Source organism: Eumetopias jubatus, unplaced genomic scaffold (assembly GCF_037043125.1).
Source record: "Eumetopias jubatus isolate StellerSeaLion01/CBP00866 unplaced genomic scaffold, mEumJub1_p1.0 scaffold_17, whole genome shotgun sequence".
NCBI lineage: Eukaryota > Metazoa > Chordata > Mammalia > Carnivora > Otariidae > Eumetopias > Eumetopias jubatus.
Genome location: NW_028274823.1, coordinates 33,686,698 through 33,816,765, shown reverse-complemented (window position 1 = coordinate 33,816,765; position 130,068 = coordinate 33,686,698). Strand labels below are relative to the sequence as shown.

Below are 130,068 nucleotides of genomic sequence, written 5' to 3'. Positions count from 1 at the left end.
GCCAGGTAATAGAATTTCAGCATTGGGGGGAAGGAATAATCCATGTTAGAATTCATTTCTCTGCTTTGGTGTCACTTTGAACACCAAAGATTTGACATGTTGGTATGAGTTTGTTTCAAACTCAGAGTCAGGGATTAACGTATGCTTTCATATTGCTAATCAAATCTTCTAAGTGTCATTCTTTGCTCTCTGACCTAGAACAAAATCCCTGGGGGCCATCACTAGATAGTCTTTTTTCTACTTTCCAGCACATTGTTTTATACCTAACACAAGTGTGATGGCTGTGTGATGCTATGATCCTAAAGTCTTTATCTAAAATGTAGACAACTAGACATCTTATACCAGTCAAATAATTTCCATCATTTTTTTTCTTACGTGTTTAAGTGTATAAAATGAGCATCACTTACTAACCTCTGCCAGCTCATCTCCTAGAGAAAACTTTTTATACTTTGGCAGGCATTTTTTTTAAAGATTTATTTATTCATTTTGAGAGAGTGAGAATGAGAGAGAGAGAGAGCACATGAGAGGGGAGAGGGTCAGAGGGAGAAGCAGGCTCCCCACTGAGCAGGGAGCCCAATGCGGGACTCGATCCCGGGACTCCAGGATCATGACCTGAGCCGAAGGCAGTCGCTTAACCAACTGAGCCACCCAGGCGCCTTTGGCATGCATTTTTAAGATAACATATGAGGATAGATGTACATAAACATAATATATGTCCAAAGTATATATTCACACATAATATATATTATATATACACATATACACATGAGATTAAAAATGATTCTTTACCATTGGCCTCATATTACACATAATATTCTACAACTTGCTGTTTTTCTACTATACAATATGTCATGGAAAATTCTAAATAATAAAAACATGGGCAAATGAATGGACAGATTACAGAAAAGGAAATGGTTCCTAAACACATGAAAAGATCTTAGAAAAAGAAGGTACAAATTAGAACTGTATTATATTCCTTTAAAACTTGATTGGTAAATGAAAAGATTTTAACAGAAGTATTAGCAAATGTGTGTGCCACACATTTGTGTGTGTGTTCTAAAGTTACCTTCTCCGTGAAGCCTACCCTGAGATTCTTTTTTTAAAATTAATTTATTTATTTGGGGGGGGCAGGGAGGGGCAGAGGGAGAGAGAAACTTTAGCAAACTCTGAACTGAGCAAGAGCCTGGCGCAGGGCTCGATCCCATGACCCTGAGATCACCACCCAAGCCAAGAACCACAAGTTTTGCAACTGCACCACCCAGGCGCCCCTACCCTGAGATTCTTATTGAAACTTGTAAACTCTTCTCCATCATCACTTTCCCCATCCTTCAGCTTCTGAACCTCCTTACAATGTGTTTGCCACTTTGCATGTTTCGTGTTAATTAACCTTGCTCATAAACCTAGGGGGTAGAGAGCATTTGTATGAGTTTCCTAATGCTGCTGTAACAAATGACCACCAAGTCAGGGGCTCAAAACAACACAGATTTACTTCTTACTTATAATTCCGGAGTTCAAAAAGTCCAATATCTGTGTTTGTGGGCTAAAATCAAGGTGCTGGCAAGGCTGCTTTCTTCTGAGGCTCTAGGAAAGGATCCATTTCCCTGCCTTTACAGCTTTGAGATGCTGCCAGCCTTCCTTGGCTCATGACTCTTTCCTCCCAACAGTCCCATCCTCTTGCTTATCTTCTACTTACTCTAATCTTCCTGCCTCCCTCTCCTAAGGACTGTGTGATCACATTTCGTCTACCTGGCTAATTTAGGATAACCTCCTCATTTTAAAATCCCGAAGAGGGGCGCCTAGGTAGCTCAGTCAGTTAAGCATCTGACTTCAACTCAGGCCATGATCCAGGGGTCCTGGGATGGAGCCCCGCATTGGACTCCCTGCTCAGTGGAGAGTCTGCTTCTTCCTCTCCCTCTACCCCTCCATCCACTCTCCCACCCCGGCTCATGCTCTCTCTCTCTCTCTCTCTGGCACGTGCTCTCTCTTTCAAATAAATAAATAAAATCCTGAACTTAATCATATTTGCACAACTCCTCTGACCCTTTAAGGTATATAATCGGTTAAGTGTCTGCCTTTGGCTCAGGTCATGATCCCAGAGTCCTGGGATCGAGCCCTGCATCGGGCTCCTTGCTCAGCAGAGAGCCTGCTTCCCTCTCTCCCTCTGCCTGCCACTCCCCCTGCTTGTGCTCTCTCTCTGTGTGTGTGTGTCAAATAAATAAATAAAATCTTTAAAAAAAATCATTTTCTTTTGCTATTAACTCTCTTCCCCTACCCTCCTTCTAAAAAAAACTTCCATTTTGTCTATCTCCGTAGAGAGTCATCTATTTGCTAGATGGGATGCTGCCTGATTCATAAATCATTTAATAAAGCTAATTAGATCTTCAAATTTATTCAGTTGAATTTTGTTTTTTAACAAGGCTTATTAAACTAATCTTTTTTGAAACGTTTCTTTAAAAAGAAACAGAAGCAAATCACACCCAGACTTCCCAGTAATTATTTTCCCTAAGATTATTAGATGTAGAATACCCACATCCTATTTTTCAGCCCTATGAATATAGTCGCATTTGATGGTTAAGTTATGAGACTAATCTCATAGTAACTAGGTAGACTTCCAAAACTAGAAGTCTTTCTTCAATCGTTTATATAATTTTATTGGCTTAGTCGGTTAAGCGTCTGCCTTCGGCTCAGGTCATGATCCTGAAGTCCTGGGATCGAGCCCATCGGGCTCCCTGCTCTGTGGGAAGCCTGCTTCTCCCTCTCCCACTCCCCCTGCCTGTGTTCCCTCTCTCGCTGTGTCTCTCTCTGTCAAATAAATTAAAAAATTAAATTAAAAAAAAAACCTCTCATACAGTGTTTGCAAAGAGCCAATTTCATCATTCAAGAATGTCTACTTCTATGATGTTCAAAATGAGGTAAAACTAATTTAATGGTGCTAGAAACCAGAACAGTGGGGTGTCTGGGTGGCTCAGTCGTTAAGCGTCTGCCTTCGGCTCAGGTCATGGTCCCAGGGTCCTGGGATCGAGCCCCGCATTGGGCTCCCTGCTCGGCGGGAAGCCTTCTTCTCCCTCTCCCACTCTCCCTGCTTGTGTTCCCTCTCTTGCTGTATCTATCTCTGTCAAATGAATAAATAAAATCTTTATTTTTTTATTTTATTTAAAATCGTTAAAAGAAAAAAATAGAAACCAGAGAAGTGGTTGCTTCTGAGGAGCAGGGATTGCTATGAAGAGATGTGAAGGAATTTTCCAGGGGGATGAGATTGTTCTATACCTTGATAGGATGTGGTTACTCAGGTGTTGGTGTTTGTCAAAACTGACTAAGCTGTAAACTCAGCTCTTACTGGAAGGCCCCAATGCCCCCAGATGAGCAAGATGTTTAAGGCCATTTCAAAAAGGGAAGGTGTTTCAAGTCCCGGAAAGTAAGCCTTTTCTTATATCTGTTCTGATCTAGTCTGACCCTATGCTTATAGTTGTCCTTTTAAGACAGGGAAACTGAAGGGACCTCATGAAAAAGAGCCATTTTTCCCCCTTTGCAGCTTTTCCTGCTCTTATTCTTGCTAGGACCTGCACCCCCACCTTACACATATGCCTATGTATGTCCTACTTGTAAAGATCAAGGAGTTAGTGATTTCTTTGGAGTTGTCCAGCACAATGGGTAACATCTAAGGAGTGATGAGTTGGGGTTGTTCTCTAAAACCACTGACTCCACAAACACCATGACGCCAAGACCCCTGGCTTCAGGGACTGAGTGACTTATGAAGGACACCTGGACCCTGTCCTTGTTCTGGCCAGTTCCTGGGTGCCTGAGAGGACACGTGCACCACACCACAATCACCAATAAGAACCCCAGACCCCCAACGAGGATGAGACTCCTTCCTTTCCTTCCTGAGTCTCCCGGACACTCAGTGTGTCCATATCTGCTCTCTCTATATCTTCAGTAAACCCCCAATGGGCAATTCTTTTTTTTTTAAGATTTATTTATTTGACAGAGAGCTAGTGAGTGAGCACAAGCAGGGGGAGTGGCAGGCAGAGGAAGAAGCAGGCTCCCTGCAGAACAGAGAGCTTGTTGTTTTTTAACAGCTATTGTGGGCTATCCTACTTAAAACTTTGTTCAAGGCCAGCTTGCAGACAACAAATGAAATTCGAAAATGATAGTAGAATGATAAATAATTGTATAGTGCTACTATGTGCCAGGCACTGTTCCAAGCACTTTGCCCATAGTAATCTTTCAATATAAATTATTACAAGGCCATCTGTGAAGGATAACTCCATGTCAATTCTAGTTACCAATCCAATATGGTTTTTTTCCCTTTAAAAATCAGAGCATATCAAATAACAGCATAATGATTCTCTAATAGCTTCTTTTACTTTTATGTATTTTAGGTATAATATAGATTCATGCTGTCTTTTGCCACATTTCTACAGTTATCAGTTACTTCCTGATTTTTTCACTTTGTCTTCTGTGAATCTGTCCTTAGCTCTTATTTCTTTTAAAGAAATTGCCTTGGGGGCGCCTGGGTGGCTCAGTCTGTTAAGCATCTGCCTTTGGCTCAGGTCATGATCCAGGGGTCCTGGCATGGAGCCCTGCATCAGGCTCCCTGCTCAACAGGGAGCCTGCTTCTCCCTCTCCTGTTCCCCCTACCCCCTGCTCATGCTCAATTTCTCTGGTGCTCTCTCTCTCTCTCTCTCTCTCTCAAATAAATAAATAAATAAAATCTTTAAAAAAAAGAAAGAAAGAAATTGCCTGGGAGCTGTATAACTGGTAAACCTCTCTGTTTAGGCCTCCAGCTAAGTTGGTTTCTGCACCCACTGTCCCCTCCCATGACCTGTACCTGTGTGATTACTGTGCCATCTCAGTGGCCTGGGCTGAGTTTGGACCAGAGCCACTGAGTGGCTCCAATGGTCAGCTTGGCTTCTGAAGTGTCTCTCAGACCTTTCATTTTTCACTTGACAACAAAGGGAAACAATTTCTTGTGACTTCAGTCTTTCTCTCCAAAGAATATAAAAATTCTGCTGCAAACTTAAGATTTATAATATTTCACTTGAGAAGGAACTTTATTTAGGAGTTAGCTGACTCAAAAGAGTTCCTATTATTGATAGTAGTAGTTCAGTAAGTACAGTTTATTGATGAGTTTTAACCATCTCATTTCATAGACTTTGCCTCAAGTAAGTGACAGGAAATCAGTGGGAGCCCTCTCAACCTGCAAGCTGGAGGATAATCTCAAAAGGCAGTATTGAAATTTATACTGAAAACAATTATATATGTCAATCTACTAAAAGACCGCAAAAGGTGGCATGATTTCTCCATTAAAACTGATCTTTGGGGGACACCGGGCTGGCTCAGTCAGTAGGGCATGTGACTCTTGATATCAGGGTTGTGAGTTCAAGCCCCACACCGGGCGTACCTAAAAAAAAATTTTTAGGGGCGCCTGGGTGGCTTAGTCGTTAAGCATCTGCCTTCGGCTCAGTTCGTGATCCTGGGGTCCTGGGATCGAGTCCCGCATTGGGCTCCCTGCTCTGTGGAGAACCTGCTTCTCCCATCCCTCTGCCACTCACCCTCCTCGTGCTCTCTCTCTTTCTGACAAATAAATAAACAAAATTTTTAAAAACAAAACAAACATTGGGGTTCTAAATATGATTTCCAGGAGTCCTTAAACTTTACAGGGCAAAATTTCAATTTATTTTGCCTGTTGATTATTGAAATTATGTTGATATAACTCAATAATTTATCTTTGCAATGTCTTACAGTTTCCTGTATAAATGGCTTTCACATCATTTCTTAAACTATTTCTAAATCTTTTATTATTTTTGATGCTATTAGTGGATGGAATTTTTTTTGAACTTTCATTTTCTAATAGTTTGTTACTAGTATATAGAATATTTTATTTTGTTCTTGAGTTTTATACATTGGCCTTACATCTTGCTAAATTTATTAGTTCTAGGAGCTTTTTTGTGGATTCCTTGGTGTTTTCTGCCTACAAGAACATTTCATCTGTGAATAATGACAATTGTACCTCTTTCCCCCAACTGAAATGCTTTCTATTTTTCCCTTGTCTTAATAAACTGATTAGGATCTCCAGTACAATGTTAAATAAAAATGGTAAGACTGGTTATCTTTCCTCTATTCCTGATCTTTGGCAGAAAACTTGAGGCTTTCCTCATTTTATATGTTATTAGCTGTAGGTTTTACATGGGTGCCCTTTACCAGGTTGAGAAAGTTTCCTTCCGAAGGAGAGGAAGGTAAAGTCTTAGCTAAGACTTTTTAATTATGTGTTAACAAGAATTCAACTGACTAATTTAAAATTCAAATTGGCTTTATCGAATCATTCATGATCAGGCAGCATCCCATCTAGCAAATAGAAAGGAGCTCTGTGGAGCAGAAGAAAAGGAAAGGTTTTGTTTTTGTGGTTTTTTTTTATTATTATTATGTTATATTAGTCACCGTACAATACCTCATTAGTTTTTGATGTGGTGATCCACGATCCATTGTTTTCGTATACCACCCAGTGCTCCATGCAGTACGTGCCCTCCTTAATACCCATCACTGGGCTAGCCAATCCTCCCTCCCCCCTCCCCTCTAAAACCTTGTTTGTTGCTCAGAGTCCATAGTCTCTCATGGTTCATTTCTCCCTCCGATTCCCCCCCCCTCCATTTTTCCCTTCCTTCTCCTAATGTCCTCCATGCTGTTCCCTATGTTCCACAAATAAGTGAAACCATGTGATAATTGACTTTCTCTGCGTGACTTATTTCACTTAGCATAATCTCCTCCAGTCCCATCCATATTGTTGTAAAAGTTGGGTATTCATCCTTTCTGATGGCTGAGTAATATTCCATTGTACATATGGACCACATCTTTATCCATTCATCTGTTGAAGGGTATCTCGGCTCTTTCCACAGTTTGGCTATTGTGGACATTGCTGCTATGAACATTGGGGTGCATATGGCCCTTCTTTTCACTGCATCTCTGTTTTTGGGGTAAATACCCAAGAGTGCAATTGCTGGGTCATAGGGTAGCTCTATTTTTAATTTTTTGAGGAACCTCCACACTGTTTTCCAAAGTGGCTATACCAGACTTGCATTCCCACCAACAGTGTGAGAGGGTTCCCCTTTCTCCACAACCTTTCCAACATTTGTTGTTTCTTTCCCTGTCCATTTTTGCCATTCTAACTGGTGTAAGGTGGTATCTCAATGTGGTTTTGATTTGAATTTCCCTGATGGCTAATGATGATGAACATTTTTTCATGTGTCTGTTAGCCATTTGTATGTCTTCTTCAGAGAAGTGTCTTTTCATGTCTTCTGCCCATTTTTTGACTTGATTATTTGTTTTTTGGGTGTTGAGTTTGAGAAGTTCTTTATAGATCTTGGATACCAGCCCTTTATCTGTAGTGTCATTTGCAAATATCTTCTCCCATTCTGTGGGTTGCCTCTTTGTTTTGTTGATTGTTTCCTTTGCTGTACAGAAACTTTTTATCTTGATGAAGTCCCAAAAGTTCATTTTTACTTTTGTTTCACTAGCTTTTGGAGATGTATCTTGAAAGAAGTTACTGTGGCCGATGTCAAAGAGGTTACTGCCTATTTTCTGTTCTAGGATTTAGATGGATTCCTGTCTCACATTGAGGTCTTTCATCCATTTTGAGTTTATCTTTGTGAATGGTGTTAGAGAATGGTCGAGTTTCATTCTTCTGCATGTGGCTGTCCAATTTTCCCAACACCATTTGTTGAAGAGACTGTCTTTTTTCCGTTGCATATTTTTTCCTGCTTTGTCTAAGATTATTTGACTATAGAGTTGAGGGTCCATATCTGGGTTCTCTATTCTGTTCCATTGGTCTATATGTCTGTTTTTGTGCCAGTACCATGCTGTCTTGGTGATCACAGCTTTGTTATATAGCTTGAAATTGGGCAACGTGATGCCCCCAACTTTGTTTTTCTTTTTCAACATTTCCTTGGCGATTCAGGGTCTTTTCTGATTCCATACAAATTTTAGGATTGTTTGTTCCAGCACTTTGAAAAATGTCATTGGAATTTTGATCGGGATGGCATTGAAGGTATAGATTGCCCTGGGTAGCATAGACATTTTAACAATGTTTATTCTTCCGATCCATGAGCATGGAATATTTTTCTATCTTTTTGTGTCTTCTTCAATTTCTTTCATGAGTGTTCTGTAGTTCCTAGAGTATAGATCCTTTACCTGTTTGGTTAGGTTTATTCTGAGGTATCTTATGGGTTTTGGTGCTATTGTAAATGGAATCATTTCTCTAATTTCTCTTTCTACAGTTGCATTGTTAGTGTATAAGAAAGCAACTGATTTCTGTGCATTGATTTTGTATCCTGCCACATTACTGAATTGCTGTATGAGTTCTAGTAATTTGGGGGTGGAGTTTTTGGGTTTTCCACATAAAGTATCATGTCATCTGCGAAAAGAGAGAGTTTGACTTCTTTGCCAATTTGAATACCTTTTATTTCTTTTTGTTGTCTGATTGCTGTTGCTAGGACTTCTAGTACTATGTTGAACAATAGTGGCGGGAGTGGGCATCCTTGATGTGTTCCTAATCTTAAGGGAAAGGCTCTTAGCTTTTCCCCATTGAGGATGATATTCGCTGTGGGTTTTTCATAGATGGATTTTATGAACTTGAGGAATGTTCCCTCTATCCCTATACCCTGAAGAGTTTTAATCAGGAAAGGATGCTGTATTTTGTCAAATGCTTTTTCTGCATCAATTGAGAGGACCATATGGTTTTTCTCTCTCCTCTTACTAATGTGTTCTATCACATTGATTGATTTGCAAATGTTGAACCACCTTTGCATCCCAGGGATAAATCCCACTTGATCATGGTGGATGATCCTTTTAATGTATTGTTGGATCCTGTTAGCTAGGATTTTGTTATCCATATTCATCAGGGATATCAGTCTGAAATTCTCCTTTTTGATGGGGTTTTTGCCTGGCTTGGGAATTAAGGTAATGCTGGCCTCACAGAATGAGTTTGGAAGTTTTCCTTCGGTTTCTATTTTTTGAAACAGCTTCAGTAGAATAGGTATTATTTCTTCTTTGAATGTTTGGTAGAATTCCCCAGGGAATCCATCAGGCCCTGGACTCTTGGTTTTTTTGGGAGGTTTTTGATCACTGCTTCAGTCTCGTTACTGGTTATTGGCCTATTCAGGTTGTCAATTTCTTCCTGTTTCAGTCTTGGCAGCTTATAGATTTCCAGGAAGGCTGTCATTTAGAATGGATGGAGAGATGCAGAGCTTCCAAGACTGGCAGAAACTGAAAGAATATGTGACCACTAAGCCGGCCCTGCAAGAAATATTAAGGGGGGTTCTATAAAAGGACAAAGACCCCAAGAGTGATGTACAACAGAAATTTACGGGGACAGTCTATAAAAACAACGTCTTCAGAGGCAACATGATGACAATTAATCCATATCTTTCAATAATCACTCTCAATGTGAACGGCCTAAATGCTCCCATAAAACGGCACAGGGTTGCAGATTGGGTAAAAAGACAGGACCCATCCAAGGGCAGCTGGGTGCCTGCCTTCGGCTCAGGTCATGATCCCAGGGTCCTAGGATCGAACCTCGCATCGGGCTCCCTGCTTGGCGGGAAGCCTGCTTGTCCCTCTCCCACTCCCCCTGCTTGTGTTTGCTCTCTCACTGTGTCTCTCCCTGTCAAATAAATAAATAAAATCTTAAAAAAGAAAAAAAAAGTACCCATCCATATGCTGTCTACAAGAGACTCATTTTGAACCTAAAGATACATCCAGACTGAAAGTGAAGGGCTGGAGATCCATCTTCTATGCCAGCAGGCCTCAAAAGAAAGCTGGGGTAGCAATTCTTATATCAAACAAATTAGAGTTTAAAGTTTGTAGTTAGAGACACAGAAGGACACTATATCATTCTTTTTTTTTTTTTAAGATTTTATTTATTTATTTGAGACAGAGAGAATGAGAGAGAGAGAGAGAGAGAGAGAGAGAGCACATGAGAGGGGGGAGGGTCAGAGGGAGAAGCAGACTCCCTGCTGAGCAGGAAGCCCGATGCAGGACTCGATCCTGGGACTCCAGGATCATGACCTGAGCCGAAGGCAGTCACTTAACCAACTGAGCCACCCAGGCGCCCGACACTATATCATTCTTAAAGGGTCTATCCAACAAGAAGATCTAACAATTGTAAAATTGTTAGATGCTCCCCAACATGGGAGCAGCCATCTACATAAGCCAACTGTTAACCAAAATAAAGAGTCATATTGATAACAATACGTTAATTGTAGGAGATACTCCTACAATACTCCACTCTCAGCAATGGACGGATCATCTAAGCAGAAAATCAACAAAGAAACAAGAGCTTTGAATGACACACTGGACCAGATGGACCTCATAGATATACACAGAACATTCCACTCTTTTTTTTTTTTTAAAGATTTTATTTATTTATTTGACAGAGAGAGACACAGCGAGAGAGGGAACACAAGCAGGGGGAGCAGCAGACAGAGGGAGAAGCAGGCTTCCCCGCAGAGCAGGGAGCCCGATGTGGGGCTCAATCCCAGGACCCTGGGATCACGACCCAAGCCGAAGGCAGACGCTTAATGACTAAGCCACCCAGGCGCCCCCCAGAACATTCCACTCTGAAACAACAGAATACTCATTCTTCTCGAGTGCACATGGAACATTCTCCAGACTAGACCACATACTGGATCACAAATCAGGTCTCAACCAATATCAAAAGATTTAGATTATTCCCTGCATATTCTCAGACCACAATGCTTTAAAATTGGAACTCAATCACAAGAAAAAATTTGGCAGAAATTCAAACACTTGGAAGCTAAAGACCCCTCTGCTCAAGAATGTTTGGGTCAACCAAGAAATCAAAGAAGAACTTAAACAATTCATGGAAACCAGTGAGAATGAAAACACATTGGTCCAAAACCTATGGGATACTGCAAAGTCAGTCCTAAGGGGGAAATACATAGCCATCCAAGCCTCACTCAAAAAAATAGAAAAATCGGGGCGCCTGGGTGGCTCAGTTGGTTAAGTGACTGCCTTCGGCTCAGGTCATGATCCTGGAGTCCCGGGATCAAGTCCCGCATCGGGCTCCCCGCTCGACGGGGAGTCTGCTTCTCCCTCTGACCCTTTTCCCTCTCGTGCTCTCTATCTCTCATTCTCTCTCTCTCACATAAATAAATAAAATCTTTAAAAAAAAAAAGAAAAATTCCTAATTCACCAACTAACTTTACACCTTAAAGAACTAGAGAAAAAGCAACAAATGATGCCTAAGCCACGCATTAGAAGAGAAATAAGATTAGAGCAGAGATCAATGAATTAGAAACCAGAAATACAGTAGGTCAGTTCAACAAAACTAGAAGCTGGTTCTTTGAAAGAATTAATAAGATCGATAAACCACTGGTCAGACTTATCCAAAAGAAAAGAGAAAGGACAAATTATGAATGAAAGGGGAGAGATCACGACTAACACAAAGAAATAGAAACAATTATTAGAAATTATTATCAACAACTATATGCCAATAAACTGAGCAGTCTGGAAAAGGAAAGGTTTTTAAAGGCAGAGAGGGAGAGCTGGAAAAAATACATTGTTTCAGGCAAGGTAGCCCTCCTAAGGGGAACAGAAACTGTCTATCGGTAAATTTCCTAGTCCTGACCATGAATTCTATGTTGACTGGTTAAAGGTTACGTTCTTGAGTGGGATGAAACTGTAGTTAGGCTAGGCATTAAGTCTTTTTTTTTTTTTAAAGATTTTATTTATTTATTTGAGAGAGAGAATGAGAGACAGAGAGCACGAGAGGGAAGAGGGTCAGAGGGAGAAGCAGACTTCCTGCTGAGCAGGGAGCCCGATGTGGGACTCGATCCTGGGACTCCAGGATCATGACCTGAGCCGAAGGCAGTCGCTTAACCAACTGAGCCACCCAGGCACCCTAGGCATTAAGTCGTGAGTGGGACCTTAACATAAGTGACTCCTTTTGGAGCCTCTGGTTTTCATTTTAAGTCAGGAAAGGGTACTGAGCTTTGTTAAATGCTTTTTTTTCTGTATCCTCTGCATCCACTGGAAAAAAATCACATACTTTTCTCCTCTACTGATATTTTGAATTATGTTGATTGATTTTCAGATGTTAAATTAACCATGCACACTGAAGATAAACTCCACTTTGTCATATCTATGATCCCTTTAACATTGAATTCCATTTGATGATGCTTTGTTAAGGGTTTTTGCATCTTTATTCATGAAAGTTACTGGTCTGTAGTTCTTTTGCCTTGTGATGTCTTTAGTTCTGGCATCAGGGTATTTCCTGGCCTCAAAAAATGAGTTCAGAAGTTGTGTCTTCACTTCTTTTCTGAATGATTTTATGTAGTATTGATATGTTCTTTTCTCTTTTTCTTTAATTGTTGGTAGAGTTAACCAATGAAGCCATATGAGCCTGGAGTTTCCTTTGTTGGAAAATTTTTATTTACTAATACAACCTTTAAAATTTATATAGGGCTGCTCAGGCTTTCAATTTTTTGTTGAGTGAGATATGGGATTTTGTCTTTTAAAGAACTTGCCTATCTCACCTGGGTTGTCAAAAGTGTTGTTTGGGGGCGGAGCAAGATGGCAGAGGAGTAGGAGACCTGGATTTCATCTGGCCTCAGGAATTCAGCTGAATAGGGATCAAACCATTCTGAACACCTACAAACTCAACAAGAGATCAAAGAAAAGAATAGCAACAACTCTCTGAACAGAAAAGCGACCACTTTCCGGAAGGTAGGACGTGTGGAGAAGTGAATCCGAGGCGATATTCGGGAGGATAGACGGTGGGGGAGGGGGCCTCCGTCGGCCGCTTCTGGCAAGTGATAAGAGCCTCGGAGCACAAAATCGGAACTTTTAGAAGTCGGCTGCGCTAAGGGACAGCGCTCCACTGGCTAAGCGGGGGGTGGAACACTCGCAGGACACTGTGGTCTCAGGACCCTCGGGGTCACAGAAAGACCAGGGGTGCCTGAGTGCGGCAGAGCTCCCAGGTATCGGAGTGGGGAAGCCGGCTGCAGAGATGGAGCCGAGGTACAGGCTCTCAGCTCGGGGTTGCCATAAACCGTGATCGGTGACAGTTGGGCCACCTCTCCTCCAGCAGGGACCCAACAAGCGGCAGAGCCGGGGAGACTCCCCTTCCTCCCCCCAGGAGGAGCGGCGCAGGAGCACACCGCAGGGATCTGCTGGGTTTGGAGACTCCACACGGGGTCGGGAGCCAGAGATAGAAACGCTTGGTCACAGGCGGGATGAGCACGGAGTGCGGCCGGAGACCGGGGAGAGGGGAGCAACTGCTTTTCTCTGTGGGAGCATTGAGGAGCGGGGCCCCGAGTTCTCGGCTCCTCACGGGCGGAGATTGGGAGGCCGACATTTTCACTCTCATCCTCCAAAGCTGTACCGAGAGCTTGCAGGGAACAAAAGCTCCTGAGAGCAAACCCGAGCAGATTACTTAGCCCGGACCGGCAAGGACGGGGCAATTTCGCCTCCAGCAAAGACATTTGGGAACCACGGCAACAGGCCCCTCCCCCAGAAGATCAGCATGAACAGCCAGCCAAGACCAAGTTTACCAATCAATGAGAACGGGAGAACTCTAGCGCTAGGGGAATACTGCACATAGAATTCATGGCTTTATTTTACCATGATTCATTAGTCTTTCAAAGTTAATTTTTTTAACTATTTTTTAATTTTTCTTTTTCCCTTTTTCAACCAACATCTTATCAATCCCTTTTTTAAAAAAAAATTTATTTTTCATTTTTAGAGTCATATTCTATCCCTTCATAGTAGTTACCCTTATTTTTGGCATATATGTATAAGTTGTTCTCTCTTTAAAATTTTGAGATACAGATTCTTCTAACATATCAAAATATACCCTAAATCTCTAGTGTATGGCTTTGTTCTAGTCTCCTGCCTGATCACATTCTCTCTCCTTTTTTTTTTCTTTCTTTCTTTCTTTCTTTTTACAAGCAGCTTATCAATTCCTTTTTTAAAATTTTTTATAATTTTCATCTTTACAGTCATATTCCATCCCTTCATTGTATCAACCTTTACTTTGTACGTATATGTCTTTCTTTTTTTCAAATTTTAGGAGGCACTTTCTTCTAACAGACCAAAATACACCCAAAATCTAGTGTGTGGCACTGATCTATGCACTACCCCATCATATTTGATCATATTCTATTTTTTTTGTTTTGTTCTGTTTTTGTTTGTTTTTATCTTTTTCTTTTTCTCTCTCTCTCTTTTTTCTTTCTTTCCCTTTCTTGTCCCCTGGTTTCAGGTCTTTTCTGATTTGTTTAGAGTATATTTTCTGGGGACGTGGTTAACCTGTTAGCATTTTGTTCTCTCATTCATCTATTCTCCTCTGGACAAAATGACAAGATGGAAAAAATCACCTCAACAAAAAGAACAAGAGGTAGTGCTGTCTGCCAGGGACCTACTCAATACGGACATTAGTACGATGTCGGACCTAGAGTCCAGAATCATGATTTTAAAGATAGTAGCTGGGCTTGAAAAAAGCATGGAAGTTATTAGGGAAATGCTTCCTGGAGAAATAAAAGAACTAAAATCTAACCAAGTCGAAATCAAAAAGGCTATTAGTGAGGTGCAATAAAAAATGGGGGCACTAACTGCTAGGATAAGTGAGGCAGAAGAGAGAATCAGCGATATAGAAGTTCAAATGATGGAAAATAAAGGTGAGAAAAAGAGAGATAAACAACTACAGGATCACCAGGGCAGAATTCGAGAGATAAGCGATACCATAAGATGAAACAACATTAGAATAATTGGGATCCCAGAAGAAGAAGAAAGAGAGAGAGGGGCAGAAGGTATATTGGAGCAAATTATAGCAGAGAACTTCCCTAATGTGGGGAAGAAAACAGGCATCAAAATCCAGGAGGCACAGAGAACCCCTCTCAAAATCAATAAAAATAGGTCAACACCCGACATCTAATAGTAAAACTTACGAGTCTCAGAGACAAAGAGAAAATCCTGAAAGCAGCTTGGGAGAAGAGACATGTAACCTATAATGCTAGAAACATTAGATTGACAACAGGCCTATCCACAGAGACCTGGCAGGCCAGAAAGGACTGGCATGATATTTTCAGAGCACTCAATGAGAAAATATGCAGCCAAGAATACTATATCCAGCTAGGCTGTCATTGAAAATAGAAGGAGAGATAAAAAGCTTCCAGGACAAACAAAAACTAAAGGAATTTGCAAACACAAAACCAGCCCTACAAGAAATATTGAAAGGGGTCCTCTAAGCAAAGAGATAGCCTAAAAGCAGCATAGACCAGAAAGGAACACAGGCAATATACAGTAACAGTCACCTTACAGGCAATACAATGGCACTAAATTCATATCTTTCAATAGTCACCCTGAATGTAAATGGGCTAAATGCCCCAATCAAAAGACACAGGCTATCAGATTGGATTAAAAAACAAGACCCATTGATATGCTGTCTGCAAGAGACTCATTTTAGACCCAAAGACACCCCCACATTGAAAGTGAGGGGGTGGAAAACCATTTACTATGCTAATGGACACCAAAAGAAAGCTGGAGTGGCAATCCTTATATCAGACAAATTAGATTTTAAACCAAAGATTGTAATAAGAGATGAAGAAGGACACTATATCCTACTTAAAGGGTCTATCCAACAGGAAGATCTAACAATTGTAAATATCTGTACCCCTAACATGGGAGCAGCCAATTATATAAGGCAATTAATAACAAAAGCAAAGAAACACATTGACAACAATACAATAATAGTGGGGGACTTTAACACCCCCCTGACTGAAATGGACAGATCATCTAAGCAAAAGATCAACAAGGAAATAAAGACTTTAAATGACACACTGGACTAAATGGACTTCACAGACATATTCAGAACATTCCATACTAAAGCAACAGAATACACGTTCTTCTCTAGTGCCCATGGAACATTCTCCAGAATAGATCACATCCTAGGTCACAAATCAGGTCTCAACCGGTACCAAAAGATTGGGATCATTCCCTGCATATTTTCAGACCACAACGCTTTGAAACGAACTCAATCACAAGAGGAAAGTCGGAAAGAACTCAAATACATGGAGGCTAAAGAGCATCCTACTAAAGAATGACCGGGTCAACCAGGAAATTAAAGAAGAATTTAAAAAATTCATGGAAACCAATGAAAATGAAAACACAACTGTTCAAAATCTTTGGGATGCAGCAAAGGCAGTCCTAAGAGGAAAGTATATAGCAATACAAGCCTTTCTCAAGAAACAAGAAAGGTCTCAAATACACAACCTTCCCTACACCTAAAGGAGCTAGAGAAAAAACAGCAAATAAAACCTAAACCCAGCAGGAGAAGAGAAATAATAAAGATCAGAGCAGAAAATCAATGAAATAGAAACCAAAAGAATAGTGGAACAGATCAACAAAACTAGGAGCTGGTTCTTTGAAAGAATTAACAAGATTGATAAACCCCTGGCCAGACTTATCAAAAAGAAAAGAGAAATGACCCAAATCAACAAAATCATGAATGAAAGAGGAGAGATCACAACCAACACCAAAAACATACAAACAATTATAAGAACACATTATGAGCAACTGTATGCCAGCAAATTAGATAACCTGGAAGAAATGGATGCATTTCTAGAGATGTATCAACTACCAAAATTGAACCAGGAAGAAATACAAAACCTGAACGACATATAACCACTAAGGAAATTGAAGCAGTCATCAAAAACCTCCCAAGAAACAAAAGCCCAGGCAGATGGCTTCCAGGGGAATTCTACCAAACATTTAAAGAAGAATTAATACCTATTCTCCTGAAACTGTTCCAAAAAATAGAAATGGAAGGAAAACTTCCAAACTCATTTTATGAGGCCACCATTACCTTGATCCCAAAACCAAAGACCCCATCAAAAAGGAGAATTACAGACCAATATCCTTGATGAACATGGATGCAAAATTCTCACCAAAATACTAGCCAATAGGATCCAACAGTACAGTAAAAGAATTATTCACCATGACCAAGTGGGATTTATCCCTGGGCTGCAAGGTTGGTTCAACATCCACAAATCAATCAATGTGATACAATATATTAACAAAAGAAAGAACAAGAATCATAAGATCCTCTCAATAGATGCAGAAAAAGCATTTGACAAAGTACAGCATCCTTTCTTGATCAAAACTCTTCAGAGTATAGGGATAGAGGGTACATACCTCAATATCCTAAAAGCCATCTATGAAAAACCTACAGCAAATATCATTCTCAATGGGGGAAAGCTGAGAGCTTTCCCCCTAAGGTCAGGAACGCGGCAGGAATGTCCACTATCACCACTGCTATTCAACATAGTATTAGAAGTCCTAGCCACAGCAATCAGACAACAAAAAGAAATCAAAGGCATCCAAATCGGCAAGGAGGAAGTCAAACTCTCACTGTTTGCAGATGATATGATACTTTATGTGGAAAACCCAAAAGACTCCACCCCAAAACTGCTAGAACTCATACAGGAATTCAGTAAAGTGGCAGGATATAAAATCAATGCACAGAAATCACTGGCATTCCTCTACACCAACAACAAGACAGAAGAGAGACAAATTAAGGAGTCGATCCCATTTACAATTGCACCCCAAACCATAAGATACCTAGGAATAAATCTAACCAAAGAGGCAAAGGATCTGTACTCAGAAAACTATAAAATACTCATGGAAGAAACTGAAGAAGACACAAAGAAATGGAAAAACGTTCCATGCTCATGGATTGGAAGAACAAACATTGTGAAGATGTCAATGCTACCTAGAGCAATCTACACATTCAATGCAATCACCATCAAAATACCATCCACTTTTTTCAAAGAAATGGAACAAATAATCCTAAAATTTGTATGGAACCAGAAGAGACCCCGAATAGACAGAGGAATGTTGAAAAAGAAAAGCAAAGCTGGCGGCATCACAATTCCAGACTTCCAGCTCTATTACAAAGCTGTCATCATCAAGACAGTATGGTACTGGCACAAAAACAGACACATAGATCAATGGAACAGAATAGAGAGCCCAGAAATGGACCCTCAACTCTATGGTCAACTAATCTTTGACAAAGCAGGAAAGAATGTCCAATGGAAAAAAGTCTCTTCAACAAATGGTGTTGGGAAAATTGGACAGCCACATGCAGAAGAATGAAACTGGACCATTTCCTTACACCACACACAAAAATAGACTCCAAATGGTTGAAAGACCTAAACATGAGACAGGAGTCCATCAACGTCCTAAAGGAGCACACAGGCAGCAACCTCTTTGACCTCAGCCACAGCAACTTCTTCCTAGAAACATCGCCAAAGGCAAGGGAAGCAAGGGCAAAAATGAACTATTGGGATTTCATGAAGATAAAAAGCTTCTGCACAGCAAAAGAAACAGTCCACAACACCAAAAGACAACCGACAGAATGGGAGAAGATATTTGCAAATGACATATCAGATAAAGGGCTAGTATCCGAAATCTATAAAGAACTTATCAAACTCAACACCCAAAGAACAAATAATTCAATCAAGAAATGGGCAGAAGACACGAACAGACATTTTTTCCAAAGAAGACATCCAAATGGCCAACAGACACATGAAAAAGTGCTCAACATCTCTTGGCATCAGGGAAATCCAAATCAAAACCTCAATGAGATACCACCTCACACCCGTCAGAATGGCTAAAATTAACAAGTCAGGAAACGACAGATGTTGGCGGGGATGCGGAGAAAGGGGAACCCTCCTGCAATGTTGGTGAGAATGCAAGCTGGTGCAGCCACTCTGGAAAACAGTATGGAGGTTCCTCAAAAAGTTGAAAATAGAGCTACCATACGATCCAGCAATTGCACTACTGGGTATTTACCACAAAGATACAAATGTAGGGATCCGAAGGGCTACGTGCACCCCAATGTTTATAGCAGCAATGTCCACAATAGCCAAACTGTGGAAAGAGCCTAGATGTCCATCGACAGATGAATGGGTAAAGAAGATATGGTATACATACACAATGGAATATTATGCAGCCATCAAAAGGAATGAGATCTTGCCATTTGCAATGGTGTGGATGGAACTGGAGAGTATTATGCTGAGTGAGATAAGTCAATCAGAGAAAGACACGTATTATATGACTTCACTGATATGAGGAATTCTTAATCTCAGGAAACAAACTGAGGGTTGCTGGAATGGTGGGGGGGTGGGAGGGATGAGGTGACTGGGTGATAGACATTGGGGAGGGTATGTGCTATGGTGAGCACTGTGAATTGTGCAAGAATGTTGAATCACAGATCTGTACCTCTGAAACAAATAATGCAATATATGTTAAGAAAAAAAAAGAAGATAGGAGGGGAAGAATGAAGGGGAGTAAATGGGAGGGGGAGACGAACCATGAGAGACGATGGACTCTGAAAAACAAACTGAGGGTTCTAGAGGGGAGGGGGTGGGGGGATGGGTTAGCCTGGTGATGGGTATTAAAGAGGGCATGTTCTGCGTGGAGCACTGGGTGTTATGCACAAACAATGCATCATGGAACACTACATCAAAAACTAATGATGTAATGTATGGTGATTAACATAACAACAAAAAATTTAAAGAAAAAGAATCTCTTATTCTTTTTTTTTAAAGATTTTTATTTATTTATTTGAGAGAGAGAGAGAGAGAGCGAGCCCAAGAGGGGGTAGGGTCAGAGGGAGAAACAGACTTCCTGCTGAGCAGGGAGCCCGATGCGGGACTCGATCCCAGGACTCCGGGATCATGACCTGAGCCGAAAGCAGTCGCTCAACCAACTGAGCCACCCAGGCACCCAATAATCTCTTATTCTTTAATGTTCTGAAGCCATTGTAGTGATTCCCCTTCTTTTATTCCTGATATTGGTTATGTTTTCCTTTTTTTATTTCTAGCTAGAGGTTTATAAATTTATTAATCTTTAAAAAAACAATCAGCTTCTGTTTTCGTTAGTTTTTATCTTTTGCTTTTCTCTTTTTTCTTTCATTCATTTCTGCTTTTATATTTTATTTCCACCTTCCTGATGGCTTTGAATTTAATGTTCTCTTTTATATTAAGGTGGAAGATGATATCATTGGATTTGAGATTTTTCTTCTTCTTCTATTTTAGGGATTCTAAGGCTTTAAGTGTCCTGTGTTAGCTGCATCCCCATAAATTCTGGTAGGATGTATTTTCATCATTATTCAATTAAAAATATTTTTCTTGTGATTTATTCTTTTGCCTAATTATGCCTTAGATGTGTGTGGTTTAATTTTCATGTATTTGGGGTTTTTTTGTTATATTTTAAAAATGACTAAAGTTTACTTAGTATGGTTTTCTTTCAACTTGGATTCATTGGCTTATTTTTTTTTAATATTTTATTTATTAGACAGAGAGAGATAGTGAGAGCAGGAACACAAGCAGGGGGAGTGGGAGAGGGAGAAGAAGGCTTCCCACAGAGCAGGGAGCCCGATGTGGGACTCGATCCCAGGACCCTGGGATCATGACCTGAGCCGAAGGCAGATGCTTAACGACTGAGCCACCCGGGTGCGCTCATTGGCTTATTTTTTAAACTAGTAATTTAGGCCATTTAATTTGAAGCACAATTTTTTTTTGCTCTGAGTTACAGACTGAAAAAAAGCTGCCATTTAAAGTGTTGAAAGTTCAATTGTTGAATAACCTAAGAAAAACTTTCTGAAAGGTCCTTTATCTTTGCTCTAAAGCCATATAAAATCAGTACAAAGGTTTTTTTTTTTTAATTTATTTTGAGAGAGCACGCACATGCAGAGGGGAGGAGCAAAGGGGGAAGGAAAGGATGGGGGAAAGAATCCCCAGCAGACTCTACACTGAGCAGGGAGCCCAACATGGGGCTTGATCTCACAACCCCGAGATCACGACTTGAGCCGAAACCAAGACTCGATGCTCAACCAAGCTACCCAGGTGCCCCAATTTAAAAAAATTTTTATATAAGGAATTTTTTTTAGCTTTATTAAGATGTAACTGACATAGAACATTGTATAAATATAAGGTATACGACATAATGATTTATGTATATATAACAAATAGATTACCACAATAAGGTTATTTAACACAAGTATCACCTCCATAGTTGTAATTTTTTTGTGTATGGTGAGAACTTTTAAAATCTATTCTCTTAGCAACTTTGAAATATATGATAGTTTTGTCACCATGCTGTACATTATATCCCCAGAACTTATTCATCTTATAATTGGAAGTTTGTACCCTCTGACCATATTAACCTCATTCACCCCACCACCCATCCCTGACAACCACCAATTTGTTCTCTGTTATCAATTAGGTCGTTTTTTTAGATTCCATATATAAATGAGATCATACAGTATTTGTCTTTCTCTGACATTTTATTTAGCATAGTGTGTTGAAGTTTCAGCCATGTTGTTGCAAATGGCAGGATTTTCTTTTTTATGGCTGAATAATATTCCATTATATACAGTTGACCCTTGACCAAGATAGGTTTGAAATGTGCAGGTCCACTTTTATGCAGATTTTTTTGGATAAATACAGTATGTTAAATGTATTCTCTTCCTTATGATTTTCTTAATATTTTCTTTTCTCTAGATTATTGTAAGAATACAGTACCTAATATATATAACATACAAAATATGTGCTAATAAACTATGTTACCAGAAGACTTCTTGTAAACAGTAGGTTTTAGTAGTTAGGTTTTGGGGGGAGTCAAAAGTTACAGATGAGGCTTTGGTGTTTTCTATGTATAATATCATGTCATCTGCAAATAGTGACAGTTTTACTTTTCCCTTACCAATTTGGATGCCTTTTCCCCCTCCTTTTTCTTATCTGATTGCTGTGGCTAGGACTTCCAGTACTATGTTGAATAAAAGTGGTGAGAGTGGGCATGCTTGTCTCTTTTCTGATCTTCGAAGAAAAGCTCTAAATTTTTCACCATTGAGGATGATGTTAGCTGTGGGTTTGCCATATATGGCTTTTGTTATGTTGAGGTATGTCCCCTCTAAGCCCACTTTGTTGAGAGCTTTTATCATGAATAGATGTTGAATTTGTCAAATGCTTCTTCTGAATTTGAGATGATCATGTAATTTTTTTTAGGATTTTATTTGTCAGAGAGAGAGCACAAGAAGGGGGAGCTGCAGGCAGAGAAAGAAGCAGGTTCCCCACTAAGGAGCCCGATGTAGGACTCAATCCAAGGACACCAGGATCATGACCTGAGCTGACGTCAGACGCTTAACCGACTGAGCCACCCAGGCGCCCTGATCATGTAATTTTTTTATCCTTCATTTTGTTAATGTGGTTTACCACACTGATTGATTTCCAGATACTGAACCGTCCTTGCCTCCCTGGAATAAATCCCACTTGAATGTGGTGATGATCTTTTTAAGGTGTTGTTGAATGTAGTTTGCTGGTATTTTGTTGAGGATTCTTACATCTACGTTCATCAGGGGTATTGGCCTGTAGTTCTTGTGTTTTTTTGTAGTGTCTTTGGGTTTGCAAACAGGGTAATGTTGGCCTCATAGACTGAATCTGGAATTTTGGAATTTGGAATTTTTTGGAAGTTTTTTTTTTTAAGATTTTGTGTGTTTTTTTTAAAGTAAACTTTACACCCAATGTGGGGCTTAAACTTATAACCCCAAGATCAAGAGTTGCATGTTTTATTGACTGAGCCAGCCAGGCAGCCCTATTTTTTGAAATAGTTTGAGCCTAGGTATTAACTCTTCTTAAATGTTTGGTAGAATTCACCCAGTGAAGCCATTTGGTCCTGGACTTTTTACTGGGTTTTTTGATTACTGATTCAATTTCCTACAAGTCAGCATGTTCAGCTTCAGGGTTAGTCTTGATCCTTGGGTGATCTTCATCAAGACCTTCAGACTTCAAGTCAAGTTGAGGTGTTTACTTGGTCCTTTCTACTTGGCCAGCTCTGAACTCACTTTTCTTCTTCTAGCCCAGAGAATTTGTAAAAATTCTTTTCAGATTCTAAGGCTCCTAATTGATATTTTATAGTTAGCCTTTCAGCCTCTCAGCACCTGATTTCAAATCAGCAATCACCTCAAGGGTAAAATCACACAAATATCAGGCTTCCCAATATGGATTTCCCAAGACCTCTGTTACTTGTCCCAACAAATCCTTGCAGCTTTCATCGCCTTCCACGGTGACAAATATATATATACGTGTGTGTACATGTGTGTGTTTGTGTGCGTGATAAATCAGAGACAGACATAGGTATAGATGTTATTTCTGGAAAGTTCTGGTCATTGCAATGAAATGTTTACAGATGACATGATTTCTTACTTGAAAATCTATGAATTTTTAGCTAGAAATTACTAAATCTATCAAAGAATTCAATCCTCAGTATACACAAGTGTTTGGTCAAATAGCCTTTTTTTTACACTCATGATAGAAAAGTAAACAGATACATAATTTTTGTGTGTGTTATGCTTCAGTATCTATGAAAAATAAAAGTGCACATATATGTGCAGCCACTTCACATCTATTCCTAAGAATAATGAAAGATATATGCATATAGTAGGATTTTTATATTAACAAAAGTTCAAAAATAATCTAGATATCCTTGAATAAGGAGACATGTGACAGGATATTATATTTATACTTGTAAAAATATCTATAATGTTATTATATAAATGTCACTACCTGAGATGGCATACGCTTGCAGGCCCCTTGCGAGCCAGAGTCATTCAAGGACTGCAGTGAGAGTTAGGAAAGCCAGGCAAACCTGAGCAAGGAGGAGAAAATGTTCTCTTCCCCTTATCTCATGTTGCAAGTTCTGAATGCCTGGATCTGCAAGAAGTGGCTCTTGCCTAGATTAGAGGCGTCCCTCCTTAGGACAAAAACATGCTGTCTCCAGAGGAAGGGTGGCTGAGAGAATTCTTTAATGTATCTTTCTTCAAGGATGTTAGTTTAATCCCATTATGTGTGAAAGTACATAGTGTTATGCTTACCTGATTGCTGCAAGTATATAGCTGTGTGGAAAATAAACAGCAGCATGCAGTTGCAAGTGCTGCCTTTGGTCTGCATCCCCTGTGTCCCGGTGATTTCGCGACCCTTACCCAGGGACCCCAACGCACTAGACGTTGACAATTGGCGCCCGAACAGGGACCCTGAAGGACGTACAGGAAGGGTGAGTAACTTAAAATAACAGGGTTATGGGACAAGAAACTTCTACTCCTTATGTTCGAATGCTGAAGCATTCACTTGCTGTCTATGGCATTACTGTTGCTTCTACTGATATTGAGATGTGCTTAAAGGCGGTAATAAGAGATACTTTTGAGCTTGCACCGTCTCAGGAACCGAGTGAGTGTGGCCACATTGAAACAAAACCAAAAGTAAAACCGGATTCCGGGACGGAGCACTTACAAAAGATTCTCCAGCGGGTTCTAGCTATAGCAGAGGGATCTAAGAAGCCCCCTAAAAAACCCTCCGCTCCACCTCTGCCACCCGCACCAGGTCTTTCTCTTAAGAATCCTTTCCTTTCTGCTGCCTTGGCTGAGCTTGATGCGCTAGAAGATAGCGATGATGAGAGCAAGGCTGATAATTCTGTCTTTGCTTTTCCTGTTATCAGGCCTCCCCCGGTCCAGGGGGTAGCACAAGCACCATATTATGAAGGTATCGGAATAGAGGATATCGGTCGCTTGAAAAAGGCAGTATCTCTATATGGACCACAGTCACATTATGTGAAGGAGCTACTTAATGGATTAGCTCGACATTATAATAATTTCTCTCCTGAAGATTGGAGGGTCCTTTGTAGAGCCCTTCTGAAGGAGCCTGAGTATCTGCAATGGCAGATGTGGTTTTCTGAACTATGTATGGATCGGGCTCGCCAGAATGCATTAAGTCCTAACCCTCGTGTACAGGTTATAGATTATCAAATGTTGGCAGGGATAGGCCAATATTCTGATATTGCTGCTCAGGTTAATACCCCTGAAGAAATTCATGAGCAATTGCGGGAGATAGGTTTAGAGGCTTGGGAACGTATTCAGCCAACAGGGGAGCACTATGGATCATGGACTAAAGTTATTCAAAAGACTAATGAGTCTTATGTTGAATTCTTATCACGATTAAAATTAACTTTAGAAAGAACTGTTATTGGAGAAGAAGCTAGACAACAGTTGTTAAGACTGCTAGCATATGAGAATGCTAATGAGGATTGTAAGAGAGTTATATTACCTATTAAGGATACTGGAGATATTAACACTTTTATGAAGGCCTGTAAGGATGTAACATCAGAAAGTCGAAAGATGCAGCTATTTGCTGAAACTATGGCCACTACTTGGCATTCCTTGCAGTCCAAACAACTAGATAAGATGAAATGTTTTGGCTGCGGGCAACCAGGACATTTGAGAAAGAATTGTAAAGGGAAGAAACTTGATAAAGGGCGTGGGCCTGGAATTTGTCCACGATGTAAAAAGGGAAAGCATTGGGCTCGAGAATGTCATGCTAAACTAAATACCAGTTTTGCAGAGAAGCACCAGGGAAACTCCATTTCGGGCCCTACCCCGGGCCCAGGACAAACGAACAGGGGAAACCAACTATATTCTCCCTTAGCCCAGCCACCCAACACAGCGCCGCAGTGGATATACCAGCCATAAAATCATTTACTTTAAAAGGAGGGGACAAACCGCAGAGAGTGCCCACTGGCATTTATGGACCTTTGCCAACTGGCACCTTTGCTTTATTAACTGGACACTCAAGCCTGACATCAAAGGGAGTAACAGTTCATTTAGGCATAATTGATGCTGATTATATGGGAGAAATCCAAATTCTTATGTCTTCCCTAGTTGATACATCTTTTGAAGCAGGAGAACGCATTGCCCAATTATTGTTATTACCTTACCTTTCTGTCGGTCAGTCTACTGTTATTAGACATGGGGGATTCGGTAGTACAGACACAAAAAATGTTTTTTGGACTACACAGATAACTCATATGCAGCCCTTGATGAAAGTTAAATTGAATACTAAAGATATTACTGTTTTACTAGATACTGGATCAGACATCACTATTATTAAGACTGCTGATTGGCCTGAGAAGCTCCCCTATACTATCGTGCCTTGTCACATAAAAGGAGTTGGCAATACTCCCGTTCACAGTATCGGCCTAGCTACTCAGTTCATGACATTTACTTCCCAGGATGGTCAGATGGCTGTCCTAAAACCATATATTTTAGATGTTCCTTTAAATATTTTGGGCCGCGATGTCCTAGAGCAGTGGGGAGCTCATCTCGAATTCTAATTGTAGATGGAACCCATCAAAATTTTATGGAAATCTGAAAATCCTTTGTGGATTGAACAATGGCCTTTAACTAAGGAAAAACTTACTGCTGCCCATCAATTGGTTCAAGAACAATTGCAAAAGCAACATATTGAACATTCCACTTCCCCGTGGAATTCTCCAATTTTTGTTATAAAGAAGACCTCAGGTAAATGGTGTCTACTTACTGATCTACGTGGGGTTAACAACTCCATGTTCCCTATGGGGGCCCTTCAGCCTGGTATACCTTCGCCAGCTGTCTTACCAAAAGGTTGGCATACTGTAGTTATTGATCTACAAGACTGTTTCTTCACTATCCCTGTGCATAAAGATGATAGAAAACGCTTTGCCTTTTCCCTTCCCCCTATAAATAGACAGGGACCTCATCAAAGGTTCCAATGGAAAGTTTTACCTCAAGGCATGATGAACTCTCCTACTATGTGCCAGCTTTATGTTGATGCTTTTTTGCGCCCTGTACGGCAAAGGTGGTCCCATGTATACATATCTCATTATATGGATGACATCCTGTTCGCTAGCCCTCATCAAAATGAATTGGATGAAATTTTAAAATTATTACCTGAGTACTTTGCTCCTTTTGGCTTAATAATTGCCCCAGAGAAAATTCAAAAAGGAGATGTCATCCATTATCTGGGATATGTGATAGAAAGAAATGCAATTAGGCCACAGAAGATGGCTATTCGTAGGGATAACTTGAGAACTTTAAATGATTTCCAAAACTAAAAGTGCTTACTGGACCCCTACTAAATATTGGGTTCAATATACAGACTTTAATTCAGTCCAGCAAAATGAATTGTTTGCCATTGCTCAGGTGTTAAAGGATTTTCCCTCCGCTGTAAATATTATCGCTGATTCTGCTTACGCTGTAGGAGTCCTTAAAAACATATACACTGCTGTTGTACATTCACATAAGTCCAATTTACTTAACCTATTTTTACTTTTGCAAACTTTGCTTAGAAGCCGGAATGCTCGTATTTATGTGACTCATATTCGTTCCCATACTAATCTTCCTGGTTCATTGACACATGGTAATGCTCAAGTGGACGCTTTGGTGTCTTTTGTATCTGCGGAGGAAGAACATAATTTATTGCATACCAATGCCGGAAGGTTACATGTTCAATATAAAATTCCATACCGTCAAGCAAAATCTATCGTGAAGCAATGTCCAATCTGTAGACCTTTACATCTGCGCACTATAAAAGCTGGGGTAAACCCCCGAGGCACATATGCCAATGAACTTTGGCAAATGGATGTTACTCATGTGGCGCAGTTTGGCCGATTCTCTTATGTGCACGTAGTAATAGATACTTATTCTCATTTCATGTGGGCTACGGCACAAGTTGGTGAAACTGCACAACATGTCATCACCCATCTATTAGAAACTTTCGCTGTGATGGGCCTACCATCTATCATTAAGACAGACAATGGCCCTGCATATAGCAGCAAAAAATTTCAAGCCTTTTGTAAACAATATAGTATAATGCATAAAACAGGCATTGAGTACAACCCCCAAGGACAGGCTATTGTGGAACGTGTGCATAGTACTTTAAAGTTGCAAATTAAAAAATTAAAAAGGAGGAAAAAGGATCATATATTATCATTTACTCAATCTAATGCGCGTTCTATTTTGATACAGGCACTATTTACACTCAATTTCTTGAATCTTCCGCAAGGAGATATTCTTTCCCGAGCAGAAAAGCATTTCATAGAGGGAGAGGCTGCTCCTCCTCCGTTAAATGAAAAAATATGGTTTAAACCGGCTGCAGATGCAGAATGGCAACCAGGGCTATTACTTTTTAGAGGGAAGGGTTATGCTTATGTCTCCACAGAGGATGGACGGACCTGTTCCTGGCTCCCCGCGAGGTGGATCCAGCCAAGGACCAATTCGAACGGCACCGTATCCTGTCAGGCGACGAACAAGGAATCCAGACCACGATGAACTTCCAATACAGGCCATGGCACACCTAAATTTGGGGGGACGACGTCGCCGTCGGCAAACATTTGCTACTGTTTTGCCTACCTGGGGACAAATTAAAAGGCTTGGTGGGGAAGGGCAAAAAATCTTGCAGCGGACAGGGAAAGCTTGCACACCCGAAAATTTGTTTTTGGCCATGTGCGCTTTACTTACTGTATCATCCTCCGCTGAAGCGACAGATGTAAGCTATTGGGCCTATATACCCAACCCACCTAGGATGGAACCTGCACCCTGGGGAAGTGCGGATATTCCTATTTATACTTCCCCAGTGATACTTTCACCCCCTTGGAAAAATCTTACTTACCTTAATCAAGATGATGGCTCCCTATTTGATTTTCTACATAAAGGGGATGGTCCTTACATTTGTCTTGGCCCCTCTCCCTGTGCCGAAATGAACTGGCAAAACTGGATCCTACCTGGCGATATGTCTAATGGATCCCGAACTCATTTACAAAGATTTGAGGCATGGTCTCTTAACATGACATGGGGAAATGTTACATTTGATAAGTTCCCCTCATTTCCTGTCTGTCCTGACTTCACATACATAAGACTGGCCTATAAGCCATTTGTATGGCAGGAATGTGTTGGAAAGTTTGCAAAATTTTACAAGAATTTGCTTATGTGGGGGCCATATGGTCAATTTCTTCGGAATTGCTCAGAATGGAATAAAACACATTGTGATTTATCTTTAACTTATAGGATACCACCGCAGAACAACTGGAGTGAGCCAATGGTAAATCATCAATTGATGGCCTGGGGAGATGGTGGCATTGCAGATCCTCGTGTAGCACATCAGAAATTTCCTGATCATATTCAAACACACTTATGGAAAATTGCAGCCGCGCTTAAGACTGTTAGAATTTACAATGGAACTTTTTCTGGCACAGTAAACTCTGCGTCAACTTATAACTTCACCATGTTTAAAGAAATGAATGTAACTGCTTGTGTACCTCTGCCATATCTATTTCTGGTTGGGAACTTTAGTTTCTATAATAGAATTAACTGTGCTAAATGTCGACTGTACTCTTGTATTAATAGTTCTATAGAATTTGAACCGGGATATTCTCTTATGATTTTGCAACAACGTTCTCACATTTGGCTTCCGGTAAATTTAGAACGGCCATGGGCTCAAAATCCCGTGAACGCCTTAGTTTTGGAGTTTTTCAAAAAGATGCTGAAACGTACAAAACGCTTTGTCGGCATTATTGTGGCAGTTATTTTAAGCTTAATCACAGTTACCACGCTGGCCGCAGTATCAGGTATAGCATTACATACCTCTCTGCAAACCAAACATTTTGTGGAAAATTGGCACCGTGATTCTCGGGATCTTTGGCTTTCACAAACTATGATTGATACTCGCTTGCAAACACAAATAGATGTCCTTAGGCAGACAGTGGGCTGGTTAGGGAAGAAGGTATTGACACTAGAGAGGCAAATTTGGCTGCGTTGCGATTGGAATTCCACAACCTTTTGTGTTACCAATTTAAAATATAATAAGTCACAACATGATTGGAGCGTTATCCAAAGATACTTAGAAGGTAATTCATCGGCGGTTGACATGATCAATAATCTGCACACAAATATTCAGGAGATCTTTGGTAGACCATTTGAGACCGAAGATGCTGCCACTTTGGCAGACTTGTTCCTTAAACAACTTGAGGGATTAGACCCAAAAGGTATCATTCAGAGTTTAGGGCATACTGCTGGAGGAATGGGCATTGTGTTGCTAGTTGTTATCTTATGCTTTACGCTGCTACATTTCTGCTATTTAAAACCATCACAGAATTCTATGGCCACCCTCTGGAAGGCAATTTTATTAAAACAAAAGAAAAAAGGGGGAAATGAGATGGCATAGGCTTGCAGGCCCCTTGCGAGCCAGAGTCATTCAAGGACTGCAGTGAGAGTTAGGAAAGCCAGGCAAACCTGAGCAAGGAGGAGAAAATGTTCTCTTCCCCTTATCTCATGTTGCAAGTTCTGAATGCCTGGATCTGCAAGAAGTGGCTCTTGCCTAGATTAGAGGCGTCCCTCCTTAGGACAAAAACATGCTGTCTCCAGAGGAAGGGTGGCTGAGAGAATTCTTTAATGTATCTTTCTTCAAGGATGTTTAATCCCATTATGTGTGAAAGTACATAGTGTTATGCTTACCTGATTGCTGCAAGTATATAGCTGTGTGGAAAATAAACAGCAGCATGCAGTTGCAAGTGCTGCCTTTGGTCTGCATCCCCTGTGTCCCGGTGATTTCGCGACCCTTACCCAGGGACCCCAACGCACTAGACGTTGACAACTACCAAATCATAGGTATATTATACAGAAATATGTATGTATATATACATACCTAAAACATTTCTGTACATGTATATTCGAATATAACCATATATACATATTATCTTTCCCTCGTCTTTGCCTTCTTTGTGTATGTGTGTGTCTCCAATTGTGTGTTTAACCAGCAGGGGAAAACAGGAAGAGCATCCTTGGAGAGACCAACAAATTCGTATTTTATCTGTTATTGCTTCTCACTGAAATGACCAACCCGTTTTCTCCCTGCATGTACATATTTGTACATACATACCTACACAAACATGTACCCCACCCATTTATTTTTTAATAATCACAGGGAAAAAAACAAAAATACACATGCCAAACTGTCAGGAGATAGGGGTAATAAATGAGTGAATATCATATATTTAAAAAAATTTTTTTAACTCATGGGATAATTTTTTTTTTAAAGATTTTATTTATTTGAGAGAATGAGATAGAGCACAAGGGGGGTAGGGTCAGAGGGAGAAGCAGACTCCCCACTGAGCAGGGAGCCTGATGCGGAACTCGATCCTGGGACTCCAGGATCATGACCTGAGCCAAAGGCAGTCGCTTAACCAACTGAGCCACCCAGGCGCCCCGATAATTTGTAATTTTTAATAGAAGAAAATATATTAATAAGGTGCCTTGCATTGGTACACACTGCAGATGAGCTATAGCACCATCTCACAATTGGACTCCATAAAGAATTGGAAAGTAACAGTGAGTTTTGTTTCATATGGGTAAATCTGAACTGAATCTTAAAAGATGAGGACAATGAGAAGAGACAGGGTCAGGAATGTCCTCCCTGACGTGAAAGGAGAGGTGGACAGTGGCTAACACAGGCCAGAAAGCATCTGGCATGTTCAGCTGAGGCCAGAGTATGGCTCTGCAACCTGGCAGCCTGGCCTTTCTTCAGACTGGAACGAAACAGAGCATGAAGAAGGGTGGTACAGTGCCCAACCCACTGACCACTGGGGTGGTGTCAATGTCCTTTGGATCAACCAGAGGCTTCAAGGTGAAATGCTGTAAAATGTTGGTCAGTAGTAAAAAGAGTTCCATGCGGGCCAGGCCTTCTCCAACACAAGCTCTCTTTCCTAAAAACGACACATAAATTCAATATTCATTTAATTCTGTTTCTGAGCTGGCACACAGGGAGGCTTCAATAAATATGGATTGAGAAAATATATTAATAAACTAACCCACAGCTTCTTTTATCTACACTGAAATGTGGTTTCCTTCATTTCCTCAGCACGTATTTTTGTGTGCATGAGTAGGGGCAAGGGCACCTTGCCCCAGGATGGGCCACTTTGGCATAAAGATTATTTTGAATTAAAAGCAACCAAAACCCAGCAGATTCAAGGAAACCTCCCTACCTCTCCTTCAACTGCCGGCCTGTACCAGGAAAAGAGCAATTAACAAGATTCTTCCTTATCTATGAAACTTCTCGTCACAACAGGGCAACCTGTGTTTTTGAAACATCTCCTCTCACCTTCCTGCTAATGGTCTACCTCCCCTTTGAATCCCCAGGCCCCTCCCCTTCTCCTTAGCTCAGGATGTGGTAGAAGTCTATGTTGCCTGGCTTTGTAATTTCATATGTCTGTGGATTCCCCATACCTGTGAAACTAAATTTGATTTTCTCCTCTTAATCTGTCCCATGTCAATTTGATTTTTAGTCCAGCTGAGAAGGACCCTGAAAGGCAGAGAAAAATTCCTCTTCCTGGACAGCTGGCCTAATTGCCAGTATGCTTTAACACACTGGATACTGCTTGCCCCACACAAGGCTACAGCTAGAGAGCCTTGGGACATCTGACAGATAGCTGGCAGCAGGGAAGATTTCCTACCATGTCAGTCTCCTGGAATCTGAGGAGTCTGATGGAGCAAGAATGGTAAGAGTCCTTTTTCTCTCTGTCTAAATGTAGATTAGCAGGAGAAAATACTTGTGGAACTAGTTCCTTATGTTTAGCAACTCTTGGTAAATTTGGTAGAGTACGTTTTTGGGGGAAAGAGATCAGGTCTTTGTTTTCCTTTGTGTCTTTTTTTTTTATTTTTTTAAAGATTTTATTTATTTGTCAGATGGAGAGAGAGAGAGAGAGAGAACAAGCAGAGGGAGTGGCAGGCAGGGGGAGAAGCAGACCCCAGCTGAGCAAGAAGCCCGACGTGGGACTCAATCCCAGGACCCTGGGATCATGACCTGAGCCAAAGGCAGAGGCTTAACCGACTGAGCCACCCAGGCGTCCCTCCTTTGTGTCTTTTACATCATCTGTCATAAAAAGGAATTACCATCGCGCAGAAAGCAGGCTTAGACCCTATAAGCCTGCTGTTTGAGTTAGTCCCACAGACTGGTGAGTTCATGGTTCTCATCAGACTGGCACCTGTTTAGATAAACTTTGCTGTAGGTTAAAGGCTGTTGCTAAGGGATAACTTGGAAACCAAACTCCAAAACTGGGCACGGGTGGAACACTTAAAAGCTATGAGAGCAAGGGCGCCTGAGTGGCTCAGATGGTTAAGCGTCTGCCTTCGGCTCAGGTCATGATCCCAGGGTCCTGGGACCGAGTCCCGCATCAGGCTCCCTGCTCCATGGGAGCCTGCTTCTCCCTCTGCCTCTCTCTCTCTCTCTCCGTCTCTCATGAATAAATAAATAAATAAAAAGTTAAAAAAAAAAGCTATGAGAGCACTCACCACCTCTAGAAAGCTCCTGTGATAAGGTGGTCACAGAACAGGTTAGATGGACATTTGTTCACCTGCCAACCTCAAGAAAACTTCTGTGCAATGAGGTATACGGGGAAAAATAGCCAACATCTGCCTGTGGCACATCCCTCTCAGGTGTTCATGTGGCTCCAAGAAACCTAAGGTTTAGCCAAAGGAGAACCGGATAAGGTTTTTCCTTTTGTCTTGTACAATGTCCCAAGAGCTTGGCTTTGTGACCAGTGAGAATATTCTCTTTGGTCCACCATCTGGAGGATGCATTTACCAGGCTGCACCTTGGAAGCCAGTCAAAAAGACTGGGGATCTGAGTCTGTCTCTCTGGCCATACCAACTCTCAAGGGTGTTTGTCATGAGAAATCCCAGCCCATGGGAACCTTTATATTGTCAACCTTTGTTTGTTAGTGCTGGATAGACCCATTATAGGAGCACATGCCCAGTGTCACAGATTATTGAGTCTGTGACTAGAGGCATCTCATGATTTCACTGGAGACCTGCAATGAAGGCCTCTGCCTTCTTAGACTAATTATGGGAATCAACTTTTGGATCATGAGGGCTGCATCATCTATGCCCTCTCTCTGGATGCCTAAGGCATTAAAAGGCTTACTAGAGTTACTCATAACAGATCCTACTCATCAATGGCCTGATGATGTATCCTTTAAGTTGGCTAATTTTGAAAAAAGAAGAAAAACTTTATTTTAAAAAAATATTTTATTATTTGAGAGAGAGAGAGCATGAGCTGTCAGGAGGGGCAGAGGGAGTGAGGGAGGGAGAAGCAGACTCCCCACTGAGCAGGGATCCCAATACAGGGCTCAATCCCAGGACCCTGAGATCATGACCTGCTGATGGCAGACGCTTAACCAACTGAGCCAACCAGGCGTCCCAAAGAAAAATGTTCTTGTTAAGAGAGCTCTCAATTGTTCTAGCTTAATTACTAGCCTAAGGGACTCCCTTGACAAGATGAAAGAACAGAAATTAGAAATAAATGTGCACATCCAACATAAATTTCCCCTAAACTCCAGCCTCATCTGCTCATCTGCCTATTTTAACTTCCCTTTCCCTTTAGGATTTACATAGAGCACTCCAGCCTCATCTCTAGATTCAAAATATACAGCTTGCTCATGTAAATGCTGAACGCCAGGAAATGAATTTAACAAAAGCAGTAAGGCTCACTTTGCTCCTACCTTCCAGGGCTCTGTAATCAGGCTCTGCCAGCTTTGGGCATGGCACTTGGCTGGTGTGTATTCTAGGCCGACACTGCAAAGGAAATTTGTGTCCCCTGGACAGCAGCAGACCTTTTAAATTATAAAGCCCTTTAAACCTCTACTTTCAAAGGATTCTACCAAATTCAGAGATAAATTTAAAAGATTAATCACTAGTCACAACCCCCGTTCAGAGAGGAAACATGACCAAAACTTCTCCCAAGCCCACCTATAAATGATCAGGGAAAGGCCAATATTCAGGGGCTAACAGAAGCCCAGATTAAATTATGTACCCAGATAGAAGGCTTTTGTTAAAATGCTTTATACAGACTTTACAAAGGCATGAATCTTTTGATCCCCACTTTAATTAAAAATCTCCCTGATATAAAAAAGCAAGTTTAGTTAAAAAGGTGGGCCAGTCCCTTGATATTCAGGCTGTAATCCAGTTCTCTGGGGGAACTGTTTCTAAACAACTGTCTTTGCCTTCCAAAGCTCTACCAAACCAGAAATCCAGCTCAAGAAATAAGTCAAAGCCCACCTCTCTTTACCAATCTCCAAACTTTGCCTATTCCTCTCAAAATGTTTATAGATACTATAAAAGATCAGGATTTGGAACAAAACTGTCCAGTAATTAAAAAAAAAAAAAGGTAAATTTTAAATGGCAATTACCCTGAAACTTTAGAAATAAAAATATTTTTTACATTATTTCTCTGTCCCTTGAAATTATAAATCTTTTTTTTTTTTTAAGAGGGTTGGGGGAGGGCAGGAGCAAAGGGAGAGAGAGAGAGAGAGAATCTTAAGTAGGTTCCACTCCCAATGCAGAGCCCAACCTCACGACTCTCAGATCATGACCTGAGCCAAAATTAAGAGCAGGACACCAACTGAACCACCCAGGTGCCCCCTGAAATTATAAATCTAATGTCTTTGAACATAGCCCACAGTCACCCAAGACTGAAAAAAATAAAAGAGGGGGAGTGGTGTGGGAAGAGGTCTTTTCAAAGTACAAACTGCTTAAATCCCTCTTATGTCCAGACTTGGAAAAAACTCGGAGCTTTCTCTGTGCCTTTGGGATATAAATTTTCTATCCTATCATCTCTAGGATATAAGAGCCATTCTTTTAGATACAAGCTTTAGGGGAAAGTTTTTCATTAAAAAAAGTAAAAGAGGGAGGTACTTGAGAATTGGGGCTAGAACGTCCTCACCACAAATATTAGTAAAAACAAAAGCTATAAGAATATCTCTATCTTGCTTGTATGTGTCCCATGTTGCAAACGTGAGGTATTTTCTCTACTTCCAGATGGTATTGCCAAAATTAATTGGTAAAAGAGCTCCATTTAGTTGAAGGCAAGCACTCATAAGAATTGGGCATTCTAAAACTCAGAAAGATGGGCGCCGGGGTGGCTCAGTCGGTTAAGCATCTGCCTTCGGCTCAGGTCATGATCCCAGGGTCCTGGGATCTAGCCCTGAGTTGGGCTCCCTGCTCAGCAGGAGAGTCTGCTTCTGCCCTTCTCTCTGCCCCTTAACACAGTCATGCTCTCTCTTGTTCTCTCTCAAATAAATAAATAAATCTTTAAAAAAAGAAAAAAAATTCTTAAATCTCAGAAAGAAACTAACCTAAATGTTTTTCAAGTTTATGTGATCCGGGAAGATACTCAGTATTAAAGCTAATTTAAGGTTGTTGGTTTAATTAAAATAGCCATATCTTTAGAGTTATCAGGATTAAATATAAAACTTGTAGTCTGCCTGTGTTTACTGGAAGTCAAATAAGTTCATGGTATCTCTTACAAACTTTTTCAGAAAACAAAACAAAACAAAACTTAAAATGATGACTGACTTTGTCTAATGCCTCATAAAATTTTGTGCATAGACTGAACTGTTCAGAACAAGTAAATTAAGTAAAGGTAAATAATAATAAAGGTTTGCCTACATACCTTTTTATCTTATTTTTAAAAAAGATTTTATTTATTACTTTAGAGAGAGAGAGTGTTTACAAGTGGGGAGGGAGAGGGAGAAAGAATCTGAAGGAGACCCTACACTAAGTTTGGAGCCCAATGAGGGGCTCTATCCCACGACTGTGAGGATCATGTGTAGGTAAAGTTTTACTTTATTTTTTTTTAAGATTTTATTTATTTATTTGACAAGGAGAGACAGCAAGAAGAGGGAACACAAGCAGGTGGAGTGGGAGAGGGAGAAATAGGCTTCCTGCGGAGCAGGGAGCCCGATGTGGTGTTCGATCCCAGAACCCCGGGATCATGACATGAACGGAAGCAGAGGCCTAACGACTGAGCCACCCAGGTGCCCTGTAGGTAAACTTTTAAAGAGCTACCAAAATCTTTGGTAACCTGCATTTTTAAAGTTTTGCTAAGTTAAATGTTAAGCTAAATTCATTGAATATCTAGATCATTTCAAAATGAGGTAAAATAATGAAACATTAAGTAGCAAATATAGGTTTCTCTCCTTTTGTCTTATTACAGAGAAACAAAAGATAAATTTGGGTCTGTTAGTAAACCTAGTTTGTGCCTTACTGAAAGACTGTACTGTGAAGAAACACATGTTTCTAAGTTGTACAATCTAAAGAACACTGGTGTAATAGTTCACTGCAAAAAGTGAGATGCCTCCAGTCACAGACCTGCTAATCTGTGACACTGGGCAGCACTCCTGGAATGGGACTTCCCGGCACCAACAAGAAATGAAGATTGACATGACAAAGGTTCCTGTGGGCTGGACCTCTCACGACAAACAAGCTTGAGAGTTGGTGTGGCCAGACAGAGAGAGAGACTTGGAACCCCACTGTATTTGGCCACCAAGGTACACCCTGGTAAGTGCATCCTCCAGATGGTGGAGACCAAAGAGAATATTCTCACTGGTCATAGAGCCAAAGTCTTAGCCCATAGAACAATACAAAAGGAAAAATCTTATCTTGTATATGCACATTAAGAGCTTTAATTAAGCCTTGGGTCACTTGGAGCCACACTAACACCTGAGGGCTGGGCCACAGGCTTGGAGATAATGTGTTGTGTTCCGATGTGCCTCACTGCACACAAGTTTTCTTGAGGCTGGCAGGTGACCTGCCAATCCAACCTGTTCTCTGACCAATTTATCCTATCATAGGAGCCTTTTGGAGGTGGTGAGTGCTCTAAGTTTTTATTTTTTAAGCAATCGCCACACCCAACATGGGGCTCAAACCCACAACCCCGAGATCAAGAGTCACATGTTCCACTGACTGAACCAGTCAGGTGCCCTAGCTCTAACAGCTTTTAAGTGTTCTACCAGTGTCTGCCAATTTTGCCATTTTGGCTTCCAAGATGTCCTTAAGCAACAGCCTTTCCCTCATATGCCCATTAACCTATAGCAAAGTTCATATGACAAATGACATAAAAGACACAAAGGCAAACAAAGACCATCTCTGGGAGGAAAAAGATCAGCAGCAAAGAGGACCCTACCGAATTTACCAAGAGGCACTAAGCCCAAGGAACTAGTTCCACAAGTATTTTCTCCTGCTAATCTAAATTTAGACAGAGAGAAAAAGGACTGTCGCCATTCCTGCTCCATCAGACTCTGCAGACAGAAATTCTGAGAGACTGACGGTAGGAAATCTTACCATGTGTCAGCTGTCAGATATCCTACAGATCTCTCAGCTACAGCAGCTTGTGGGGCGAGCAGGGTCCAGCGAGCTCAGGTGTCCAGCGGACACACCTTGCCGGGGAGCAAGAATTTCCTGTCCCTTTCAAGGTCCTTGTAGCTGGACTAAGACTCAAATTGACACCAGACAAATTAGCAGAAGGAAATCCAATTTAATTTCCTATGTACAGAGAATCCACACAACCTAGAAATTCCAAAGACAGTCAGGCAAAATGAGGTATATACATCATCCCGAACTAAGGGGGTAGGAAAAAAAGATTACACATTAGCCACAAGCCTACTAACTAATCACTGATCCCCCAAAGGACTGGTAATTTTAAATGTTATCTAGATTCCAGTCATTCTGGAATGACTTGTTGAGTATGCCACCTGTTTCTTCCCAGGACCGTGACAAATTGAAGGAAGATACTCAACATTCCCTTACCCTCTATCTATCTACTCTACCTTCTGCCCCTTCTTTGGAATCTCAGTGGTGGGTTCTGGGGCCAATCTTGGCAAGGGAAGCCTCCTGTCAAATGAGAAATAACCTGGGCTTTGGGCATGATGCCTCTAGCCTCATACAAATGACAATCTGTTCAGCCCCGAGTAGCCTCCATGCAAAGCCCTTCCTCATCTCACTGACCCCTGGTGCAGAAATAACAATGAAGTTTGCTTGCCTGCTGAGAAGGCCATGAAGTAGTCACTCTTCTTAAAGTTGCCACTTTCATCCAGGAAGTGGCCAGGATCAAAGCAATCTGGGTTGGGAAACTCTTTGTCATCGTGCAGGACAGAAGTCAGAGATGTTAATATGGCTGTGCCCTGATACGAAGAAAAACAGATAAACTGGATTATAATGAAAGTCATGGAGCTTGAAATCCTTTTGTTTTATAGATGAGGAGACAGGCACAAAAAGAGCTTATTTACTCCATTTCACAGAACAAACGAATGACCGACCCTAACAGGTTTTAAATCCTGTAATGCCAGTCCAAGGCACTGTTAACTGACTCCCAAGTCATTCTCTTCAATTGGTAGCCTGATACTAGCACTTGCTTTTCAGAAAATTAAGGGAACTCCCTGGAGTGTATTGTTCTTGACAAATAAATTGTGGTATTGTCTAAAAGAGCTGATGCCACTGAAAATCCAGCTCATTTTCTTTGGAACCGAGTATGAGGTCTTCAAAGTTCTACTTGAGTGGCCATATTTTTGAAAACCCTTCACCTTCCCATCAGGATGACAAACAGGGGCGCCTGGCTGGCTCAATCAATAGAGCATGTGAGTTTTAGTCTCGCGGTCATGGGTCCACACTGGGTGTAGAGCTACTTAAAAAAAATTTTTTTTTAAAAAGATGAGAACAGGATAAGTATTCCCTCCTCCTGTTGTGCTCTTTCAATTGAATTGTTGTGCATTCTTGTGGAAATGAGAGAACATTTCTGATTTCTAATAGGGTTTTCTGAAACTCACGGATACAGTGTAACATAATGATTTGGAGTTTAGTTTTCAAAATCAATCAAATCTTTCTATTAAATTATGCCCTGTGATGATAGATTATTTGTTTAACATTTCCATGACTCATTTTCATTACTAGTAAAATGTAAAGGATACATCTGCACTAGTTCATTGCAGATGTAAAATAAGATAACATACGAAATACTTTTGCACGAAGATTACCACATGCTAGGGCCACCTGGGTGGCTCAGTCGGTTGGTGATCTGATCTGGATTTTGACTCATGATCTCAGCGTCCTGAGATTAAGCCCTGCCCTGGGCTCCATGCTCAGCGTGGAGTCGGCTTGAGATTCTCTCTTTCCCTCTCCTTCTCCTTGCATGCTCTAAATAAATAAATAAATAAATTCCTTTAAAACATTCTCTATCCCACTCTGCCCATCTCCCCTGCTCACATGCTCTCTCTCTCTCTAAAAAAAACAAAAACAAAAATAATTACCACACAAAAATGCTCCAAAAAGAGAAATTTGTTACTGTTATGATAATGACTTCATTCACAATCTTGGGATCTTAATAAAGGTCATATATTTATTACATAGCAGAGAAAAAATTCAGATCTAAATCTGTCTGTATGCTTTCTCGTGTACTGTCTGGCCTTTCCAAATACATGATGTAGTTCTCATTGCAGAAAGGTCACTTTCTTCCTAGAGTTCAGGGACGTGAAGGCCAAGCAAAGTGCTACTCTTTTTGAGCTAAGAAGACAGAGGTAAAAAAAAAAAATTGGCATCTCGAATTCATGAGGAAGGATACCAGGAGGATTCTATAAATAGAGAGGATCTCAAAAGTATATAAAACTATTCTCTAGAAGTCCGTGGTTAGGGGTTGGGTGACACATATACAGGAGGAAACTCAATGAAGCCTATCAGAGTATGACTGCTTGAGAATTGAAGGTGGGTATCAGATGATAAGTGATAGAGGAGTTGAGGTTCCAATCCAGCTAGGGTGGAGAGAACTTTCTTGGCACCTCAGATTTTTTCGTGGTGAGCCCCAAACTTGTAAATTGTTGGATTAAGGAACCCACACTGGACTAAGGGCCATGCACAAAGACTAAATTCAAAAGTGAAACTAATTCACAATGAAAGAACTATAGGAAGTCCAACAGACTGAAAAGCATCTGTCAGTAATTTAGCTACCTGCCAAAATAAAAGTCAATGCCCTTTAGGGGAAGTCAGCATCATCAGACTCCCCACAAGGCATCATTCAAAATGTTCAGCATATAATAAATTATTTTTTTAAGTAGGCTCCACCCCCAGCGTGGGGTTTGATTCACAACCCTAAAATCAAGAGTCGTACACTCCACTGACTAAGCAAGCTAGGCAGCCCAAGCATGTGATTTTTAAACATGTGAAAAAGCAGACCCCATAGTATCCTAAATGTTAGAATTATCACATAAGAACTTCAAAGCATATGAGTGTATGAGTCTGTGTATTTAAGAGATACAGAACAGTCCATCCAAAAGCAACAGAGTACACATTCTTCTCAAGCACACGTGGACTATTCCTCAGGATGGATAATACATTAAGGCACAAAATAAGCATTAAAAAATTACAGAAGATTAAAATCATATGGACCTGGGGCACCTTGCTGGATCAGTTGGCAGAGCATGTGACTTTTGATCTTGGGGTTGTGAGTTCAAGCTCCATGCTGGGTGTCAAAATTACTTAAAAATAAAATCTTAAAAAAAAATCGTATCAAGCATATTTCCTGATCACAGTGGTATGAATCTAGAAAAACAAAACTGAAAAATTCACAGGTATGTGGAGTTTAAAAAACATGCTACTGAACAACCAATGAGTCAAAGAAGAAATCAAAAAAGAAAAAATACCTTGAGAGAAATGAAAATGGAAACATAACATACCAACACTTATGGGATGCAGGAAAAGCGGTTCAAAGAGGAAAGTTAGAACAATAAATGCCTAGATGAAGAAATAAAAAATCTCAAACAACCTAACTTTATGCCTCAAGGAACTAGAAAAAGAACAAACGAAGCCCAAAGTTAGGACAAGTAGGGAAATAACAAATACCATGGTCAAAATAAATGAAACAGAAACTAAAAAGACAATAGAAAAGGTCAATGAGGGGCGCCTGGGTGGCTCAGTCGTTAAGGGTCTGCCTTCAGCTTGTCGTGATCCCAGGGTCCTGGGATCGAGCCCCGCATCGGGCTCCCTGCTCCGCGGGAAGCCTGCTTCTCCCTCTCCCACTCCCCCTGCTTGCATTCCCTCTCTCACTGTGTCTCTCTCTGTCAAATAAATAAATAAAATCTTAAAAAAAAAAAAAAGAAAAGGTCAATAAAACTAAGCTTGTTTGTTGAAAAGAAAGATAAGCAAAATGGATAAACCTTTAGCAAGACTCACCAAGAAAAAAGACAGGACTCAAAATCAGAAATGAAGTAGACATTACAAGTGATACCACAGAAATACAAGAGATCATCAGAGATCATAATGGACAATTATACACCAAAAAATTGGACAACCTATGGGGCCCCTGGGTGGCTCAGTTGGTTAAGCATCTGCCTTTGGCTCAGGTCATGATCCCAGGGTCCTGGGATCGAGCCCTGCATCAGGCTCCCTGCTCAGTGGGGAGCCTGCTTCTCCCTCTCACTCTCCCCCTGTGCACTGGTGCTCTCTCTCTCAAAATAATAAAATTTTTAAATAAAATTGGACAGCCTAGAAGATATGGTTAAATTCCTAAAAACATACAACATACAAAGACTCAATCATGAAGAAATAGAAAATGTGAACAGACCAATTACTCAGATTGAATCACTAATTAAAACTCTCTCAGGGCGCCTGGGTGGCTTAGTCAGTTAAGCACCTGCCTTCAGCTCAGCTAATGATCCCAGTGTCCTGGGATCGAGCCCCACATCACGCTCCCTGCGCAGCAGAGAGTCTGCTTATCCCTCTCCCTCTGCCTCTTCTCCTGCTGGTTGCTCTCTCTCTCAAGTATATAAATAAAAATCTTATAAATAAATAAATAAATAAATAAATAAATAAATAAATAAATAAATAGAAAACCTCTCTCAAAAGACAACATTCCTGGACATATGGCTTCCCTGGTGAATTCTATCAAACATTTAAAGAGGAACGAATACCAATCCTTCTCAACTATAAAACAGAAGAGGAGGGAACACTTCCAAATTCATTTTGCGAGGGCAGCATAATCCTAATACTAAAACCACACAAGGACACCACAAGAAAAGAAACTTAAAGGCCAATATCTCTGATGGACAAAGGTGTACATATTTGCAACAAAATCTTCGCAAACTGAATCGAACAGTACAATAAAAGGATCATAAACCATAATCAAGCGGGATTTATTCCAGGGATGCAAGGATGGTTCCACATCCCCAAATCATTGTGCTAGACATTAAAAAATGAAGGCTAAAAATCATATGATCATCTCAGTAGATGCAGAAAAGAGCATCTGGCAAAATTCAACATTCATTTATGATAAAAATGCTCAACAAAGTAGATATAGAGGGAATGTACCTTGACATAATAAAGGCCATATATGATAAGTCCACAGCTAACATCATCCTCAGTGGGGAAAAGCTTCAGCTTTTCCTCTAGGATCAGGAGCAAAAGAAGGATGTCCACTCTCACGACTTTTATTCTACATGGTATTAGAAGTCCTAGTCCAAGCACTTGGCAAGAAAAAGAAATAAAAGGTACTCAAATAGGAAAAGCAGCAGAATTGTCACTATTTGAAGATGACATGATATTGTAGATTTTAAAAATCCCTAAAGACTCCACCCAAACTGTTAGAATAAATGAATTCAGGATAAAAATGAATATATAAAAATCTGTTGCATTTCTACACATTAATTATAAACTATAAAAAAAATTAAGAAAACCATCCCATTCACATTGGTATAAAAAATTCTAGTAATAGATTTAACCAATGAGGTAAAAGATCAGTACACTGGAAACTATGACACTGATAAAAGAAATGGAAGAAGACATATAATAAATGGAAAGATATTTTGTGCCCACAGTTTGAGAAAATTAATATTGTTAAAATGTCTACACCATCCAAAGCCATCTATAGATTCAATGTAATCCCTATCAAGATTCCTATGGCATTTTCACAGAAATGAAACAAACTATCCTAAAATTTCTGTAGAATGACAAGGGATCCTAAATAGCCAAAGCAATCTTGAGAAAAAACAAAGCTGGAGGCATCACACTTCCTGATTTCAAGCCGTATTACAAAGCAACAGTCATTAAAACAGCATGATATTGGTATAAAAACAGACACATAAAATGAAACAGAGTAGAGAGCCCAGGAATAAACCCATGCATAGAAGACCAATTAATTTCTAACAAAGGCACCAAGATATACAATCAAGAAAAGACAGTCTCTTCAATAAAGGGTGTTGGAAAAACCAGACCCTAACTTACAACAGCCACAAAAATGAACTCAAAATGAATTAAATAATTGAACATAAGAACTAAAACCAAAAATCCCAGAAGAAAACATAGGCAGTAAGCGGTCTTGTCAATGAATACTGTGAAGAAAATCCTGTGGGAGTCTAAGCACTATGATTTATAAAATTGTATCAACAAAGTAAAAGGAAAGGAGCATGTGGTCAGAGGGTAAGATGCCTGGGCTATGAATGTGCCATATCTGTAGATGGTTAGGTAATCTATAATCCTACTGTTGTGATGCTTGATAACCTAGGATTCTTAAGGAGGGGGCACCTAGATGGCTCAGTCAGGTAAGCCTCCAACTCCTGATTTGGGCTCAGGTCAGGATCTCAGGGTCATGAGATGGAGACCCTGGATGGGCTTGGGCTGGGCATGGAGCCTGCTTGAGATTCTCTATCCTTCTTCCTCGGCCCCTCCCCCCCCCTTGCTTTCTCTCTCTCTCAAAACTAAAAATATATAAATAAAAATAAGAAGTAAAAGCAAAATTCTTAAGGAGTAGTAGAGATGAAATATCTCTCACCTTGGGAATAAGGTATTCTCTGAACTTAATATCCTGAGTCACTGCACGTGGGAGACTGTTGGGGATGAGGTTAATGTATCTCTGGATCTCGTGTACCACAGCATCTGTGTAGGGCATGCAGCTCCTGTCCTGCATGCAGGGGCTCCGATGTCTGCCAACCACACGGCGAATCTCTTCCTGGACTTTAGCTGGCAGGATAGGAATCAGAATTTACGTGAAATGGAAAGGTCTGACCTTTTTTGACCTTTGTTGTTGTTGAAAGATTTTATTTATTTATTCTAAAGCGAGAGAGTCGGAAGGGAGGGGCAGAGGGAGGAGGAAAGTACCTCAAGCCAACTCCGAATTGAGTGCAGAGCCTGGCGGGAGACCCAATCTCACGACCCTGAGATTATGACAAGAGCAGAAACCATGAGTTGGACGCTTAACTGACCGAGTCACCCAGGTGCCCCTTGATTTGATCTTAATCATGGTTCCATTGTGGAAGGAAATTGGGAGAGGGGGAAATCATATATGGCTACTACCACAGGGAAAGAAAAAAAAAAGAAATTTGTTTCTTAGTCAAATTGGTATCTCATTAGAGACTTAAATATATGTACATATAAAACATAATTGTACCATGAAATTCAACTTTGATTCTCTATTTTGAGTACTTTGTTTGATAAACTCAGGGATCTGGGGTCTTGAAAGCTCACCATAGACCATGCTGTTTGACCACTTTGTGTATGCCAGTTTTTGTTTTAAATATGTAAGTTCCGGGTGCCTGGGTGGCTCAGTCTGATAAATGTCTGCCTTGGACTCAGGTGATGATCCCGGAGTCTGGGGATTGAACCCCACATCGGGCTCCCTGCTTCTTCCTCTGCCCTTCACCCCCTCATGCTCTCTGTGTTGCTCTCTCTCTCAAACAAATATTTTTTTAAGGTTTTATTTATTTGAAGGGAGAAAGCACAAGCAGGGGGAGCAGCAGGCAGAGGGAAAACAGGCTCTTCACCCAGCAGGGAGCCGGACACGGGACTCGATCCCAGGACTCTGGGATCATGACCCGAGCCAAAGACAGACGCTTAACCGACTGAGCCACCCAGGCCCCATAAATATTTTTTTAAAAATGTTAAGTTCCAGGGGCACCTGGGTGGCTCAGTCGGTTAAGCATCTGCCTTCGGCTCAGGTCATGATCCCAGGGTCCTGGGATCGAGCCCCGCATCGGGCTCCCTGCTCGGCGGGAAGCCTGCTTCTCCCTCTCCCACTCCCCCTGCTTGTGTTCCCTCTCTCGCTGTGTCTCTCTCTGTCAAATAAATAAATAAAATCTTTAAAAGAAAAATGTTAAGTTCCAAGAGGGTAAGAACTACCCAGTGCAATAAATGCTTAATAAGTAGAACAACGGAATAAAATGTTTGACTCAGCACATAGGACCCAGAAGTTAACATCTATTTAGAATGCAAAACATGACAGGCACGTTGTACAATGTATTACATTACTTTATAATTCCTCAAAATAGTTCTATGTGTTGGGTATTATTTGTCTTAAAAATGAGGAAGCAGGTCCATAGAAGTAAGTATCTTTCTTAAGGACACCCAGGTGTTATGTGGTCCTTCTTATTCCCAAACCCGCAATCTTAGCAATTGAATAAGATCACTGAAAGTAATTTGTATTAGCAAATTATATTTGTCCTTTATTTGCAAAATGTATTCTGTAAAAAATATGCAGTTTTAGTAGAACTATTCATTAGTTAAAACAAACATTTATTAACTTTCTCCTATGAGGGAAAGATTCTGTGAATGTTAGGAAGTATCATCTCTCCTAAACAGATGACGGACCAAGCAAGATATGCGGAGAGGCAGTCATGAGTCTGAGGTCACACAGCTACTTACTAGTAAAGTCAGAATCTGAAGCCACTGTAGTTTGTCTACTATAGCCAGTACCAGGTTGCTACTTTGGTCAAATGGTGCTGATCTACTACCTGAAGAATGTGTCTTTGGTAAGGGAGCATGTGATAACTCTGTGGTTTGATAGCTGTCAGGAAGACTTAGGAATTTTAGAGAAGTTTTAAACTTCACCTTTCCAGGTTGAGAAGCTGGATTTTTATCTAGAAGAGAGTGATTATGTAAAGTGGTTAGGAACTGACTTATAAAATCAGAATGCGTAGAGAATGGCCCAGTAAGGAATGAAAATGGGAAAAGAAAAGGAAAATATAAATGGATATGATGCAAGAAAAAATGAACATGGAAGCAATGGGGAACCAGGACACAAAAAGGACTTTTGCTATGTACACAAGATTTACGGGTCTGGAAAAAAATGTCATACAGTGTTTGTGGTCATAATCAACATAGGTCTAATAAGAGGGAAGTTATTTGGCTGAAAGAGTCTGTGTCGCGTGAAGGAGACACAGTGCCATTAGATCCCACAATGTGTGAGAGGAAAGGAATTCTGAAGCTGTGCTTCTAGATCCCACCATTTGGAAAGCACTTCTTACTTAGACTGGGAGGGGAGGAGGACCTTAAACAAAGAATAATCTAGTGCTGACATCATGGAGATAAGCTTCCTGAGATTTAATTGCATTAAAAGTGTCTCTATGTGCCAAAGCACAGAACATGACCTGGTAGTGAAGGAAATATCCTCTTGGATGAGCACTCAAGAAAAAAAGAGGAGGAAAAGTGGAAAGGCTGTATTTGCAAGAGAATTTATACTTGTGAGGAAGAATTTATATGCCCAAATGGGTATATTTGAAAAGAATGTATTTGTATGTAACCCTTTTTATTTAGGGATTGAGACTCTTTGATAAAGAAAGACTGTCATTTTTGTTGAATCGATCCTTACACTGCAAATGCATTTCAGTAGAAAGCTCCTCTGACAAAAATATATTTATCTGGACATGGAAGGCATATCAAGTGATATCCTTTTAGAGAAAGTAGAAGGCCAATTCTTCTAGATCCTAAGACAACTCTGCTTATTATTGCATCTGTCCCAACGCAGATCAGGGACATTCCACCATAGCAGAGGAAACAGTGAGCTCTGCCCTTCAAATCTCTGCTGCTGTTTAAATATTTCATTATCTTTTTGTACTCTAAACTAATTTGTATCTAATTCATCCAATGACGGGAAGATGTACGAATGAAGGAAATTTTTTCTGTGCGCTGTCTGGGCAGGTGAAGAGTGGGATAGTTGTCAGTGTCACCTGCCAATTTCTACCTGGAATTGCACCCTGCCCAACACCTGTGACCATACCTGTGACCTCTGGGTACTTCAGCAGCATCAGGAGTCCATATCTCAGGGTGGTGCTTACTGTCTCTGTTCCTGCACCAAACAAATCCCATATGGTAATGATCAAGTTGTCCATGGTAAATTCAGTCTGTTTATTGTGTTTTTCCTAGAAATGATGTGTTACAATTACTTGATAAATAAAAGAGCCTCAGAGGTAACTTAACTCAATATGACATTGTTATTTGGTGTAAGTGCTACAGCTGAAGGTCAAGTTAGATAGTTGTTAGGGTTCTGTCCAACAGTCAAAATATAATCAGAGTTATAAAGTTCCAACAGGTCCTTTCTGATTCTTCACTTTCTCATTCCCCTCAAGTCGATCAGTTTCTCTACCATTTCTTTGAAACAATTTTTATCAAGTCCTCACTGCTACTGTCAATTCTAGCATTTACTGCCTATTTTATAATGTCTAATTTTCTCATTCAAGCCTCCAGAACCACCCCCCCACACACAAAATGCATCACTATTCCCACGCATCAGTCATTACACCCAGTTCCTCAGTTACAATCAAGATTACCTCTCAGAAAATTCCACCCTCTTGATCACTTGCACTTCTCGTTCCCTGGGCCTACTTTGTTGTCTCTGTTCATCTAAGCTATAGTTTCTTCAAAATCTACCTCATCTGTGAAGATTTCCTAGTGCCTTTGCAGACAGATTCCTGTCTGTTCCTGTGTCCCCTCATTTTGTTACATCTTCCCATTGCTGAACTTTTTTGATGAAGGATGATCTGTTGTGTTATCATTAATCTTGAATGTGTGTGTGTATTTCAATCTGCCCCCAAATAAAGAACCAGCTTTATTTAACACGATAAATGTAAAACCCGCAAAGTCATTTTCAGTGAGAATTTAGAAATATCTCAAGATACCCAATATGGTTTGCACAAATAAGAGGTTACACAAGCAATTAATACATCTTTCAGAAGGACCATTTGTTTTAATATCCCAGTTTCACTGGGAAGAACAAAGCTAATCCACGAATCACACCACCCACAAAGATAAAGGGTCACACTATACCTTTTCTATTTTGATCAGGAAGTAGTCAATAAAGTCCCGAGGGTTACTGAAGTCCAGGGATTCTTGGTGTTCTTTTATTTTTTCCATAAGAAACTTAAATTGGTTAGCAATGTTTTTAAATAACACATGATGACTTCCTGGAAGGTAGTGTATTAAAAGAGGGAAAGCATTGTAGAGCTGAAAGAGGAAAGAATCATTCATTAATTCACTCAGCAAAGTTTTATGGGCCCATGTTATGTATCAGACACTTAGTTATATTCTGAGTAGATAAAGGTGAGTAAGACACGCTTCGTGCACTAGAACACACTTGGAATTTGAAGGAGAGGGAACTGACAAGATGTCTGGAGTTACAGTATGCACAAGTCACAAAGCAATTTCAAAACCATTTAACTTTATTTCCTAGCCATAACTCTATGAAGGAATCCAGGAGCATACCATCTTTTCCCAAAGGAGAATATTGAGGTTCAGAAAGGTCAGTCAACCATTGTAAGACATCAGTCTAGTAATAGAGCTAGAACGTAGTGTTCACCCCAGTTTACCTTCACATTTTTCTAGAGTGACCTAAAAAGTTTTTTTGTAATGAAGAAACTACATCAGAAAAGTTAAAGAAATGCCCACATTACTTAGCTTATTTAGGGATTTTTATACCCTCAGGAATATGCATATTGCCCTTTTACATCTGCCCAAGGCCAGTCCTAGAATTTACTGACTCTACTTTAGATAGCACCTCATGACTTAGTGCCCTTGATAGGCACTGAAGCAATTTTCAGGCCAGTAGTTTGTATCAAACTACAGAGAGAACAGAGAAATCTAGACTCTAGGTCTTGCTCATTCCTTGTCTTGGCTAGGATTTCTTTGTCTTTGGAAAATATGCTTAATATCTCTGGGTGATAGTTTCCTGTTCCAAAAAATGAGTAGACTCCTTGTTCTCTAGAGTCCTTTCCAGGTGGAACACATCATGACCTTATGGTCCACATTAAGTTCTTAATGATCATACAACATAGGTTTTCTGACAGTGTGCTATAGTAAAAAATACATTTTACATCATCACCCTCTTCATCTATGGATATAAAATGGTTTCTCAAAAAAATACCTTGCTATAATTGATGCACTATACCACATTTCTCCATTACTATATTTCATGGTTTTTAAAATAAGCTTTTAAAGATTTATTATAGAGAGAGGGACAGAGAGCGAGTGAGCACAGTGGGGAGGGGAAGAGGGAGAGGGTAAGAGAGAATCTCAAGCAGACTCCCTGCTGAGCAGGGACCCTGATGAGGGGCTCGATCCCCTCATCGGGCGGGGGGGGGAGGGGATCATGACCTGAGCCGAAATCACCAGTCATATGAGTGGTGCATGAGCCATCCAGGCACCCCACTATATTTCATGTTTTAAACTTCATTTCAATACATTAAATTGATTTGATAACTCACTAATTGGTTGCAAATGATAGTTTGATAAACGTAACTGTAGCCACTTGGAAACAGGACAAAGGGATGAGGTAAGCATGAACAATAGATTAGTTAGAAAATTATTTCCCATTTCAGAGAAACTTGACCTTACCTGTATCCAGGAGCTGCTTGAAATTAGGAAGTTTTCATGAAAATATTCCAACAAGGTTAAGAATGTTTTATCATCATACTCAAAACGATTCTGGAAAATAATGGAGCAGATGACATTGCACGGAACACAGCCCAGAAGCAACGTAGGATCACAGGGAGATGCTAAAACAAGTTAAAAGTTAGAGCACAATTTTCATATAAATCTTAAGTTGACTGTTTTAAAATGATTGAGAAGGGTTGACTGCTGGGAGTCTTTTAGGTATAGGAAATCCCTGGACATGTCATCATCACTGTAAACTCCACATGCCTATAATTTATTGTTTCCCCAAATGAAGCTATCTAATCCAGTCCATTTATTAATTTCCCCCACGTATTCTATTTACATTATTCTCCAAATAAGAGCCACAAGATAATTCACAAGAAGGAGGTCATATAAAAATATCTTTTTTTAAAGATTTTATTTATTTATTTGACACAGAGAGAGAAATAGTGAGAGAGAGAGAGAGCACAAGCAGGGGGAGCAGCAGCAGAGGGAGAGGGAGAAGCAGGCTCTCCGCTGAGCAGGGAGCCCGATGCGGGACTCGATCCCAGGACCCTGGGATCATGACCTGAGCCGAAGGCAGACACTTAATGACTGAGCCACCCAGGCGCCGCTGTTTTTTTGGTTTTTTTGTTTTTTTTTTAAGATTTTATTTATTTGAGAGAGAGAGAGGAGGAGGGTGAGGGGCAGAGAGAGAGGTACAAGCAGACTCCCTGCTGAGCAGGGAGCTCAACACAGGGCTCCATCCCAGGACCCTGGGATCATGACCTGAGCCAAAGGCAGAAGCTTAACCAATTGAGCCACCCAGGCACATTCGAGCTGCTTCTTTATCTGCTTAGGAACCAGTGCCCCACCCCCACCCTCCACAGAAAGGCTCATTTCGTGAGTCACAAACTTTTTACATCCAAATCGAGTGTGTGTGGTACAATCACTCTCAACATTGAAACCAAAGTTGGGATGGGAGGTACATCTTGTCTCTGTGAGGTGACTGTTACATCACTATAACTCCAAAAGGAAAAAAATAACTTAGCAGGGATCAAAAAGTAGAAGTTATAAGGAAAAATGTTCTGCTCAACATGTAAAAGAACCTTTCAATGGTCAGAATTACCCAGTGGTGAAATGGGTTACCCAAGAGTCTGGGGCCCCATAGCTTGGTGGGATTAGGCAGAATCTGGGTGAGGGTAGGTCAGGAGCATCCAAATAATGGAATACTGTAGTAGTCTGTTAATAATTTTTTTTAAGATTTTATTTATTTATTTGACAGAGAGAGACACAGCGAGAGAGGGAACACAAGCAGGAGGAGTGGGAGAGGGAGAAGCAGGCTTCCCGCCGAGCAGGGAGCCCGATGCGGGCCTCAATCCCAGGGCCCTGGGATCATGACCTGAGCCGAAGGCAGACGCTTAATGACTGAGCCACCCAGGCGCCCCAATAATGTTCTTGATGAACAAAAATTAAACACGTGAAAGTATTTAATATATTAAATTGGAAGTTTACAAAACTATATACGTTTATATCCCTTCTTCTGCCAGGTCTCCCACCCATTCCTCTGTAATAATATACATCAAAAGTCCAAATGATATTGATTGCCACTCTACTGTCACAACTTATTCCAAGGAAGAAACAAGAATCATGCAAGTATTTGTAATAATTACATTTTTTATATTAATAGCAGCAAAAGAAAAAAAGGTGAGGACAAGCTGTCTGGACAATACTTAACATGGGTTAAAAAACACAACGCCAGGGGCACCTGGGTGGCTCAGGTGGTTAAGCATCTGACTCTTGGTTTCAGCTCAGGTCATGATCTCAGGGTCGTGAGATCGAGCCCTGCATCAGCCTCCGTGTTGAATGTGGAGTCTGCTTAAGATTCTCTCTCTCCCTCTGCCTCTCCCCACCACTCTCTCTAAAATATATATATATGTGTGTGTGTGTGTATATATATATATATATATATATATGAAACACAATGGAAATTCACCATATATAAAACAGCATTATTTAGTTGTAAAATATTTAAATATCGAGGTTCAAAAAACCACATCTATCTGACGATCCTGATCTTACGCCTTTCCTGCCAAGTCTCCTTCCCACTCCCTTTCTCTTCCACCTCCCCTCCCAGTCCTGCCTGTGCATACACACAAATACACAGAGCCAACTCGTGCTACTGAAGCGCCCTCCATTCACACCCATACTCCTCCAGGTGAGCCATAATGCAGCCCTAAGCACTGAGAAGGGTTTGGTGTGAATCCTACCACTGAAGCACCAGTGCTCCGCCCCCCCCTGCCCCCAGTTTTACTAATATGAGATTGACAGCACTGTGTAAGTTTAAAGTGCCCAGCATAATGACTTGACATACATTTATACTGAAATGTTTGTAGTGTTCTCAAGAAGTTTACTAGGGACATTACTTCATTTTTCAAGGTATTATGGCCAAAACTACTAGTTCATTACCAAAATCCATGTTCTCCCCATTTTCCTCTGCATGCAGATAACCACATTTCCCAGTGCCCCTTAGAGTTGGTGTGGCCCTGCGACTGAGTTAGAGCCCATGGAATATGAAAGAAGTTTGGGGGCGCCTGGGTGGCTCAGTTGGTTAAGCGACTGCCTTCGGCTCAGGTCATGGTCCTGGAGTCCCGGGATCGAGTCCCGCATCGGGCTCCCTGCTCGGCGGGGAGTCTGCTTCTCCCTCTGACCCTCTTCCCTCTCGTGCTCTCTATCTCTCATTCTCTCTCTCTCAAATAAATAAATAAAATCTTTAAAAAAAAAATGAAAGAAGTTTGGTGTGCCATTGACATACCTGGCCTACTGAAAACACAGTTTGCTCTTTTCTTTGTTCTTTGCTCCTTCTGCTACCATGCAAAGAGATGAATTATGAGTGGCACAGGAAGACACGTGTTGAAGAAAGACATCAGGGTTCCTATCAACCTAGAGCCTGAGAAGGCTGTTATGCCAACCACTTCACCTCTTATTACTGTCATGTGAGCAAAAAAGCAACTTCTATTGTGCTTGAGCCATCAGATCTCGCTGTAGCCTATCTGAAATAGCATTTGGTCCTCCCAAACTAGTACTGTTAAATACATAAAGAAATACACACCATTGGTTTTTTTTAACGCTTCCACCAGACATAAGGCTTCCTCTTGAATTCTGTCTTCAATAGTCTTCTTTCCCACCCCCATAATCCGCAAAATCGTGAGGGAAAAATGTCGGGTTAGCTTCCATTTTTCTCCATTGCTGAAAATAATTCCTATCAGAAAGACAAAGAGAGAGAGAGAGAGAGAGAATGACCTCCGTTACGATGAATTCCAGCTGAGAGTCTTTATCTCAGAAAATAATAATCACACTTAAGCAGGGATGTAAATAGAGTGGTGTCAGCCACAGGAATTTCCAATGAGTCCTGCTTCACCCACCTCCTGTTAACCCAGCCTCGTATCTGTCAAGACTCTGGCTTTGACATATTACCCAACTCTTCTTCATCTGTTAGCTCCTTCAAACCTCAGGATAACTCTGTGAACCAAGTGTTTTGGTCCCCATTTTACTGATGATCATGGAGGCAAAATGCTTGCTCTGTGATCACACTGGTAATGAATCATGGTGAGTCCAAGTGTAGGTGACATTTTCAGGGCTGGTTTTTGTACATTGTGAATGAACTGTAGGGGAGGCAACAAACAGAGTCGATTCTCAAGAGAAGGAGAGAGCACTTGTGCACTGGAAAGAAGTTCCTGAAAATCTACTCCTCCTCATTTTCCCATTTCCCCTGTTTGTTAAATCTTTTCCATGAAATATGGTCTTAACACCAAGGAAGTTCAATCAGACTTCCGGAGCCAGGACAAGATCAGGAGAAAAAGTAATTCTCAGGAAACTTGTCCATAAAGATTTTAAAGACCGATGTAGAGGAGGAAGTGGCCCCATTCAGGCCTTATCTCTTTTTGCAGAAACCCAGTGACCCACCAGAGTACTGGACAGCTTAAGGCCAGCTCCAAAACAAAAGGAAGACAGTTTAAGTACTTTAGTTTCAAAAGCTTTTTCTAGGATCACTTGCAATCCATATGTACTCATCATGCATTTGTCCATAATCATCTTCTCGGAGCATATTTGTGCTTTATGCTTTGTATTCCATTGGATTCAAATATTTCTTGTACTTTTTTTTAGAAGGGTAAAAGACTGAAGACAAGGCTGGAAATATTTCAAACCTATGTTGGCTCCATGCACACTATGGGACTTCCCTAAAATAGTCTCTTGGCAACCATGACTCAGGCCAGAAAGCAGAATGTTTGGTGACTAGGATAACTGAGTCATTTTCCTCCCTTCTCTTTTCTCTCAGTCTCTTATTATCTTAACTGAAACGAACATTATCTTAACTGGCCATAACTTAAAGTGAACACAAATTCATAGAATGTTAACAGATGATTTGCTTTCATTGCATCTAGTGTTTCACGGAGACACTGTGTGTCCCCTTCATTATCTACAATATGGATTAATGATCCTTTATAGAAAAATGTTGGAATTATGCTGTTTTCTCTAAATAAATTTCTCTAAATACTTACAATTTCTCTGTCCCTTAGCCTGTTTGGAGTCTTTGCAGCTTACACACCCACATACATTCTCCAAATTGAGGCATACCTACTCCCCGGGCGATCCAGTCCACCACTGGGAAACAGCTTCTGTCAGAAAACTCCTCACTCCGATCAATCAGAGCTTCCTTTATCGCTTCATAGCCATATAACACCACAGTGGGCTTCATGCCAAGATACACAGTGAACACAGGGCCGTAACGCTCTGCTAGCTGGGAAAGGAACAGGAGGTACAAGAGTAGAATTTCAAAACTACGAATGCAGATAAGTGAGGTAAATAGTTTTAATCTTACCAAAGAGACATTTTAATATTCACGTACCCAGTATAAAAGATTTCAACTTCTAGAGCTGGTAATTTAATAAATTACATTAAGTAGTAATTATCATTACATTGTTAGTAACATTGCTACTATTATCATCATCAACAGTTTATCATTTATTCAGTTCCTACTATGTGACAGGGAGTGTATTATGGATTTCATTCATATTATTTTATTAACTTTTATCTGCCAAACCTATAATTGCACCAAATTTTTCCTTCCTTCCTATAGTTACAATAAATGATATGTTTCTCATCCTGTTTAAAGGATGTTCCTTCTCTTGCCCCCTGTGTAGATTCTCACAATCATCCCTCATTATCCACCCCCCACATCTTTTTAGCACCAGAGATCTCGAGATTTTAGTAATACATAGGAACCTGGCAATGTAGTCACTGACATTTCCCAGCTTCCCTGTGTGGCCATGTGACTAAGCTCGCAAGAACTGCTGTCAACAAAAATGATGTGTGCAAATCCTACATGACTGCATAAATGGTAAATGCATGCCCTCCATCCCTGCCCCTACCCAAGGACTGAAATGACAGCTGGACATAGCCCCACTGTGTCCCTGCATATGAGAACAATAGCCTAGGCACCCAGGATGATAAACTACAAGACTGAGAAAACCTGGTTCTCTGGATGACCTCAGGGAAGACAGGCAGCCCAATAGCACTCACCTCTATATCATTCTGTAAGACAGAAATAAGCTCCTGTCTTCTTTAAGCCATTGTGTTATTGGGATCTTTCTGTGATGGCCAATTACTTGGTATTCTAAATGATGTAGGACATACACACTTTCAACTTATCCAAGGTTTCAGTCCTCCTGCTACCTTACAATTCACTCTCCATAAAGCAACCAGAGTGATGTTTTCACAAGGCAAATGCTAACATGAGAGTCCTTTTTAAGCACATTAATGGCATCACATTGCTCTTAGGCAAAAGATCAATATATTTTTTCTTAACTAGGCTCCAAACCCAGCATGGAGCCCAACACAGGGCTTGAACTCACAACCTGAGATCAAGACCTGAGCTGAGATCAAAAGTCGGGTGTTTAAACAACTGAGCTACCCAGGCACACCTAAAAACCGATATTCTTAAAAGCCTTGAAAGACCTGCATGCTCTGGCCCCTACTTACTTCTCCAATCTCATCCCACACCATGTTTTTATTTACTCTCTGGTCTATAAGCAAATTGGTCCTTTCAGAGACACCAACAAGTAATTCTCCTCCAGACTGAAACAGCCTGGAACAAACTTATATCTGTATTTTGTGTGCTTAATGCTTGATCATTCTTTAGATCTCAGCTCCAGCTGCACTTCCTCGGAGAACCCTTTGTTGACTGTTCCTCCCATCCCTGCTCCTCCAAGCTGCATGTCCTCTTGCTACTGTGCCCGTTACATGGTTTGTAATCATACACTCATTTGCATGATTACTTTACAAATACATGCCCTGCCCTCTAGACTATAAATTCCATAATGCTCGGGTCTTTTTTTTTTTTTCATTCACCATTGAAAAGCCCCAGCATCTAACAGAGTGCCTAATACAAAGTAGGCATTCAGTAACTTGATCAATATATGATATACTCAAGGACCATGTGCAAAATACAATTATTATTCACATTTTAAAGAAATGGAAGTTAAGGCTCAGAGAGATTTTTTAAATTTGCCCAATGCTGTGAGTTTACAAGTGGATGAGCTGGGGTGCTGACAAAACCTCTTTGAATCCATAGCCCAAAACACAGAAAGGAGCTTCCAGAGGCTGTGTTCTGGTCACCAGCTGTCTCAGGGAAGACAGATTTCAGACAATTCCTTCAAGATTTAGAGAGCTATTGCTATTTAAATAGCTAGAAATAGAGTAGTTATTCACTCACTCAGCGAGCAAATATAATAGAAACTGAAAAGTATGGAATCTTGAGTTATTTCCTAGACTTAAATCCATGTTAGCTTTTAGGAGACTTTTAACATTGTGACGCTGTAAGTCATTAGAACTTTTATGTTTTTTTTTTTTTTAATTGAAAGCAGTTTCATTGACATTAGGGTTTAGCAAAAAATAATTACTAAAAAGGAAACCTGGTCACAATATGGACAGAGAATTCCTTCTTTTGGCAATCTCAACAATCATGTCATGGATCTCATTCCCTTCTGGCAGCCTTCCAGCTTAAAGTCATGGCTGGGTATCCAAGGGACCCTTCCCGTTCAAACCACTTCCTTAAAACATGGCATCTGGGACCATATTTTATTTAGATATAGGGCTGTAACTGCAAACAACTGGAAGGAAAGTAATCATACTTGCCTTGCTTAGGGATTTGTTGATGTTCTTAGTATTTATCTGTAGAACATTTCCAATGATTGGGAGAGGAGTGGGGCCAGGCGGCAGCTTCCCTTTGGCACGGTTACAGTTCCACAGAAAGAAAGGAATCAAACAAGAAAGACCTATCACCAGAACTATGAAGAGATCCATTGCTGTGCTTTCTCTAAATGCAGCTGAAAGCTTGGAATCCAAGAACTTTATAAATACTAATGCAAGCTGATCATCAAACATATACTGTTTTGAACTTTTGGATAAATAATTGTTTTATCTTCAGTGGACTCTGACCCACTGATAAAGATTAAAATAAAACCAGTCACCTCAGTATTGATAAATATCTAGGTTTTCAGTGGCAATCCCAACTAAAAAAATAACACTTCTTCAGAGATGGTCATATTTTAATCGTAAAATTGAAAGCCATCAGATTTTCAAAGAGCTGGAATTCATGATCCTGACCACTGATGAAAGAGAATATCTCATGTCAAAATTTGTCATTATGTGAGCAGAAAAAAGAAGCACTCTGTCAGTGCCTTTTCCCAGAAAATCCACGAAAAGGCCAGAATTAAGAGAAAGAAAGGAGAAGGCAGGGTAAAAAAGGATATGGGGAGCTAGTCACCCCTGGAGCAGAGGAGAGATAACCCAAATCTCTCGACAAAGTCCTTTTCCATGTCAGGAGTTCTGACACAATTAACTGCCAAGAGGGATGCAGGATCAACAGACAGTAGATAGGAGCCAGGAATCTACCAAATCAAGGAGAGAAATCACTCAAACAGTAGAAAGTCCCTTGGCTGCATATCACCCATCCTTCCGCCTGCACATCCATTTCCAGTGAGGGTCCTATAACCAGAGCCTACATTGCTTTTTCTCAATATACTCAATATACTCCAGCTTCAATACTATGAATATTTGAAAGTGTCTAGGAACTCACAGATATGAACAAAATTTCAAGACTCAAAGATATTTGAAGGGGAATCCTTTTACACTGTTGGTGGGAATGCAGCTGGTCCAGCCACTCTGGAAAACAGTATGGAGGTTCCTCAAAAGTTGAAAATAAGGCTACCCTATGACCCAGCAATAGCACTACTGGGTATTTACCCCAAAGATACAGATGTAGCACCCCAATGTTTATAGCAGCAATGTCCACATTAGCCAAACTATGGAACGAGCCCAGATGTCCATCAAGAGATGAATGTATAAAGAAGATGTGGTGTATATACACAATGGAATACTACTCAGTCATCAGAAAAATGAAATCTTGTCACTTGGAATGACGTGGATGGAACTAGAGGGTATTATGCTAAGTGAAATAAGTCAATCAGAGAAAAGACAATTCTCATATGATCTCACTCATATGTGGAATTCAAGAAACAAACAGAGCATCATAGGGGAAGAGAGGAAAAATAAAACAAGACAAAGTCAGAGAGGGAGACAAACTGTAAGAGACTTTTTTTTAAAAAGATTTTTATTTATTTATTTGAGAGAGAGAGAGAGTGAGAGAGAGAGAACCCAAGAGGGGGTAGGGTCAGAGGGAGAAGCAGACTCCCTGCTGAGCAGGGAGCCCGATGCGGGACTCGATCCCAGGACTCCAGGATCATGACCTGAGCCGAAGGCAGTCGCTTAACCAACTGAGCCACCCAGGCGCCCAAGAGACTCTTAATCATAGGAAACAAACTGAGGGTTGCTGGAGGGGAGGGAGGTGGGAGGATGGGGTAACTGGCAGATAGACATTAAGGAGGGCACGTCATGTAGTGAGCACTGGGTATTATATATGACTGATGAATCACTGAGCTCTACCTCTGAAACCTATAATACATTACATGTTAATTGAATTTAAATTTTTTAAAAAATGGAGAAAAAGATATTTGACGAAATCCAACAAGGCATAACATCACACTTAAAAATCAGAACACTAACCCCTGAAGAAGCTAACATCAAGAAAACAGAGAAAATGTTAAAATAAGTTTAACACTGGAGATATAAAAACTGTGCCTTCAGAGAGGTGTTAATATGGTGGAGCAGTAAAGGGACCCTAAGCTTGCCTCATCCCTCAAACACAGCTAGATCAACGTTAAATCATTTTCAACAACTATGAAATTGATCTGAGGATAAAGAAAACAATCTGCACAGTTGGAGGGAGAGAACATGGCAGATGCGAGGCTTATCGTACAACAAACAGATCAAAGCACCCTAGTTAAAAGTCCAAACACTCCTCACTGCCAGGAAGGGGGAACTCTGTAGAGAACTGACCGTTGGGAAAGTACAGCCAAAACCTGATAGCAGAGTGCACACGGCATACACTAGAAAGACTTCCTGAAACTCCAGGCCCTGGACAGTGTATGACCCTTTCTTAATATAGCATTACTCTCAGGAGCAGGAAACACAGTAAGTTTTCATAATACACAAAAGACAGAAACTTAGACATGATGACAAAACAGAGGAATTTTCCCCAAAAGAAAGATCAAGAAAAAAATCTCAGCCAGGGATTTGCTCAAAACAGATAGAAGCAATATATCTGAGCAAGAATTTAGAACAACAGTCCTAAAAATACTAGCTGGGCCTGAAAGAACAGAAGACACCAGAGAAACACTGGCTGTAGAGATAAAAGATGTAAAAACTAGTCAGGCCAAAATAAAAAATGCTATAACTGAGATGCAAAACTGACTAGATATAATCACAATAAGGATGGAAGAAGCAGAGGATCAAATAGGTGATAAAGACAGAAGATAAAAGTTATGGAAAATAATGAAGCTGAAAAGAAGAGGGAAAAACTATGAGATCACAATATAGACTTAAGGAACTTAGGGATTCCACAGAGCACAATATCCATATCATAGGAATCCCAGAAGAAGAGTGGGCTAAGGGGCAAAAGGTTTATTTGAACAAATTACAGCTGAGAACTTCCCTAACCTGGGAAAGGAAGCAGGCATTCAAGTCCAAGAGGCACAGAGAACTACCCTCAAATTCAACAAATATAGGTCAACACAGGGGCGCCTGGGTGGCTCAATCAGTTAAGCGTCTACCTTTGGCTCAGTCATGATCCCGGGGTCCTGGGTTGGAGCACCACGTTGGGCTCCATGCTCAGTGGGGAGTCTGCTTCTCCCTCTCTCTCTGCTCCTCCCCCGCCCCAGCTTATGCTTTCTCAAATTAAAAAAAAACAACTTTTTTTTTTAAAGATTTTATTTATTTGAGAGAGAGAGAATGAGAGAGAGAGAGCACATGAGAGGAGGGAGGGTCAGAGGGAGAAGCAGACTCCCCACTGAGCAGGGAGCCCGATGCGGGACTCGATCCCGGGACTCCAGGATCATGACCTGAGCCGAAGGCAGTCGCTTAACCAACTGAGCCACCCAGGCGCCCTAAAAAAAAAAAACTTAAAAAAAAAAAAACAACAGGTCAACATTGAGACATATCAGAGTGAAACTTGCAAAATACAAAGATAAAGAGAATTCTGAAGGCAGCTAGGGACAAAAGGTCCTTAACCTATAAGGGTAGTAGACACATAAGGTTAGCAGCAGATCTATCCATAGAAACTTGGAAGGTCAGAAAAAAGTGGCATGATATATTCAACGTGCTAAATGGGGAAAATATGCAGTCAAGAATACTTTACCCAAAGAAGACGTGGGGTATACACACACACACACACACACACACACACACACACACACACACACACACAGGAATATTATGCAGCCATCAAAAAATGAAATCTTGCCATTTGCAACGACGTGGAAGGAACTGGAGAGTATGATGCTAAGTGAAATAATTCAATCAGAGAAAGACAATTATCGTATGATCTCACTGTTATGTGGAATTATGCCCCCAACTTGAGAGCAACCAAATATATAAAACAATTATATAAAACAATTACTACCAATCTAAAGAAACTCATAGATAATAATACAATAATAGTAGAGGACTTTAACACCCGCTTCACTGCAATGGGCCGATCATCTAAGCAGAAGATCAACAAGGAAACAAGGGCCATGAATGACACACTGGACCAGATGGACTTACCAGATATGTTCAGAGCATTTCATCCTAAAGCAGCAGAATACACATTCTTTTTGAGTGCACATGGAATATTCTCCAGAATAGATCACACACTGGGTCACAAATCAGGCCTCAACCAGTACAAAAAGACTGAGGTCATACCATGCACACTTTTGGACCACAATCCTATGAAACTTGAAGTCAACCACAAGAAACAATTTGGGAGCCCCACACCCAGTCCCCACAGCACAGGCCACAGAGTCGGCATTGTTTCCACCGTCTCAGAAAGAAGGAGCCAGAAGCTGGCTGTCTGCACAAATGAAGCCCCACTATGAAGAGAGAATGAAGGCTCCTATGCCCAGAGTAGGCTGCAAGCTTGGGGCAGGAAAAGGGAAGTTCTGAGTCATTCCATCTTTAGAAACAAAGGGGAAACTGGACCTTTTTCTATTGCTATGGTTCTATAAGGTCCTTTACTACTACTGAGCTCCAAGGGGATATGCAAACACAAATAATAAATCAATCAGGAGAACTCTACCCTGGCTGGAGAAGAGAGTAACAAACAGGAAGATAGGTCAGTGAATCATTTGTAGGAAGACAATGCTAGGAACTTCAGCTCTTCACATGGCTGCCAGCCCTACAGAGGGCAACACAATAAGAACTAAGACAGCCACTCCAGACTGGTACAGCTGGGGAATCTTCAGGCCTTTCCCTAGGTCCCACATCAAGTGTCAGATTCCATTCCAGATACGATACATGAGAGGGAAGACAAGTGCAAACTTGGCTGTGTAGATCAGTGATGGCCCCAGACACAGGAACTTCACACAGTCCGAATGAATCTCAAAGTTCCCAGGGACCAACAGGGCTGACAAGCCAAAAAGAGACCCCTACACCTAAGGCCACACCAGTACCATGGTGGCAAAGAGACATCACTATGGGAAGAGACCGACTGTAGATAGTGATATGGGGAGACAGAGGATGGCTTAAACAGTATTCTTATTCCTGAACCTTTCCATCTCTTCTTTGGCTGTAGTTCCCAAAGGGATAGCATTTCTGACACAGAGCTGAGGCTTAAGGTGGGCACGGAGGCAATGATGGCCAACGTATCTCGACAAGAACATAGCCATCCTGGGTTCCGGCCTGGATGGCAGTAAAGCTTTTTGAGTCTATATAATCGATAATATTGTAGCAAAGCTTAAAGAAATTAAGTTAGTTTTCATTTTAAAAAGGGGACTAAAATTCTAGATGTTTTCAACAAAATATGTATAGAATGAAGTGAGTTGTCAGCATTCTGAGAGTTGTGTCTTACTCTCACAGTCAAGTTATATGTGGATTTTTGGCTACACAGGGGTTGTCCCCCGCTTGCCCCTGCATTGTTCAGGGGTCAAACTATATGACTTATGAACTCTACACTGGAAAGTATTTCAACTAAATTACATTCTACAAACATCTGTTGAGTAAATACGAGGTACCTTCCGATCTCACCATGACATTAAACAATTTGTTTAAATAGTTACTGAGTTGACAATTTCACAGTGGGTAAATACAAAGGGGAGTTCAGAGAAGTTTGTCCCTTTGTAATCTTTAGAACTCTCCCCCTCCTTCTCCCTCAGCACAGCGTGAACCCCTGGGGGCACATGCTGACATGCTGCAGCTGCTTGTTGACCCAGATCAGGCCCTGTCTTGTCACCAGTCTACACCACCATGTACACCTGCACACCCCTGGCCTAACCCTCATCACCAACCTTCACTGCAGTGTGCCCACCTGCTAGGAGAGTGTGCAGCCCCAGGAGAGCACACCAACAGAAACAGAGTAGAATGGTCTTGGGGGAAGGGGAAATAAGGAGTTGCTATTCAGTGGGCAAAGAGTTTCTGTCATGTAAGATGGAAAGTTCTAGAGATCTGCTGTACAACATTGTAGTTGTACAGTGTATAGTTAGCAATACTGTATTGTGCACCTAAAAATGTGAGGGGAAAGATCTCATATTAAGTGTTCTTACCACAACATAGGAAGGAGGGAAGGAAGGAAGCAGGAGGGAGGGAGGGAGGGAGGAAGAAATTAGCCACAATCAAATGACCAGTTGCAGAAACAAGGGCTGTAGTTATCATGAACAACTACATTTTGTTATGAGCGTGTGTGTTTGTGATCTTTGTTACAGGGTATCAGTGAGAAGAGTAAATAAACATACCCAAGGACTTGACATCTTCTTTTGGCTAAAGGGTTAGTTCATTTTGTTTTTTGGGTTTTTTTTTTTTTAGTACGTACACACGATAGTTGTATCGTGTTAAATAGAAGTATGACTTTGTTATTTATTTGGAGATTAAGTATGATTTAAGGAGATGTATATGGGTGCCAAGTTTATAAGGGGTGGACTGTAATGGTTAGTATTCTGTACCAACTTAGCTAGGCTATAGCACCCAGTTATTTAATCAAATACTAATCTAAATGTTGCTGTAAAGGTATTTTTGGAGATGTGGTTAACATTGACAATCAGCTGACTTTAGGTTGACACATTGATTCACTCTAGACACATAAATTCCCATTGAAGTAAATACTGTAACAATTCATTACCCTTAACAGATGAAAACATGGGATTCCAGAGGCTAACTGATATGCCCAATAGCACATGGATAGTAAGCCCCAGAGTTGGAATCTGAACTGACATACTAGCTCCAGGGTCTGAGCTCTTAACCACCACACTATGCTGCCTCTAACTGAAGTAGGTCTATGTGAACTGATGTGAAACAGTCTCCAAGTTATCCTAGTAACTCAAAAATTGAGGTGCACATCAGGAAGTACATTAGTGCTAACGTGTACGATCAAAAGTATCTAATTTAGTTTGATCATTATTCTCCCTGCGTTTTATGAAGGTGTGCTGCACTGTCTGTTGGTATCCAGGGAGGATTATACATTCTGAAAGCATTCTGACTCCAAACTCTTTGCAGATGATTGGATGTCTCTCTCTCTGGGAAATTTTAAGATTTAATCTAAGCAATCAAAAGTTTTATGATTGTTGTGCCTTAAGATAATTTTTTTTAAAGACTTCATTTATTTATTTGAGAGAGAGCACAAGAGGGAGGAGGGGGAGAGGGAGAAGCAGGCTTCCCGCTGAGGATGGAGCCTGACACGGGGCCTCGATCCCGGGACTCCAGGATCATGACCTGAGCCGAAGGCAGTCGCTTAACCAACTGAGCCACCAAGATGCCCCGAGATAATTTTTCTTTCATTGTGCTATGAGCTTTGTAGATCCCTTCTACCTAGATATCAGTATATGGAAGTTTCTTCTTTGGGGATATTTGGTTTCTTTAGGAAAAAAAATCCTATAGTCTTCTGTTACCTGGCTGCTGGGTTACTGGGAGCAGAATGGAAGAGCTAAGGATCCCAGAAATCAATATGTGGACCATTGCCCAATGCCCAGATTTTCATCCTGGTACCTCATTCTGTCCTTACGATGCCAACTGTCCCAGGTCTGGGGTGTCTGAGGAGTTTTGGTTTCTCTAGAACAACAGGTTTCAACCTGGGGTGATTTTTATCCACCCCCACCCCAAAGGACCATTTGGCAGTGTCTTAAGACATTATTTGTTGACATTAACTTGGGGGGTGCTACTGGCATCTAGAGGGTAGAGGCCAGGAATTCTGTTAGACATACACAATGCACAAAACAGCTCCCCACTACAAATACTAGTCCAAAACACCAACAGCACCCAGAGAATCCCTATTCCAAAGAGTAAACTTCCTATATCCTATGGGAACAAACATCATGTGACTGCAAAGGACAGTGTAAAAACAGACGTGGCAACAGCTATGACTGCAGAATTTCAACACACTGTACTGTTTTTAGCTCCATCTATGCCTTGTCTTCTTTGAGAATTGGTACTTCCAAATCCTGAATCCTGAATCTCTGAAGGATTCTGTGTAAGTAATGTGACTTCCTTCTCACAGGTAAACCTCCTCTGCAGACATTTGGGTTGTAAATTCCTTTGCTCTCCTAAATTAGTTACTATTCCTCCATCTGCTTTTTTGCCTTTCACAAATAGATTGATATCTTTTTTTTTAAAGATTTTTATTATTTTTAAATAATCTCTACACCCAACATAGGGCTGGAACTCACAAACCCGATATCAAGATCAATATCTGAGTAAATATTTTTATTTAAAAATTTTTTTTCTAAGTAAGCTCTGTGGCCAACATGGGGCTTGAACTAGTGACCCTGACATCAAGAGTCACATGTTCCACTGACTGAGCCAGCCAGGTGCCCCTAGATTGAAATCTTTTATTGGCTAATCCTTCTAAGTCCTTTCTTTGAAAATTGGTACTTGTTTTCAAGTCCCTCAGAGTCACCTTAGTTTGGTTTTGGAAGCAGATACAGATGTGTGTATTAACCTCTCATACTTCACCGGCATTCCTTCAAAGATGAGCTTTTATAAAGAACTTACTTGTAGGGGTACCTGGGTGGCTCAGTCGTTAAGCGTCTGCCTTCGGCTCAGGTCATGATCCCAGGGTCCTGGGATCGAGTGCCACTTCGGGCTCCCTGCTCAGTGGGGAGCCTGCTTCTCCCTCTCCCACTCCCCCTGCTTGTGTTCCCTCTCTCGCTGTGCCTCTGTCAAATAAATAAATAAAATCTTTAAAAAAAATTTTCTAAGCAAGCTCTGTGCCCAACATGGAGCCTGAATTCACAACCCTAAGATCAAGAATCCCATGCTGTACCAACCAGGCATCCCCATCTATCTGAGTCAATTTTTTTTTAAGTAGGCTCCATGCCCAGCAGAGCCCAATGTGGGGCTTGAGCTCATCATCCTGAGATCAAGACTAAGATCAACAGTGAGACACTTAACCGACTGAGCCATCCAGGCACCCTATCTGAGTCAATATTTTAATAACATACAAGTAAATTCCTTTTTTTAAAAAAAGATTTTATTTATTTGACAGAGAGCGAGACAGCGAGAGAGGGAACACAAGCAGGGGGAGTGGGAGAGGGAGAAGCAGGCTTCCCGGCTGAGCAGGGAGCCCGAAGTGGCACTCGATCCCAGAACCCTGGGATCATGACCTGAGCCGAAGGCAGACGCTTAACGACTGAGCCACCCAGGTGCCCCTACAAGTAAATTCTTTATAAAAAGTTCATCTTTGAAGGAATGCCGGTGAAGTATGACAGGTTGATATACACATCTGTATCTGCTCCTTCCAACACCACACTAAGATGACTCTGAGGGACTTGAAAACAAGTACCAATTTTCAAAGAAAGGACTTTGGGGAGTGGCGGGCAGAGGGAGAAGCAGGCTCCTGCTGAGCAAGGAGCCCGATGCAGGACTCGATCCCAGGACCCTGGGATCATAACCCAAGACGAAGGCAAACGCTTAACCGACTGAGCCACCAAGGCATCCCAAGAATTTTGTTTTTAATTAAAGATTTTATTTATTTGAGAGAGAGCACAAGCTGGAGGGGAGAGGCAGAGGGAGAGGGAGAAGCAGACTCCCCACTAAGCAGGGAGCCCGATGCAGGGCTCGATCCCAGGACCCTGGGATCATGACTGAAGGCAGATGCTTAACCGACTGAGCCACCCAGGTGCCCCTGGATGCAATTATTTGACAAAATAACTGCCCAACATATGGCCCAACATAGAGAAATAATAGTACAAGTTCCCACTGGATTTATCCATCTGTTCAAGTACATCGGGAGATTCAGTGGTTCTTATACCTGACCTATCAAAATTATGCTAGACTCAAAATAAAATAGTGTTTCCTAGAACCATGAAGTTATATTTAAATATAGTATTGGGAAGATGGCTACCAGTAACCCAGCTGCCAGAGGACTTGGAGCCTCCTGACCCTGGGAGTAATGAAGAGGCTTTATAGCGTCCATGACACCCTTCAAAATGTCTACAAAAAAGCAAGTGGTGAATATAAGTGAATTCTTCCCCGAAAGAACTATGGCCTCCAAAAGGTTAAGAATCATCCCTTAGGGGTAGAAAAAAGGGCAGACACTAGATGAAATTTGCTTCTTCCTACAGCTCCCTAAACCACCTGCTTAACCACAAATCATCACTCCTCATCCAGACCACTTGAAACTGGTGGTTCAGACCAAATTCCACAGAAAATTATTTGAATGTCACTCCGTCTGATCTTCTGGACTCTACCCATTTAGGGTCCTAAGTCTTACCCACTGACCAATTTCTCCATTCCACCCAGTGTTATAGACAGTAGTTGGTTAAAGCAATTGTAATTTCAGAGGAAGAAATGTCCTTTTGTTCTCTGAGAGTACCACTTTTCCAAATGTTCTAGAATCTTCCCTCTTCCCTTTCACTGGAAATGTCACACCTACACTTATGTCTTTATGCCTTTATTTCCTTCCCATGCAATTCTGCCACTTCACCCAACCACCATTTAAATCTGTCACCCAGATCTTTTCCCACTTCTGTTTAACTTCTCAGAACATCTCCCATCACTGAAATTTCTCCCACCATCATCTCCTTCCTTCTAAACTGCTCTCTTCAATTAGGACTCACCGGCAAATCCTCTTAACCCATCCAAAGGCTGCCCAGGTGTCCACCTTCCTAACTAAATCTGATCTATTCCTTCTTTTTAATGTTTTTTTGTCTCCTTTGGCTTCTATGGACCTGCCGAACTGATTATATTCCTAGATCCATGAGAACACAGAAAGGGAGACAATCTTCATGTAATTTTGACTCCTCTATCATCAAACTCCTCTACATTTCCATGGCTGTAATGATTATCCAGACTCTCAGATGCTAGGTCTAGAAATTAGAGCTCTCCAGCAGGGAACCAAACACTCCAGGGAACTCCAGTATAATTTCCCGCAAGTATCACCTGCAATCACATCCTTGTTCTTGCTCAAATTTCCATCTAATCAAATGAAACATTTCTAATTCAGTATTCAGATCACTCCATAAATACCAAACTCCAATTCCGTATCAGTCATAAGCCCAATTTTATTTTTTTAAGATTTTATTTATTTATTTGAGAGAGAGAGAGCACAAGAGGGGAAGAGAGGGAGAAACAGGCTCCCCGCCAAGCAGGGAGCCAGTCAAGGGGCTCAATCCCAGGACCTTGGGATTATGACCTGAGCCAAAGGCAGACGCTTAACCAACTGAGCCACCCAGGCGCCCCTAAAGCCTAATTTTACTAAACTATTTAAAGCCCTCTGCTCCCTCTAGGCCAGTCTCCTTGCCAATCCACTTGTCCAGAGTGGGCATGTCTTCACCCCATCTGAAATTCCCTTCCCCATCCTTCATAGCCTATGTATGCCAGCACTTAAATTTTTTTAAAGTTTACTTATTTATTTGGGGGGAAGGAGGGGCAGAGGGAGAGGGAAAGAGAATCCCAAGCAGACTCTGAGCTGAGCACAGAGCCTGACATGGGGCTCGATCTCATGACCCTGAGATCATGACCTGAGTCAAAACCAACAGTCCCACGCTTAACCAACTGCGCCACCCAGACACCCCTCCGCCATCACTTCTTTTAAGTACAGTGAGATTGCACTATGTTCAATCATCAATTACAGCTTCACCTGAGAGCGTGGTATTTTGTATGTGCTGCTCTTTAAAAATTGCAATTATTTCATCCAAGATGGAAGAATATGTATATTCTGCCTTTCTTCAGTTACACCTTTACCACATACCAAACAGGGACCATATGTTTTATCACTCTCTACCCTTACAAGACTGAAAGTCCCCCATGATGCGTAGTGTAGGTCCCTGCACACAGTACCTGCTGCTGCAAGTGCTTTTCAAGTAGTAGTATTTGCCCACTCACCTCAATGCCACCAGAAAGAACAAAATGATGCACCTCATGGCCCAATTCACACTTGTCCCGCTCCATTTTGACCAGAGAGAGTCAAAGAAGTTCCAGTGATTGTTAGTGTTCATGAATTCTTAGTATTCCTTTACTCTCTCCAAAACAAAAACTATTTAAATCAGCAGTATTGAAAGTATGGCTTTCCTAGACAGAATGGGTAGGAAAGGAGAAAGTATGGTAAGCTTAATAGGGGAAGCCTCATCTACCTAATTAAAAACAACCAGAACAAACTTGTTGAGCACACTTATACCTATGTCAAGTCCTGCATGAGGCTTTGGGATCATAAAGATAAGTATTACATGGTCCCTACATTGGAGGTGAAACTTCTACTACACATATAAAATAATTCTCTATACTGAACTCAGAAAGAGATGGAGAGAAAAACCTGACTATAATTAGAGACAGCAATCATTCCTTACACTCATATTATCATTTTGGTGTTTATAATCAATTCACAATTGATTTTTTAAAACTACATAAAATTATATATTGAAAATATGCCTCAATAAAAGTGGCTACATAAAAAAGATTTTCAGACATTCCAAAATGAAGTAAATTCATCACAGCACCCACACTGATTATGACTAAAATAAACTGTTCACGCTGAAGGAAAATGCTCCCAGATGGAAGCATGGATCTGTAGGAAGGAATGAAGACCACTGGAAAGGGTCATGTGTGGGAATTACTTACATAAAATTGTTTAGAATATCATAGACTAGTTTTTAAATCTCCTTTAAAGACTATTGTTGGGCTTAAACATAGGTAGAAATAAAATATATGATAACAATATAAAAGATGGGAGGCAGGAAACGGAAGTAAGCTACCGTAAGGTTTCTACACCATGCTTGATATAGTACAATATTACTTAAACATGGATCACATTAAGTTGATGCTGTAAATTATAAACCACTAAAAAACAACAACAGAAAAAATAGAGCTAATGAATAATTAAGATCAAATGGAACCATAAAAAATAAACAATTGATCCAAAAGAATGCAGGTTATTTTTTTTTTAAGATTTTACTTACTTACTTACGTACTTATTTATTTATGAGAGATACAGAAAGAGAATGCACACAAGCAGGGTGAGTGGCAGAGGGAGAGGGAGAAGCAGGCTCCCCACCGAGCAGGGAGCTCCACGTGGGGCTCAATCCCAGGACCCTGAGATCATGACCCGAGCTGAAGGCAGAATCTTCAACCAACTGAGCCACCCAGGTGCCCCTAGGATGCAGGCTGAACAAGAAAACAACAAAAATGACTCTGAGAAAACCAGTAGCAGGATGCCATTTACCCAATGACATCAAAAATTAAATGAAATAGAAATGGTCAAAACCCAAAAGTAGAGATTGTCAGACTGAATGAAAAAGCAAGACTCAAACAAGGGTTTTCTTCAGAAAACCAACTCTAAATATAAAGACACAGAAAAATTAAAAGGATGTAATATTCAAACACTGATCAAAGAAAGCTGGGCTGGCTATTTTAATGTCAAAGTAGATTTCAGAACAGGGAATACTACCAGAGATAAAGATGTTCATTTCATAATCACAAAGGAGTTACACCTCATTACAAAATAAAAGAATCTTAAATGTATAAACACCTAAAACACAGCTTTAAAAGATGTAAAACAAAACTGATAGAACTGAAAGAACAAGACAAATTCATGATTACAGCTAGAGATTTCAAGTGTCCACTCTCAGTAAATGATTGAACAAGCAGACAGAAAATCAGACAGAAGACTTGAGCCTAATTACTTTGAACCTATTGACCAACTTGACCTAACTAATTTAGTCTCCTAAACAGCAGAATACACATTCTCTTAAAGTACATACAAGTACGTTCACCAGTACAGACCACGATCTGGAAGAAAAAAGAAACTGACAGTTGGTCACTTGAAAAGGATTTAATTCTAATTCGAGTGGAATTGAATTGGATATCAGTAACAGAAAGATAGCTGGAAAACCACCAAATATTTAGATATTAAACACAATGCTCCTGAATATTCCAGGGGTCAGAGAAGAAATCACAGGAGAAACTGAAAAACTATTTTGAAATGAATGAAAATGAAAACACAGCGTATCAAACTTGTGGCATGTGGGCCAAAGGAGTGTTTACAGGGAAATATATGCCTCTAAATGCTTGTATTAGAAAAGAAAAAAGTCTCAAACCAATGACCTAAATGTCCACCTCAAAATAACTAGAAAAAGATCAAACTAACCCAAGGCAAAGAGAAAGAAGGAAATAATAAAGATGACTACAGAAGTCAAACAGAAGCCAGAAAGAAGACTCATCAAGAGGACAGGACACAAGTGACAATGCAGGGTCCCCACATCAGGAGGAGTGAGTGAGTTGGCTGAAGTTCTCGCAGCGAGGAGTGGTGGAACTGGTTGCCCTGAGGAAAAAAGCTCAGTTCCTTTCAGAGTGGGATGAACCCAGGGGCGTGGAAGTCTGGCTGAGGCAGGTCTCTCCTCATCAGAGTCCCCAGGCATTCAGATCCTTCTCAGGAGGGACGACTCTCCCATGGCAGACAGGTATAGTGGGGAGAAGAGGGGACAGCAGTAAAAACAGGATTCCAGTGTGCCCAACACACTGGAGCACAAAAATAACATGGCATCTCCTCAGCCGTAAGATGAAGCCCAGAGCCTGGATTCATTCTGCTCGTGGCTCGTTGTGCTTCAGTCTCTCTACTGCCCTTGGCCTTTGCCTATCTGCACCACCAATGACAGCAGGAAGGGGATGGATGGGCTCAAATCAAATCAAGGGCGTGCTGAGGGACAAACCAACAAAGGCCCACCACAAGATAATTTACCCAGCTCTCAGCTATACGGTACACACATGACAGGAAGCAGCTAGATCTGCGCTCCTGTAACACAGACCAAGGCAAGAAGGCACAGATTATTTTATTTATCAGAGTTTAATGGCCCACACTGTACTCTTCCCTCCCACGGCTAGGCTCTGCTCACCTGTGTTTCAGCGAGGAGTGACCACACGCCAGGCCTTGAACAGTAGCCTCTGACCACGAGCAGACCAGTCGCCTTTCTCCTCAGACTCCAGGATCTCCTGCAGAAGCTGGAATGAGGTAGACTACTTTTTGTTTAAACTCCTGTTGCTCCCGTAGCTCTCATACACGTCAGATTCTTGGCCTATGCCAAGGTTGCCAAGAGGGTAATGCTTTAATCTGTGAAGAGCGTATGGAAAGTCACCATGTGTCAGAAGTTAGAAACAATTCACCATGCATCTCCCTTCAGAGAACATTCAACACAAATCTCAGGATATATACATGTAATCACGATGGAGGAAACCCTCTCTTAATTCAACAGATGTTTCTGCCAAGGTTTTGAGGCATATTTACCACCAAATCTGGCTGTTGCTTCAATGCAGTGTGTGTGTTCGGCTGAATAGTTTCAGCAATTCAAGTCCTTGTTGGCTTAATCCCACTGGACAAAGACACTCTAATTCTTTTCAAATTGATTCGACGACATGGCATCAGGAGAATATTTAGAGGGAGGAGGGCAGTCAGCCCCAACCTAACCACTGCAACAAATCCCCTCATGCTCTCAGTCCTTGGCCACAGGCGTTCTTTTTTTTATATATAGTTTTTTTTATTATCTTAGTCACCATACATTACATCATTAGTTTTTGATGTAGTGTTCCATGATTCATTGTTTTCGTACAACACCCAGTGCTCCATGCAGTACGTGCCCTCTTTAATACCCATCACCGGGCTAACCCATCCCCCCACCCCCCTCCCCTCTTGAACCCTCAGATTGTTTCTCAGAGTCCATGGTCTCTCATGGTTCGTCTCTCCCTCTGATTCCCCCCCCTTCATTTTTCCCTTCCTTCTCCTAATGTCCTCTGTGCTATTCTTTATGTTCCACAAATAAGTGAAACCATGTGGTAATTCTTTCTCTGCTTGACTTATTTCACTTAGCATAATCTCCTCCAGTCCCATCCATGTTGATGCAAATGTTGGGTATTCATCCTTTCTGATGGCTGAGTAATACTCCATTGTACATATGGACCACATCTTCTTTATCCATTCATCTGCTGAAGGGCATGTCGGCTCTTTCCATAGTTTGGCTATTGTGGACATTGCTGCTATGAACATTGGGGTGCATATGGCCCTTCTTTTCACTACATCTGTGTCTTTGGAGTAAATACCCAGTCTTGCAATTGCTCGGTCATAGGGTAGCTCCATTTTTAACTTTTTGAGGAACCTCCATACTGTTTTCCAAAGTGACTGCACCCACAGGCATTCTTCCAGAGCAGAAACCACAATGTTCCCTGTAAATTCCAGTGCATGCTCGTTCATGACCCTATACATTCTAATTCTCATTCGCACCAAGTCCCTGGTTCCCCACCTATGAAATCGCCTGTTAGGAGGGTTTCTGATGCTCGCAGAGCAATACAATAAATGCATTTTGTAATCTGTAAAGTGCCATCAATGTAAGGGACCATCACACTGGATATACTTTCTAGATGCTACTCTTTCCTTGAGAGCAGAGCTCTTGGAGGTGGACGAGGGGGGCAGGTGAAGGAGCCAACCTTCAGCTCATGCCCAAGGGACTGGGGATACCAGACCACACCTGCCACACTTTCTCCTCCCATTCTGAGCTCCCAGCTTAGGACAATGGGGCTGGCAGAGTTGAGAGGTCTCCTGCTCTAGGGGCCCATTACTGGGGGAGAAGCTCTTTGTTGTCTGGTCAAGGAAGGAGACAGGAGGGCAGCCTACGTCGGTCTGCTCTACGTTAAAAGTCTATCTCAAACCCAGTGACTGCCCCGCTCCCGCCTCCACCGCCCTGTACCAGCCTTTCCATTTCTTACCTGGGCCAGGGCAGCAGTCCTACCTGATCTGTGTCCACTCTTGTCCCCGATGGTGAGGTTTTGACATGGCATAAAAATCAGTTATTTGAATGGGTAAGTCAGTTTAAGGTATGTCCCTGTGAAAAAACCCTCCAAATAAATCCCATCTCAGGAAAAAACAAAAAAAAAAAATTCCGAAGTTTCTGTCATGGTTGTCACAAATTGGTTTTCCCAGGAAGCAAACTGTGACCCGGGGCTAGTGAGAGGCAAGTTTAGGAGGGGTGCCCTTGGGACCATGACCTGGGGTGGGGGTTGGGGAGGGAGGGAGGGAAGCAGAATTGGGCGGGGAGAGAAGTTGGCTATGAGCAATACAGCTTTAAGGGAGGCCTCAGAGGACGCCTACAAAGCTGTCCAGGGCTGGGGCAGGGGGCCAGGCCCAGATATGCTCACCTCCGCAGGCACTGGACCACCTGGGAAAGGGGCCGTGCGCCAGCTCTCTTCAGGGCAGACACTCCCTGGGAGGGTTGACGGACAGGGCCCTCCACTGGCAACTCTCCGGGCAGCTCGGGGGCCAAGTCCTTGGGTTCTGAAGGGGTATCTGAGTGACGTAGCAAGTGTCAACACTGCGGGAGTCTTCATGCGACTTCTGAAGGCAGCCCCACCCTGATCTGGTGGGCCGGCTTTTCCTGTGGGAAGCTTAGATGAGGAAGGTCACTAGAAGAGGAAGGTCACAACAGCCCCTGCGCCTGAGGTTGGTAACTCAGGCTCATTATCTCCAGTCTCTACCACACATTCTGGATTCCCCTCACCCTCACCCAGCGCCTCTGCGTATCTGAGCCTTCCCTGATGGTATGACCCAGAGCCACATCCCTGCAGGTCCCATGTCCTTCTCGGACTGTGGCTGCTGAACATGTCTAGTTGCCGTCAAAATTCCACAAGGGACTACCAAGAGGTGTCTGAGTTTAGCACCTAGGTGATGCCCATCCTGAGCGTGCTTCCCTTCACAGAGCAGAGGGGCTGTCGTGGCAGCTAGCAGCCTGGAGAGAGACTCGTTAGGGAATATCTGAAGGCCCAACTGGGAAAGCTCTCCATCTCTTGTTTGGGAAGCATTCATTTCCTCAGAGGAGTCCCAGAAGAGAAGACATCATTTCGTTACAACATAACGAGGTTGATCTTACATTAGCATCAGAGGAAGAGAATTTGGAGCAAACTTCAAAGGAAGGTGAGAACATGGCTCATTCAGATGTCAATCTTCTCACACATGGAGGAGAAGGCCTGCAAATCTCAGAGAAGTGGGGAACCCAAAACAAGAGGAGAGGCCTCAGAAATCTCATCTGGCCTGAGACAGGAACGAGGATGCACGGTGAAATGAGAGAGAGACACCACACTGCCTTGGAGTCTATGCATTTATTGAGTAAAACCAAACTCAATGTCAGACATACTCAATTCGGTTTGGTTCAAATGTGGCTGAGGTCCATTTGCAGCAGAGATGAACTGAGGTAAAGAGAAGACCCAGGGATGCTGGCAAGGGGACATGGAACAGAACAATCCTCTGTTAATTGTAAAAGCAGGCGTCACGCAGCCAGTGAGTCAGTTAGCAGAGGCAGGGAGACGTGGTGTTTAATGAGCAGGGGTAAAACCAAAGTCAGCAAGAACTTTCAGGAGAGGAGAGGGCCAGAGTGTGGAGAGGAGACCTGCGGGGTCACTTGGGGAACACAGTGACCACGTCGTAGCCCTCAGGGGGTGTGACCCGCTCCCGGGCATGCTTTTCACAGTAGATTTGATCCTCCACAAAGAAGTGGCCCTTCTGTTTCAGGTTGGTGCCACAGTCAGTGCACACGTAACACTCAGGGTGACGGTGGCGGTCCCGCAACTTCACGAACACGCCGCTGCAGGAGGGAGGCAGGAAAGGGCTCCGTTAGTGACAAGCACCTGAAGGAGGCACCACAGCCGGGGGGGTCCTTCCACGAGGCCCATCAAAGGGCGGATCAGGGCCTCGGAACCGGCCACACGCATTACTCATGAAGCCCTCCCTCTTCAACAGAGAGGCCCTTTCTCTGGTTTGACATTAGTCACGCCCTAAGGGTTCCGCGGCCAAGGAAAACCTTCACACCTGGCTCTGGACATAAAGGCCCACTTGGCCTCTCAGCTCCATTTTCCAGGCAGGAATTCTTCCCCATCACACCCCAAATGGGCAAACTCTGGCACTTTCCACAGCTGCATGGTTTACCCCACCTGGGGGGCCTCCGACACCGGGGCGAGGCAGATACTCACACAATGCCGGTGCCACATTTGTCACACATGGGCAACTTCTGGGCGTTTCCAATCGATGCAGCCACTTTGGTGACCGGAGCCTTGACACTTCTGAAACCTGAGGGCTTGTTAGGATCCCCTATAATGAGGAAAACACTTGGGTTGGCCAGGAAGGGTGGGGTTGCAGAAGTTTCATTTAGCTTTTTCAGAGTTGCTTATACGTAGTACCAGAAAGTTCCTGGAATCAAACGGACCCGACTCTGCTGTGTGATCCTGGAAAAGTTACTTAACCTCTCTGGTCCTCAGTTTCCTTTTCTATAAAACAGGAGCTCATTTCCCCCTTCACCATGGTACAAAAAGATAAAAAAAAAAAAAATACACACAAAGCCCTCCCACAGTACCTGGCACCAAGTCGGCCCTCAAAACACAAATTACATTTCATTCTGATTAGATGCATGCACATACGGATATGGGAACTTCAAGATGACTTCTACAGATGGAATAAATAAAGACGCTACCCGATCATCAAAAGGTAGTGTATTCAGATGCTGAAAGAAACCCACATCACAAGAAATACAAAACCATCACAGCAGAGCACCTACAGGCAGCCGGATAAAACCCACCTGCTACAGAGCAGAGCAAGCGACCTCCCTGCAGTCAGCCGTGTCTGCAGCAGATAAGCTGCTGGCTGAAGGGCCGCGCGGTCCAGCACGTCTTCAGAGCACTCAATCGTGGGAGCTCGTTAACAGCGGCCAAAATGACTATTACTGCGTCTATTTGGCCGGTCAGCGGTCTTGTTGTCAGCTGGGACTGGATTGCAAATTCCTGCAGCGCCAGGACCCTGTGTTATACACTTTGCGACATGCCACAGAGCCTCGCATGGAGCTGAGCATATACCAGAGCCTCCATAAACGCACGGAAATGAACGGTGAAATGCCTTGACAAAGGCTTGGATGGTCCCCAGCTCGGCCCGGCATGCTGTGGCCAAGAAGCCAGGGAAGTCTCTACACCCGTGGTTCTGAGCTGGCATGGGGGAGATGGGCCAGGCCCCAGGAGAGACTCCCTAAAATTCACAGACCAGGCTCTTCCCCAGAGCTGCTAACGGAGCATCTCTAGAGGCAGGGGCCCCAGGAGATCCTACTCTATGTCCCCAATTAAAACCCACTTCTTCAGACTAAAAGCAGCTGTTCTCAGATTTTACTGTGTGTCGGAATGACGTGGAGGGCTGACTCCAGTGCAGCTCACTGGGCCTCACCACCAATTTCTACTTCAGTGGGCCTGGGGTAGGGCCCGTGAAGTTGCATTTCTAGTAAGTTCTCAGGTGCTGCTCAGGTGACTGGTCCGGGAACCACGCTCTGGGAACCACTGGACAAGAGCGGTTTCCTGCGTAAGGTGAAGGGCTGGGGAGAGTCGTGCTGTAACCGCAGCCAGGCTGGCCAGTCCCGGGGCTGACCAACCAGGGCCCTGGTTCTCTTGTCCTTCTAGAAAATGGGTCCCCCTATGCCGACTGGTGCTTCCGAACCAGAACTTGAGATGAATCCAAATAAGGAGCCCTGATAGGTGGCTAGGATGGTGGACTGTGTATTTTGTCCACGACTGTGCGTCCCCTCCCTACCCTTGCCATGCATCCCAGTAGGTCAGCGATTCTCTACTGGGGGTGATTTTGTCCCCGGGGGGGAAGAGTTTGGGTTGTCGCAACTGGAGAGCAGTGCTTCTGGGCTCCACTGGGGAGAGGACTTATCTGGCCCCATCAAGCTGGGAAACCCTATTCTTGATGGAGCATACGCCCCACGCCACAGACTTTGGGTTTGGCCCCATGACTTGCGTTGGCCAATGGCATGGGAGCAGATGTGAGCCTTGTTCTGGCAGAGGCATGAGGAGCACTTGTGTGGTTTGGTCCTGTCCCCATGGGCTTCCGACCCGTGTCTTAGCAGCAAGGCCCCAAGAGTGACGCCTCCCTGTGCTGGGCTCCTGGCATGGGAAGACTCACGGAGCCAGGCCCAGCCCCACCATACCGGGCCAACCCACAGCCCGACCAGCAGCCCTCATGGAACACGAACAAAAAGTGCATTCTGCAGCCCACTGTGGGCTGACGCCAGGGGCCAGCCTGGGAGATTCTGGTGCCTTATGGAGAACAGCAAGAGGGAATATTTAAAAAGCAGCCTGTTTAAATGGCCCTAACATGGGGTGTGGACAGCGTGGCCTCTCAGCGTTCCCCCATCAGTGCACTAGGGAATTGATGGACACAGATGTCCGTCTGGCGGCACATGAGAGGAGCAGGGGTTAGGAGGCCCCAGGGTTTCCACTGTTTCTAGCTATAAGCTCCACGATTAGGCTTGGGGGAAGGCTTGGTGCTGCCCGGTTAGCTGCCGTGGTGCTTTGGTCACCCCAAGTCCAAGTCCCTTTTTGCCTTCCCAAAACTTCCTTCCTTCCTTGGCCCCAGTCTCAACTTGGTTCATTACAAACTTTTTTTTTTTTTGCATTAATTGTGATTTTTAAAAAACACTGCAATGAAGTATCATTTTTGTCTTGATTGTTGAGTTTTTGGTGCCCCCTTAAATCTGTACCCAAGGGCAAATGCTTCCCTCCTGTCACCCTAATCCTGGCTCCCTACAGGAATCTCAGAAGGGCCTGGGTGGCCAGCTTCATGCCTCTAAGCATCCTCAACAGGCTCCCTCCTCATGTGCGGTTCCTGCTGCTGCAGACACCCAGACTGCCTGCCCTGAGAAAGAAGGAAACGCGGCAACTCTGTGGCATCTCTGCGTACCCAGATGGCTTGGAAGGGAAACTGATTGCCCAGGGAACCAGCTGGGTGAGGTTGTGGTCTCAGGTGATGGGGCTGTTTTTCACAATTCATTTGACCAGCAGAAAATTTATAGGTTGCATTTGCAAGAGGGCAGGAGAGAAGGAAGGAGGAATAGGAGAGCCCCACTTGGCAGGAGAATCCACATCCTTTCTCCAAACAAAGAGAAGTAACTGGATGAAACTGGGCCTGGGGCAGGGACAGGGGTCACCTAGTTAGCTCAGTCAGTAGAGCATGAGACTCTTGACCTTAACATCATGAGTTCAAGCCCCAGGTTGAGCGCAGACAAGATTTAAGAGAGAGAGAGAGAGAGAGAGAAATGGGCACAGCATGGGAGGAGACAGCCCTGTGCAGGACTAAGCCGGCGCTGTGTTCAGCCCTGCAGCGCCACCTGCTGGCTCCATTTTCTTCTCTCCCTTACAGCCAACACCGCAATCTCAAAGAAATGTCATTTTGTCCTTCTCAACAAGCTTACAGTAAAAATATTAGGGCCCTTTGGGCTCTGGGAAGCTATAAAAATTTCCAAATTTCTCTTTTTCCAGTGAAACTTGCATGTCAAAGCTTTCTGGGAAAAAAGTAAAAATGGGTTCAGTAAGGCACAGCTTTTTTTCTGTCTGCTTCACTGCTCGGCAACCTTCCAGAGCTCCACATTACCAAAGAACCAAATTCATGGTCCTCAAGCACCTGGTGGTCCTCCATGGTCTGACTCCAGACCATGTGAGGATTCTCTGCAACCCTGCACACCCTGATACTTCCTGAGAAAGTCTCCAGCTTTCTCATCTCAGAGCCCCCAGCGTCCACTGTTTTCTCAGTCCTTGATGCTTCCTTCAAGTCTCCTCTCATTAAAATTCCCCTTAAATGGCCAGATGGATGATAAACAAGATGTGCTATAGACACACTGTAGAATCTTCAGCCTTAAAAAGGAAGGGAATGCTGACACCTGCTACAATATGGATGAACCTTCAGGACATTATGCAAAGTGAAACATACCAGTCACAAAAGACAAATGCTGTATGATTCCATTCACAGGAAGTGCTTGAAGCAGTCACATTCATGGAAACAGAAAGTAGAGTGGTGGTTTCCACGGGCTGGGGGAGGGGGCTATGAGGAGCTAGTGATGAATGGGTACAGAGCTTCAGTTCTGTAAGAGGGAGTTCTGCGGGTGGGTGGTGCTCATGGTTGCACAATGGTACGGATGTAGCTGATGCCACCAAACTGTGCACTTGAATATGGTTAAGACAGTATATCTTATGTTAGCAGTAGTTCACCACAACTCAAAAATAAAGAATAAAAAGCCTCCTTGTTCCCTGCAAATCTAGAATTTGATCCAGAGTAAGATGAAGTTTGAGAAACCTAGGACCCTTTCTCCTAGTCCAGAGGCTGAATTTCACCCAAAAGGAGAAGACCCACATTGAATCTTTTGGAGGTTTATCACCAAACCCTGCTGCAGCCAAGCCTCCCATGTGGGGCCTCACCGTCAGTGGGCCTGGCACTTTATGTGCACCATTTCCCTTAATGCTCCAAACCATCTGTGAAGGGCGCCTGGGTGGTTCAGTCACAGTTAAGCATCTGCCTTCGACTCAGGTCATGATCCCAGGGTCCTGGGATGGAGTCCCACATCAGGCTCCCTGCTCAGCGGGGAGTCTGCTTCTCCCTCTCCCTCTGCCCCTCCTCCCTGCTCATTCTCTCTCTTTCTAATAAATCTTTTTTTTTTAAAAAGTAGCCATTATTAGCCTCCCTGGACATGTGCAGAAACTAGGGCTTAGAGAGATGGGCAACCCGCTTGTGTTCTCCAGGTGGGTCACAGGCAGATCCTGGATGTCAGTGCTGCGAGGGCAGTGCTACTTTATGAACCTGAGGCCTTCTCAAATGACAATAGCCCTCACTGAGTGCTTTACGATGTACCAGACACTGCCCTGAACTTTGACCATTACATCTCAAATAAAAACAGGCGTGTGAGCTCCTTGGCCCAAGAGCCTTTTGCATGCAGATGTATGAACTGGAACTTACACTGTTTCATTCTGTAAAAATTTACTGCAACTACATATTAAGAGATATGGAAGAGACTATAAGATCCATTATCTCCCTTCTTTTTAGCAAAATTTTCTTTGGAGCAAGAAGATATCCATCCCAGGGAGGACAGAACTGTAATTCTCAGACTCTCCTGCAACTGGATGTGGCCATGTGACTAAATTCTGGTCAAATTAAATGGAATGCTAGGGTGGGAGTTCTGGGAAAGAAAAAGCTGGCTGGTCTGAAACGAGTCCCCATTCAGCCCTTCTTCCTTCCTGGTGCCTGGATGTGGTCATGATGGCTGGAGCACCAGCTGCCAACTAGAGCCATGAGGTAACCTTGAGAATGGAAGCCACAGGCTTGGTAGATGGAGCACAAGATGGAAGGAGTTCAGATCTTGATGAGCATGGAACTGCCACCTCAGGGCAGCTTGATGAGCCCGGGCTGTAGGTCCTTCTCTGTGACACGAGGGTATTTGACTAGATGAGTTCTGCCGTGTCTATGTCCTAATTTGGGCAGGAATGGACTGACTTTTCCTCTCTTAATTGAAGGGTTTTGCACCCACTTACTCAGAGTAGATAAGTTGTGGTTTCTCACATGTTTTGATAAAACGGGCATCCTCTAGGGTTGATCCCCAAATCACTTGTCTGTTGGCCCTAATACTGGAACTTCATACAGAATATGACTCATTCCTTCCAAAGTGCACAGGTACAACAAGCAAAGGGGGGAAACTGCTGGTAGAACAATGCCCTTTTAGCATAAGAAAACTTCTCCCGTAACTTCCTGGGCTCCTAAACTGTCAATTTCTCTAAGAAGCCTGGGTCTGGGTCTGTCAGTAGGGAACTCTCAGCTCAGGAAGAACTCCCAGGAAGCCAAACCTGGAGCTGGGGACCTGGGGACTGGAGGTTACTCTTGCAGAGGGCGCTCAGCTGTGGCCCTCACTGGTCGCCCCGAGCAAGCAAGTCGCTCCCTCCCTTGGGGCGGGTGAAGCAGGTTTCATTGTCTGCCTCACCAGCTCTGTCTTCACAGGAGGGCACTTCGGGAAAGGAAGAGAGAACAAGGGAAAGCAGGCCTCCGGTGAAACACTTGCGCCTCAGGGAAGGCCAGAGAGCTGAGTGTGGGGGGCTGTCCGCAAGGCACAGCCACACGGGTGGTCCCCGGTGCCTCAGGCATCAGGCTCACTCCCTGGACGAGCTGAGGCTGACCTCGTGCCTCTTGAAAGGTTTGCAAACAAAATCACAGGCATGAAGCACCTCCCGTATGCTGGTCACGGTGGGGGGTGTTTGTGCCGTGAGGACACTGGACCCTCACACCAAGCTTAGAGGAGAGGATTTTGGCCCGACTGACCGAGGAGAAAACAGGCCCGGAAAGGTCACCGGGGAGGATGTGGCCAAACTGGAGGGTTCTCTGGCTCTCAGGAGTCCATGTACCCGAGAGCAAGAACAAAAGCACCGCCCTGCACCCAGCTTCTGTGTTGCTGATTCCTTTTCCTTCTGCTTGTCACAGCCCATGGCCTTCACCCAATCACACACGTCAGCCACCACAGAAGCATGGGATGTAGGCTTAAACCAAACAAACGGCCAAGGGACAGACGAATAGAATCCCACAAGAGTCAAGCTCACCCTGACGTCAGCCTCCTAAAGCTCATGTGACAGCAAACAGCTGGGCAGGTGTGGCTGGGAGCTTGTTCTCTCTCTCTCTCTCTCTGAGCTTTTAGCAGTTTCAAAGCCACGCTTTCCAATGTGCTTCTTCCACCCGCTCAGGGCTGTACTCACCTTTGTTTCAGCCACGACTGACCCTGACCCAGACCTTGCCCAAGAGCCTCTGAACCCATGCATGCACGCAGGGTGGATTACCTTTCTCCTCAGACTCTAGGATTTCCTGCAAAACCAGGAATGAAGTGGATTGCTTGGGGGGCTCATTTAACTCCTGTTTCTCTTGAAGCATCTTGTAAACTTCAGATTCTTTGTCGATGACGAGTCCGCTTGGAGGCTGAGAATGGTCTAAGCTGTAAAGAATGTTTGGAAATTCGTTAGGACATGCCAGAAGTTAGAAAAAAAAAAAAAATTCGCCAGGCACCCCCTTCCAAGTGACGACAGTCCTGAATCAAAGGGTGGCTAGAAAGGACCTCCCTGGACAGAACCCGCTCTGAACTCAGCCGCAGACCTCCTGCCAGTGTGATGAGGTGCCCGCTGTCGGAGCTGGTTGCTGCTTCAATGCAGTCAGAGGCTATTTTCCCCAAAGAGTTTCACTAATGAGATTACTTTCTGGCCTAATCCTGTGGAAAGGGAATGCTGCACTTCTTTCTTAATTACATAAACAACATTATGTCAAAAGAGAATTCAGAAGAGGAGAAACGTCAACCACAACCTGACCGCCGCAAGCTCGGCTGGGTCCCCTCAGTACGGGCCACACGCATGCTCCTCATGGAGCAGGAAGCAGTGTTCCTTCTTCCTGACGATATGGAAGTCTTTCAAAAGTGCTGTCAGCGAGTGACGGTCTCCATAAACTCTTGCAGCACTCAGGGCCAAGGGCTCCGAGACGGCAGTCTCTGCCTTGCACAGCTCACAGGGCTGGTGGTGAGGGTGAAAATCACCAAGTGCCCTGTGCTCGGTTCCCCAGGGCAGGACAGGCCAAGCTGGGGCCGCGTTTCCCCGCCCCAGGACCTGTTTTCCAGGCTTTTCCAGGAGCCTCGGCTGCCTGGTCTGGGAAGGGGTAAAACGGAAGGAGACTCCAGTCAGCTCTGTTTGCAAAGTCTGTCCCGAGCCCCCTTCTCAGCACGCCCACCCCCACCGTGTGTGTCCAGGCGGCCACCGCGGACCCGCACAATGGACCACCTTTGTCGCTTGTCCCTGCACTGCTGTTCTCAGCCCTGGGACAGTCCTATTTCCAAAAGGAGGCCACAGCGACCTACTAAACACAAGAATCACACTGTGTCGTGATGTGGCTCCAAGTGTTCTCATCTTAGAACCAAATACTTACAGTTTTAATAACAAAATACTAGTTTAATCAATTTCATCTCCTTTGGAGTAAATTTTCATGACAAAACGTAGAAAGGCCCTGAAGAATGCCGCCCTGCTTCTCTCTGCAAACACACGGCCTGCCAGCCAGCCCCTGCCTGCTCGGCTCGCCTCACACCAGCCTCTGTGCTGTTCCAGAACACGGCAGCCTCAGAGCCGCTGCACTTAACTGCTCCCTGCGCCTGGAGGGCTCTGTCCAGGTCACCCCATGGGGGCCGCGCTCCCCTCCCATCTTCGTTTCTGTCTCTGCTCAGATGTCCCTCCCCGGAGGGCCCCCCACCCCGGCCCCCATTGTATCTCACCCTCGTGCCACGGACTCTAGGTCCATCTGTCTGTTTCCTCACTGCCCCTCTCCCCCTAGACAGCGAGCCCCAGGAGGACAGGAGCGTGGTGTGTCTTGTTCACCAGCACATTCCCAACCCCCCATCAGTGCCTGGCACAGGGCCCCGGGCTCAGCAGGATGAGGGCGTGAAGGGAAACTGCCAAACAGATCAACGTGCAACACCCGCTCCTTGCTCCTATGAGGTCACAGGGGACCTTCCCAGGGGGTGTGCCGGGGAAATGGCAGCCCAGCCTCCTGGGCCCAGATCCCCCCGGCTTCTGAGCCTTGGCTGCTTTTTCAGAAGCTGCCACCCTCTAGGGAAGAGGGACAGTACGCCCGATAGGGCCACAGAGCAAACGTCAGATGGCGGTGCAGGGTACCAATGCAGACGGATAGGTCTGTGCGCAAGCGCGGCGTCATCTGTGGGGAACAGAGCTCTGTCTACCCAGCCCGCCAGGCCGCCTCCCAGGTCCAAGGAGGCAGGCAGTGGCCCCCAGCAATCTTTCTCAGCAAGTTGAACCACTCCGTCTGTAGGGCTGAAGCCACTCTCACAAGTGCAAGTCAAGTATGCCAATGACATTTACTCACTCACTGCCCACCCACCCACCCATGTGTCATTCATTCCCATTCCCTTTTAAAAAGAAAACAGGTATATGGGTGATTATAGGGGTGATTCTCCCCAGGTTACCTCTCCCTCTCCTTCTCTTTCTTTTTATATATTTTTTAAAGATTTTATTTATCCATTTGGGGGGAGAGAGAGAGAGAGAGAGAGAGTGCAAGTGCATGCAAGCAGGGGAAGGGGCAGAGGGAAGAGGGAGAATCCCAAGCAGGCTCCACACCCAGCACAGGGGCCCTACATGGGGCTTTGATCTCACAACCCTGAGATCACAACTAAGCCAAAACCAAGAGTTGGACACTCAACCCACTGAGCCACCCAGGGACCCCTCTTTCTCTCTCGCTCCCAGTCAGCCTCCCGGGCACTTGGGTTCTCAGGTCCCCCTGGACGCAGAGTCAGCTGCGTCGATGAAAGCTCAGAGAATGAAAGTGCTTTGCTGTTGCCGGGGAAGGTCAAAACGGAAGTAGAAAGACTCATCAGCGGGTCACTTGTGCTGGCTGCAGTGGGGGGGAGGGAAGCCAGCCACCAGCCCTGTCCACAGCCGCTGGCTGGTCCCTGCCTTTGTCTCTCTCCTTCCCACCTGCTGGGGCCTGTGAGCAGGTGATGGGCCCACCTTGAGGAGTGGTCTTCACAAATGGCCACTGTCTTCCCCTTGGCCCACCTATTCATCCCTGTTGAGTCGTATGCCTGACTCTCTCTGTGGGTCTTGAGTTCTGAGCTTGCCTTATATAAACATATTACATTATTTTTGATAAATATTTTTTCCTATTACACTTAGAACTATTTTAAAATCAAGATCAGACCATGGAATGTTCTTGGGAGAATTCTTCCCCTTCTTTGGTGTATGTGGTTATGTCTGGAAGCCACCAAGGGAACACTAAAAATGACAAAGCTCAAACCACAAGGTCGTCACATATTCTTCCAACACATAGTTTTGTAAAGTATTTCTGTGATTTTAAAAAAAAGGAAAACAATTTACTATTTATTCTCCAATAATGATTATATTGTTCTACCACTTGACAATTTATAAAACACATTCAATATCCATTCCTTATTTCAAGGACTGATACACCTAATTCAAAAACAGTATCATCAATAAAACAGAGAATAAAAAAGATAAACCCAAAACTCTTAACTACAGAGAGAACAAACTGATGGTTACCAGAAGGGAGGTGGGTGGGTGGCGTGAGAGGGTGCGGGAAACAAGTGATGGGAATTAAGAGGACACTTAACTACACAGGAATTAAAAAAAAAAAAAAAAACTTCTTTAAAAAAACAAAAACAAAAACAAAAATAATATCCTGAATATGTTACAAAAGTAATTCTAGGACAAAAACATGCCTAAGAAATGGAGCAAAAAAAAAAGCATTCTCATTTTTATTAACAACAATGGAAGAAAGAATTCTGTAAGTGATTAAGGTTTCAAAAATATAATGGACATGACTGAGTCACCAGGGAAAAAAGTAGGAGGGGGCACTGAAAGTTACCATGTTCTTCTGAACCCAGTCTTTACCATTTAATAACAAAATGCAAGCTTTCAATCAAACTCAACTCCTTCACAAAAACAAACAAAAAACTCAACTCCTTTGGGCTAACTAGACTTTACACTCTTTGTTTCCTAGGTCTTGTTTCTCCCCGAGTCACACTTGGTGTGGAATGTTTAATGTTTTATTAACATGTTACTTACATGTTTCATATTTTCTCCCACTCTTTTAGCCCCGGACCCCCAGGCCTGTCCCCCCATGAGAGCCAGGTGTTCAAGGATGCCAGTGGTCCTTGGAATGAGAAGAAATTTCCAGTCAGCTCGTCTGGCAGAGGAGGATTCTGGAGGCTGAGCCTGCTGACCCTGTGTGACTCCTAGCCAAAGGAGCAGCTAGGGGGAAGGTCAGAAGGTCACAAAGGACCAGAGAACAGCAGCCCCCCGACTCTGGGACATGGATCCACACAGCAGCCCTGGGATGAAAGTCCGTTCTGTTGAAATAATGAGGTGGCCAGACTGGGGACATAAGGGGCTCTTTAATTTTTTTAAAAGCTGGAGCCAGCACCTGTGCAGCAACTTGATAATCCGTATATAAATCCCAACTAAAACAAGCAGGCCGTAAGAAAAAAATCCCCACTGCTGATAAACCTTAATGGCACGTCTTCTCACATAGTCAATCAACTTTGGTTCCTCCCTAAAACAGCCTGTGTGTGTGTGACAAAGTCTGGGACAAAAAGGAGGATTCCTTGAATTGTAAGAAGCATCCAGGCAGGGGGAAGATATTCTCTTCACAAAAATCTCTCTCCCAGGGGCGCCTGGGTGGCTCAGTCGGCTAAGCGTCTGCCTTTGGCTCAGGTCAGGATCCCGGGGTCCTGGGATCGAGCCCCCTGTCGGGCTCCCTGATTATTGGGGAGCCTGCTTCTCCCTCTCCCTCTGCCCCTCCACCAGCTCGGGCTCTCTCTCTCAAATAAATAAAATCTTAAAAAAAAAAAACCTCTCCCAGAAGATGAAGTAGACATATTTTTCCCTATTCCACCCGCTAAGTACAACTAAAATCCCTGGACATCACATATACAAGGAACATGGGACTGGGAAGGAAGCAGAAGGCACACCAGATAGGGGGCTTGGGACCCAAGGAAGAACACCTTGGTGAGTTCCTGGAGTTCCCTTTCTGCCTCACAGATCCCAGACAAGAAGCTGAAGAGGCAGCAACCCAGAAAGGGCAAGGAGTTCAGACAAAAGCTCCAAGGACCTGCTCTCTCTCTAACCAAATGACCGAGAAAGGGGCGGCCAGCCTGATGCAACACTGGGAGGCAAGAACCTTTTTCCTCCAGCCAATGTAGGAAGAGGCCTGTGGGAAGTCTAGCCTTCGACCCTCACCAGGCGGGGATGAGGCACCGCAGGGACCCTCTGGGGTGGCATCAGAAACTCAGTCGGAAGCCTGAGTTTCATCCCTATGCATACGTTCATAATAAGACCAAAAAGGCCTGGTGGGAAGTGAGGACCTTGACCACCACTAAGCAGTAACAAGGCCACCACTCACCTCCAGTGGTGGGAGTGGAGGCCGTGTGGGTCGGCAGACCTCTCGCTCCTGTCCAGGAGTGAGGAGTAGCCCTGAGTAACCTCAGGGGTCTCAGAGGCAGAGTGGGGAAACTGGACTCTACTCCCACCTTGGTGAAGACCACTCCTCAAGGTGGCCCATCACCTGCCTGGGGTCCCTGTCCATCACCCCCTCAAAGGCAGAGGCCAGCCAGCGGCCGTGGACAGGGCTCGTGGCTGGCTTCCCTCCCCCCCACTGCAGCCAGCACAAGTGACCCGCTGATGAGTCTTTCTACTTCCGTTTTGACCTTCCCCGGCAGCAGCAAAGCACTTTCATTCTCTGAGCTTTCATCGACGCAGCTGACTCTGCTTCCAGCCGGGGACCTGAAAACCCAAGTGCCCGGGAGGCTGACCACGAAAGGGAAAGAAAGAGGAGAGGGAGAGGTAACCTGGGGAGAATCACCCATATACCTGTTTTCTTTTTAAAAGGGAATGGGAATGAATGACACATGGGTGGGTGGGTGGGCAGTGAGTGAGTAAATGTCATTGGCATACTTGACTTGCACTTGTAAGAGTGGCTTCAGCCCTACAGACGGAGTGGTTCAACTTGCTGAGAAAGATTGCTGGGGGCCACTGCCTGCCTCCTTGGACCCGGGAGGCGGCCTGGCGGGCTGGGTAGACAGAGCTCTGTTCCCCACAGATGACGCCGCGCTTGCGCACAGACCTATCCGTCTGCATTGGTACCCTGCACCGCCATCTGACGTTTGCTCTGTGGCCCTATTGGGCGTACTGTCCCTCTTCCCTAGAGGGTGGCAGCTTCTGAAAAAGCAGCCGAGGCTCAGAAGCCGGGGGGATTTGAAACTGGATACCCGAAAAAGGACTAGAGGACATGCTGATGGCAAATAAGCACGTGAAAAGATGTCTGACATCTTTACCCACTAGGGAAGTGCAAATTAAAACCACAATAAGATATTACTCATCCCCATGAGAATGGCTAAAACAAAAATAGTGACAGCACCAAACGCTAGAGAGGATATGGAAAAACTTGATTATTCAGACACTGTGGGTAGGAATGTAAAATGGTACACTCTGCAAAACAGTTTAGCAGTTTTATAAAATTAAACATGTACATGTAACTAACTACCTGGGCCTCTATTCCAAAGAGATAAACATTTATGGTTGCACAAAAATGTGTTCATAAATGTTTATAGCAGCGAGCTGAAAACAAGACACAACCCAAATGTCCTTCAATGGGTCAATGGTCAAACAATCTGTGGGACATCCATACCATGGAATAAAGCCAAATCAGGAAAGAACAACTAGACAGAAGATCAATAGGGAAACACAGGTAACTGAATCGCACTGTAGACCAATTGGACCTAACAGACATATAGAACACTGTGCCCAAGAACAGCAGAATACACATTCTTCTCAAGTGCATATGGAATATTCTCCAAAAATATGTTAGGCCACAAAACAATCTTAAATTTAGGAAGACTGAAATCACCAAGTATCTTTTCTAACCATAATGGAATGAAAAAATCAATAGCAGAAGGAAAACTGGAAAATTAAAAAAAAAAATTGGAAACTAAACAATACACTCCTGAACAACCAGTGGGACAAAGAAAAAATCGCAAAGGAAATTAGGAAGTATTTTGAGACAAATGAAAATGAAAAAAAAACAACATACTAAAAATTATGTAATGTGGCAAAAGCTAAGAGGGGGACTTTACAGCAGTAAACACCTAATTAAAAAAGAAGAGAGCTCTAAGGGCGCCTGGGTGGCTCAGTTGGTCAAGCGACTGCCTTCGGCTCAGGTCATGATCCTGGAGTCCCAGGATCGAGTCCCACATCGGGCTCCCTGCTCAGCGGGGAGTCTGCTTCTCCCTCTGGCCCTCTTCCCTCTTGTGCTCTCTCTCATTCTCTCTTTCTCAAATAAATAAATAAAATCTTTAAAAAAAAATAAAGAAGAGAGCTCTCAAATAAGCAAACTTTATGCCTCAAGGGACAAGAAAAAGAACTAAACTCAAAGTTGGCAGAAGGAAGAAAATAAGATTAGAGCAGAAACAAACAAAACAGAGAAGAGAAAAATAATAGAAAACCATCATCAAAACTAAGTTTGTTTTTTTAAAAAAAATCAACAAGATTGACAAACTCTTAGCTAGACTAAGAAAAAGAGGGAAGACTCAAATAACAAAAAAAAAACAGAAATGAAAGAAGAGACATTACAGTGGATCTGATAGAAATAAAAAGGATCAAAAGACATTATTATGAACAATATGCACAAACTGGATAATCTAGAATAGATAAATTCCTAGAAACATACAACCTACCAAAATGAAATCATGAAAGGAAAAAATCTGAACAGACCTATAATAAATAACAAGATTGACTCAGTAATCAAAAGTCTACCAAGAACAAAAAACCCAGGACCAGATGGCTTCACTGGAGAATTCTACCAATTAAAGAAGAACTGACACCAGGGCACCTGGGTGGCTCAGCTGGTTGGGCGTCTGACTCAGGTCATGATCTCAGGGTTGTGGGATCGAACCCCATGTAGGGCTCCACACTCAGCAGGGAGTCTGCTTGGGATTCTCTCTCTCTCCTACCTCTCCCTCTGCCCCTCCCCTCCCAAGCTCATGCGCTCTCGCTCTCTCTCTCAAATAAATAAATAAATCAATCTTAAAAAAAGAAGACGAGGAAGTGAAACCAATCCTTCTCAAAGTCTTCCAAATAACTGAAGAGGAGGGAACACTTCCAAACTCATTCTATGAGGCCAGCATTACCCTGATACCAAAACCAGACAAAGGTACCACAGGAAAATAAAACTACAGACCAATATCTCTAATAGTATTGATGCAAAAATCCTCAGCAAACGGAATTCAACAGCACATTAAAAATGATTAATCACCCATGACTAAGTGGGATTTATTCCTAGAATGCAAAGATGACTCAACATACCAAAATCAATCAATGTAATAAGCATTATTACTTCATTAACAGAATGGAAGATAAAAACCACAAAGTCAGCTCAGTTGATAAAAAAACAAAACACATTTGACAAAATTCAACATACTCTCATGATAAAAACACTAAACAAATCAGGAATAGAAGGAAATCACTTCAACATAATAAAGGTCATGCATGACCAGCCCACAGCTAACATCATACTTAATGGTGAAAAACTGGAAGTTTTTCCTCCAAGCTCAGGAAAAAGACAAGGATGCCCACTCTCACCACTTCTGTTCAACAAAGTACTGAAGTCCTAGCCTAGGCAATTAGGCAAGAAAAGGAATAAAAATCATCCAAATTGGAAAGATAGAAGGAATATTATCTCTGTTTACAAATGGCATGATCTTATACATAGAAAATCCTAAAGACCCACAAACAAAAATATCGTTATAATAAAGGAGTCCAGCAAAGCCGCAGGATACAAAATCAACACACGAAAATCAATTGTGTTTCTACACACTAACAATGAACAATCCACAAAGAAAATTAAGAAAACAATCCCATTTACAATAGCATCAAATGAATAAAATCTGTGAGAATAAACTTAAGGAGATGAAAAACTTGTACACTGAAAACTACAAAACACTGATGAAAGAAATTAAAGAGGACACAAATAAGTCCATGTTTATAGACTGGAATAATTAATAATGTTAAAATGTCTATATTACTGAAAGCAATCTACAGATTCAATGCAATCCCTATCAAAAACTCAATGGTGTTTTTTGCAGAAATAGGAAAAAGCATCCTGAAATTCATATGAAATCTCAAAAGGACCCCAAATGGCCAAAACAATCTTGAGAAAGCAAAGCAAAACTAGGTATATTTCCTGATGTCAAAACATATTACAAAGCTATAGTAATCAAAACAGTGTGGTACCTGCATAAAGACAGACATATAGACCATGGAAGAAAATATAGAGCCCAGGGGAAAAAAAAAAAAAAAACCTGGTAAATATGGTCAAAATGATCTTTGATAAGGATGCCAAGAATATACAATGCAGAAAGGATAATCTCTTCAAAACTGGTTATCTGTATATAAAAGAATGAAAATGGACCTTTATCTCACCATATACAAAAATCAACTAAAAAAATGGATTAAAGACTTAATATAAGACCTGAAACCATAAAATCCTAGAAGAAAACATAGGGGTAAAGCTTTGGGACATCAGTCTTGGAAATGATTTCTTGAACATGATACCAAAGGCACAGGCAACAAAACCAAAATTAGACAAGTGGGAGTACATCAAACTAAAAAGCTTCTACATAGCAAAAGAAACAACAGGGTAAAGAGGCAATCTATGGAATAGGAGAAAATATTTGCTAACCATATATTTGATAAGGGGTTAATATCCACAGTATATAAAGAGTTCCTACAACTCCATAACAACAACAACAAAAAAAACAAAACCCAAATAACCTGATTTTAAAAATGGACAAAGGACTTGAACAGACATTTCTCCAAAAAGATACATACTGGCCAGCAACCATATGAAAGGATATAGAATAGATGCTACAAAAATAAATAACTAATCCCCAAAAAAACCACAGAACCACAAATGTTGGTAAGGATGGAGAAATCGGAACCCCGTGCACTGTTGGTGGGAATGTAAAATAGCACAGCGTTATAGAAAACGCTATGAAGGTTCCTCAAAAAATAAAAAATAAAATTACCATATAATCCAGCAATCCCATTTTGGTGTATCTTGCCAAAAGAATTAAAATCAAGATCTGAAAAAGATATTTGCACACTCATGTTCATTGCAACATTAGTCACAATTGCTGAGGGGTAGGATCAGCCTGTATGTCCACTGGCAAATGAATGGATAAAGAAAATGTGGTACATACAGACAATGGAGTCGGGTTCCTGAGCCTTAATAAAAGTCTTGTTGGGGCGCCTGGGTGGCTCAGTTGTTAAGCGTCTGCCTTTGGCTCAGGTCATGATCCCAGGGTCCTGGGACCCAGCCCCATATGGGGTTCCCTGCTCGGCAGGAAGCCTGCTCCTCCCTCTTCCACTCCCCCTGCTTGTGTTCCCTCTCTCACTGCGTCTGTGAAATAAATAAATAAAATCTTAAAAAAAAAAAAAGTCTTGTCACATGCTGCAACATGGATGAACCTTGACATTATGCTAAGTGAAATAAACCAGCCATAACATGACAAATACCACATGATTCTACTTATGTGAGGTACCTCAAGTAGTCACTCTTAGAAGCAGAGTGACTGGAGGGGCGCCTGGAGGGCTCAGTCAGTTAAGCATAAGACCCTTGATTTCAGCTCAGGTCATGATCTCAGGGTTGAGTGACTGAGCCCACGTCAGGCTCCTCCTTGGGTGTGGAGCCTGCTTAAGATTCTCTCTCCCTCTCCCTCTGCCCAGAGGGGGAGGGGAAAGTTGGGCTGTTCAGTGGATACAGAATTTCAGTTTCGCAAGATGAAAAAGTTCTAGGGATCTGTTGCACAATGATGTGTATGTATATGTATGTTACCAGTCCTGTATACTTAAAAATGGTTAAGATGGTATATTTTAAGTGTTTTTTTACCACAATGAAAAAAAAAATCCTTAGAACAGGAAAAAAGGGAACTATTGGTACATAAAACAACCTGAATACATCGAATTTCCAGGGAATTATGCTGAGTAAAAAAAGCCAATTCCAAAAAGTCACCTCTTGTATGATTCCATTAATAGAACATTCTTGAAATAACAGAAGTATAGAAATGGATAGTTTAGTAGCTGCCAGGGGTTAAGGAGGGTGCAGGAGGGGGGGGGGAGTGGGTACGACTATAAAAGGACCACACAAGGGGCCCCTGTGGTGATAGAAATCTCCTCTGTCTTCCTCCTCCTAAGAATGTTGACATTCTTCTTTTGATAATGTGCTATAGTTTTCAAGGTGGTACCACTGAGGGGAACTGGGTAAAGGGTATAGGGGACCTTTCTCCATTATCTACTATAACTGCATGTGAATCTACAATTACTTTAAAATAAAAAGTTTAATTAAACTTAAGAAACCTTTTCCACACATGAGAGAGGGCTAAACGCTAACTGGAAATAATGCAGAGATTTTAGTACTTGGTGGTTATGTCAGTGGGGATGAAGGATGCAGGCTGACTCAGAAAAACTCTTCATGTCTGAGGTGCCTCAACTCGGTTACCCCATTGTCCACCAAAACATGCAGTATTGAGAAACCCTAGATAATCCTTTTTGGAAAGGGAGCCTAGCCAGAAGGCTCCCTGAGTTTTAGTCTTCAAAGGTCTAGATGTTGGACCTGTAATAAGAAACCAGAGGAGTAATTATGGTCCCCAGGAGAAGACAGAGGAACACCCAGACTCCAGAGCCAGTTTTCTGGGGGCCGTGGGCAAGTTTAGCTAGGGGGTAAACAGTCACCATCATGATAGAGATTTTCTTCTGATCCAGCTCTGAATGAGTCAGGGTTAATATAATCCCTCTGATATCATGTGAATAGAGAACAATGCATCCCTTTATTTCCACTGCACCTGCTTAGAAATATGCCCCATGAGTATACGGGGGGAGGGCGGGGATTGCCTGAGAACACAAGCTGCGAGAGCCAGTATCTTTAGACTACTGTGTTGGTTAAGGGAGTCCAGCCACCAGGCCATGAAGAGGCCACCACTCCATCAGGAAGGTGATGAACTGTACCGGTTGGCTGGACGTTAGCGACAATGCTGGAAAGAAAGCAGTCTACTGGAAGTCATAGCAACATCTTCTCCAGAACTCTTATCCACATGCTTCTGCCCCTGTGGAGCCCCTAGTACTATGAAGTGGTGGGTGTGGAGTGCTCACAGGCAGTGAAATCAGTAATAACCGGCATTCACTGAGCACCCGTGCTGGGTGCTGACACGTCACCACCTTCTCTAAATAACCTGCTGCTGAGGCATAAAGCACTACGTGTGCCTTAGAGGTGGGGAGACTGTCACTGAAGTTAACATGGTCTGCCCTAGGTAGGAGGCCTACCTGGAATTCACCGGCCCTCTATCTACAAGGCTTGTACCTTTAGGAAAGTACAAAGCAGCATCACATCTACAGGGAAATCCAGACCGTCAATCACCAGAAAATGACCAGAGCCCTTCAAGTCAGCTGAAAGAGGTCAGAGGGCCGGTGAACGATTTCGGTTGAACAGAGCAAAACTTCCTTCACCCACATGGTACACAACGGGCCCTCAATAAATGACTGTTAAGCTGAACTGGCCCCAAAGGCTGTCCCACTCAGCTTTGTGTGTGCTGGGATGCCAGGCAGCAGATGGTACCCTCTTGCCTGCCATCCCAGTTTAATTTGGAAACAGCAATGCTGTTTTCTTGTCACATGGGGACGTGGCCCGGGGATGCCCAACGAGACAGGGAGCCACACACACACACACTAGGCTGCTTTGAAGTGCAGGGGACAAAGAAACTCAAAAGTGGGCCCCAGGGAATCAGTGATGACCTCAGACACAAAGTATGAAGTGAGCCAATTCTGGAACCTCGGTGAACGTTACAGACTAAACAGTGGGGGTGAGTGAGCGCTTGGGACTTCTGCTGACTGAGCGAGCAAGCAAGCTACCCGGCGGCTGCCGGCCACGCAGAAGAGTCTCTCTCTGCTGAGAATGCACAAGTGGGCCTCCCCAAAGCAGGCTGGTAAGCAGAGCCCCACGATGGGCAGCATGGCCCCTGCGGGCCCTGCCTCTGCCATGGGCTGCTGGACTTCCCACTGTTTCTGGATTTATCCTCAGAGTCTGGGATGAGGCAGAATCCCAGCCCCCTGTGCTGAGAAAATGTGGAAGGACAGCCTTGATATCAAGACGACGCAGCGCCTGCTGCAGCCAGAAGGTCTGCGATAGGAGGGGACAGGGGCTGGAGGAAAAGCTTGCAAGTGTCCAGACAGTTTCAGACTTAATTGTTTCAGATTGGAGTGGGGGGAGCAGGTGGGGAGCCTGAGGGAAGAAAGAAGACATTAATGAAGGAAACACCGCCAAAGCCCAACTAAAAATACTTCCCAGGCACATATTTCTCCCAATGCATAGCAGTTCTTTCAATTAAGGATGTGTCATTTCCTGGGTTATTAAATCCAGATCATGGAACATTCCACTCTGGGATAGTAAAAGAGGGTCACGTTCTCAGCCTCCCCCAGTACCAAAGCAGCAAAGAACAGGGATCATGGCCCGTGGTGTTTCGGCTACTCGGCTCCCCATGAGGCTGCCTGAGAGAAAGCTTCCCTCGGGGCATGTTCGTGGAAAGCCCGGGGGGCCCAGCACAACATTCTTTCTCAGGTACCCCCAAATGCCCCCGGAGTCACCTGGAAGGGTATTGTCCTCCCAAGCCACTAAGGCCCCGCAGGAATCAGAATTTGAGGGAAGCAGCAGCATTAGTGGCCCTCTTGCCTTAGTTACTACACTAAATGTCAGTAACCTTGAATATCTTGTAAAGCCAAAGTCACGCAGCAAAGAGTCTCTCCTTCTAGATTCTAAGAAACTTAAAGGAAATCGCAGAGCCTTTGAGCGCTGGGCACAGGGACCTGCATGCAGCGGGTGCCCAATAACGTCTGTCTCCCTCTTCTGGGGAGAGGGCGACTATCTGCATGGTCTGGTGAGGAGCCCTTGAGGGGTCCCCACGACAGCCCTTTCCACACATTTAAGTCGTCTGGAACCTCCCGTGCCTTAACCTCTCCTAACCTGCGTCTGAAGTAATGGGTTTGCAATTTACTCACCCGAAGAGCTGGGCAGATGCTTGTTAAAGGTGAGTCAGGGAGAAACTGAACAGCAAACGGGCTTCAGAGGGAATACAACAAGAACTGAGGATTCCGAGTGGGAAAGATGCTCCGAGATCAGACGAGGTTTGGACCACATGGTATTTTCCAACCAGTTTGACTGTCACCAACATTTAAAAATCAGGTTTCAGATTTAAAAACGGCTTTCTGGCTTCCGTGAAATTAATCAGCAGAAATTAATGAATGAGCAGCGCTGCTGCAGCCACTCTGGGCTGCCCACAGGCCACTCTGTCCTCCGCCGTCTGCACTCTGAGCTCCATCCTTATCTTCCCTCCCACCTTTGGGCAGGTGAGGGGGCAACACACGACCTAGTCCATCATCTTTTCACTCACAGAGAACTGGTCCCACCTCCTCTTCTCCTTCCTCAAACCCGGGTCCTTTGCTATGGGCTGTGGTATCCCCAGTGTTTCTGGATTCATCTTCAAAGAGTCTGGGATGGGGCACCTGGGTGGCTCAGTCGGGTAAGCATGCCACTCTCGATCTCAGCTCAGGTCTTGATCTCAGGGTCATGAGTTCAAGCCCTGCGTTGGGCTCCACGCTGGGGGTGGAGCCTACTTCAACCAACCAACCAAAGAGTCTGGGATGGAGCAGACACTGGGCCCCCTCTGCTGGGAAGCCCTGTGTCTGCTCCATCCCAGACTCTTTGGTTGCCCTTCCTGTTAGAGGGAGTTCCTCCATGCGGATAAAGACTTAGAGGCAACTGTGGCCAAATGGCTGGTGACAGGAGGGTACATGCCTCCCTAGCCCTGAGAAAGAGGCTTCCTTAGACCTCTCCACCCTGTCCACCTGCAGTGCCCCCACCCCGCCTCTGCCCCCGATCAGAACCTGTTCCGACAGACACACATTTATATCCTCACAAACTTCTCTTCTATTGTTTCCACTGGGGCCACTCTGGGGAAAAAAAGCAAATGCTCGTTCACAAAAACTGCATCATGAAGTACCAGTCCCTTGCTCAGACCAGACGGTGAACACAAGGAGAAGCCCCAAACTATAAATACAAAAGAATGTCTCAGAAATCAGTAGGGCTGCCAAAGAAGGAAGATGATCACAGAGAAAATGACAATGACCCGAGAAATCCAGAAAATAAGAACACAGGTCTCGGTGAATACTTGATTCAGCTGTGCTAGGCATAGCACGAGGCATTTTACACATTACTTCTTATGTTCACAACAACCCTACAAGGCAGGTGGTATTTGCCCCTTTTTAGAAATAAGGAAAGCACGGTGCTAAAGGAGAGAGTTTTTTCTCTGGACTTGAGGAGGCTCAACCTCCCGTCCACCTGTCTGGACGCACCTGGCCCTGCTGTGAACGGCCGTTTCCAGGACCGGCCTGTAGGGGGAATTCAAGGGCTACTTACGCTCTGCCGTCGTCCGTCTCCAGCCCGGCCGCTGCTGTCTTTGACTCCAAGGCGTTGTTGAAGTTGGAGATGTTTTCAGAGGAATAGAGGCCAGCTGGGTTGTTGTACTGGTTTGTGATGACCCTGGGGGCAGAGCTGGAGGCCGCCGAGGCGGTAAAGGGCACGGCACTCCGGTTGTGGGCACTGCCTATGTGCAGGACCTCCTGTCGGCAGAGATCAGAGGAGAAATCAAGGGGGCGCTCAGTGCACATCCCTCGAGGGGCAGTGCAGGCTGAGTGCCAGAAAGAAAGCCACAGGGGCCCTGGGTCAACACCAAACTTCAGCGGAGGGGCTCTGATAGGCCCACTAGACACTCAGGCAATGAGCGGGGAAGCCTCAAGATGGGCGAGGGTGCAGCTTCGCTCGCCAGCAACGCCTTCTGCTTCTTCCCTGAGGCCCAGTCAGGCCTGGTCTGCTGCTGGGCACCTCCGGGCATTACACCCCTAGATGCCTTGGGCCATGAGGCTCCAAGCTGGAGCTGATACACCCTTTCAGGGCACATTCCAGAAGGATTACAGTACAAGGAGGAGAACAGAAGTCACTTGCGTCAGTGTGGAGCAGGAGACGATTAAAAGGTGGAGACAAATTCCCTAGGATCCAACAGGTCAGACAAGCAAGATAAGAAGCCTTGGGGCCACCGGGCGAAGCAGCTGCTGAGGAGGCAGAGGTGGCTCAGTGCTCTGGCCGGAAGGGATACAAGGAGCTCGGGATCTGCGGTTTCTTGCAGGAGAAGGCCAAGGCTCAGCAGAGGGAAGGCTAGGAGCTTCCTGTTAGAGGGGCGTGCCCAGGAGTTCCTCCGTGCTCAGCTCCCTCCTTCTGTAAGGTGAGACAGCACCCTCCACCCCCTCCCTGGACTGCCAGGAGCCCTGGATAATTCCTACAGCTACAATAGCTCAGAGCTTCTTTACAAACACCCCCGCCCCCGACACCTTTTAAACTAACATTCCTGTTCCTAAAAGTCATGACTTTTCTGACAATGCAATTAGAAAGGTGCTTTCTGTGTGAACATTCTGGACCAACCCCACAGCACCGTCTATGCAGCGACTAAAATCGACCTGCACCCTATTTTCTGGGGCGTACTGAACCCTGGTCTCTTTCTTAACACCCAGGCCCAGAACGGCTCGCCCCGAAAGAGTTCTGGTCTTCTGTTGCTCTTCCTTTTCCCCCCTCCTCTCTTTTTTCCACCAAAACTTCAAGTCTTTCACGCTTTTTTAGAAAACATGACAATGAAAAGTAACAGCTTAATTCACTGTGTACTGATTTAAATAAAAGTCAAGGAAATATTTTTATGATTGAGATTTCTTTTTCACTATTCAGGTAGGCTTCCTTTTTAACAAGTTGTAACCAGTGAGGTTTTAATGTAGAAATCACATTGAGTTCACTTTGTCCACTTAGGACAAAAGCTAAGTACACAGAGATCACTCCCAAAAAAGGGGAAGTATAATTAGTTAAGAAAATAACTTTAGCAGCAATCAAAGCATGGTTAAGTAAAGTTTATGGCACAACTACCGTGAGGAATAATATACAGTCATTAACAGCCGGGGATTTGCACATCGGTGGTGGCCTGGGACTTTGGTACAGTTCTGTTCTCTCCACAGCAGTTCCTCAGAGCAGCACAAGATGCTGAGCACCAAGGAAGATTCCTAGTTTTCGGTCTTCGCTCAATTTTCCCCAGCCACTTCCTGTTTGGCCCTGGGCAAGTTAGAGCTCTCTGAGCCCATTTCTCATCTTTACATTGAAGTCAATACAGCCTTCTCTCAACAGGGACTTGGTGTGACATGTTAGCGTAGCAAGCACAGTGATGGGCAAACAGCAGACCTTCGACCAGTGTCCGGTCCCTTCTCCCTCCCTAGAAACACATTTCCATTGAGAATGGAAGTCAATAGAAAATTATTCTGGTTGGAAATTCTGATTTTTCATTTTATAGAGAATCTTCGGAGTATGTATCTGTTTTGTACATGAAAGGAATTATCTCTAACCCCATGTGAATACTAGTCTTTCCAGAAGTCAGGCGGTTAATTCAGGGCCTGCCTTTTGGAAGGGATGATGTAATTGTTTGGGCTTTGTATTTATCAGTCTCCAAGGAAACTCAATAATGAGGAAATATAAACTAGGTGTGTAACTACTCTGACCTCAGATAAGCTGGGGTGGCGGTTGGCATTACATGAACTAACAGATCTTTTAATTATAGATGAACTCTGCTCTTACTCATTCCTTTATTTTAGAATGACGGGAAGTGGAAGGTTTTGGAAAAAGGAGAGTGGGAAGTTTTTCATAGGAACAAAGAATTACTGGAATCAAAAGAAAAATATACTCAAGTTGGATGCTAAAATATTTGTAAAGAATTTTTTAAATTCTTTTTTTAAGTAAGAGAACTACCTTCAAAATATTAATACAGGGACCAGATTATATATTTATGATGAAAACTCAAGCATAAGACATAGAAAAAGCGTAACTGTAGTATTACCTTATTTGAGTAACAATAAGATTTTTGGTAGACCAAATTAAAACAAAATCACTCCTTATGTATTATAAAATATATGAGAGCTTAACACATTGAAACTTAACATTTATAGTAAATTCAGCAAAGTGACTAAGAACTTCTCGGGAAATTGGAAATAACAGTGGCATGTTTAAAATTAGTTTGTATGGGGCACCTGCCTGGCTCATTTGGAAGAGCCTGCAACTCCTGATCGTGGGGTTGTGAATTTGAGCCCCATGTTGGGTGTAGAGATTACTAAAAAAATAAAAAATAAAAAAAATACATATCTATATAAACTTTTAAAAAATAATAAAAAATAAAATTAGTTTGCAAAACTGTTGGTTTACAGACTGAGTGCCACTCTATCAGCTTTCCTTACAGGAGCTGTACAGAGTAACATGTTCATGCCGGTTTTGAAATGCCAAATGCAAAATGGTCCTTAATGTAACTCTTAGGATTTCTTGAGTATGATTTTTATCATATTAAGGAAAAAAAAATGTTGTAGGACAACATCTCAGAAATTCTAATGGATACCTTTGAGAAAATCTGACTTTTAAACAACCACTCAATTTATCCACACGATGCACTCCATGAGTTTTTTTTCCATATTTTCATAGAAGTTTGTCATGCATAAAGGATAACTACCTGTTACCTTTTTATTTTATCTTGATTCACCATAAAAAGTAAGTAGTGTCCCAAATTTAGAAAAAAGTTAAAGTTCAAATCTTCAATTGGGGTTAAATGTATAACAATCACAAACCAGTCTAAGAGAAGTTTTCAGAAGCCATTATCAATTTATTAACTTTTTTAAAGATTTTTGTATTTTTAAGTAATCTCTACACCCCGAGATCAAGAGTTGCATGTTCCACTGACTCAGTCAGGCCCCGCTATTTATTAACTTATTATTAATAATTCATTAATGTATCCAAGACACATACTTGGTAAAAAGGAGCAGGCCAGGACGAGAAATTTTACAAAAATGTTCTAAACATGCTAAAGTTTTTTCCCCTTATTTCAAAAGAATACCCATTCATTGTAGGTAATTTAGGAGACGCAATTAAGGAAGAAAGAAATAAAATCACTTGTAATCTAACTACTGCGAGACTTGTTTACAAATATGGGATCTTCAGAGAGCCTCCTGTCCTCAGAAATTGTTTGGCTGACAAATTGGGACACCGACTGCCTAGCACGGTCTCAAGTCTGAACTGCCACTTTATTCTGAGACTTTAGGGTCTCACCAGAAGTCTCACTTCTACAGAGATGAGAGAGTTCCAGCGGAAGGCTCATGGAAACCAGCGTGGGGCCCAGGGAGGAGAGGTGAGGTAACCATCACGTCTTGCCTCTTGGCTCCAGGCCTCAGGACCTAACACTTGTTTTCTCCCCGGTTTGATTCGTGTGAATCTGAGATCCACGGTGAGCGGAGCCAGCTCCCTGACGTCACTGCGGTCCTTCACCCTATTCCGTGCAGGAAGGCGGCCCCTCACTTCCTGTATCCCTTCTCCTGCTCTGCGTCCAGGGCCGGTGTCCCTGCCCCGGGGGCTTTCCAGCTCTGTCCACGCTGCACTCCCTTACGGGAAGGAGCGAACAGGAGCCAGGTCCCCACGGTGTCAGCGGCCGGCTCTCCTGGCCTTGGCCCAGGCCGCCAGGGCTGGAGAATCGGGGGTGTGCTAAGCCGTGTGGAAGGCAGAGAAGGCAGAAGCGGTGGAGGCAATGGTGAACAAGTACTTACCTGGGGTTCAGAGGCTAAATTCATCTTGTATGGATGACGTCTCCCTTCCTCTGTCACCAGGGGAGACCAGATTTTTTGTTCAGATCTGCAACAGATTGCCAAAGCTATTGTTTCATTCATGCTAAATAATATATACTAAAATCCAGAAAAGGCCCCCTCTTAGGGCCTGAGTTCTGGCCTCTGAACTAGGGCTCTGCTGCCCGCCTTCCCCTCTGTTTGCCAATCGGATGACATCTTGTCCGGTGGCGGCCCACACTCAGCCCAGAGGGGCTCCCCATGTGGCTCAGACCTCTTCCAGCCTCACCCTCTCTTACTATGCTGTGTCACGGCCCCCAGCCCACCGGCCTGCGCCCCGCTCCCCGCTCCTGAGCAGCCTCATGCTGCCGCACCTCGGTCAGGATGGACCGAGCTCCTCCTTTCCCTCCCCCAGTGTTCCTGAGCCAGACCAGGTAACCAACTTATTCTTCGTGAAGTGTGGCTGGCCCAAATAAAAGGGATGCCTCTCTTCTTGCGCATGCAAAGGATTTCTTTGTACTGATCACACAGCAACAACCTCAGTCTAGTCCTGGCTTTCATTAGTGTAGTTTTTTCCCTCTCCAAGAGCGAGAGAATATTTATGCCTATCCTGTATGGTGAGAGAGCCAAGCATGGTACCAGACTGACACGAGAGACACCTGTTGAATTCATTGGCAAATGAGTAAAAAAAAAAAAAAAAAAAAAAAAAAAATGAATGAATGTCTTGGAAAAGGTCTGGACTCAGATTGAAATGGAGATGAGAATGAGGGACAAATGTGCTTTTGAGGGGATAGAAAAGCATGGTGTAGGGCACCTGGCTGGCTCAGTAGGTAGACCATGTAACTCTTGATCTCAGGGTCATGAGTTCAAGTCCAATGTTGGGTGCAGAGCCTACTTAAAAAAAAAAAAAAAAGGTGCACCTCCTATGGGGCCAGGGCTCTGAAGTATACAAATATTCAGACCTCCTGCCTCACACTTGGTCCTCCTGCCAGTCCTGTGGCAGAAGGTAGAAAAAGTGATAAACATATTTCATAGATAAGAATCTGAACAAAGGGTTCATGATGAAGAGCAGTAAAGGCTAAAGTTAAAAGGGCGCCTGGGTGGCTCAGATGGTTAAGCGTCTGCCTTTGGCTCAGGTCATGATCCCAGGGTCCTGGGATCGAGTCCCGCATCGGGCTCCCTGCTCCTTGGGAGCCTGCTTCTCCCTCTGCCATTCTCTCTCTCTCTCTCTCTCTCTCTGTCTGTCTCTCATGAATAAACAAATAAAATTAAAAAAAAAGGCTAAAGTTAATGGCATTAAACAGCAGGTTAACAGAAGATCAGAATGAAGAATGTGAATTTTTTTTTTTAAAGATTTTGTTTATTTATTTGACACAGAGAGAGAGCACAAGCAGGGGAAGCAGCAGAGGGAGAAGGAGAAGCAGTTTCCCTGCCGAGCAGAGAGCCCAATGTGGGGCTCAATTCCAAGACCCCGAGATCATGACCTGAGCTGAAGGCAGATGCTTAACTGACTGAGCCACCCAGGCGCCCTGAAGAATGTGCACTTGATCCAATAGGAAAGAGGGAGCTGGTAAAAGTTAAACCAAAGCTCTCCTGAAATCATGCCCTTGCAGGACCCCTCCAAGACTAAACGGAAGCAGAATGGGAATTCTACCCCAGTTCCAATTCCCAATGCCCTCTCCTCACACAGCAACCCATTGAGAACACTCAACTCTCCTTCTTGTAGTGCACTTAAGCTCACAGGCAGCATTCTGTGTAAGGGGCTGCCGTCTCTCTCTGCTACTGTAACCTCCTGGTGCCTACCCCCTGCTTGGTGTGGTTGTGGCACAAGCAGCATCCTCAGTACATTCTCAGTGATTTCCAGGAAGAAATTTTCATTTCATTTTACCTGACAATACTTAACTGACTTTACTTCCTCAAAGTTTTGGTTGGTTATGTTGGAGCAAGTGAAAATGCAGAGCTCCTAGAGAAAGACACCCACACTATAAGAAAGCACTGGGAAAATTCGAGAGAAAAGCACGCAACCTGGGGAAATCTCAATCCTATAGACCCACCGGCCTGGGTCTGTCCGCAGCACACACACAGCAGAGCTGGGGCTCCGGGGCATCTGAGGCAGGTGGGGCCGACCTGCCCACATGCAGCCTCCCATTGAGCGCAGAGCGTTTCCATGGGCCTTACCTGGTGACTGTGAGAGTCATGTTGTCTGTGCAACCCTTGATTTTGTTCTGGGCTTCCAAGTGTGTCATACTGCTGGTATTTTCCCCATCGATGGCGGTGATCACATCTCCAATGCATAAGTTAGCTATCGCAGCCTTGCTTCCAGGAGTGACCTGGACAAAAAGAAAGAGCAGGTCAGTTACTCTTTGTCTCCAAGGAAACCACTGAGTAAGTTACCACTGGGGGACGTATTCACTGATGTGGATCAGAGCATCTGAAAAGTAAAAAGGGCGGAAATCGTAAGTTTCAATAATAACAGTCCTTTAGATCCACATAACACATTACAGGTCACAAAGAGTCCTTTTTTTTTTTTTTTTTTAAGATTTTATTTATTTGGGGTGCCTGGGTGGCTCAGTTGGTTAAGCGACTGCCTTCGGCTCAGGTCATGATCCTGGAGTCCCGGGATCGAGTCCCGCATCGGGCTCCCTGCTCAGCGGGGAGTCTGCTTCTCCCTCTGACCCTCCCCCCTCTCATGTGCTCTCTCTCTCTCTCTCTCATTCTCGCTTTCTCAAATAAACAAAAATAAAATCTAAAAAAAAAAATAAATTGTTAAAAAAACAAAAAGATTTTATTTATTTGACAGAGAGAGAGAGACAGCAAGAGAGGGAACACAAGCAGGGGGACTGGGAGAGGGAGAAGCAGGCTCCCCGCCGAGCAGGGAGCCCGATGTGGGGCTCGATCCCAGGACCCTGGGATCATGACCTGAGCCGAAGGCAGATGCTTAACAACTGAGCCACCCAGGCGCCCCACAAAGAGTCCTTTTCTATGTACCATGTCATTGGGTTCTTACAACAACCTTCTAAGAAAGGACACATATCAGTCCCTATTTTAGAGACCAGGACACGGAGTCTGAGAAAGATCTGTGATTTACCTGGGATCACCCAACTAGTATATCACTATATTACTAGCAATCCAACTAGTATATTTACGGAGCCAGGATCCAGAACACTTAAGCCCAGAACCTAAAATAAGTTACCAAGTACATTAAAAACACACATATGTAGAGAACATTACGTACAGCAACAGCCTATTTCTATAAAAATCTTATTTAAGCACAGAAAAAAACTGGAACACTGCACATAAAATTGTTCACAGTTACACATTTCTGTAGTGTTTTTGTTTTTTTACAATGATCTTGAATTAGTCTTGTAATTAAAAAAAGGAATAAAGGGGAGAATTCAACCAAACAATTAAAGAAGAATTGACATCAGGGCACCTGGGTGGCTCAGTTGGTTGGGCATCTGACTCTTGATTTCAGCTCAGATCGCAATCTCTGTCATGAGTTCAAGCCCTGTATTGGGCTCCACACTGGGCATGGAGCCTACTTAAAAAGGAAAAAAAAAAAAAAGCAATGAAGAATATTTTAAAATACAGTAGTGTGGCTCACACTGGTCCATCTCTTCCCACCGGAGAAGTTGATTATGATTAGGATTGTCATATATATATATATATATTTTTTTTTTATTTTTAATAGGTGGCTGGTTTTCTGCAGGCCAAATCTTCTGAATTAGCAGTTCCAAATTTATGGGTCACCAATGCTTGGCGAAAGCCAGTCAATTACTGTGGTGGGCTGTCAAACCCATCTGCCTGGGGGGCGTTACATGCAGACAGAAGAAATATCACGCTTCACACACAGACGTACAGCTATTTTTCAAGTGAATGACAGAGGCTATTGCAATGAATGAAGTACACACTCATCCTGCAGTAGTACTAACCACAGAGTAATTTTTTGCTACTAGGTATTTTCTAAACCAAGCGATACTAAAAATGATACTATCGTCCTAGTGTTGGTCCATGACTTTGATATTCAGAGACCTTCCCTGATGGGACTGCAAGCCCCCCAGGAGAATGGTGGTGACACACACAGACTCCCAGTGCTCACAGGGTTCTGGTCCCCACCCCCATCCCTTGGGGCAAACTGGGGAAGATCTTGTGAACACCTGGGTGTCTGCACAAAGCTGAACCATGGGTAGGAAGCCCCTTGAGGCACCAAACTAGAACACAAGGTTTATGCTCTAGGCCTCCATATCTGATGCTGTTTCCAGCAGCCACGGTTTCTAAGCAGCCCTCACCACTCTGCCCTTTGCGCTGTGGTATTCCCAGTGTCTGGCCCCTTCTGAGGCAGCTGGTGTGATGCTGCTGTCGTGGGCCAGACCCCCCAATAGCTCCCTGACCCCATAAAGTAAAGGGTGGATGGCTTGATCCTTGGGGTCCCTTCCGGCTCAGACATGCTATGACTTTATCAGGCAAAACTCTTCTGGAATGTAGCAGGATGTGGAAGCCAGCGCAGAGATCTTGACCTCCTAACCTTCCTTTCTGGTGTTCCCATCATCTGTTTACCAGAGATCTGTCTTTGCAAAAGCCCCTGGGGTGCCTGGCTGGCTCAGCTGGTGGAGCATGCAACTCTTGATCTCAGGGTTGTGATCTCAGGGTTGTGAGTTCAACCCCACAAGGGGTGTGGAGATAAATAAAATCTTTAAAGGGGCGCTTGGGGGGCGCCTGGGTGGCTCAGTCATTAAGCGTCTGCTTTCGGCTCAGGTCATGATCCCAGAATCCTGGGATCAAGCCCCGCGCCAGGCTCCATGCTCGGTGGGAAGCCTGCTTCTCCCTCTCCCACTCCCCCTGCTTGTGTTCCCTCTCTCGCTGTGTCTCTCTCTGTCAAATAAATAAATAAAATCTTAAAAAAAAAAATAAAAATAAAGGGGCACTTGGGTGGCTCAGTTGTTTAAGCATCTGCCTTCGGCTCAGGTCATGATCTCGGGATCCTGGGATCAGCCCTGCAGTGGGCTCCCTACTCAGTGGCGGGGGGGTCTGCATCTCCCTTTCCGTCTGCCCCGGTCCCCCACAGGTGCTCACTCGCTAATATTTTTTAAAAAAATAAAATAAAAAATAAAATCTTTAAAACACACACACAGACATGAGGCACCTGGGTGGCTCAGTCAGTTAAGAGTGCCTTCGGCTCAGGTCATGATCCCGGGGTCCTGGGATCGAGCCCCGCACTGGGCTCCCTGCTCAACAGAGAGCCTGCTTCTCCCTCTCCCTCTGCTGCTCCCCGTTTGTGCTCTCTCACTCTCTGTCAAATAAATAAAATCTTAAAACACACACACAATAAATGAATAAAAAGCAAGAGCCCCTGATCCAAGGTTCAGACCTTTTTCTCATCCAGCCACTGGGAAAAGACCTTTTATCCAGGCAAGGGCAGGCTGTTCTCCTCTCAGTCCGTATGGCAGAGTCAGTCCCTGGATGAACCCGTACATACACTGAAACAAATTCATTTTCTGCCCCTCTCCCTGAGAAGACTAATTTGGTGTGACTTCATGTATATTTCACTTTTTTCTAAAGAACCATGTACACCCGTTTTTTTTTTTTTAAAGATTTTATTTATTTATTTGAGAGAGAGAGAATGAGAGATAGAGAGCACGAGAGGGAAGAGGGTCAGAGGGAGAAGCAGACTCCCTGCTGAGCAGGGAGCCTGATGCGGGACTCGATCCTGGGACTCCAGGATCATGACCTGAGCCGAAGGTAGTTGCCTAACCAACTGAGCCACCCAGGCGCCCTACACCCCTTGTTTTAAAAATGGTCCTAAGTAGGGGCACCTGGACGGTTCAGTTGGTTATGTGTCTGCCTTTGGCTCAGGTCATTAACTCAGGGTCCTGGGATCAAGCCCCGCACTGGGCTCCCTGCTCAGTGGGGAGTCTGCTTCTCTCTCGGTGCTCTCTCCCTCTCTCATTCTCTCTCAAACAAATGAAATCTTTAAAAAATGAATGAATGAATGAATGAATGAATGGAATGAAACGGAATGGTCCTAAGTGAGGTGCCTGGCTGGTTCAGTTGGTAGCACATGCAACCCTTGATCTCAGGGTCATGAGTTCGAGCCCCATGTTTGGCATAGAGCTTTACTTTAGGGGGAAAAAAAAAGACCCTAAGCATTACTCTGTTTGGGACTGGTAATAATTCTGTTGGCAAATTCTATCTCCGGAGACTGCAGCCTGATGGAACCCTTCTATCAAGAAATCTAATAGTGTGAAATCTAATAGCATTAAAGAGTCCCCTTAGGATAAAATCCAAAATCATTAACAAGGCCCATAAAGACCACACTTCCTTCCTCATCCTCGGCAGGCCACCACCCTCCCCATACCCAACTGAGCTCTAGCTCCAGGGCCTGCCTTAGTTCTTTCCCACCACAGGGCCTTAGCACCTCCTGTAACCTCTGCTCTGATTAACTTTGTCTCTTCCTTCAGGTCACACTTAAATGACCACTTTCAGAGAGGCCTTTCCTGACCTCCAATCTAAGGTAGATCCCCACCTTCCTTTTAACACACTGTCCTTCTTCTTCATGACACTTGTCACATTAGGTTTATAAATCTATTTTGTGGGTTTATTTATTTAATGTCTGAGGGCCCACTAAACAGTAAGGTGTGGGAAGGCAGGATTTTGTCTGCCCTTTGCACTGTGGTATCCCCAGTGCCTGGCATATAATAGGTGCTCAGTAAATATCTGTCCAATGAATGACTGAATCTAAAATATTTAGCATTGTGAAATACAAAATCATGCTGCTTCATTATACCTGTTCAGAAATGACGATTTCAAAAGGAATCAAATAATCATTTCCCTCAACATCACTATTCTGGAACGTGACCACCCACAAAACTAAAATGATGAGACAAGGGTGGAGTGGGGAGGGAAAAGCTTGAGAAAATAGAAACAGAAGTTTCTTCTCCTTTCATATGCTCAGCTGCTAAGAACTCTGGAATTTCCAGCATTGGTTCAAACTGTCTTGTGCGAGAGGCATTTCTGTTAAGTACATCCCGGCATGTCCTGGACAAGCTAGAACCAGCCTTAAGAGTCCCAAGCGTGAGTAACCAAGGCCTGGCCATCCCATTTTTTTGGTCTGATTTTTTTTTTTTTAAGCCGAACGTATGGGAAGCCAAAGGAAATCTCAGAAAGTTACAAGACAATATGATCAGCTGGGACTCGGATGGAATCTCACAGAAACAGATTAAATTCACATTCTCTGAGCCATCTACTTCTGGATAAAAAAAATGGGATTTAAACAATACTAAAGCCCTTTCCCATACAATCTCCCATTTGACGTCACAGATGAGGAAATTCAGATTCAGCGAAGCAGTGACTGATTCAAGGTCTCACAGCTAAAGGCTTGAGCCTGAACTTGAAACCATACCCCCTCATTCCAAATCCCATCCCCTTTCTGTTACCAAAAGGCCACAAGCAGACGCTCCCAACCTAACTGCCAGAGCCAAAGAGAAATCCAGATCTAAGGCGACTCCTCTGCCTTCCGGCAGTGGCCTTCTGCACACGGACCTCTTGTCACCACCCCTGCCACAGGCTGGGTGTGTCATTCCCCGCCCCCTACAATCATCTCAAGGGCTCTGTACCCGGCAAGGCCCTGTAACTCCACCTTGTTAAAATACCCAAATCAGAACATGGCCCTGGAAGGGGCCTCAGGGAGAAGACCCCTGGTTCTCCAACACTGGTGCGTCCCCATCCTCAACAGGGGCACCGATCCTCACGACACACTCACTGTTCATCACAATCATAATCGTAATCACAGCCGTCAGTTGCTAAGCACTTCTTACATGCCGGGCACAGTTCTAAGTATCTGGCGAGGCTCCCCGGACCCGTCCTCATGCAGTGCTAGCGATGGTCTGCATCGTTGCAGAGGAGGGAGTGAAGAACAGGAGTCAGAGCCGTTTGCGGGCGGCTACACAGCTGGTGGGCTCCGGAGCCCAGACTGTACTTTGACAAGCAAAGCCACACTTAACCCAGTGTCCCACACTGTCTATTCTAATTTCCTCCCGATCATCAAATTCCATTGGAACCAGCTCATAATGGAGTCAGCTTCAATGTCTAAAAAAGAAATCCCGTACGCTCCTCCACAGAACAGATCCATGAGCTCAATGGACATCCTCCAAAACCCACTTCCGGCTTTCTTCCCCAGAGACCATATAACACAATTCTTGCTGCATGAGAACCAATGGGGTTACAGGCACAACGACTTCCACTGATGAACAACCTGCCGTTTCCCGCAGAATTCACTTCCGTCTCTCTTGCCCTCCGGCCCTCCCAAGGCACACACTTTGCTCAGAGGCCAACCCATACAACCACCCGATACTGCAAGGTCCTAATGCATCTTTACAGCCTTCCGGTCAGACTCCTGAGAACACAAGAAGGTTTTTGAGGAGTTTAATTTCACTTCTAAACGGTGCAGAATAGGACTATGATGTAGCTCTCCCACTTTCTTCAATTTACGGCTAAATAACTAACTATATGGCTGTTAGAACTGAAGGTACTGCCCACCTGCTGGCTTCTCTGTGGTAATGGCAGGTTTCTATGTTCTCCCTTCTCTGTTTCCATTTTCTCTTTCTCCTTCATTCATTCATCAGTCATTCCTTTTTTTTTTTTAAAGATTTTATTTATTTATTTGAGAGAGAGAGAATGAGAGATAGAGAACACGAGAGGGAAGAGGGTCAGAGGGAGAAGCAGACTCCCCGCTGAGCAGGGAGCCCGATGCGGGACTCGATCCCGGGACTCCAGGATCATGACCTGAGCCGAAGGCAGTCGCTTAACCAACTGAGCCACCCAGGCGCCCTCATCAGTCATTCCTTAAGTACATCCTGAAAGAGTGTAGCGTGTTAAGATGTAGCTTCTGAAGTCAGACGGCCAGGGTTCGAGTCCTATCTCTGCCACCATGAGCTAAGTGTCCTTGGGCAGGATATGCCTCCTCTTCTCATCTAGGACACAGGGGGATAACAGTCCTGACATCGGACGGCTGTTACGAGGATTACATAAAATGATTCAGGCAGAGCACATTGTCAAGCTCCAGAAATACGAGCTACTGTTTCTAAGATTCTGGGAACCACATAAGGCACTGGGATACAGGTCTGAAAAGAATGGTGCCTACCATCAAGGTGCTCACAATCTCCTGGGGGAGAGAGGTATGTACCATAGCTGGTGAGTGCTGGGCTATTCAGGAAGCAAGAGGCCATGAGAGCCTAAAGATGGAATCAGGGAAGACTCCCAAGAGGAGGTGTTGCTTAATACTGTGTAAAGGTGCCACAGGAGGTGGGAAAGAGTGCGCCAAGTTACAGGAACAGCATGTGGGTGGGCGTGGGCGAAGCACAGCAAGTGTAAGGAGAGAAAGGGGTTGAGGCTGGAGGTTTCACACAGACCCGAAGACTGGGTAAGAACCCTGTTGTTCTCTAAAAAGATTGTACTTTGACAAACAAAGGAAAACTTGCCAATATTTACATATTGGTAAATTTCACACAAACGCCTACATCCTCAGCTTCTTGTGAAAAACCTGGCAATTCTGGACCTAAGCAATCGGCACCGGCTGAGGAGCCTCTGCCCTCTTAGATAAGATAAGGCATCGGCTCTCTCTTCATTTAGCACAGCCCCCACCTCGCCTGATTGCCCCAGACACAGGAACGTTGCTGTACCAGATGCCATCGATCATCAGAAAATTCGTAGCTCAATGTAGTGTGCAATTACAGAAACCTCCCACCACTCCTGCAGCTATTAATTTTCTGACTACCTCACCCTCGAGCCAAAACTCACTTGTGTTGCCTCCTGACCCCTTCACGCCAATGTGTCTGGCTTAGTTTGAAAGTTATGTAAAGCAAAATTAAAAGTAGAAATGTTTTATGACTAGGATCATGAGACACCCTGGTTTGCCCAGGACACTCACCTATTTTCCTAGGTTCGTTAGGAAAAGCACCCCATTTCACTTTTACCAGTGTTCCAGTCTGGATGATAAACTGAATTATCATCCTTTTGACAAAGAAGGGATTTTCACCAAATATTTGTCAATTAGTTTAAACAGTTTTGAGGCAGAGCCTTTTTTCCCTAAGGGGAAAACTGCCTCTACTCAGAAGGTTTTGTTACCTGTGGACAGGAATATAGGGCAATTTCCTGAATGTCCAGAGAACCCTGTTACCCTTGCCCCTTGGAATTGGCATCTACACTTCAGGCCAGAAATGGACCCAGCTCACCGTTAACTCAGGAGAACTCTGGTATTTGCAAGGATGAGGTAACTGTTCCCAAGCAGGTCAGTTATCAGATCCCCTGGGGTTTTTAAAAATATAAATAGATCTCCACACCCCACCTCAGATCTGCTGAAGAGGTTTGACACAGATTCCAGGAATCTATATATTTTGTAAAGCTTCCCAGAAAACGCTGATGCTCACCAGGTTTGGAAACTTCAAGAGGGATGCTGACTACCCCTTCCTCTGAAGCTTTCTCCCTGAATGAAGTTATAAGGTAAACAAAAATACTTAGACTCTAAAATCTTAGCTCCTCCAGAAACAACCTCAAGGGCTTACATTTCTATTAAGAGATGTAGAAGGCCCTTGAAAGAAACATCCATTAGAATAGTATTTCTCTATCTCTTACCAAAACAGAGTAAAAAAAAAAAAAGTGTGTGTGTGTATATACATATATATGTATATACACACACACACATATATGTATATACACACACACACACATATATATATGTATATACACACACATCCCCTATCATGTTGATCAACATCCTTGAAGGTGATATGCAAACTGCATACTGTAAAAGTAATTTCATTCCAGATGCTAAATCACTCAACATGGTTGCTATTTTGCCTTGGCCAGAACCCTTACAACTCAATGTTGTGTGCCATTACAGAAACCACCTGATTTAAAGGTCCTGGCACATCTCTTTCCTTTACTATGTTCCAATTTCTAAAAAATCTTATTATGTGTGTTTTTGTGTTGAACTATTGTAAATACATGTTGTAAATCCCCTTAAATTCTTCTTACAAGTATGAGATGGTATAAATAATGATCTAATTCAGCATTTATATAAAACAAGACTGGTATAAGGTAAGTTGGAATTGAAGTTCAATCTCAATGCCATGTGTCTTTAGGGTCAACCTTCATTGATTTAATGGCCATATCAAAGTAGAACATAAATTTCAAAGATTCTGAGTTGGGCAACGGAGCAGCATCCAACCCTGCAATATGCCATTTAGATGTGGAATTTTTATCTCTTGAGCCAGACTTTTGGCTCAATTTGGTTTTTAGAGCTACAGTATAACCACAAAAATTGTGTGGGCTTATACAGGTTTGCCTGAAAATCCCCAAGAATGTTTCAAAATGCTCTTGGTTACTCTATAACCATTTAATCAACAAAACAAAGTAATACAGTAGGGTTCAGGAGCTTGTAGATGAGCTGTGCCTAAATCCAGCCTTGCTTCCCGCTCAGTGTCAAAGGAAGCTACTCACACTAAGGAACGGCAGTCGAAGTGACTGCTCTCCTAGTCTGAAAGACCACACATCATTTCTTAGGGAGGAATATAACTAAAAATGAGTTAAAGAAAATAGAATACACTACAGACAAAAAAAAAAGAGGTACCTTCCATTTTCAAAAAAAAAAAAAATAGAATACACTAATTTGTCAAGAAATCACCAAATCTCTCAAACAAGCCCTTATGGACCCCGTGTGTGTGTGTGTGTGTGTGTTTTCTTTAAGATTTTTAAGTAATCTCTACACCCAACATGGGACTCGAATTCACAACCCTGAGATCAAGAGTCGCATGCTCTTCTGACTGAGCCAGCTGGGTACAAACCCCGCCCCCCCGCCATGTGTTTTTAAATCACTTCTGTAATTACCACCCATAACCCAAAGCCTAACCATTGACTAAACACATAACCTTGGGCAAGTGGCTCCCTACACCTCAGTTTCCTCATTTATCAAATGAAATTTATAATAGCATCAACCTCCTTAGGTTGTCGGGAGGAGTAAGAGACATCATAGGTGTCAAGAATTTAGAACAGTGTCTGGCATGTAATAAGCACTCAACGCACAGCAGATCACCACCGGTATTTTTCTAACAGTTCCACTGCAGCCTGATGCCTTCTAGGTGTTAGCCATAGCGCTAGGCTGTCTCTGTACATCCTCTTAATCCTCACCACAACCTCTGAAGACAAGTACTATTATCCCTACCCTACCAGTGAGGACGCTGACACAGAGCTAAAGAATGGACAAGACAGAGTCTGATTCTGAGACTGCATCTCCCAGGACATCAAGATGTCTTTAACACTTTATCTGCTGCAGTAAAAATAAGGCAGAAAGTACAAAACAATGACGTCCACGTGACATGTAAGTTACTATGATAGGGTACTTCAATATTAAAAATGTTACATGAGTGGGGAAAAAAGTCTGAAAAGTTTTGCAGCAAACTGTTGGCAGTGTTTACCTCTGGGAAGGAGGACTCTGGGGAAGCTCTTACGTACCATAAACATGTGGTATGCCTTCCACATTTTTATGTTGATTTTTTTGTAACAAGCATGAAGGTTTTTATGGAAACTTTTAATTGAAGTATAAAAGGCATACAGAAGAGCGCACAAATCATAAAGATGCAGCTGGACAGATTCGCACGCAGGGAGAACACCCGGGAACCCAGCACCAGATCAAGAAACACAACCGAATTTCCAAAGGCCCTTCCTGTCTCCTTCCCTTCACTAACCTCTGACCCTGACTTCTAACACATGGGTTAATTTTGCCTGATTAATTTTATGTAACTGGAATCACGTAGTATTTACCCTTTTACATCTGGCTTCTTTCTCTCGACACAGCATGTGTGTCTCATTCATGTCATTGTGCATAGTTGCAATTCCTGTTGGTGTCTTAAATCCCGTAACTACACTACCATTTATTTATCCACTCTACTGTTGTTGGACACGGAAATTATTTGAGTTTGGGGCTACTGTGAATAATGCTGCTTTGGCAACTTTTGACATGTCTTTTGGTGCCCATATGGACACATTTCTATGGAGTACTTAACTAGCAGAATTGTTGGTCATACGGTATGGGTATGTTCAGCTTTAGAAGCGTATATTTTACAATGTTTTAAAAAGAAATGGACATAAATCATTGCGGCACCATCTGAATCTGATCCATCTGTAAGCCTTTCAGACGTCTTTACCTTCCATAGCTCATACCTGTGTCCTTGGTGTCTCATGTGATATATGAATAGTCATATGTATAAAAGTTGGATCCTGAGTCCTTGGTCAAGAACCGCACTCCTTCAAGACCACAGTGTTATTCAGGAAATCGTTTTTAATGTTTATGGCATTTACCAAGAAGGCGGTGTACCACATCCATGAAAGTACACTGCAGGCCTGTTACGGATGAGCATTCCAGTTCACCCACGATAAGGCTAACAGCAAAGTCAACAATCACACAGGGTGCTAAGTGCCATACAAAAACTACTTTCTTTTCCCTTCGGCTTTCATGGGTACATTTCATTTTGGCCTTGGTTTGGCTGCCACTTTCCAGGCCCATCACCAGCTGGGCAAGTTGGATCTGTCTATCCCTAGTCATCTTCATTTGACCCAAAAATTGCCCCCAAATCCCTTCTGACCCAAACCGGCAGGCTTCTCTCTAATCCTCCAAATCCTCTGCGCTTCTGTTCTCCACTGTCCATGGGGGCATGGAATCCCACAGCTGGACCGTCAATTCTCGCAGGTGGGGCCACGGCTTCTGGCTTTGCAGGGGAGTGGGGAAGGGAGGTGCTGCTCCCTGGGATGCTCTGAGCTCCAGGAGCACTCGGGCGGAGGCCACAGGGCGACTGGAAGGCCCCCACAGCCAACCCTCAGGGGCACAGCAGGCTCTGGGGCAAGGAGCCCAAGAGGGTCCCCACTACCCCTCATATCGTCCCTGTACCATTAGCACTTCTCGGAGCTGAGCTGTGTGCCACGATTACCACCAATGAAATACGGACAGTCAGGGATTATCAAGAGGCAGAAGCAAGTGGTTAAAGCTGGCCTGGGGTCTAGTCTGTCTCACTTCGAAGCAGCTCTGCAATTTACTGAGTGTTCTGTGTGTCTGTGTCATGGGTCGTGGGGAGCACAAAAGATAACGCAAGTGCGCCTGTAGCCCAGAGTGAGCATTCAAGAAATGTTAGCTGCTATTAAAGTGGTTATTGTGAAAGAGAGATTAAGGCGTGGGCTTTGAAGCCAGACCAGTCAGCCGAATTCCAGCTCCATCACTTACTACTGTATGAAGCAGGCCAAGTACTGAACAGTTCCATCCCTCAGCTTCCTCAACTGCAAAATGGGTGTCTTAATTAGATCTGCTTCACGAGATACGTGAAGGATTACTGAGGGAATATATTAAGCACATAGAACAGTGCCTGGCATAAAAAAAAAGTCCTATATACATTTTAACTATGGTCATTATCACAAGCTGGTCAAATAAGTATTTCTTGCACAATCTTTCAAGTGTAAACTGAGGCTCCTGTGATTAATACAAGAGTCATCTTGACACAGATATTCACAGATGAATAACAACACAAATTCATCTGAAAACATTTCTGAATTCCTAATACATTTTCTTAATCAACTCATAGTTGAAGGTACAACCAATGCCTTTATGCCTAATGTTGGAACACTTTTTAACAACAAAGAGTAGGCCCTCATATCAAAGGGTACAAAACCAGTGGCTCTGCTTGTTTATTATTTTATCTTTACAGAGAAGCGGCCCCTAGAGAAGGTGTGCAACTTGCCCAGGGTCCCCCAGGGTGGTGCTCGGGACTGCAGTGGAGCTCAGCTTGAATACCTGCCCTGGACCTCTTACCAGGCACCATACAGATGTTCTGGCAGCTTCCCCAGGCTTTCCTCTGACACACACAGAAGTCAAATCATCCTTTAAAAATTAATTTTCTGTCCTAGCCACTTTTGCTCATTTTTAACTAATTTCTACCCTTTCCTTTACAAGGAAGTAGTTCAGACAATGAAAAACTGTAAATTCAAACAAATTACCTAACCTATGGGCACCGGAGCTTCCCCTCTGTCAAACGCAAAGAACACGGGCTTTCCTCTCCGGAGAGCAAGGGGATGGGAGCGCGGCTTGGAAGCCAGTCCCAGCCTGCTCCCTGCACAAGAGCGACTGTTCGCTGCTTTTCCAAGTCCTGATCAGCTGAGAAGAGTGTGACCTCAGCGGTGAGGTGATAATCTCCTCTTGGTCATCTGCCTTGCTACAATCCCCTAAAAGCCATTCTTCTCCCCTCTCCTCCTCAAAGACAAACGCTGGCATCCAGGAGGCTGAGTAAGGGAAGGGTATTTGATCAGAAGGTCCCCACACAGCTTGGTGGATTTCATACCAGCAGGCTCAAGCATTCACTTAAGTGCTATTCCACAGGCAGCCATACTGGGCGTAGAGAGTACTTAAAAAAAAAAAAAAAAAAGATTGGAAGCACTTAACTGCTATTCCCTTTGATTGACCCTCTTCCTCATTTCTCTGTAGATCAACCAGGATCAGCTGGAGCCGCTAATATTTCCCAGGTGAGGGAGCGCAGGGCAAGGGCTATTAATGCCTAACAAGCCTTTATGGACGCTTCTTGCCTTTCACAATTTGACACGCAGGCCCTCCTCTTTCCACCTTTAGGACATGATAGAAATCTACTTGGATCTGAAAAATAACACTCTTAAAAATCAGAAAAGAACCCCTGGCTACAAAGTATCCATTATTAAGCTTAGCTTAGGATATCGGAGCAAAGGGCACAGCATTCCCCATGAAACCACACTGCTCTTAGCAAAGGCTTACTCAAGAGGCAAATGACAGCTTCTCCCACCAAGAGCACCCCCTTATCTCTGGCCCCACCCCTTCCTGTCTTTTGTCAGTTGCTGGGAGAGAAAAACAGTCAACATAAATTGAGCGGCAATTTTGGCCTGGGTGTGGATTCTCTGAAGGCTTCCCTTGAAAGTAACTAGAGGAAATAAGAAATTGATATGGGGAGGGGGGGAAACCACACCAAAAACTCAAGGAGATGAACAACTGTAGATTCGGAGCAAGAAGTGACAGAGAAAAAAAATCTCAGGGGACAGAGGCAAATGTGTGGCTAGATCGTCAGGGAGTCTGCGGTAGGGGCCTTAAGTCAGAAACTGGGAAAAGGAAGAAAGCTGGTTTATGTCCCTTTAAAGCTGAAAACCTGGATTGAAATTTAATCACAACAGCACACATGAGAACAATGAGAAGTAAAAGCAGCTCTTCTCACACACACAACATATGCTCTGTAGGATTCTGCTCAGAAACAGGTAAAATTAAGCTATGGTGTTCAGGATGCATATTTAGGTATTAAAACTATAAAGAAAAACAAGGAGACTGATCATCATAAGTCAGGATAAGATTATGTCCGGTGCACTTGTTCTATTTATTATTGGGGTGCTGGCAATGTTCTATCTGGGTGGGGGATTGTACAGGTTATTTATTTTATAATGATTTGCTTTGCATCTATATTTTACGACTTTTTCATTTCAAAAAAGAAACAATTTGGGGCGCCTGGGTAGCTCAGTCGTTAAGCATCTGCCTTCGGCTCAGGTCATGATCCCAGGATCATGGGATCGAGCCCAGCGCTGGGCTCCCTGCTTGGTGGGAAGCCTGCTTCTCCCTCTCCCACTCCCCCTGCTTGTGTTCCCTCTCTTCACTGTGTCTCTGTCAAATAAAATCGGAAGAAAGGGAAGAAAGGGAAGAAAGGGAAGGAAGGGAAGGAAGGGAAGGGAAGGAAGGGAAGGGGAGGGAGGGAGGGAAGGGAGGAAAGAAAGAAAGGAAGAAAGAAAGAAAGAAAGAAAGAAAGAAAGAAAGAAAGAAAGAAAGAAAGGAAGAAAGAATTTCAAGTACACAAGAATACAGTTAGATTCAGGACCTTTAGCAGTTTAAGGAAAGACTAGAGCCAAGGCCAGAATAATTCACGCAAGTGAAAGCAAACATAGTTACTTAAATGAAAGGCACTCCTCTCCTCCCCTAATTTTATAGTTTGCTTTGGTGTGGAGACTCAAAGTCTACATATATAGAACCATACTAGCAAAGTGTATCTGCCCAAAATGATAAATGTAGCACATCTACCAACCAGAAGGTGTGTTATCTCTTTGTCACTGCTCCTTTCTCCTCACTCTTGTTCACTGTTTCCAGAGCACTCTGACGTTCCTCACCTCGCAGCCAGTGGTTGGGGTTATCCCCACAGCAGAGGAGGAAGCCTCAGACAGTAGAAAGCTCACCCCCAGGTACACCTCAAGTCAGAAGCAAAAACCAGACCACCATCAGATCCCGACGACCACCGCAGGCCCCTTTATGGACCACTTTCCCAATCGAAGGAGGTGAGGAGACACACGTTCTTTCCATGTAGAAATAATGAGATGAAGAAACAAGTGAACTACCTTGAGCATGAGAATGTCACCTCCTCTGAGTCACTTTCACTTTTCAATTAAAGCAACTGCCAAGGGCATTATAAAGATTAGCTTCCCTCACTAGACCATGAGCACCTTGAAAACGGAGCTGTGTCCTCTCATATCTGAGACCCCATGGCATTGCACAATATATGCTCATTAAACATGTGCTCATAAAGCAATGAAGAAATATATGAAGGTACAGACCAGTGATTTTAGTGTTGTGGTTTCCACGCCACTTTGTCATTCCTGCACAGTGCCACTTGCACGGACTTTTTAAAGCTGTTAAAATGATGGGCGGTAACTGCCCTTTTAACAGATTGGCCATATATCCTCCACTTCTTAAAAAAGGGTTTCATGTCATATGTAAATTCAGAAGTGGAAAGGGCTGACAGGTTAATTATAGACACAAAGAGCAAGGACAAATGGACTATGAGGTAAGCGAGTCTAAATGTGCCTTCGCTGGACAAGCATGCATTAATAAGCCTGCAAACATTTTCTGGGGACGGCCAGGTTCAGCTGTGTGCCAGGCTTGGGGAAGGCACAGTATCTACACTTGAAGAATTCGGCTGGTGGGTGGGAAGACAGCATGTACCTGAAAGAAGAATCAAAGAAGCCCCCTCAGGACAGCAGGTGGAAGAGATGGGGAACAGGGCCTAAGACCTGAGGCACCTGCCCCCTTCGAGGATGGCATGGTCAGAGAAGACCGCCTTACTGGGCTAGACCCACCTGGAAGGAAATGTGGCTAGGACTGCGGCTGGCAGAGAAGCCAAGCAGAGGCCCCCACTCCTTTGCCTCCTGCACCTCCCACCATATTCCTTCAGCTACTGGAGGCTGGGATTTCAGTAAAAAAGCAAACAAAACAAAACCCCATAGGGATCTTCCCCTTCTCTCTCCCTCCTCCCCACTAAGAACAAAGAGATGTTCAGATGGCTGAGGAGGCAAGTTTAGGGTCAGCTTCAGCAAGCAGATGGCCCCAAGAATGGAACACCAGGCCTCTGGGCAGGGCGTGGATACCAGAGAATGCTTTGTGCTCCCCCTTTTCATTAAGTCGGAAAATATTTATTGGCCGCCTTCTAGGTGCAGGCAGTGAACAGGGCAACTCCCACTGGGACATTAGTCTAGACGAGATGACCAAAGCCTGGGCCTCCAAACCCTGAGTCTGAGTCTCCCTGGGGCTTCTGACTTATTTGGGGGTAATGGGCCTAGTGTCGCCGATTGATCCTGGGCCTTCCCAAAGAAAGGAGGCTCGTCTAAAAAGTTTTCAAGTAGCACTACCCCCCGCGGCCGCCGCCACGCAAAGTAGGAACCCCTCCCCACCCAGTATCCCTGGGGAAAGGCGGCTGTTGGGTTGATAATCTGGGAACGCCAGGCAGAAATATGGCCTGGCCACCTTCCGCAGGAGGAGGGGAATGCCCAAGAGGGTTTATTTGGCCTTGTTTCAAAAATCCGGCCTTTCCTCCGAAACGTATGAGGGAGGTGAGACCTGGTCATGGCGTAAATCCAAGGAGTGGAAAACTAGTTGTTTCGGAAATTCATCACACCTGCCCCGGGGAAACTTGCCACCGACTCCACCCCGCTGCCAGGTCTTTCCAGCTGCTTCCAATCTACTTTACGCCCCTCGGCGACTTGTGAAGAACCGGGAAGTGATACCTGCCAGCGTGCGGGATCTGCGGGGACCCTCCTGCCCTCGCGGGGTGACGAAGCGCGTCCCCACGCCGGGCCGCGCTTCCGTGGCGAACGTACGCAAACTGCTCCCTCTTTCGCGCGCGGACACCGGGACTGCGCGCCCGGCCGCCGCCCGCTCGCCTCGCCCCGGAGCGCCGCGGCGCAAAGGGGCTGCGGGCCCGAGACGCACCGGGAGTGCTCGCCGCAAGGCGCACCTGGATGCGCCCAGCCCTGCCAGCTCGGGCCCCGGCTCCCTAACCGCCGTCTCCGGCAGCGCCCGCGGGGCCCCGCTCCCCCGTCCGGGTGCGCCCCGCTCCCCGCGTGTCCCAACCGCTCTTACCCGGGAAATGGCCAGGGGTTGCTCGAAGTCCTTGCCTCCCACGAGGCGGAAGCCCCATGGTCCCGGGCCCTGGAGGACTATCTGCTGGGTGGTCATGGCGAAGCGACCCGCGGGGACAGACGGGACAGACGGCTGAGCGCTGTCGGAGAAAGAGCGCGCGGCGCGGGCCCGGGAGCCTGGGGCTGGCGGGAGGAGGGAGCGCGCGGGGGCGGGGGCGGCTCCGCCCCGGCCGCACCGCCCCCACGCCCCGCCCGACCTCCCGCCGGCGGGCAGCCTGTCCCCGCAGCCCGGCCCCAGCACCGTCTCCCGCCCGCCCCCTTCCCCGCGCCGGCCGCCGCCGCTCCCAGCCCCGCCGTGGGTGCTAGGTGAGAGCCGAGCAGGTTCTGGCACTCTGCCGCGGAGACAAAACCCGGCTCAGCGCTTTCGAAAACGAGTTTGGAAGTGCCCTGCTAACTCAACGCTCTGAGGTCAACTGCATTTTCACCTTTGCTGCTTGTAAAAGAGAATGATGTATAAAAGGTGCTTTCGAATGATCTCATTTGATGCGATGTAGCAGTCAGGGCATTTAGCCCCATTTTACAGATGAAGTAACTGAGCCGGCCTGAGTTGGAAGACTTGCCCGAGGCCACACAGCTGGTCTGTGATGTAACAGTACCACTGCCCGGGCTCCCGGTGCTAGAGAACCTCATACTGGAACTTTTCTAATGTTAATGAGACCATCAAACGGTGTTAGAATCCAACTTCAAAACTTTCCTAGAAACCTTTCCTCCAGGCTGGAGTTCGCTGTAGGTTCTGACCTTCCCAACAGGTCAGACCTCAAGTCTGGGATGCGCTAAGAGCTAAGTGCATGGAAAGACCCCTGGGTTGAGGACAAAACCCTGAGTTCCCAGCTTGCTACCAGCTTTGTAACTGGGCTCCCTGCCATCCTGGCCAGAGTGCATTCTCCATGCCAGACGTCCCCTGCTGTCCCCTGAGTCTCCACTCAAGTAAAGCTGAAGTCCTTAAAATGCTTATAGGGCCACCCACAGAATGGCCCAACTCCCTCTCTGACCTCATACCCTCCTGCTGCCCCCCACCCCACACTGGCCTGGCTCCTGCCGTCAGGGCCTCCTGGCAGGGCCTCTGTCTGGAATGCTTCTCTCCCAGCCATCCATGGCTTTCTCTTTGTTCAGATGTCATCATACCAGTGAGGCCATTTCTGAGCACTCTATTGAAAACCTTCTCTCTAGACTGCCCTCTCACCTTCCCTACAATATTTTTCTCCACTGTATTTATCACCATGTGACATACTTAATATTTTACTTATTGTTTGTCCCATCCCCACCCCTAAGCATCAGTTCCATGAGGGTAGCAGTATTTCACTGTTTTGATGTAACCCAGTGCCTAGAATAGTGCCTGGCACATTAGTATCTAACAAATGCAATACATTGGCCACCCTTATATGCACATACCCTCTCTGGGGTCTAGCTTCTTCACAGATTTCTTGGCACTCATTCACACTGGCACCCAGGCCCTAGCACGGTGCTTGATACAGAGCACAAGCTCAATGCATTTGTTAAAAGCAGAGCTCTGTCTCCTTGTGATCCTGGCATACCTACCAAGAAGTCCTCTGCACAGACTTACACATAAACGGGTCACCTTACTTGTCCAATTGTGTCACAGCACAAATGCGTATGTCTGGGAAGGGCTTGCTTGTTTATAGAAATCAAAGTGGATTTATGTTATCTACACATCCCTCTCACTCCCTTACATCCCGATATTCTTTCTTGAATCTGAGAAAAAGGAATGGGGGTACAGCCAGGAACCAGCCACCTGCTTCACCAAAGCCAAAGATACACCCTCTTTGATTAGATTCTGCTGATTAGAGAACATGTGTTTCGAGTCCCTGCAGAATTTGGGGGAATTGCTAAATTCTGAGTCTGCCCTTCGATGTGCAGCAGTTTTGAATATTTTGTGTCCTAGGAGGAAAAAAAAGGATGAAAGCCACTGCTTCTGTGCCCCCCAAGGGTGGGGCTGCCTCTTATCATCCCCAGGTGTCCTGCTGGCATGAACCTGATACTTCATAGGTGCCAATCAGTGCTAATTCTGTATAATATTCTTCCCAAATATAGGACACTAGTACTTCTGTGAGGGCTTGGGAGTCCTCAAGTTGCTGCATTTAGCTGTTAAATGTTCTCAGTTGTAGTCTTGCTTTCCATAGCAAGAGCTATAAAACAGTCAACACTTTGACCTGGTCATCCCCTTTCTGGGCACTGATTCCAAGGACATAACTTAAAAGAAGCAAAAACTATATGTACAAAGATATTTATAGCCGCATTATTTATAATGACAAAAAACTGGAATCGAGCAATAACAGAAAAGTGGCTAAATATGGTATGGCCATGAGGGAATAGTATACAGCATGAAAATGAGAACAGTGAAGACTAGGAGCAGTCAGGGAAATGTGCTTTCAAAATAGGTAAAAAAGAGTTTAAAAAATTAATTGTAAACCCAATAGCATGATGTATAAACAAAATTATTGGTAAATGTTACATTAAAAAATAAAAAACTCATCTACCTGTTGTTAAAAATTAGGAGAAAGTACAAAAACTAACTAACTTTGTATTGGGGGATGGAACTGGGGCAATATTTAAAAGATCATTTCCTCTAATGATGATGTAAAGTTTTCAAAATAAAAATCAAGGTCCTTAGACTAAATGCTAGTCTTTGTGTAGGGACTAGGGACCTCATCTTCTATTTTTTTTATCTCTCTTCCTGTCCCCCAGAAGGAGCTCTGAGCTGGGCACACAGCTTGTACTCAGAAAATACCCCCCGCCCAGGGACTGACAGCCCTTACTCCAAATGCAAGCAACCTTGTCTTATCTTAAATACTATTACTTATTTATCTATACACTCCAGTTCCCTCAGACTCTTGACTCCTGCCCAGTCCTAGGTGAATGGCCTTAAGCAATCTCTCTGAAATTCAGTTGCCTTGTTAGTATTATTATTATTGTACATTCCATAAAAGTTTGTGGACCTAAACAGTCGCCATCAAATATCTGGGGAGCGGGGGAGGGGGACTGGACTGCAGGAGAAGTCAGGAGAAATGGAAGCAAGGAGGGTAGAAAAAAGTGGTCCAGGATATCAGGGGGGAGAGTGGGCCTTCCCAGCTCTCCATTGCACAATGTGGACAGGGTAGAAGGCAACTGCTGGTGGGTTTCCCCAGCCTGGCTTCTGCGGACCTAGCAACCCCCACCCAGAGTGCCACCTCTAGGACCCTCCAGAGCCATTATGCGGAGACTCTGCTTCCTGGAAAAACAGCTCCCTTTCTTAATGGCTGGGAGTCCAGGACTGTGCTGGGCTTGACATAGGTCTTATTTAATCTCCAGGACAAGTTTTGTACTTGGCCAGGGGACTGCGGGGCTCCCATTCCTGGAGATCACCGCTGGGACCCCTCCCCTGGGCTGAGCATTTCCTGCCGGGCAGAAAGGCGAGGGGGTGACCCCCAGACTACGCCTACGCGGGGATCTGAGGCCGGCTCTGCCCTGGGGCAAGAGAGAGCCAAAGCTCTGATGTCGCCCCTGCCCGGGGCGCGGGAACACAGCGGCTCCTGAGTCCCCAAAGCAGGGGTGCGACTGCCTCGGGGCGCCCTAGCCAAACATATCCAAGAGACTTGCTTCTCTTTTCTTTAAAAAGAACCGAAACCCATGCTCACGGGCTTGAAAAACAAAGGCATCTGTCACTGCCCAGTCCTATCCCACCAGTCTAGTCCCTTTTAATCCCCAGCCCTGCTCCGAGGGTCAGCGGGTCCTTTACTAGGATCCCACGCAGGGCTCGTCCCCGCGGAGCTCCAGGACCGCCTGTGGCGGAACTGGCCGGAGGGGGTGGGGCGAGGATGGCCTCCGCTCTGCCAGGGACCGGCGGACAGTGAAAGGGCTCCTAATTCTCTCATTTCTCCCACTTCCTGCTCCAGCCCCGAGGGAAACCCTGAAGTGGCCGCTTGGGATTGGGCGCCTCCCGGATTCCACCCTGCACAGAGCATGCTCCGTGGCGCCGCGGGCCAGAAGGACACCTAAGCAATGAACCTGGCGGCAGCCCCCTGCGGGCTGGTGAGGGTGTGGACAGGTGAGCGGAGCTGGCAGTCCAGGTTGGCCCTGCGCGGGGCAGACAAGCAGCTCTTTTGTCTACCTGCCTCCTGGCTCCCTTGACAGGTGGCACAAAAGTTATCAAAGGCAGAGAGACACCTGGACCACTACCATTTCTCAAGCATCCCTGCATATTAAAAGAAGAAGAAATTCCGAAACTGGATCACAGATAGGGGATTCATATTAACTGTTTATATTGAAGAAGTTAAGACAAAAAGACAATGTCATATAATAGTGTTCACAAGATAATTAATGGATTAATAAACAATGTAATTTATCTGCTAATGGGAGAATTTAAAGTTGTGTTATGAACATATTTCATTGCTGTTATTGTATTTCTGTGGCTTTACATGTAACCTCATCTAGAGAAACATCAAAAGTCTAAATTTGAGTCTTTAGCTCCCCTGGAACCACCCCTCGGCCCCCTCCCGCAAGGAGGAAAGGTGGCTTGGGGTCAGAGTTATCCAACGGACCCTAGCGCAGTACCCAAACAATAAACATTGTCCTCATTACTAAACAGTGACTGTGAGTCAGAGTGTGCGCTAGAACTTGACAAACATAGTTGCATTTCATCGGGACAAGAGCCCAGTGGAATGTCACGATGCCTTTCTTACAGGAGGAAGCAGAGGCACTGAGCGACTGCCCGGATTCCCTTCATCGAAGGACTTGGTCCAGCTCCTGGGAGGTAGACAGCCTTAGGCTTCCAGCCCCTTCAAGGACTGCCTCCACTGCAGAGAAGCCTTGCCCAAGGGCTTGCCCAGCCCCAGGCTGCCTGTGTTATTTTGAAGGGACAAGTCTGATGGATCATTCTGGCCCCAGAGCTGCCTGTGGAATAGGTCCAGCCTGTCAGGTCTGCGTGGCAACTCTTAACTTCCTCTCCTCAATCTGGTTTCGCCCCCACTCCCTTGTACAGACATTGAGCCCAAGGGCCCTTCTTAAGAAACATCCCACACGCTACATTCTGTCCCTGGGACCAGGGAATCCAGCCTGCAATAGGCCCAGAGAGGTTACGAGACTTGCCTAAAATCACTCAGTAACCAAGTAACAGGGCAGAGTCTGGGCTGGGAAAGCAGAGGAGGAGCGGTAGGGTCTGCAGAGCTTTGTAATAGAACAGGGAGGGGGTTATTCAGAGGTTCCTAGGATCCCAGAAAGACCCCTCAGACTCAGAATTCATGGAGTCCCCAAGGGCCAGATCTTCCTGCTTCACTGGCAAGGGCACCCACAGCCCAAGTGCCAGCAACTCAACTAGACTAGATCCTTCGGGAATGGCTCTTTGGACTTCCTTCTTGGAGGAAGTGGAATCTGCAACAAGCTTTAAAAGCATGAGCACATATAGAAGCAGAGAGGCCATACCAAGTGGCCAAAACAGGACGAGGTAGTAGGAGGGGCGGGAGATGGTCTGCTAGAGTGACATTACTGGATGACAGACGGGCTGGAAAATTCTGTGGGGAGGGCTCTGAATGCCAGTGATCTGATGTGGTGTGCAATGGGGACAGGCAAAGGCATTTCCTTAGCCTCATCTCATTCCAACCATTCTCTCTCTCTCTCTCTCTCTCTCTTTCTGTGTGTGTGTGTGTGTGTGTGTGTGTGTGTGTGTGTGTGTGTGTGATATCCTCCCCCAAATCCATTTCCTCTCGGGGCTGGCCCATGCTGCTGGCCTGGTCTGGCAGTGGCTGATACTGAAACCAACTATTTATAGCATTTGAAGACAGAGTGATAGGGCCAGTTTCCATGACGCCAGGGCTCCTAGATGGTGGCTTCCTCCCTGCTGAGTCCCCACCGCCCCCTCTGTGTCCATCTCCTCTTCTATATGCTCTGACTCTCTACTTCTATGTGCTCATTCCTTGGGCAGCATCAGGGGTGGTGCTGCTTGAGAACAGAGCAGGAGGCCAGCAAGGGATGATAATGCCACCCACTGTCCCCCTACTCCCTGTGTTAGACCACATTCCAGGCTGAGGAGAGGTCCCAGCCGTCACCACTGGCTAATGTGACCCTGGGGTCTTTTACTCCCAAGCCTGGCCACCTAGCCTCCGCCTTCACCTCCCACCGGCTGACCGCCTGAGGTTATAAATCCCAGTGTGCATGGGCAGCAGATATAACCTATGGAGTTCTGGAGGTAAAAGAGTTCAGAAAAAAATTAAGGTGCGAAAATGAAAATAACTGCTCTCCTAGCCAGAGGTTTAGCTCCTGTTTTGGGTCCTGGAAGCCAAAGGAAAAGAGAGTTCTGCCATGTGTCAGCTGTAACGATTTGGCAAGTCATGTAGCCTATTGTTTCTTTCTTCTCCTTCAGTCAACAACTATTTATTGAACACTTCCCATTTGCTGCGCACTGTTCTATGTGATAGAAAATCAATAGCAAGCCAAACAGCCACAGATTGTCTCCCTTGGGAAGCTTACATTTTAGTGTAATGGACAAACAGAATAAGTAAACTATATGGTATGTTTTGTATATGTATGTTTATGTAGGTGTGCACGTGTTTAATAAGTATTTGTATGTGTACGTGTATTTGCATGCATATGTTTTCCGGCCAAAAGGGCCCACAAGCGAAGATACTCCAGAGCGATGAGTACACCCAGCATCCTGATGTTGGCTTCTAAACACCATAAAAGGAATCCAGGGTTCTCAAAGAAGTTCTAGAGCTGCAGCAGGATAGCTACCAGAGTAGCCTGCGATAGCTTGTTAGGCAGAAAGTAAGAAAGGGCTTGAGAAAGTGGCAGGCACAGAAGCCTGTGAAAGGGGCTCTCCCTGGCCAAATCTGAGACAATTCATGAAAATAATAAGGAATTCTCGCCTATTGGGAAAAATAAGAATCTAAAAGTCCACACGGTAGATAGATGGATAGCTAGAGAGATTAGACAGACGGACAAAGGCAGGAAGAAAGGCAGGAAGGGGAAGGAAAGGTTCTTACTTACAGTAGGATTTTAAGTCCCAACTAGCAAATGTAGAGTGAGTACCAGAGTTTGAAAACCATCATTTTGCAGCTATCATAATAAAGATTAAATTTGGGCACAAGTCATTGTTGAAGGCAAAATCAAGAGTGAGAATGTGATGAGAAGCAGGATGTTTTATAGGTTTGTTTTTTTTTTTAAGATGTATTCATTTGAGAGAGAAAGAGAAAACATTGGAGGGGAGAGAGGGGCAGAGGGAGAGGGAAGGAGAGAGAATCGCAAGCAGACTCCGCACTGAGCATGGAGCCCAACACGGGGCTTGATCCCACGACCCTGGGATCATGACCTGAGCCAAAACCAAGAGTCAAACGCTTAATGGACTGAGCCACCCAGGCGCCCCTGCATAGCCTTAAAGTATCTTCCCACAGATTGCTTATTAGATGCAAAGGGAAAAATAACAATACGTGGTAAAATCTAACACCACCTTGCCAGAAGGTCAACATTAACATCACTGGTGAGGGGCAAAAGTACACCGTGTGTGACTCAAACACATAATCCCAAGAAGGACACAGTATTGCTTATGTAACATGCTGGCCAGGAATGCGTAACCTGACTCTAATCACGAGGAAACATCAGACCACCCCTTTTGAAATCTAACAGAATGGGAGAGGGACTATATTCTTCAAAGATGGTAATGTCATAAAAGACAAAGTTTGTAGAAATATTCCAGATTAAAGAAGAATAAAGAGACCATCTAAATGCAATGTATCTGGGAAGACATTTGACCCTGTACTGGGGGGGGGGAATTAATGGAGGTGGGAGCTTCAAGTATTGTATCAGTGTTCAGTTCAGGGGTAGAGAACTAGATCACGGTTGTGTAAGAGAATATCCCTATCTTTAGGAAATGCACACTGAAGCATTTAGGGGTAAAGGGCCACGTGGATGCAACTTATTCTCAAAAGGTTCAGGAAAAAGTTATGTGTGTGTGAGTGTGTGCTTGTGTGGCG

General features: G+C 43.8%; 2 protein-coding genes and 1 pseudogene across 6 annotated transcripts; all 3 read right to left on the bottom strand.

Moving 5' to 3' along the window:
* Positions 1-30,991: 30,991 nt before the first annotated feature.
* Positions 30,992-72,927, bottom strand: LOC114205474 (cytochrome P450 2C21). 4 transcript variants are annotated; one of them, XM_028098978.2, is made up of 10 exons: positions 72,331-72,927; positions 69,329-69,514; positions 55,001-55,163; positions 53,475-53,624; positions 50,345-50,505; positions 48,782-48,958; positions 47,736-47,877; positions 44,517-44,704; positions 38,745-38,886; positions 30,992-31,635 (listed from the first exon to the last, which is right to left on the bottom strand). In XM_028098978.2, exons 2-10 carry the CDS (start codon positions 69,392-69,394, stop codon positions 31,454-31,456), a joined length of 1,371 nt encoding a protein of 456 aa, XP_027954779.1. In that variant the 5' UTR covers positions 69,395-69,514; positions 72,331-72,927; the 3' UTR covers positions 30,992-31,453. The 4 variants fall into 4 exon arrangements, 3 of the variants coding, with proteins under 3 accessions (XP_027954779.1, XP_027954781.1, XP_027954782.1); XR_015767149.1 differs by lacking the exon at positions 30,992-31,635 and adding an exon at positions 39,736-39,895 and having other exon boundaries at positions 38,806-38,886; XM_028098980.2 differs by lacking the exon at positions 69,329-69,514.
* LOC114205476 (succinate dehydrogenase cytochrome b560 subunit, mitochondrial pseudogene) lies at positions 62,179-62,685 on the bottom strand (annotated as a pseudogene).
* Positions 72,928-75,562: 2,635 nt separating the features above from the next.
* On the bottom strand, positions 75,563-122,242 carry PDLIM1 (PDZ and LIM domain 1). 2 transcript variants are annotated; one of them, XM_028098844.2, is made up of 7 exons: positions 122,049-122,242; positions 104,780-104,931; positions 102,587-102,671; positions 98,337-98,539; positions 83,096-83,247; positions 76,445-76,562; positions 75,563-76,059 (listed from the first exon to the last, which is right to left on the bottom strand). In XM_028098844.2, exons 1-7 carry the CDS (start codon positions 122,142-122,144, stop codon positions 75,873-75,875), a joined length of 993 nt encoding a protein of 330 aa, XP_027954645.1. In that variant the 5' UTR covers positions 122,145-122,242; the 3' UTR covers positions 75,563-75,872. The 2 variants fall into 2 exon arrangements, with proteins under 2 accessions (XP_027954645.1, XP_087876352.1); XM_088020226.1 differs by lacking the exon at positions 122,049-122,242 and adding an exon at positions 106,035-106,057.
* Between the last annotated feature and the right edge of the window lie 7,826 nt (positions 122,243-130,068).

What these genes read in the sequence shown, in the direction of transcription:
- LOC114205474 (XM_028098978.2), bottom strand. Translation starts at nt 69,394, where the DNA reads ATGGAGCGGGACAAGTGTGAATTGGGCCATGAGGTGCATCATTTTGTT. An exon ending in CAAGCAGCTCCTGGATACAG is followed by an intron (nt 48,959 to 50,344) that starts GTAAGGTCAAGT and finishes TTCCTCTTTCAG; the next exon opens with CTCTACAATGCTTTCCCTCT. An exon ending in TCCTGATCAAAATAGAAAAG is followed by an intron (nt 47,878 to 48,781) that starts GTATAGTGTGAC and finishes CATCATTTCTAG; the next exon opens with GAAAAACACAATAAACAGAC.
- PDLIM1 (XM_028098844.2), bottom strand. Translation starts at nt 122,144, where the DNA reads ATGACCACCCAGCAGATAGTCCTCCAGGGCCCGGGACCATGGGGCTTC. An exon ending in AACCCCTGGCCATTTCCCGG is followed by an intron (nt 104,932 to 122,048) that starts GTAAGAGCGGTT and finishes CTTTTTGTCCAG; the next exon opens with GTCACTCCTGGAAGCAAGGC. An exon ending in AAATGTGGCACCGGCATTGT is followed by an intron (nt 76,060 to 76,444) that starts GTGAGTATCTGC and finishes TCCCTCCTGCAG; the next exon opens with CGGCGTGTTCGTGAAGTTGC.